The sequence below is a fragment of the Hippoglossus hippoglossus genome, chromosome 14 (genome assembly GCF_009819705.1).
Source record: "Hippoglossus hippoglossus isolate fHipHip1 chromosome 14, fHipHip1.pri, whole genome shotgun sequence".
Taxonomy (NCBI): Eukaryota; Metazoa; Chordata; class Actinopteri; order Pleuronectiformes; family Pleuronectidae; genus Hippoglossus; species Hippoglossus hippoglossus.
The window spans coordinates 18,102,972-18,218,072 of NC_047164.1; the positions used below are offsets into that span (position 1 = coordinate 18,102,972).

Consider the following 115,101-nt stretch of genomic DNA (forward strand, 5'->3'; position numbering starts at 1 on the left):
ATAGATATCAGTTCCCAAAATGTCTCCGATCACACAATGGTAAAGGAATGTCTCCTGATCCAGATCCACACCAAATTGAATGGATTCTCCCCTGACCCATAACACGTCCATTAAGTTTCATGGTAATCTGTTCTGTTGCTTGTAGCTTACAAACAAACAAATAAACTTACTAACCAGCAAACAAGGAGAAAACATAACCTTCTTGGTGGAGGTAATAACATTAATATCACAATTTACCGTGTGTTTTTCCAGAATTCTAAAGTGAAAAAAACATACACACAGTAAATACACACACATACATGCATGCATATACGTAAAACCTTTGAGGCTTATTTATTAATTCAGCCTGAATCAGTCACCATGCAGACGGCTGTGACATTATACAAGTGGAGCCGTAATTACCTTTTAGCATATTGAAAAACAACACAAAATAGCTTGAGCGCTGTGTGGGTGGGGCCAGAGGGCAGCTATACTGTAAATGGCTTTCAAAGGTGGAAAATGAGGGGTTGCAACTGCACAGAGCAGTTTAGTGCATGTTTAGAGAACAATGATTTGCAGTGTATGGTAAATGTAGGGGGGTGTATGATTGAGAAGGTTCATGATGGACCATGTTTTAAGACAACACCTGCCTGTTAGTAGAGAGAGGTCAAAATAAGTTAGGAAAGAGGCTCAACATTGGAAAGAAAACCCACATGCAACAGTTTATCATGGAACATTTTCTTCTTAAGAAACTGTTCAAACAACTATCCTCACAGTGATGCACCCAGAAGGTCCACAGCTACAAAAAAAGTTACATTTTAGACTTTTGGTATCACTTGAAATGAAATTTAAGACCAAACTCATGATGGATATACAAACAAAAAGAGAGAATACACTTGTTCCGTGTGAAAACACATTTTTCTGTCAGACTCCACTGCCTTGATCGCCATTGTCCTACATTCAAAAGACTTTGAATGTAGGACCCTGTGCAATTTGCTTTATAAACATTTTTCAGGCACTTTACCCATGTTCACAACTCAGCTAGACAAGTAGGGCATTAGTTAAATGTGTAAACTTAACCAGAAACACACTCACATGACGCAGCCAACCAGAACTAATAATTCTTCCTTCTTTAAATTTTCCCGGTGACATTTGGTGGTGATCTGACTAAAATAAATTAAGACCCATTCAATCTGAATGTAAGACAATTTCATACTTTTTAATGGTCCTTTTATTTGTAAAAGTGAATTTCAGACACTCTTCAGACTTTTTAAAGGCCACCCTGTATGCACCATGAAATGAAAGAAACACCCTGTCACCTCCACATTGACTCAACCTGCTCAGAAGCATCACTTAAAAAAAAGAACATTGCTTTCATGCTAATTGAGTCAATTTTCCAGGAGCGTCTGACAGTATTTTCTGATACTAATAGATCTCATGTACTTTTTGTTCCTTTGGAGTCATTTATGCAGAACAGATTCAAAGCTGAAGCGTGACAGATGACTGGTGAACGTCTGCTATTAAGTGTGTATGGAGAGAAGATCCTTTTGAACAGGAGAAGAATAAAAGGGTGGAGATGGTTGTTAAAAAGGGAGCCCAGCTTTTAGCTGATATCTTTACAGGCTAATAGCTGTCTGTCAAACTTTCACTGGTTTTGACTGAAATCGTCACAAAACATAAATGCATTTTTCTACATATTCAATGTTAGGTCAATATTGTAAAACTTAGAACTCCCCCATATTAAAGTGATATTACTCTGTCTTCTCTACAACCCTTAGACAGCTTCAAATAAATGCAATGAAGATGCATGATGCAGTTCTCTTTTGTATTTGTTTATTTCAAATGTATTTCACAAATGACAATACGCAACAAGGAAGACACTGTAAATAAACATGGTAAAATGGGGTGACCCAGTCATTTTGGAACGGAATAAGACATTATTATTTACCTGTTTGGTTCAGTTAATGTTTGTTTTCTCATTAAAAGTAAAAAGAGTAAATTCATAATATTTCCCCTCATTTCATCATAAGGAAATGAAAAGGCTGACAGTGTCCCGTTGGGAGGCTAAAGCCTTAGAAAACTCAGAACAGAGACTTTTAATGGGGACTGACTTTACCTTGTAGCGGATCACGTTGCTGTGAGGTCTCGAAGTGAAAATGCAAAGAATTAGAAGGAGTGATCCATCATTTTCTAACTGGAGCGCAGGCTTGCAGGTGAGAGCTGATGAAAATTGTCAGCTCCCTGCATGTCCCCGGTAACAGCACCGGTTATTACTTGTGGTCCATGTAAATGAAAAATGGATTCACATTTAAAGTTACCACTGGGTTCTTTGCAAAATCACAAGGATATTGTGCGATGGTTTTGGTCCCTTTCCAGCCGACGGCTTTCTTTTTTCAGTAGATATAAGGGAAGATCCTGTAGGGGACGCGGCGACAGTAGGTGTCCCACGCTATTCCGTATTTGGTCCGGCACATTCTCTCGTCCCGGTCCTCTCGGTGGATCAGCAGCACGGCGAAATATATGACGTAGAAGTAAGGCATTAGATGTGAGAATCCTGAGGAAAAGAGAAACATGGACTTTTTAGCAGAAGATAAAAAACATTTCAATGACATATCAAACAGTAGAATGTCACTCAGTAGAGCACATACCGCCCAACAGCTCCCTTTGAGTCAATCAAGCGGCACCAAATTTCCCACACTCATAGATTTCAGTTCCTTAAATGTGTCTAATTGTTTTTCATCAAGATCCATGAATTGTTCCCTGGGAAAATGGTGAAAATGGTGAAAAATTGCCAAACTCTCAATGTAGCTGGATCTGCCCCCTGATCCAGATCTGCACTCAAATTTAATTGGTACTTCCCGGACTCCTACCGCATCCTTCTTCCAAATTTCCTGGCAATCTGTTCAGTAGCTTTGTGTAATCTTCCTTAAAATCAAACACACAAACCACCCAACAAACTGACAGGGGTGAAAACATAACCTCCTTGGCAGTGGTAAAAACTATAAAATATTTATTAGCCATTCATGAAATCGTGAATTTCAAATGATCATAAAAACACAGAAAAACGAATCCATTATTATCGTTACACGTACTATCATGGTAAATGATCTTTGTTTGTGTAGTACAGTTTTGCCATTCACCCATTCACACACACATTCATACATATGCGCCCCACTTTCTCTATCACACAACACTTACACACTGCTGGCAGTTTGGGGTTTAGTGTCTTGCACAAGGACACTTTGGGAAACAGATTGGAGGAGCCGGGGATTGAACCACCGACATTCTGGTTATTGGACCAACTGCTTTTATTGTCCCAACTCAGTCTTCTTGTAGCCTTGTCGCTCGATGCCAGAAGTACCTGCTGTTAATCAGGACCCTGTACATGACACCTACATTTTTCTTTTATGATTCCAGCTATTGCCCGATGACTTTGAAATTAAGTTTGAACGTTTCAAACCAAAGGTGACATTCATTGTTATTCTGGCTGAGTGTGTTAGTTGTATTTTATTTGGTTTCTCTTTGGTGGTTGTGTTTATTTTTTAACCTCTGGATGTGACGGGATGGGAGAGAGGGAGAGAGGGAGGGTGGGAGGATGGGAGGGGGTGTATAAACATGACGTGTGATTAGTTTTTTGGTCTAATTTTGATTAATTGCTAAACTAATTAACTAACAAACATCAATTTTGTGATTTGAATTATCTCAAACAAGCTGAAATCAAGAGAACACCCTCCTCGACAATTGGCTTTGGCGTTCAGTCAGTCGAATACAAGCGCAGCACAGTTAGTACCAGTGAGATTAAACTCCTAATGTTCTTTGAGACTGTGATTCACAGTGTGTTTGAGAAAATATCTTCTCGTCTTTCTCTCACTGTTCCTGCGATCAGGGTTTACATGTGACCACTGTTCCTTTTTGCCGGAGCAGCTTGCATCTGTCTGAAATGTAAAAAAAAAAATGCCATCGTCGCCTTTTTTTTTTCTTGTTCTTTTGACGGCATAATTCAGCAGTTTCAGCCAGAAATGGCTGTACATCTCAATTACAAAAGGCGGCTACACAAGTGACTCAATTCAAGTTGAATACCAATTAGCACAATGTGTCAGCTGGAACAAAAGTCTGACAGTCACCATTATGAGGAAGTTTTCAAGGGAACATAAGGCAGTTTGCGGAGGATCAAAGTGAGAGTGTTGCTGCCTTCACTTCTCCTGCTTCAGTATTGAACAGAGTATAATTACATGATGAGGACAGGAAGGAAATCATAATAACTAATGCTGGGGTCCATACAGAACTGATAAACAGCCACTATCTCTATCGGAAACTGTAGAATATATAGTTTTAGTATTGATGTGAGAAGCTGACTCTTTTGATAAATCAACAGCGATTTCCTTGTATTTACTTCTGGGCTACAGGATCTTATTTTTAAGTTGTTGCAGAGGTATGAAGGTTGTAACCATCTAATGTGGACTACCCACAAGCTACAAGATTGTGAAACATTGTTATATGCACCTATAGAAGCCACAAGTTTGTTTATCAACTGCGTCTTTAGTAAAACCTATTATTCGCGATGTCAAGGACAAGCACTACTAGGCCTCTGATTGGCGGCGCCCGCTGTTACCATGGAAATGTTTACCACAACTGCGAAAAATCCGGTCAGCTACGATCGGTTCGTTCACTGTTACATGACTTTTACCACAGAGCGACCGTGATATTCTTTTCCAACCTACTGTAGTTTTTAAGAGATGAGGAAAAGAAAGTCCGAGGGCTGTAAAATCACTACAAAATGGTTATATTCAAAAAGAAGAGCTGGAAGTTGGGATTATTTGCAATGGTTTATGGGATGCGTACTTCCTTCAGTCTAATATAATTATGTGCACAGTCTTGTACCTTAAACTTTTTTTCCATTTTTCAATATTTGTTTTGCTCCGAATCTAATGTTTAATGGGCCTGGTTCCAGGCTTAAAACTCTTTTTATAAGGATTTAAAGAAACGTTGAACCAGTCACTGTTATGCTCTGTTGTGTTGACTCAGTACAGACAGAGAGCAGGACCACAAGTTCCACAGAGAGGATGGTGACTGTTCTTCTTAAAAGGTGTTTCAGTCCAATTTAACCGCAGGCAGAGGTCGGACTGAAGTGATCTATGTTTCAAATATAAATCTGCACCGCTGCTTGAAGGATTATCTCACTGAAAAGATCAACAAACATATCTAACAGTGAGCATAGCTGGATGTGATTAATACTCTGACATAAATCTCATGTATGACTTCATCCACATTTTCTAATGAAATCTCTCCGGGCTTGTCTTATGCCCGCGTGACCTGCATGAGAAATGAGCCTCGCAGAGGCTTTTAAGCTGTCTTACCACATGGCAGGGACCACGCCAGGGCCATGAGGAGGTCGCCGAGGTAATTGGGATGACGAACGAGACCCCACCAACCGGACACCAGCAGCCGCTTCCCTGTTGCCGTGGCGATGGTCTCCAGTCCTGCAGGGAGGAATTGCAGAGGAGGAAGGAAACATTTGCGGATCAACAAAAAGAAAGACTACAACCGTACATTGGTCCACTGGTGAGCAATATTAAATCCACAACCAAAAACCTCTGTGTCAAATTTGATTAACAGCTACATTTTGAAGCCGGTGTCAATAACCTAATTAAATCTTGTTTCTTTCACCTAAGAAATAAAGCAAAAATCAAATCAGCTCTGTCCTGACCTAGAAAAGCTTGTTCACGCCTGTGTCTTCTCGCGCCTGCACTACTGTAATGCACTATTTACATGCACCAGTCAATCCTCAGAGTCTCAGCTTCAGTAAGTGCAGAACACCGCTGCTCGAATTCAACCAACACCAAGCGTAGCACCCATTATCTCTCTCTCTTGCCTCCCTTCATTGGCTTCAATTTAGAATTAATATAATTCCTGATTTGAACTGGTGTTAACAGACGTTTGTTTTTAATAGTTTTTACCTGCTATCTCTATCTATTATCTTTCTTATTTGTTTTATCAAGCTCTGTTCCGTGTTGATTTATTCCCATGTATTTTGTAAAGCACTATGTTAATATAATTGCTATAGAAATAAACGTTTATTATTATTATAAACTCCACATCTCCCTCTCTATTCTGACACACAGTGGAATTAATCTCTTCTTTACATGAACAGCATGCAAGGTGAATTATAAAGAGTATTTTTGAGCGTATTTGTAATAATTTGGAAAACACATTGGAACAAAATAAGAGAGTAACTGACTTGCAACACTTGGATGTGTAGGTTCTCGTCTGAACTGGTTCTTCTGCGAGTTGGATTTTCTGAAAATATAATATCCAATACCTGATAGCAAAGAGATAAATGTTAATATCACCATAGTCACGAAACTCTACATTTTACAGCCTCGTGAAAAGAAGCTAATTACCATTCAGTGCTATTATAACTGCAGCTCCGAGCCAACTCAGGGTCTGTGGGTGCACAACCAGGAAGGCTGCCTGCAGGCCGTATGTGAAGGGAACCCAGGCCAGGTCTCCAAACACCAGCATGAAGCCAAAACCATCATGCACAATGTCCATGGTTGTCAGGACAGCCTCCTGTTAGAAGCACAATGAGATGAAGTCAAGCACATGTGATAACAAGAAGGATAAAAATGGCAGAGCTGCCAGGTGCCTTATTTCTAACTGTGAATTGACATATGACACTGCTGAGACATCACCTCATTCCACAGAGCGTCCGCCACATACAGCAGCTGGAAACTGTTGACCAGTAACATGGCGAGGGAGGGGGACCCTCGAAGCTCCACCTCCTTCATCAGCATGCCCAGGTTAATGACGACCTAACAGGAAGTGAAGACTGATCGTCACTAGTTCGACAGTGTGTTTCACCGGCACTTCACATTTATTGGTGGATAAACTCTGTGACGCAGTTCATGAATGTCGTCACTAGGGGCGGGAATAAGTCTGTTTGTTGGTTTGTGAGCAAGATTATGCAAAAAAAAATGCTAAACGTTTTACATGAAACTTGGTGGAAGAATGTGGTATGGGTCAAGGAAGATTTTTTTTTTTTCACTTTCTTTAAGATTGCAAGACACAGGGATGTTTGATGTTTTCAATCTTTTCCCAGGGAATTAAGGAATCTTTAGGCCTATTTAGGTAACTGATATCTATGAGTGTGTGAAACTTGATGCAGCTCCTTGTACTTAGTGACATTCTGGTTTCTATTATTGATTTAGCCGCTGATTACTTTCATGATTAAACAGTTTGTTCCATAAAAGGTCAGAAACGCTCATGCCATTTGTTGACATTGTCAAATGTCTTGTTTTGTCTGAGCATCAGACCATAGCCCAAACATATTTAGTTTCCATCATAGAAAAAGATCAAGTTTACACAGCTGCTGGAACCTCCAAAGAATAAGCATTTATTTGCGATGATAAATTGATTTTCAATTTATTGCCAGTCAACTAATTGACTTAGCAACAGATCATTTCAGCTTTAGTGGCAACCTCTGTGAAGTTTTACTGCAAAGTGACACATGATCATAGTTTTCCTGAGGTCAGATCCATCTGTGGCTGCTCTAATGCTATTATATTTTCTGTTATAAAGGATTCTCTCTAATGTATTTGTGAATTGAGAACAGAATGATGAAGTCCAAAGGCTACAATCACAATCAAAAACACTGAACCACCATATCATGTATAGCTCATAAACAAAACCAGTTGTGCTTTACAATCATTGTGTAAAGCACAATCAAGTTTACATTGCATTCCTGCATTGTGAAATATAGTTACTTCCACCAAGGAGGATCCAAGCAGGATTACTCAAAAACTACTAAACGAAATTCCATGAAATTTTGTGAAAGGGAGGAACATGACCCAAGGAAATATCCATTAAATTCTGGTGTGGAACCAGATCAGGGGGCGGATACAGGAATGAGTTTTGCAAACCATAATACTGTGCGCAGGGTGACATGATGCTATTAGAAAAGACACATCACACAGTCACTGACATCTTGAATATAAATGTAAACACACGAGACTATAACTTAAAAGAAACAGGCCTGTAACTCAAACTGTGGGTTTATTTATATCCAAGAAATTATATATACTAATAACAATAATTCTTATGCAATCCATTATATAATCTGGGGCTCTGAAAAACCTGCAATTGTAAAATGTCGCATGTTAAAAGTAAATAGTTTGCAACAGGAAATTAAAATCTCCCACATACTGTCTGTAGCCAGTTGGTGGAGGCTTTTTCTGTCCTCTCCTACGCACACAGCTTTAAAACATTCAGATGTGCAAAGATTTGACTCCAAATACAAAGAAAACAAAAAAGCAACCTGCAATAAAGGACTCGTTACATTTTACAGCATGACTCTATCCTTTGACTTTCTGTGTTGCTTTTTGTGATTGAGATAAAGACGCTGTAATTATTTTTATAATTCTTACTTGTCTAAAGTGCATTTATTCTTATCGGGTCTGATGACTCAGACAAAGATGATGATGCACACCCCTGTGTTCCCACTAATCTCTCACTGTGTCAGGTCAGCAGGGAGAAAACTCAGTGATTCTGACTGTGTCAAACTCACAGTCCACAAATTCTACAGTAGATGACAAGAGAGCAACATCGCCACCTGTTGGTCGTGTTGTGTTCGATCACCATCATGTTAGTAAAAGGTGGAGTAATTGATTCTGGAGAAATGACGATGATATTTGAATTTCACAGCAACACAAATACAACCCTGTCTTTAGTGTTGCCACAGAAGCTCCAACCTCCTACTGTGAGTTATTTCAACAGTCACAATAACTTATACTCTACTGTCAGTGCTGCATGGAACAAGAAAATAACATGTAAGGTTTATATCTCTGATGCTATTTAGATTTAGTCTTTATACTATGGTGCACAGTACAAACAGCTAATTGACCGTAAAAGGTTTATCTAGATAATCGCTGAATTTGTGTTTTGGATTAGAATTGTGTAATATAGCTTTAAAATTATAAGCATCTAAGTTTAGAGGACTCTTACATAAAGGGAAAGATTACAAAAGTATTTTTTGTTTTAAGCAGCCCACTCCAAATGTCACAACAGATTTACATATTTCAATATTTAGATAGATAGAATAGAAACAATTTTTTTGGTTTTAAATAGTTTTTTCTGTTTTTTCTGCATTGTTAGAAGATAAACACTGGTGCTCAGCAAATGTTCTGTGTCAAATGTAAATGTATTCAATTCAATGACATTTAATAAAACTGGTTTTAGCATTGGGACAATGACAGTTTTCTTCAGATTAGCGAACTGTACATGAACCTTTTATCTGAAACGTTCATCAGTGTCTGGATTATCTACTCATCTGTTCACTTGTGCAGGTCAAACTCACCCAGCCAATCAGACCTGGTCTGAGCTCACAGAAATATTTAAGGTCAAAGTTTCCGATCCGAGGATTTAACTCCCGTCCGATGAAGAAATCATACAAGGGATTTCCTAAACAAAACAGAGATAGAAAGAAAAATTCACAGGAGGATTTGAAATACAGTATAAATCTGCAATGTCTGCAGATACATGATGTGAATACTAAGTGGAAAGGGAATTAATATCAGCTCTCAACACAACAGGCATTATGTCAATTACTTTATCCTCTAAACCAGCAAACAGTTAATTAGCCATTAGCTGAAACGCACTTGCGACAAGAAGGTTATGTTTTCGTCTGTGTTTGTTTGTCAGTCTGATAGTTAGCAGGATTACGCAAAAAGTACAAGACGAGTTACCAAGAAACTTGGTGAAAGGATGCAGTATGGATCAGGAAAAAATCCATTACATTTTGGTGCAGAACTGGATCGATTTCACAGACAATAGTTCATGGATCTTGATGGGGAAAAAAACAGGCAGGTTTTCAGACTAATATTTAGGAGTGTGTGCTGGTTAAGATCCAATTAAAAATGTGGATCTAGTGAATTTAATTGTGGTTTAATAAGTGCAATTCTAGTTTTTAAAGTAACTGTTGAGCACAGGGGCGCTATGTGCTCAAAGTCCAGTATAATGTTTATCATAATTTGTTAAGTGTGTCGCTTAACAAATGCTTTTTTTCTTTTGCTATTTAGGACTAAACAATACATCAGCAGCAGAGGAAAATGTGGAAATTGGTCATAAAACAAAGGATGCTGCTAACATGGTAAAAGAAATGCTAAACAAACATTTTGTTACATCTCTTTTCCACTGAGTTTGTTTCGTTTGCTTTCTCTCTCCGCCATGCAAAATGGCCCTTGCATGTAATATGCAAGGGCCATTTTCACCCTTAGTTAAATAATTACTGATGTTAACTGAATTTTTCTCCTGCTTGACTTTAATAACACGGTACCGAAAAAACTATGCTTACTGTGCTAGACTGTTCACTTCATGCCTGCGGGCTCCTGTGGATCTTGGCCGTTACATAGTTACCCAGAGGAATACCAAGATCCTTCACTGAACAATAAAACAGGCGTTCGGATGCACAGTGCATCCCTGCTGGCTGTTTTAGAACAGTATTTTTAAGCTGGATTCTTTTCTTCAGTGATGAAGCTCGGCTCTCACCTGTGTTGCCCCCCAAAGCGAGAGCATGGGAAGGCGCCCAAAAGGAGCGGATGTAGAGGTAGACGGAGAGCAGGAACGACATGGCTACTGCGCTCACCGCCAGAGGCAACAGCAGCTCAAACAGATGCCCAAGAGGAGCCCCGAGCCCCAGAAACAACAGCAGCAACACGCCGCTGACGCACAGGCCATGAAAACCTGAGAGAGAGACACACAAACAAAACTAAACATTGGAGCACCGGGGGAGCGAGATAAGCTCACTGACACAGGCTGGTATTCAAACAGACAGGGTAAAGTTGGAAAAGGTGGGATTTCGCATTGTGTAACTAGAGTAAGATTAGGCCCAAGGTCAGACAGTGTGGAGGTGAAACTAAAATAATATGAGTCTCACTTAAAACAAAGAGTAACAGTGGGTTTATACTTTACAAGAGTTGAAGCTTTACAAATGTAAACTAATAATTTGCATATTAAACGTGTACTATTCAAACATTGCTATAGAATGTAATAGCTATTATTATTTTTACTTTACTACACTACAGTACTCACATTAACTTGTGTCTTTAGTGATCAATACTAAACGAAAAACTCTACTTTACCATTAATGGGATACTTGAGGCGTGTTCCATCCCTCAGCACTAATCCTTCAGACACCTGCAGGCAAAAGTGCTTATTATAAAAACGTAAAGTGTTCACTAAAAGTTACACAGTCTTGGTTTAATGACTGATTTTGTTAGTTTCGAATTACAATTTGAACAGCAATTACGTTATATAAACATATTATCACAAATTCTGCAATATAATGATGGTTAATCAAAAGTTATTTATTGGGATTAATAATCACCCAAAGCATACCTTCAAAAACCAACATTGGTTATTGATTATTAATGGGTTTGCTTTAATACTTTATAGACCAGAGGTTCCCAAACTTTTAAGCTGACAATTTTCAAAATGTAACAGAGACTACAACCCCCATCATTTCAAAAGATGTTGACTTCAGTGAGTTCATAAACAATTCAAGCTACATGCAGATGTTTAAATGTTTCCTGTGCTGCTCTAATTCAATGCAGTAATCTGTTGTAGTCACCTCAGGAGTCACATGGACACATAGAAAATCAGAAGGCTGATGATTATTTTCATGGTTTTTAATTTGAATTTTCCCTCGTGCATTTTAGCTTTTGGAACAAGTATAGGGAAAATATGATATTGAGATTTGTTTTTAAATTGTATTTGATTTCAGGAAATCACCTCACCAACCGCCTTCTTTTTCTCGCAACCCCCCAGGGGGTCCTGACCCATGGTGAAAGAACCACTGCTACAGACCATGGCTCATCAAATCCCCAAAAGATGGTTTTAATTTAAGTTAAACCTTGATCCAGGCTGATCGATGTGTCCTACCTTTCCTACTGGCATCAAGTAGAGGAGGGCATGAAAAGCGATCCATCCCAGCAGAAGCAGGGGGGCCAGAGGGTCCCACAGCTCGTCACTGGAGGGGAGCAGAGGAGGCCATTGGAAGACAGCGGCTTCGGGGGATCGACTCATACAGATCAGGAACATCACCGTCAACGGAAGAAAGATGGGAATGCATAAAGCACCTGGGAGGTGACAACACATTAGAGTGAGATGACAGACTGGGTGTGTTTACAACACCTGCTTGACAGGGTTAAGTAGGAGCTATAGGCGCTGACGTTTTAAAAACATGTGAAACAGCAACATATGGAGCTCATCTGAACAATCTATTATACTGTGAACAACCACATCATCTGAAATGACTGCAATATTTACACTATTAATCTGTCTGTGTGGGTGCAACAAAGCTCCTGGTTCAGATCAATATTATTAGATCACATGATTTGACTTTGAAAACTGAAAAACAAATTGGATGTGATGTCCATTTCAGGGAACAGAGCAAGAAACAAAGCACAACCACACACACACACACACACACACACACACACAACAACATACAAACTGAACATTACCTTGACACGTGACTACATATTGTAACACAAACAGTTTTGTGTGTTAGCTGTTATCACCGCCACCTTTTATTCCTCCATTTCTGCCTAAAATCAGCTTTTATTCACTAAAACATACATAACCTAAAACTCTTTCCCATGTTTCACCCTCAATGTAAACTGGAAAAGCAGCAACATAGGATATTGGAATCATAATAGATTCCCCCTTACCGTTTGTAAACAGAAGTAAGAAGAGACACACGCTATAAAAGGTGGCGGTCGAGGTAATGGAAAAAGAAAAATGTCTCAATTAAAGTGAAAGTGGTGGCGAAGGTGAGATGTCTCTGCTGTGACTCACCCAGGGTTCCTCCGAATTCCCTCTCCGTGTCATGTGAGGATCTGGGTTTGGACGCTTGATTGTTGAGCCTCATCCTTGGACTGCTGTGAAAAGACAGAGGCAGATGTATCTTAGTCCAAAATAATGAAATCTAAAGACCAAATGAATCCCAGTCATCAGATGGTAAGGCCAAAGTAACAGAGCACCCTGATGATGTTGAGTTGTTACAAAAAGAAAAAGCATAGCTACGTAATGTTTTTGCAATTTATATTAACAAAAAATTATGCATTTGTATAATCTGCAGTAAAATGTGCTTATATATATATTGTCTTGTCTTATGTAACTTATGTTATATATAAGTGTAAGACTTTGTTTAATTCTCTAAACTGATCACAGTGTGGGCCTCTTCACAAATAAACATCCTTGTTAACATCAGAGGTGCAGCTCCTAAGTATTTGTTCTTTATGCGTTTTACTTGCAACTATGTCTACAGCATTTACTCAACAGCCGTGGACTTTGTTTTGTTTTGACATACTGTAAAACAACTATCACCTCATATTGAAAACTGTACTGATAAGAATGATGGCAGATGCCAGTAGGTTAGGAAATAGTTAGAGAGCTTCATTTAAACTGCTCCATTAAAAATTAAAGCAAATTATTTTTTTATTTGTGTAGCTCCAAGGCACAACATACATTATCTCGAGACACTTTACAGAGTAAGGTGGAGACTTTACAATATTAAAGAGAAACCCAACAGATCCCACAAAGCGCAAACCCCTGGGGACTGTCTCGACCGGTTGGGGTGAGAGGAGAAAGAGGAGGGAGAGAGGAAGGAGGGGGGGTAGAGACCAGGAACAGTTGTGTAACAATGCTGATAACCTGTCAATGCATCTCTGATAATATCCCACATTTAAAACTTTGAACGGGACTTTTACCTTTGATACAAAGTGCAGTTGCATGCGGTTCTTTTACTGCAATAGAATTCATTAGGATCTGATGCAGAGTTTTCACACACGATCCTTAGAAGCAGCTAAGAAAAGTCCAGAGTCTTCACTTGCCCCAAGGAGCTTCTAAATGTAGTGGATCACACTATGAGGAATATTACATGTGCATACTAGTATTATATGATCGCGACCGCTGTCAACAAACGTCCAAAGTTCACAACATTTCTGTTCAACTCCCCCTGCTGATGCAGAACTGATCCAACCTCAGTGACAACACAGACTGTGCAGTGACACGAGCGTAGAGAGTAAACAGCTGCTTATATTAAAACACGGTAAGTAAACGTGAGATCTTACCGGTGTGTAACGTGGAGCTGCAGTTAAAGTGTAGTAACTCTTACGCATCCCTCCATCCAGCAGCCTGCGCAGTGAAACGCCCCCACGACGCACGCTCTTTTCAGAAGGGAATCGCCTTTCAGCCAATCAGATTCCTCCGTGGTCATCAGAAGAGGGTGGAGAGAAGAGGGCTCAGCCAATCAGATGAGGTGTTCAGGTGGCGACAGTGTGCTGCACGCTACGTTGAAAGAGGGCTGGCAGTAGTTGTGAAACACCTGAATTATATCGATTTTTTTTTTTTTACTCTAAATGCTTGTAATTACTATATTCTTACTAGGTTTTCTTTTACTTTGAGAGGAACCACACACACACTTTGACTCATTCATTCAGACACTTTTATTGTGGACACATGAACTTTAAACCAAGTGTTTGTCTGTGTAAGACATGCACAGAAACGATGGAACCAGCCTGAAGGCAAGACAAGTCTTCTGTAGATACTTTAGTGTAAGACATAAATGGCATAATCAGATGACATTCACACTGCAAGTTATTCAGCAAAAAGACACTGAGAATATATTAATACATAACATTTCCACCAGACACAACTTTTTAATCATTCATATTCTGTTCTTATCTCCTTCAATGGGAACATGTGCTTAAAAGCTCAGCTCCTGTCGCAGATACAAGGGGCTTGCCCTCTAATATCTTATTATTAAATGACAACTTTTACATTTAAAGGGCCCATATTTTACACCTTTCTGGGATATAATTTGAGGTATTAGTAGAACTAAGGTGATATATCAGTGGTTTAAAGTAAAAAAAACTGCTGCAATGTGTATTTCCATGTCCTCTCTTCTGCCTCTCTCTGGAGCTGCAGACAGAACAGGCTGTTTTCACCTGCCTCTTGAGCCCCTCCACCGATTGGCTGACTGCACTTTGAGTGACACACGACCAGGCCTATCACCGGTCTAATTCTGGTGCATTGAAGATCTCTCTGGTAAACATACCAAGTCACGTTGGTATGTCTGGATACCTCTATAGAAGACCAGCCACATATTCACAGTTGGTTACTGTTACTGTTACTGAACGGTAAGTTACACCATCCTCATGTTTGTTCAAGTTTAAGCAGGACAGTCGGCCAATGTGGGAGTAACGTCCCGAGTTTCACAAGGGAGTAGCACACCGACACGGCACGTCAGAAGAAATATCAGATAGTAAAAGCCCAGAAAATATATTTTACACAATATGGGCCCTTTAACCAATGTACTAGAAGCTTGTCATGCCTGGAATACAATGTAGATTTGTCCCAAACTGTCAGTCAGTGTATATGCCTCAAACACAAGATGATCACCTACAGTATAATTTAGACTCCGTAAACAGATTCCCAAAAAGCAATTTTATGAATCTGATCAATAAATTTGACATTCTGTTATATTGCAAAGATAACATTTCAATTAAATACAGTTTTCTGGCTGAGCTGCGCTTTGACCCTCAACCTCGTTCACAGATGACTTCGATCACACTCTGCTCCATCGGGGCGGGATCCAGGCAGCGGTGAGCGGAGCTGCCCACTATCTCATCCAGCAGGAAGTGCACCAGGTTCTCGTCGGAGACAAAGCGCCACAAGTACATCTGCAGGTAGTGGCAGTCGACCTGGATCTGCTGCAGCCCGTAGCGGCCAAACGTGCGCAGGCGGACGCACTCCAGGAACGTCTTTAAGCTGATTTTGATGATTCCCGTCATCACAGAGACCTGAGGGGGTGGAGGGGCGTGTAAAGAGAATGTTTTCAGATGAAGAGTAAGTTAAGATTCAACAGCATCGAATAAGATTCATCAGCATAACAAACATCTGCACTCACCTTGTTGAACTCCACTGAACTGAAGATGTCGATCCTCTCAGAAAACAGCTTGTGGATGTTGCTCAGCAGATTGGTATCCATAGGAGCGCTGCAGGCACACAAAAGATAAATCACTCAAGTAAATTCACAATCAAACCATTAATGTTTCTCTTATGTTAAGAGATTGCTCACTATTAATTGCCGGCCTGCAATGAAAATGAAGGAGGTACTACAGATTGGAGGCATGTGAACGTCTGTATGCTATTCACATAAAACCTTAAACAATCCATTCACTGGACTATAGGTCTACTTAATTTTTGGCATTTTCAAAATGATTACATATTGTGGAAAAAAGAGCTTATATATTAATATAATTATCTGTACAAGAGACAAAAGAACCAAACGTTACCAGGGTGCCCTCAATGCAGACATTTGCAGCTGATTCACAATAGCAAATTGTAAATCAAAGCACACAGCCATGAGTGGATTTCTTTTTTGCTGAAGTACAAAGTGAACACTGAACACTAAAATGCAAGTCATAAAAGAAAATGGTGATTTACAAAGATAAGGGAAAGAAGCTACAAATGACTTTGGACTTAAAAGGTAGGGTTGGGTAAGTCGTTTCTGAAACACTTGATTTCTTATTTGCTGAAATCCTCTTCACGTCCCGATAGCCATCAATTAATAAAGTTGTCTGAAAAAATAATTATAAACACGACCAATTCAGGCCAAATGAAATGATCTAGGTCTGAGATTTTGCAAAGAGCTCCTATGCTGTGCCTCAGACTTACACACAGTTTCTTGCAACTTAAATTATGCATCTTATGAGTCAAAGTTAGCCACATGCCAGTGGAACACACACCAGTAACATTGCAGGACTTTATCATTCTATCATAGAGAGAGTCTGATATGTTGTTAGTACTGAATATGAGAGTGTTGTGAATAACCAAAACCAAACCAAAGCCGCTGGAGGACTTTTCTCTTTCTCAGTCTGTTTGTAGCTTATGTACCTTGGAGTGTAGCTGGCCGCATAGCGCGTTTGCTGCCTCGAGCTACTGTAAACAGAGAAAGTCCTTTTGCTGGAGTCGCTGCTGTGTGCCTTCCTCACACCTTCCTCGTATAAAAGCCCGACCTACAAAAGAGCAAACAAGGGTTGAAAGATGAGAGCATAACAACAGGACTGGAAGACACGTTGTTCAGTATGCACAGGTTTACCTGCACATCAATTGAGGTGGTGTCCTCTACTACTCTCTTCATCACGGCGCGGACATTTCTAGGCTCGATGGTGTTCACCCAATCTCGTGTTTCAACACTCTTTCTTAGCATCTGGGAGATAATCAGGCCCTGAACCTGCACAAACAAATGACAAAATTCACAATACACACATGGGGGGGAATATTTGTAGCATTTTCCTGCACTTATATGATATGTTGTCCCTCAGTGAATATTGCTGGTAAGAACTGACCTTGACATAATGGTTCAGTAGCTTCTGTGCGGCCTCCCTGGCTTCTCCACATAAAGTTGTGACCTGTGTTACAGGACTGTGATGCTGTGAAAGAACAAAACACCTGCGGGTTATTTTTTTTTAGAAGTGAGCTACTTTAATTTGAGGAATTAATTTTTGAAAATGCATAAAACGGATAATATGCTGCATTTGTAAGGCGAGTGTTTCCATTTGCCTGCACGAGGAACTGTTCGTCTGTGAGCGTGAGTATGTAGGAGATGGTCGAGGTTTCATAGTCCAAGCAGAGGCGAGACAGCAGCAGCAGGAGGGCCGGAGGAGTTGAACCCCCTTTGTCTCCTGCGCTCTCACAGAACTGGCGAGAAGACTGGCAAATAAACTTTATAAAATTCACCACCAGGCTCTCACGAACACCACGACTACAGAATTCACCCTGCGCGGAGAAGACAACACAAAACAGAGGGTTACAATTTGACAGGATGGAACAAATTAAACCATTAATTCATCCCAATACCAGTATTCAGTCATTTTATCAATCCCTGTTTTCATTAGTAGTCTTAGCTACTAGTTGAGTCTTAGCTCATATGGGACGGAGCGCAATATGTTCATTTATCTGCTGAAAAACAGCAAAACCATTCACCTTGAAGTAAGGCTTGTTGGAGAATGCAATGTCCTTAGCTGTGAAGAGATGCACTGATGCCAGCACTGATTTAATCTGATTGAGAATAGAGGCTGAGAGGGAGGAGAGCAGCTCCGGCAGGCTGGTTGGAGCATCTCTACCAGATGCCGGCCCCCCATGATGAGCTCCGCCTCCAGTCACTGAAGCGCTAGCCACAGAGAGACGCGGTGTTGCCAAAGCCTGCCTCACATCTGTCAAGCTGTCCAGATAGAAGCTCTGCAGGGCAGAGAGGTACTGCTTGACTCGCTCCGTCGCCGCCCGAATCACAATCTCAGTCCCCTTGTTTGGCACAGAAGAGCCCGGCAGCAGTTTGGACACAGCCTGAAGTCTGCGGTGGAAGCGGTCAAGTGCACGGACCAGGAGGGAGTTATCTCCAACTCCTTTCTCCTCTTGTATCCTCCGCTCGACAAGGGAGAAATACCGAGCTGCCAGGTCATCCACAAAGGCATTCAGCTTGCCATTTGCCATCTGGGGGATATTTTTAGATGCTAGCTCTCCTGTCTGAGCGTGGTTGACAAAAAGTTCTTGATACGATGTAATTAACAAACATAAGCTGCTGACAAATTCATTGCAGCCTCTGTCAATGAATTCCAGGATGTCAGTGTTTGAGGTGGGAGAAGATAGGGCTCTCATTTTAGGTGACTTATCATCTGGAGATCCGGCCCCTGCAGCCGATGATGGCCAGCGCGCTGAAGCATCTTTCACAGCTGAGGCAGAGGAGTATGGTCTTATCTCTGCTTCCAGGCCCTGAAGGTCCGACTCGAGTCGAGATCGTGCATGGCTCAGGAATTTATCACAGAGCTCCTCAGCTGGCTCGTCCAACTGTAGCAGCAGCTCCACACACTGTGATAAATCTTTGGCGCTTGATCCACCGTCCCTATGAGCACAAATAAACAGGAAGAAATATTTGAGCTACAGGAATCGGGAAATAAGGATTTTGAATTCTGTTGACAAAAGTAGCTGTACCATTGTATTAGTACATGCTGTACACATGTTCACATATGGAAACATTTTCAGAGAAAAATATGATCCTATGACCAAATATAAATATTATTTGCGATAAAATCGGAGTAAAATGATGCCAAAAGTCTATAAAGAACAAAATAAATATAATAGATAATATATTCATATAATTTAATCTTTATTTCTGTGCATTCATAAACCTGCATTCACTCATATTAGTCCCATCTTTTTATGTTTCCTCACAGTGGCATTCCTCACATTAACATAGATTAAGAAATTCCCACCTGAACTTCTGTCGAAGCTCCTGCGCCAGTTTGTCCATGATGGCGTGACAGTCATCCTGAATCCCCTTGAAGGAGGGCAGGTGGCTGTACTGATGCAGCACACAGCGGGCGCGGCGGTGGGAGCTCACTGCCTGAGCATAGGCCTGCAGCTCCAGACACTTGTTCAATCGAGCCGGCAGTTCAAACAGAAACTGCAGCTTCCTCAACAGAGTGTGAACCCCTGGAAAGAAATATGCCAAGATAAAGAAAATTGAAAAATAACCAGTATGAAGCCCCCTGCCCCAAAGATGAATGAACAAAATAAACTACAGTGTGGGTCTCACCTGACAGTTTTGTAATCTGTGTGTGCTGGTCCTGTAGGGTACCACTGATAGAAGCACTGAACTCTGTGATTGCTGCCATGTTAGCAGAGAGACAGTCCATTTCATCTTCCATCTTTTTGAAGTCATTCTTCATCTTTCGTATGGTATCTGGAAACATGGAGGGGTTGCTCAACAATCTTGGTTCTCACAATTTAACAAAACTTGACAACAAAAGTAAAGCCGAGTTCACACCACACGACTTTCAAAGCCGTCAGATCACTAGGGCAGTTCAACCTACTTGACTTGCCGTCTCGTGATTGGGAGATTTGCAGTCGCTGTGAGTTTAAACTGCATGACTTACTGGCGACGGGGGTTCACACACTACACAGTGTTTCACCATGAGAACGTCCTAAAACTATGTTTAATCAGAAAAACACACGCTAGAAGAGACACAGTGAATCCAAGTGATCCTCCTGCTCTTCAGTCATCCTGCTGTGAACGACGTAGTTGGAGGAGGTGAAATGCTTCAGTTATAAAGAATAAGAGAGCAGCTCGAGCTGCATTGTTCTGTCCGAACCCATCTGAGCCCGAGTGAAGACTAACCAAACCCGACAGGCATTTAGTTTGTTGTGTCTGAACCTGATGCAGTATGTAAGCTGCACTGAGTTTATTACCCTGTCACTCAAACACATGGTTATTGCATGTTTTCCCTGATTACAGACATAAATCAGAGGCCACCTCATCACAACATCAACCTTCACTACCTGCACCCTGTCCTGCCCTCTGATCGGAGGGAGTTGGCCAGAGTTGTCGCCAACTAAGGCTAGATTTCCAGCAGGTTGGATTGGAGTTCGCAACTACTCAGGGACGTGTCTGTCAGCCTTTTATCGCGTCTTTGAAGAGTTCACACATAGCTATGGGCGACTGCCAGTCGAACACCGATCGGAGGCGTTTGTCTGCGACTTGCAAAACTCATTGGCGACTGGCAAATCGCGTAAATCATGTAGTGGGAACAAGGCTGAAGTGAGATGTTCACTCACCGGTAGCAGATATAAACTTGTTGTAGTTTTCATACACCAGCGTCTGCATGTCACTGTCCAAAGAGCGGATCTGCTTCACCATGCAGGTCTCCTGGTCCATCAGCTCGGCAAGAGAGCACTCTCTTCTGAGCTGCGTTTGGAGAGAAGATGTGGAACGGTCACAGTCACTCATAAAAAAAGTAGATTTTTTATTAAAAAAAAGTAAAACAACACACTTTATTGAGTAAATCTTTGTTTTTCATTTGGCAATTATTCTTATAACTGCTTTAAAGAAAGATGTGTCAAATTAGACACTGCCAGGAAATGTGTGTACTTTCAGCAAATTCCAGTACATTTCATTTTTTGCCACTTCCTTGACATGTGAAGTGAATGAGCAATTAATGTAAGCAATGAAAACCAAATCATTTTTTTGTTTTCTGTTTCTTTTGGAACCACAACAGTCCACATCCTCACATGAGCATCCAGTTTCTGGCATATTAAAGGAGACTGTCCGATGTAGATTTCATCAGGCAGTACTGGCCATATAGAAGAATATGGTATGAGTCAGGGAAGGGCCAATCCAGAGAAGGGGGCAGATCCAGGATTTTTTTTTTTTTTGTATCCCTTTCTCTAACATTGTGAGATGGGATCTTTTTCAACATTTTCAATGATTTCCCAGTAAATGATTCATGGATCTTGATGAAAAATACACATTTAGGGAAATTATTGATTGTATATAAGGTGACTGGCTAGCGCCCCCTGCATTTGCATGTGAGAATTGAAATAAATAGTCCCATGATACAAATGTGGCATTATGAAATAAAAGTCCCATGAAATAAATAACCGTCTTCTTTTGAAAAACATAATTTTGAAATAAGTAATTGTATTTATTTAAGTAAATGGATTCAGTTATATATTTATATTATGCTATATTTATACATTTATTGCCATATATTTTATTTCAGGGTTTATTTCATAGCCATATTTATTTATAAAATGTTGACTCATACGGCATTCCATAATAAAGCACACCACACACAGCAAATGGTATTCAGAGTAGTGTATTGATCTGTAGCAGAGACTCTGTGGGAGTCTTATAGAAAACAGGCGTCATCTTGTTTAACAACATTGAATGGGTTGACGGTGCTGTGCAGTTTGATACAACACTGGTACCGACAGCAGCTGTGGCCTCACACAGCGGAGGTCTCTCACCTTGTTCAGGTAGTGCTCGGGGTCAAAATGAGGCCCGTTGATGTCGCAGGGATCCAGGGACTCCATCTCGTCCTCGGCCTTCCCCTCCTCGTTCAGGCCGTAGTAGAGCTTCAGCATGCCGTGCACCCTGCGCCTCTTGTCGGGGCCACCGTCCTCCGACTCCGCCGCCGTGCCGCCGTCCATAGCGAGCTCCAGCGGCCAGCTGACCAATACAATACAAACAATACGACGATATACAGGTGCCAGACGTCCAGCAGCAGCTAGCAGGAGGCAGCTAACAACCACTGTCTGCACACAGTCACTTCTTCTTCTTCTACAAGCGGCTGAGGCCCGTGTGGCTCAGCTTCCTCCTAATATTAACAAGTTCTTTCTGAATAATTCAGTCAGAAAAACGGCTTATTTCTCCAGAAGCTCCATCAGCTGCCTGGAGAGTCTGACTGCTTCCGGGTATGTAGCCTATCCGGTGATACGCTGTTAGGGTGCAGTCACGTGACTACACTTGGCTGACGTGGGGAAAGTTGTAGTTGTAGTTCTTCTCTCCAGGCGGAGGGAAGGGGAACTACAACTACGGAATCAATCATTATCGTAATTTTAAAATCCTTATTAATGGAGAAAACACTACATTTGTGGGTCTCTCTCCCGGTTCTTTCACCATTGCAACTGTCTAAGACATCAAAGATTCCTTCGATCTAGGACCACTGACACTGTCACTCGTTCCTTTGACGAAGGCTCCCATTGACTCCCATTAAAACAGTTCCCGCTGTTTTTCGCAATTTACGAGCGAACCGTTTTGCGAAAGTCTTAGAATAGACCGATCATATCATTCCCGACCGAGCCGCACGTTTTGATGTGTTTTTTGTGTATGTGCGACAAAAACTGCGGGAGGAGTAGCGGGACGAAATTTATGGCAGACGAAATAAGAAGCATGGGGAATAATAGTATATGTGCATGCATTGCATTACTGCACACATAATAAACAAATGAATGAATGAATGAATGAGTGAATAAATAAAGTAAAAGTAAATAAATCTAAATGAAAGGGACACAAAATTGATTAATTCATAAACCGGAGAAAAAGAAAAAAAGCGAAAATTCTACTTAAAAATATTAAAGTGACATAAAAAGTAATAAATAAATAGTTTCCCTAAATGCTCCAGAAGTCAGAACAAACTGAGGGATGAATTTCAAGGGATTTGATTAATTTAAAGCTGATTTGATTACAACTGTTCTGATTTAATGAAAACAAAACAATGTTTCATCATTTTTCAATGTCTTATCATTCGTCATGTATTATTTACAACCCCAAATTACCATCTATCATTAATGGAAAGTATTCTCAAGGGTGGAAGTAACAAGTGACGACTGAAAAAAATGGAAGAGATGAGAATGCTTCCAAATTAATAATGGAGGGGATTAACATTTAATAAGTTAAAACAAATATATTATGGTAATTTGATTTGACATTTTATTTCAACTGTATTGCTTTAATAATCAACTGGGCTGCGTTTCTCCATTCATCATTCACAACACCCAACTGACATGTATTGTTTGCAAAAAAAACACATCTCATACATGTCATAGTACAGTTTTAACTAAAGGCAAACTGAACAAAAAAAAGATTTACTTAACTAATATTGGTTTGTTTTTGTTTTGTTTGCAGACTCCTATGGTGACATTTTATTGTCATGTAATTAACCAGTAAAAACTATAAATTGTAATTTATTATGTATGTGAATTTGGAATAGTGTATTATGCTCAAATTGTAAATTTAGGGAGAAACCTTTTACAAAATATTTACAGAAGGGTGATCAAGAGGAGACATTTGAAGTTCGAAAGACAAGAAAACAGAAGCTGAAGAGGAACAGGCGCCATCTACAGGGAGCACAGTTTTCATTTTATTAGTCAAAGATTCAGAATCTGGCAAAGGTCTATGTAGCATCAGGGAAAATACAGTAAGAGTGGAATAAAGCTCTGGGATTTAGGTCAGGGATTTGAAAATTATTTGAATTAAGAGTGAAGGTCAAAACCATTTCCTCAGGAGTAATCACAAAACAACTGTCCACATATGCATCAACAGTGTTATATAACTCTTACATCCCTGCAGATTATATTACATGAATATGAAATTAAACACTACAATACTTTCAAAGCCTTATTAAATGCATCTAGTTCAAATTATACAGCAGGTCGGTCAAATTAGGTTGCTGCTTATAGTCATATTGTGGTGAAAGTATTGATGCCGATTATAAGATCATACACGTTAATTCAAATGAAACTAGCATTCACACACACTCATTCACACTGCAAGCCTTAGTGGTCAATTCAGATTTTTGTTTATGTACCTGTTCACATTATCTTGTGGCCAGTATCAGGCTCCAATGTGAACTGTCATGGCCCTGATGTGACGCGCATGCACAGAACAACAAGATGTCACATGCAGCACTCGAGCCCGCTGTGTGAACGTAGTGTTTCATGTGTAGGTAGTGAAGTAGTAAACACATCTTCACAGATATTCTGAGAAACGGCCACTTTGCATCTGTTTATTAACAAAAAGAAAGAAAAAAAAACCTAGACATATTTTAATGAAGGAACCACCATTCACTGTTCAACAGCAGCCCAGCGTAGTTAACCAATATATCAATGCACTCACGTCAGCTAGGAAAGCTGAAATGCATTGTCTAGTTGAAAATATGGGAAATATATTACAAAACAGAAATTATTTAAAACCACAACAACATTAGAATTTCTGGTTTCCAAGCACCAAAAATACAGTTATTGAGATTCCAACTTAGTACAAACAAAAAGGCACTTTATGTTTCTGCTCAAAGAAGAGAACGCTTGAAATGACCTATTTCTTCATTCTAGTGTACAAACACTGACCAGTATATGAAAAAACAAAGTAAAAATATTCTCTCATAAAAGCTAACAAACGATAGAAAACAATCGGCAGATGTAAAAGATTTTAAAAACAGTGTATTAGTATTAATAGTGCAGTATCACATGATGATGTGTAGTCTTTCGGAATGCCTATTCTACAATGTGACATGCATAGTGTACGTTAGCAACAATATATTGGACTGCTGCGGTTAGGGGACCGACTGCATCTGAGTCAAAAGTCAAAAGCATAGAGATGTAAGCACAATCTGCAGCTTGCGTGCTAAGGAGAATCAGGGAGAAGACATGAGGCCACCACATCTGAAATGAGGACATATTGCAGTGTTATAAAGACGTATAACTCCTGTAATGTCCATTACTGAGGTGACACTGTTTGTTAAATGTACGGAAGAGAAAGAAACTGCCCAAATCAGGGTCGGGATGGAGTTCAGACATACTCCTGGAGGGACTGTGGTCTGCCTCTGGAGTGTTTAGGTAGCAGACTGTTGTTGCAGCATGTTCGATGGCTATGCTTTGGTGTCCAGACGGAGATCTTAACGGCAAGTTTGTCTGTACCATGGGCACAGAGAGGACCGCCGCTGTCCAATGAAAGCCACATATCTCAGAATAGATTTTTAATTCCAATTGAAGCACTAAATGTTCTTTATGAGTTGAGATTACCCTTCGTTTTGCAAACAAAATTCTAATTGTGTTTGCAAGGATAGTGGTTAGATGGATAACCAAAACTTAGACATTGAAGTTGCAGTTTGAATGGAAGGTTTTCTTTTATTTTAGCTTCTCTTATTAGCGAAGTTGCACAACTTTGACATTGCATAAGTTTTACTTTGCTTATCAGGTCCGACCAAGCAAGTGAGTCAAGTCTTGACTGGTAAACGAGTGTCACTTCCACTAGGTAATACGTTCTTTATATTAACTTACTACATAGTTTGGTAAGTTTTGAGTCTGTTGTACCATAGTTACCATGTACCATAGTTTTACTTTAGCTCTCCAATGAGCACTTGATACTGTGAACAAGCAATTTTGGTTTCTGCATTCCGATAATGTCAAATATCCTGTTACTTTACATGTTTAGAACAACATCACATAATTCTGCTTTTACAAATGAAAATTCATTTAGCATGTTCTTTCTTTCCAAGAAAACCAGCAGCAAGTATCAGCAAATTGTGTCAAAATCTCAAATATGTGTACTTACAAGAAATTTCCACAACAAATCCAAGGTGCTCCCATGTGGCCTTTTTATGATCTGTGACACCAAACGTTTCTACCAGCACTTTTTACAAGTGGTTTCATCCTTTCATGAGAACAAGGCACTGGCAGTTTAAAGAAGCAGAGTAGTGGGGAACACGCCCTCGGATCGTCCCCTGAAAGTGTTTGTCATGCTGACTGCAAAGAGTTTTTGCCAACTCATACAGCTCTGAGGAGGATGTTTTAATGTTATAACGTTATAAGGGGATGTATTGCAATGTTCAATCCCATAGAAGAGTTAAAGTAAGAGGTACTGTAGTGGTTATACTCATTTGAGGTTAAACATTTTTGAATAATAACAGTAAAAACATCTCCAGAGTACTGCAAAAGGTGGAAAAGGTCACAAGATATCATACAGTCATCATCTGAGGATTTCTCTAAGGCATGTCCCAGACTTATGAAGGAGGTCCCTCATATAGTGCTCAGAGAATAGTTGTATTATGTAAGGCCATCTCATTAATAGCCACTTCAGTTCAACCTCAGAAGCATAGCTGTTAATAGATCTTTTTTTGTTTTTCACATTGCTGTGCTCTCTTAATATACAAAATGTCCAAAGATAAATATTGTTGCACACTCTTAAATCCCTCACTTGGTCCTCTGCATGTTCATATATTATCGGTTCAATGTCTAGAGCGCGTATCAAGTCTTTTCTTTAAATCTCAGTGTAAAATGTTCACGTTTGGTCTTTGAGACGAACAGGGCAGATCAGTGAGTTTAACCCTGCTCCAGACTCTCTGTCACTTGCACAGCAGAGTATGTGGCTGCAGACGCCTGTCGGGTGAAGAAGGACGCAGCTCTTTTTGGCTTCAAGCGTTTGATTTCCTTTCCTGAAAGACAAACATGGACAAATATTGAAAAATTCCTCCAGCTGAAGTTACCACAGGGAGATTGTCATGGTTTAGAAGTAGCTCACTTCAGAGAGATTACGTTAGGATTACTAAATGCAACCATCAGACTCACCATTGTCCACATAACTGATAGTGTTGAGCGAATGGACCCGACTGCACACAACACTGCTTTGCCTGTGCAGCATCCCACGCCGCCCTCCACGTCCGTTCTTGTTGCTGCCATCTTGTCCGGCTGGCTGCTGAGACAGACTCACCTCGCCGTCCATTTCGACTGCAGCTGCACCCTCAGACGCAGACTTCAGCTCCACACAGAACTCGATGAAGCCGCTCATTAGCTCTGCCTGGTTCCAGACCAAAAAAAACAAATCATTAAGTCTGATTCTAAGAGGTAGAAGCAATACACTTGACCTTTTGATGGTCTGTTAGTGAGCCACAGGCATACAAATGTCACATTGCCAGCCTCGGATTAGAGCCTAGTGTGATTATTTATGACTGCCTCCACCATTATGTAACATCTCTTCAGCATCTGTTGGCTGAGACAGTCTTTTTCAACCTAACACTCATTGACCAGGGGATTATATAGAAAAGAGTACAGAAAAATTGTTTGATTTCTTTTTTGGTTTCAACCCAATGTCAAGTGTTATGCTTCTCTAAGAACAAATAGGCTCAGCAGCTACACCTGATCCTCAAAGTTTCAAAAGCACCAGGTGCAGGGTGCTCTCCAGAGATCGCTGCATACTCTCTCTACTTGTTGAAAACATTTGAAGTGAGGTACACATAAGAGGACTGCATCTAGTACCCAACCCGGCAGCAAAACGACTCATATTGATGTTCTAAATACAGCAGAGAAGGTGGATGTGTCCATCAGGTCGGGAGAGGTGTGACCCAAAAATAGAAAAGAACAATTCAAACACATAAATGTGCAGATGTTAAATTAAATCATATATAGGGATAACATTTCATGGTACACCGTGGTTAAATTCCAGTTCGTTGTACCGTTTCAATCTTAAAATACTTTTAAGGTTCAGTGTCTAAGATTTAGGTGAAAAGGATCTATTGGCAAAAATTGAATATAAAATAATCCTAGTGATGTTTTCAAAATTGTACGAATTGTTGTTTTCTTTATTATTTTTATAACAACTGAAGGCTGCCACAGGTTCTCTCTCATGTTTGGAAGGGGTGGGTGAGGTGAGGGGTATTCAGCTGCAACATGCAACTTCACCACTAGATGTAACCAAGTTCTACACACTGAACCTTTAAGTAAAATGGATATTTGGTTGGTGCTGTAAAAGCATGAGCCGCTAGTGCTCTGGCCGTAGCTTGTAACTGCTAGCATCCACTGTCGCCAAATTGCTTGCATTTAGCTCACGACATTTGGGGTCGATTCTGCACAAGATTAACTTATTTAAGGTGTAAGTTGAACCTGCATAACAGGAATAAATATATTAGTCAAATATAAAACCTGGGCGAAATTACTTTAGTTTGTTTATTAGCACATAAAAAAAAATACTGCGAAAATACCGGGATTTTGGTCACTATAAATCATGATATAAAATGTTCACAACATTTCATGTCTAATCATATCAGATGATTTCTGAAATTCCTTTCACTACCACTGTCTTACTTGTTTTGAGTAGATCTTTAGCAGTTTGTTGACTGGAGTTCCGTCTTCCTCTCCATCAAACTCCAGCCACAGAATGTGCGAGTCCCCCTCCTCCTCCGGGTAGCTGTGGTCCCACGAGAGCTGGCTGAAGCGCAGGCCGAGCAGAACATGCTACAAGAAAACATGTCCGAGGGGAAATATCAGCATTGGTTTCATGAGGAGAAATGAGACACGCGTTCCACATTTCTGCAATGTGCACGATGTTTTTACAGAGCTGTTCACAAAGAAAACTTCAGTGCTCACCTTCTCTTTGACGTCCATCACATAGACCCCCTCCAGGCAAATCCCAACATTGACAGCTTTGCGCTTTCCCCTTTGGAGGATCCCTTGTGCTGGTTTGTCAATCTCACCAAAGAAGAAACCACACCTGTTTGTGCAGATTGAAAAATGAGCACATATTTATCATTGCCTTTTGAGTTTTAAAACCTGTAGACAGAGCATCAATGGCTCATTACAAAAGTTCCTACCCATAATAAGGCAGTGTGTGGCATGTGTTGAGGTACTGGTGTAGGAGCTGTGTGGGCTCAGGAGGGTTTGCAGCAGATGTGTGGATCTTTTTGTACTCCTCCAGCAGTTTCTGCTCCAGCCCTGCCAGACGACTGGACTTCCCTCTCAGAGTAGAGAGTAAACCTCCGCTCCCCATGGTGACATGTGCAGGCACATAAGAGGTCAGCTTCTTCTCTCTGTGGAAAGTGGAGAAGTTTATATTACAAATTTAGTGCTGTGGAAATCAGGTCTCAATATTATATTCAATCAATACTTAATTTGATAACACTTCCTGCTTAATGCCATGTTGTGATTTGCTTCTGTCACGTCCTCATGATAAACAGGATGTAGAAACAACCTACTACATTCAATGCACCACTCAGTCTTGTGCCAGAGTGACTGTGCATTTCAATACATTTCTTCCTTAATTGTCTGATTTCCTCTTTAACAAGCATCGCAAATCCCAAATGCTACAGATTCTTTCCTCTCCTGAATCACCATGTTCACATATATTAATTAAAAAACATAAACTGCTCTCCTCAATTACTACCACTCACATGCTGACGTATGAATTTCCTAAAGTGGAACAGATTCTATTCTTCAGCGCAATAAAGACATCAAATAATGAATACCTAGAGATGCTCTGAAAATAACTTCTTGGTTGAAATCTACAACCAGTAATTGTAACACAGTAGTGTTTTCTCTCATGTCCACTATTGTAATATGATCGATTTACATATGTAAATGACAGTATGTGTAAAAGACAATCTTTGGACTTTAGGATAAAGCACTAATGTTTCTTCACAAATAAACACCACTGACACAAACTACGATGTTTGATGTTAAAACACTGAAAACACACAAGAGACTTCCTCAAAATTATTTATTCACTTCTCTCAAATTATCTGTTACTAACAGCAGGCAGTCTGCGACGTGTGTTGCAAGTACCTAAAATAAGAACAGTGACTACACTACTTTAAAACTTCTCTATTATATGAACAGCGCTTTATAAGACGTGTCAAGTACCTTCTGAGTAATTCTGAATCAAGTCTCAAAAGGCTTTCAAGAAAAACAAGAAACAATGATCATCCCACTCCAATCAAAACTGCTGACCTCTTGATATTCATCAAAGGTGTAATTTTTCGCAATTTGATGAATGTTCATCAAATTGCAACAATTTGTTGTTGATTGCGCTGAAGTACTCAAAGCTGTGAAATCAACCAACTGCCTTTATCTGTCAGTTTAGGGACATGATTTTGGTTTGTTCTTTCTACAATGTCTTCAAATTATAAAATAGTGTTCAAATAAGCAAATTATGGAGCCAAAGAACAAAAGACATGTTAAATCTGGATAAAACTAGCAAGCTTTGAGGTGCTGGTAAGTACATTTTGTTACGTTTGGACTAACAGTCATCCCTTATTTCAGTCTTTATTCGAAGCTAAGCTACTGTGAACTACGCATCATCTCCAGGCTGTAGCTTTACATCAAGAGGTAAAAAACTATTTGTTTAAGAGAAAACTACGAGTCAACACTTGGACCATCTATAGAAAACAAAAATTCAGGCAATTCAGAATATGGTCATATATTTTAAACAATCTTTCTAACTCACCTTACAGTAGCAGTAAACTGTTGGCCGTCTAGACCAGTTCCCTCTTCAAGAGCAAGAGACAAGGCTCCAAGACTCATCCAGTGCTCTGGATCACAGGGGTATCGACCTGAGAGGATGTTGTTCCTGGCCTCTTCGTACAGAAGTTTCAAGACTCCCTCATCATCAATCTGCTCAGGAGGGACACAATAACAAAAATTATCCAACTGTTACGGTATCAGGACAAGTAGCTCAGAGTTAGAGGGAGCCCAATATATTTGAAAAGAAAATTAGCTTTACTTTTTACTTACTTACTTTTATCTTAAAATATTGAAATTGCTTCTAATGATCTCGTCTGATTATTAAATAATTTGTTTTAATTTGCTGCCTCATCTCTCTTTGTTACTTTGGGTTTTGTTGAGTACTGATGAATTGTGATTATTATAAAACAGCACAAAACATGTTTACCCTTCTAAAGCCGATGAAATGGCAGTTCTAATTTACAAGAAAACCCATTATGATTACTGCACTCTAATGACTCTCAGACGATGACCAAATATCTTCATTAAAGCCGACTAAACATGCTCTTAGTAGAAAGTGATGTAAAAACAGTGTCATCATAATTTGCTCATATCTAAGGTTAATCAATATTCTGCAGAGGATCTGAGTTAGTGGTACCTGCAGCTCTTTAGATTTAGGATAAAACACATTCCGTCTGTATTGGAGATACGGCTCATCTGAGGAAAAAGCAGAGAACGATGATGCATTATGGTTCGGTGTGTTTCCATATCATACTAATGTGTGAAATTCAGTCTCATTGCTCGGAGTGGAGGAGTGAAGGTATGGGACACTGCAGTAGATGTGGGACTAACATCAAATCTAGTTCTCAAGCCCCCTCCAGCCCACTCTGCACCGGCTCACAGTTCTGCACTGTGTGTGGGTGGTATCCCTACCTACTCCACAAAAACACATAACAGCATTTAAATGATTATGCAACTCATTTGTGTTCTTTTTTTTGTGTGATTAGTGCTAAGCTGTCACTTTGTCACCAGTTCTTTGGTAACACTGGACGAAAAGCACACAGTGGTGGGCTGTTCCGCTTTGTCTGGCAAAGTAATGAGCAACAACAGACTTTCACATCACCAAAAGTCCACTGTGCGTGACAATTCTGACAGTGCACTAAACAACATTTTCAGTTTGTAAAAAATAAAACTTAAATTCAGTCTTGTTCCAATTAATTTGCCATAAAGATGTATTCTTGACCTCACTCATCAAATAGACTTTAGTTTTTCTTGATCAATACTATAGCGTTTACTGCATAACCCATTGTAACACACTAGTCAAACTCCGACCATTGATATGTGTGATCAAACGTTATAATGCATTGAACATTTGTCGCATATCTAATAAAGCATTTGTGTATGCATTGGACTGCTACACACGTAATCTAAGATTTCCAATGATTATTTTCATTTATAATTAATCTGCTATTATTTCCTCGATTAGTCAATTGTCAAAAATGGTTGCAAATGTCCATCATAAATTTCTAAAGCTTTTGCGCACCCTTCCAGAATTAAAAGATATGATTTAACAATATCAGTTCTTTGACATTTTATTTCATTTATATTGCTACAAGTAAAAAAAAAGGTTCTTTACTCCCTGCTCTGACTCCATTTTCATGCTTTGATTTGAGAAAACATTAAAGGTTAGTGCATTAAACACAGCAACAGGCTGACTATCTCTCACCTTGCGAAATGTCTTCCTCTGAGGCCTCAGTGAAGCGATACAGCAGGTCTTGCCACTGACGACACAGCTTGTATGGTTGATGTTTCACCTTTAACTGCAGTTCTTAAGAGTATGGAAGAGATCAAATGTGATACACAGATACTGTATGCATGTTTCCCTGCTCTGATTCTAGTGTGATATTTATACCACTTTCCATTCTCAGAAAGTGGTCTGAGAATTTTAGAACCCACAGTAAATCAAGCCTCTATCATTTAGGCCCAGGCAAGTAGATGCATATTCTGCCTGACAGTCTGCCAAAAATATCTTACATCATGTCACATTTGGTAGCAACTCTATAAGACAGAAGCATCCACATACACATCAACATTCTTATAACGTCAATGCCTATAATTTGATCAGAAGAAGGGTTGTAGCAGTAGAGTGTCTGGGGGCTAAAGGTCTTACCGAGCAGTGGAGAACATAACCAGAAGGCAAAAGCATCATGTGCAGATTCAGGAACATTGAGAGCCTCATGAACACTTCTGCCCAGCTCCTGCACAGTGACACTGCCGAGCCCTTCTACAGATAGGTGGACTGCACTCTCCCCAAACAGGTATATGAGCACATCTTGAGCTGTGTGAACAATCACAAATATACTAAATTAAACAAAAAATAAATAAAAGTACTGCATGTTAGAACAAAACAAAGGGGGGATTGTTATATATTATTTGCTCCACCGTACCCCGGGAAAGTGTTGCAGAAGAAGCAACACTTCCTCTTTGCGAGTGATCATCTGATGAGTCTGGAGGAAAACTGCAGTCGTCCCCTTCCATCTCTATTCTGAAACACAATGAGGAAATTCATAATCTGTCACAACACAATAACAAATTACAACAGGTTCTAGAAAACCGCCTGAAAAAAGCATCTGAGCCTGGACTGGAAAAATAGTTCAGAGTGGCATCAATGTACAAGATGGGAAATAAAACAAAACTTCAGGATTTGTACAGACGGTTTGAATCTCAGTCCGGCCGGAGTCTTTCTGTGTAGAGTTTGCTTTCTCCCTGTGTCTGCGTGGGATTTCTCTAGGTTCCTCCCACAGTCCACAGTCATGCAGATTGGGCTAAATTAATGGGAGACTCCAAATTCACTGTAGTTGTGTATGTGACTGTGAACGGTTGTTTGTCTCTGTTAGTTTATACACTGGCGACCTTTCCAGAGTGCAGTTCACCGCATCTCGCCCATTTTCAGCTGGGATCGGCTCCAGCTCCCCCCACAATCCTCAAGAGGATAAACATTAGAGATGATGGATGGACTTGATCTCTTCAAATCCAAGTTATCTGTGTGCAGCTGGCTGAGCAGTGTCCTGCCAATAAGGCGTATGTGCTAACAAGCCTCATACTAACATGGTTATATGCAATACTTTTGCTTTAGTGTCATATACTTTAAAAAGGGAAAAGACTAGAAAGGTATCAGCAACATGAAGGGTTGGGGTTTTTCACTGGCATAACCGACTTCATCCATTTCCTTTGGTCCTGATTCAGAACAACAAGTAAATCAGGCTAATTTAGGTGTCACTCTGCACCAGCGCCCCCATGTGACTTGAAAACAACCAGTGCAATCAGAACATCCCAGTCGACCACTGGTGACCTCACCCCGTTGAACTGGTGCGATCGTTTGGCCCCAACACGTCACTGTGGCTTTATGTTATGTGAACATGCCTCAGAGCATCGACATTACAGCCTGGATGGTGGTAAACACAGAGGGATGACACCACCAGCGGCATGAGGCCCGAGCTGCTCTCAGTTAACTGGATTGTCCTACACAAGTCCAAACAATGGCTGAGAGACTCTGTGTATCTGGATGCTAACTTCACTTCGTTTTGTTAGCATTAGCTAAGTTAGCTGGAAGGCAGGGGAAGCGGCCGTGCTAGCTATTGACGCAATGACTTTACTTCGCTACTTTCAGACCTGGTAAAACATTTCAGTCAAACCTAAGTGAGCTAACTTTGAGTATTTCCCCCCGCCAGGCTGAGACACGCTGTTACTAGCAGGCAATGGGACAAAATGCCTCTGTTGTCCGTCCACCTACCTGCCACTTCCCGTCAATTTCCCTCCACTCGCGGCTGCTTATCCTGGATACGGTCCAACCAGTTGTGTCCCCAGTGTAGCTCCAGACATTAGCCACTGACTGGGACCTCCCTGTTAGCCGGCTGTCTGAAACTAGCTTTCCGGGCAGCTGAGGGGGCGACGCACGAACGACTCTGTTGTTGTGAGCGGTTCTTCACTGGGCGTGACAGTCACCGTGGAGGATTGAGAACTTCTCCGAAACCGAGGCACTCGTGAGGGAAGCAGCTGTAAAATGACCTAAGAGCGAGGGTATCGATGGTGGGTTTCAAAAACACGTTCAATGGCAGCGTGTGGACGTGTGAACGACTTTACACGGAACCGGTTCAAAAAGATTCGATCCCGAGAATCGGTCGAGACGTCCGGAGAGCGCGCTGACGTAGCGTCACTTTATATAATGTTAATATATAGTTTAATCTGTTTATCTGCTGCATAGACTTTACTGTATATAAAATACTTTATATATATAATATTTATAACTAGCTTAATGTGTTTATCTGCTGCATAGACTTTACTGTATATAAAATACTCTACATATATAATATCTATATAAAGATGCATTTCTTTATCTGCTGCATAGACTTTACTGTATATAAAATACTTTATATATATAATATTTATAACTAGCTTAATGTGTTTATCTGCTGCATAGACTTTACTGTATATAAAATACTCTACATATATAATATCTATATAAAGATGAATTTCTTTATCTGCTGCATAGACTTTACTGTATATACAAGATATAATATTTATATAGAGAGTAATGTGTTTATCTGCTGTATAGACACAAAATGCCTAAAAATACTATTGATCAACACCTCTCGGACAGTTTCAACAAAAACTGTGCAGTGACATTCACAAAGATAATCACTTTTGCATGGTTCGGGCACATATAATAATGTAACATATATAATATGTCTGATGTTGCTTCATTTGTATTATTGCACTGATGTAGTCTACCAGGTTTGTAACCTGCCACAATACGTTTGACACATCGCTATCAAACAAGGATGATGGATAACTTACACAATTCAATATGCAGTATAAGCACAAATATGTGATGGAAATATTGGACATCTAGTGGTGAGGGTGACTAGTGCAGTGCCTGTTGTAAACTTGCCTGTTTGGAATGGACTGTATACTTGGCCTGTGGTGATGCTGGTTGCAGCTTTCTTTCTGAATCTGTAAAAGTGACCTGCTGTAAACAGCAAGTAAAGACGTGCTGCAGGACCCTGAAGCTGCACCACCGCTGCTGCACAAAGGGCTGTTCACCTGGTTATTCAAACTTTAATATTTAATATTGAACGTATCGCATGTCCAAATCGCATCAAGTTCAACACTGCCCTTCTTTGGGCCCTCAGCAATACACCAGCAAAGTTTGAAGATGATAAGATGAACAATTCATGAAATAGGCTTTCCACATACAGAAAGACAGAGAGCTTTGAGAATTAAGGCGCGTATAACAGCAATAATAATTACACTGATAATTACGTTTGCTTAATAAAATATACAGCCCAGCTCTTTTGCAATAACAATACATGGGAAGCCTCTCCCAGCTTTATTGATGATTCTACACCCAAATATATGAGCTAAAGAAAATCACTCAGGACACAGTCTTGATTTTAAAAGGGCTTTTAATAAAGCTTTTCCCATGGGTTGATATTACAAAGATTCCAGAGAAGGAACAATTGATTTTTTCTGGAAATAAAAAGACTGCAGAATTCTTTTATAATTACGCCTAATTAACCACTGGGGGGAAAAAATAAGGGGAAAAGTGCAAAATGGAGTTCAGTTTCTTTTCTTTTGTGTGGCAAAATCAGTTGTCGTAATGAAACAAGCCTCAGAAACAGCCTGCACCTGCATCTTACATCCACCTGACGCAGGTGGATAACTGCCATGGCATCAGGCTGAGTGGCCTATTAATAAACAGGATTAACAGCTTTAACAAAGGTGAGAGAACAGAGGACACACTTGATGGCTTTCATCGCATTATCGACACTGATACATCAATCCTCTTAATCCTATTCAGGCAGTGAGAAAGTTGCACCTTAGAGCCCTGGTTATGGAGAGTGACATATGGAATATCATATGCATGCATTTTATTGACAATAGAAAAGAGTTGAAATAAGTTACTCCACTGCATCAGCTAATTGGTATCTTCAAACTTTAAAAAAATAACCTATCATTATATGTCATTATCCTGTTGCACCGCAGAGAATTGTGCCTCAAGTCTCTCTACAATTCAGCTTTACATCCTTCTTTTTGTTCATTCTATTTTAATTGAATATACATAGAAAAGCATTGCAGTAGTGAAATTAGCAATGCATATGACGATTAAAACAGTGAAGGGATTTTTGTATTTGTGAAACAAATGTAACAATAAAAGGGTTTATTATTATAAAAATAAGAAATAATAAAAGATAGAGAATGTGCTCAGTGATTTATCCATTTTTAGGAGCAGAAGAAATCATGGGTTTACACTAACTTCTGTGGGCGGGTCTTCTCTGGTATAATACAGTGTGTGAAATATGAATGGGCAAGTATAGTGAGATAGTAAATGTTTACCAGTGATGATCATCTGATAATAAAAAATACTAGACCTAAATCGTTGATCGCCCTCTCTGTGTAAAAATTATTTACATGTGTGTGTGCGTCATGTGTGGTTCAGGCCGTGGCCGCGGGGGTCCCTTCTGCTGCAGTAGTGCCCTCTTCCACCTGGTTTGTGAACAGGAAGAACTTCAGCACGGGGTTCATGAACTCCATGAAGGTGTCTTTCACGCTTTTCTCCAGCAGGTAGCCTTCTGTCTCAATCTCGGTGTTTTCCTTCCCCGCCACTGCCTCCATGGCGGTCTGCAGGAACCGCAAGCTCACCAGCACAGAAGCCTGGGGAGGAGGAAGGTGGAGAAATGTTAGATGTTGAGCTGCATCCACAATATCTATGCTATCTATATCTATAACCTCTTCGCAGCTGTATCGATCCATAAAAGATCAATTTCATGGCACCTAAGCACCACCAATCTTGCGTGGAGTCACTGTGGGACCACTTTAATTGTTCTCATGCTTTACCTGTAAGATAAAGACTGACAGCACTCCAGCCCCAATGGTGTTCATCAGACCCATATAGTAGTTGACCAGGGCCTCTCTGCAGCCTCGGAGGTAGATGTTGAGCTCCTCCGTTTGGTATTCATAGTTGTAGTGAGCCGAGTCGTTGGTGAGCTGATACTGGATGCACGGCCGCGGAGAGCTGGGGTTGCAGCAACTGAACGGGACACCGTCTACCAAGTAACGGCCATCCACGTTGCTCTTGATGCGGCTACGTAACCAAAGGAAACATGTGTCAGATAAGAGATGTTTTCACCAGTAAACACAGTATTGTTATGTCCCTGAGTGTCCATTTGTTCATATTCACTGAAGTGAAAACCTCTCCCAACAATTTCCCACCACTTACTCTTTCACTTCCTTAGAACTGAAATCCAGGTAGCGGTTGCTGATCCACTGGACCTCGAACCAGTCCTTGAAGTCACTGTTTCCACAACACTGAAACTCCATCTGCAGCCGATCGATGTTCTGCTTCTGGAAGCAGCGGCCCGGGGTGTCTGTGTCCTTGTAGAAGCGGATGCCGTTCTTCAGGCCGCCCTTCAGGGAAGACTCCAGGCTGCCCTTCATTGCGTAGCTCATGATGACGGCTAGCAGCATGAGGACAGTGAAGAAACAGGAGATGGCGAAGTAGGGCTTCAAGAAGTTCTTCCAGCGAGGGAATCGCCCGGCGTCCAGGGCATCTTGACAGATCTTTGAAGCAAAGTAGTTGATCCCCAAGGAGGCCAGACCAACTATCATCAGGGTGTTGGGCACAACATGAATGTCTCCATTATCCATTACCTGTAATTAAGTCACACAGTAATGTAATTAATGTACTGAAAGTTTCATTTGTTTTAGATGGAAAATCTACAATTGGTTTCTTTCATTGATCTTTGATACTTTTTGGGGATGAATATTAAGATGCAATAGTTTCAAATGTTTTTGTTGTTTTTTTATTTTTTATGGACATGGTAGAAGTCCTAAACACACACAATGCATAATATAATACTGTATGATAATTTGCATTTTATTTATCAGGATTACAGTCAGTCTTAAATACTCTGTTGAGAAATAAATATGTGGTTAACATCCTGAGAGTTGTTGAGGAAAGTGAAAAACAAACGCATAAACACAGTTTTCTTCTATCCACTAGCTTAAATGTGCTGTTGCTCTGTCAGGTTGTATGAGGGTATATGAGTTCTTACATGAATGTGTGAGCTCCAGGAGTAGCATCCTCTCCTATTTTGGCAAACCAAACATTATGCTTGTCTGGAAATTCACAGGCTGACACTCAGAGTTTGGTTAAAAGATATTTTAAAAGCTAGTGTGTGTATTTGTGTGTGTGTATGAATGTGTGTGTGTGTTAGGATCACATACATTTTTAATCACTGAAATAATATTATATTTGTTATTTTTACAAACACCAGAAACCTTGCAAAAGAAAGTGAAAGCTGTCAAGATTATGTTATTGGAGGCTGAACACAATACAAATACGCAAACTACTCCAATATAATATTGAAATACATCAACATAAGCTTAAACATAGTTTTGATAATAGTGAAACGGTATGATGCCAGTCTTCAGAACAGTGGATTAGGATGATTAAGACTGACAGAGCCTGGTTTTATTAAATGATGACTCAAGAGCTAAAGTGGGTCACAGTTGTTTCCAGTTTACAAGGACATTTATTCATCTTCTCAAGAAATTCAATTCCATTTTCAAATTTTCTTTTTAAAAGTTTGACAGTTTGTAGGACAGTTGGAGTTGACCGTCCTTAAATGTAGATATTTAGTGCACAATTACCAGTTTAGAATCATTACCTTTTCATGTGGTTATGTTTTTTTTCTCAATCACAAGTATGAACACAGCTGGTCCACAAACTCCAATGTACTGTAAAGTCTCCATTGCACCAAGAAATGTGGCCCATTTACAATTACACAATTTTATAATCATAGCAGTTTAAAATGAATAATAGCAAAACTTCGGATGTGTGAACGAAGCTTCAAAGTCCTGGAATTTAAATTTCAAAAAGTACCTCTGCTCGTCTGCGGAGCTCCGTCTTAAGCAGGCACCCCAGGGTGAAGGTCATGGCCCCGGCCACTGTGGCACTCCAGGAGAGGAGCCACAGTCCCTGGGCCAGCTTCACCCTTTTCGCAAAGGGGAACTTCATCTTCATCACCACCATGGTTGCAGCGAGGGGCTCCGGGTCTCACCGAGGGAATAGGGGAAGGAGAGCGACGAGGCGACGAGGGACGATGCTGTGCTTTGTCTGTGAGAGAGGAGCAGAGGTGAGAGGCAGAACTCCAAAGCCTCAGAGAGGAAGATGACAAAACTGTATTAAACTCTGAATTTGGAAAGTAAAGTTGTGGAAACACAGGACAGGCGAAAAATTAAAAACATGCTGATAATTACTTTTCAAAAAGTCAAAAGAAATTTGGACAAAATCTTCAGAGAATACATTTATAAAACTTCAGACGTTAGAGCATCAAAGTTCACCTTATTCAATTCCCCAGAAAGTGCTGAAAAAAGTCCAGTTATCTCCACCGACCACTGTGTACCGTCCAGTGTGCCACACAGTGGATTTGGCATACTGGATTTGGCAGAACCTGAATGTCGGGAATGTCTTACCTCTAATGCCTACCTATCCTATTAAAGTGGTCTGTGAATCCAGGCCATTGTCAGATCAGCACCCATCACTCACACAGAGGGACACAGATGACAAACCAAATCGAACCTGACAGGGAGGTGGATATTATCATAATGTGTTAGCTGTGCACAATAACATATATCCTCATGACACAACCTCATATGCACATCTAAACTGAATTAAATGTGAGATTAAAAGACAACAAGACAAGGAGACATGTTCCAACAATTTAAGAATTTTGATAATAATAATAATAATGCTGTATAAATAAATAATAATAATAATAATAATTATTATTATTATTATTATTATTATTATTATTTATTTATACAGCATCTTTCATACATAAAATGCAGCTCAAAGTGGTTTACAATTAAATCAATAAAATCAAAGACATGAAATAAGAGATCAATAAGAACATGTTAGCAATAAAACAAAGACTTAGGAAAAATTAAAAATCTATAAAATGTAAGAATAAAAATAAAACAGATAAATAATTAATTTAATTTCTTAAAACTATCAACAGAAGAAGCTTGTCTGATGTGTAGTGGGAGTTTGTTCCAAACCTTTGGTGCATAGCAAGAAAAAGCTGCTTCCCCCAAACTTTTATAGTTTGTTTTGGGGATACTGAGCAAGCCCACGGTAGATGACCTGAGGGAAAGGTTTGGAACATATTCCGATAAACAGTCAGCGATGATAGTCGCATAATAATTTATTTTCTTTCTTTTTATTTACTTTTGCTTCTCGTAATGATGTGACTTTTAAAGGGAGCATTGAAAGTTGGAAAAAAATATATAAATGTCTACTGCCGGTGACTATTATTAACATTGAGGACATGTTTCTGCTCAACAGCAGTAGAAAGGAATGTGTAGTGGCAGAGAGAGAAAGTGATTTTCTTATAATCCCCACAAGGACGTCAGAGATCTAAATATAACTTTATCTCTACATGTTGATCATGCGGTTGTTTGCAGAGGTTCCATGCAGGCAGAAACAATCCTCAAACTGATCATGGTATTGCTTTTGCTTTTGTGTTTGTTTGATATAAACCCACTTTGCATTTCCCCCTAATGGAGTCAGTGGTTGTTTCTGTGCTTAGCAAACATAAGGTTGAGTTGTTTTCTAGACTTCTGAAGTGACATGGATCCACTTGGTAGTTTTATCTAGTCTGTAAATTACAAAAATAAAAATATCCCCAGCAAAAAGTAGCAGGTGTATAAATACAAAACAAAAAGATTAACTAAGTGTGGTCTAACCCGAACAGCTAGGAGCTGAGAAACCTGGAAGAAATCTGGTCATGAGTTCCGTCTCACCCAGCTACAATCTCCATCACCACCTTTCTCAGAAATTAAACGAATGTAGCAATTGTTTCTTCGTATACTTTATTAGATTTTATATGGACAGAGTTACATGGGTTACATTTACACAAGCTTGCAGAATTTGTTTATGCAAGCATTTCCTTTGACATGTAAGTTATTGCAACCAGAGGAATTAAATGTTTTACACAAAGATAGGACCATAATTAAAGCTGAGACAACATTATTACATATTGTGTGTGCATATATATATGTAATAGTGTACAACCATACGTTTTACAACTGGGAAATAGATTAACATGAAACAAATCTTTTAGTATGTGTTTAGGATGCCTTCAACTGTGTGTCTACATACACAAGGACTACACACTATACAAATACATAATGTTTCAGGCAGTAAAGCGAAAACACAAACAATAACAATTGCATATATGTGGATCAATACAACAAAAATACATATCTTCACCTATTTTCACATTTTACCAATAATTGAGCAAATCCAAGGTGCAGAGGAAAAACTGAACAATATTGTTTATTAAAAACAATATTTATTATTTACATAGTACAGACATATAATATTAATTTTGCCTCCAGTACCACTTGGCAGATGTTTGGTTGTATTGTTTTTTATTTAGGAACAAAACCAGTGAGTCCTAAAGGTTTGCAGTTACAGTTATTGGACCAAACTAAATGAGCTTAATTGAACTTTCCCTGGAAACTAACCCGATAAAATTACGATTTCAGACGCCTCATGTTACTGTCACAGCTTAGTACGCTCCCCTTTCAACACCTCGTCTGGAATCCCTCCCATCCAGCCGTGCACCTCCGCCCTGCCCTGACCTTTGCCTTCACTGGCCTGTGATTCACGTATGAAGTGGTTGAGCATCTGCTCAGCCGTCTGCAGGCTGGCCAGGCCACTATTTACGTCTGACATCCTGCTCTCCGCCAGCATCCCCATAGCTGCCTCCCTGTCACTGTTTGTTCGCCAATGATGAATGATCTCATTATCTAAATCCCCGATAACGTCTTCCCGGGGGTGGTGGAGGTCCATCATGGCCTCTGTGCCCCTCAGCTCCTTTTGCATGTGGTGCCGTGCCAGAGGAATTTCCTCCAGGCTGGCTGACCGGATCAGGATGGAGGAGCCAATGTTTGGACTTGAGGTGATCCTGTAATTGCCCTCAGCTGTCATGCTGTCAGACAGATTCTTAAAGCCAGAAGGGCAAGCATTGCTTTGCGGTGCTGGTAAAATCTCATTATGGATATTGAACTGGAGATGAGATGTCTGCCGCAGTTGTGCAGAGCGCAGGCCTATAGTTTCCTCACCCCCTGACTCGCTGTCTTTGTCCACGTCTGCTTCTTGGTGTCTCCACGCATGATTTCTATTCGATCCTGTCAGTATAAATCGTGGGATCTCTTCCCCAAACTCTGACCAGTCAGATTCCTCCTCCTCTGGAACTGACCCTAGTAACTGGTCTTGGCCGCCGGCGTTAGTGTTCCCGTAGGTATGGGTGTCCATGAATTGAGCCGGAGGGGGAGCGATGGGCAGAACCACCGGATTAATGGCATCGCCTGACTGAAAGTGGATGTTGGTTTTGTGATGGACAGATGTTGCCTGTAAAGGTTACAAATGGATGAGTTTATTGATTAAATGATGTAAAGTCAAATAAGATATTGTTGAGTGATTAAAGAAAAATGCTGATAGCTGTAAGCACATTCAAAAATTTCACAAAGGCTCATTAATATTTCAGTTGTTTTAGATAGTCGGTCAGTTTTACCCCACAGTGGCTGACAGAAATCAGAAGGAATACCAGAGTCATTTTCAATATTTATTTTTTTCACCACTGAATATGAATGTGTTTGTACAGCCACTGTCTGCCCAGAACTCAAAGGTCAAGATCTTACTTTGAATGTTTCCACACTGTTGCCAAATTTGGCATCAGCGAGCTGCACCGTCAACGCTGAGATACGCTGGTTCAACCTCTCGCGTTCTCCTTCCATATTCTGAGCCTAACACAGGAAGTACAGCAGATGAACTTTAAGCCAATGGCGGATCTAAGATTTCTATAAATCAGGGACCATAAACAGGCACATGTGTCAAAACTGGTTTCTATATATACATACACAGGTTTTAATGAATAAGGAATTCATGTTTTTGTAGTTTACGGTCAAGACACTAAGAAATACTAGTAATCTCACCACTGAGTTTAGCTTTAGCTGCAGGAGATTATTGGTCTGTTGTGTGGAGGAGCAGCTGTCATGAAGTCTAAAGACAGAGAGAGGGGAAAAGTGCAGTAGTCCACAAGAATAAAATATATTACAATCTGAATACAATATCTCTCACATGGTATGAGATCAAGAATCAGTTGCAGATCATCCATGAGAATAAAACTGCTTCCTTTACCTCTTAAATCTATCGGTGAGGCTGCTGAGCTCCATACGTGTCGTCTGAAGCTCTGCCTCCAAAATCTTTTGGCTGTTCACAAACTCCTCTCCCAAACACTCCATCCTCACCGCTGTCTTCAGCAAATTATGATGCAGACCTTCATTCTTCTCCTGTAGTACCCTGTCAAATACAGAAAAAGACAATATACACAAGCCTTTGGTGCATTTGTTCAATGAGCAAATTCTTTCATATTTTTGCAAAAGTATTTTCATTCCTTTGGATGTAAAATCACACATATCAGTGTTTTCCATGGTATTCACATCCAAATTAATGGATGAGTGCTTTTACCAGTTAATATAATCAACAGAGTTGCATCATACTTACATTATTCTACCCAGCTCATGTGCCTCTTCCTGCATTAAAGACCCCCCAAAAAAAAGAAATAATATTTATGGTGCACAACAAAAAAAGTGAAAAGCATTCTTTGGACTCCCATTATTCAATTACCCTTAGTTTGTGCATGTAACTAATCTATTGTTCTGAAATAGATAATCTATTAGTTACACAGTAACATGCACACAAATCAATACACAATCAAATGAGTGGAACATCATTGCATAACCTGTTAATTAAGCAAGTAAAACACAGGCAACTATTGACCGGTCAATAATTTCTTATTGAACATACAGTAACAGTGGATTTCAGAAAGAGTCTTGAATATAATGCCAAACCTTATGTGCTGATGAGTCAGTGAAACTTGTCCGTTCCTCCTCCAGGCTGACGGGGCTCAGAGTGTTCTTGGCTGGGTCTGCTTTAGTTATAAGAGACTCTGGCTTCCTGTGTGAAGGAGGACTGTCAGCAGAATGGCCCTTTAGATGAGTGTGGTGGTCATCATGGCCGTCATGGTCGTGGTCATTGTTTTTGGAGTAGGATTGGTTGAGATGCGACTCAGGGGGATGTCCTTGGTGATGCTGGTGAGTGTCAGCGTGGTGGTCTCCATGGTGATGCTTGTGTCCTGTACTGTGGTGGTCTCCTTGGTGATTTTGGTGAGATTCAGTGTGGTGGTCTCCATGGTGATTCTGATGGGATTCAGTATGGTGGTCTTCATGGTGATGCGGATGTGATCCACCATGGTGGTCTCCATGGTGATGTTGATGGCCTGGACTGTGGTGGTCTCCATGGGGATGTTGAAGCAATTCAACAAGATGGTCTTCATGCTGTTGCTGATGTGACTCACTGTGGTGGTCTCCATGGTGATGCTGATGGGCTGGACTCTGGAGCTCTCCAAGCTGATTCTGATGGCCTGGACTGTGGTGGTCTCCATGGTGATGCTGATGGCTTGAACTGTGGTGGTCTCCATGGTGATGCTGATGGCCTGAACTGTGGTGGTCTCTACGGTGATGCTGATGGCCTGAACTGTGTTGGTTTCCATGGTGATGCTGATGGCCTGAACTATGGTGGTCTCCATGGTGATGGCCCTCACTGTGGTCGTCTTCATGGTGATGGTGATGTGGTGGGCTGTGGTCGTCTCCATGGTGATGTTGATGTGGTGGGCTGTGGTCGTCTCCATGGTGATGTTGATGTTTTGGGCTGTGATGATCTCTGTGCTCAATCGATGATAGGCTGTGGTGTCTGTGTTGATGTGGTGTAGTAGGACGTTCAGTGTCTGGGTGGTTGCTATGGGGATGGTGACCTGAATTGTGGTCTCCATGGTCATGTGTTGGGGTGTGGCGACCTTCATGATGATGACTTGTGTTGGGGGGGTCTCCATGATGATAATGATGAGTTGTATTATGGTTATCTTCATGGTGAGGAGCATGACCATGGTGGTCTCCATGGTGATGGTGTGGACCGTGGCCATGGTCCTCCCCATGGTGATAATGACGGGCAGGGCCTTGATGGTCTCCATGACGATGGTGATGATGAGTTGCACTGTGGTGCTGTCCATGGTGGTGAGTTGGGCTGTAGCAATCTCCATGATGATGGTCTCCATAGTGACGGTGATGGGATGGGCTTGGGTGGCCTCTGTGGTGCTGAAAAGTGTTGTGGTGTTCACCGTGGTGGTGGGTTGGGCTATGGTGATCACCATGACGATGATGATCACGGCGGTGTCCATGGTAATGGTGATGACTTGTGTTGTGTTGGTCTCCATGGTGATGCTGAGGACTTGGGCTCTTGCATTCTTCATAGTGATGATCATGGTGACTGGAAGTGTGATCTCCTTGGTGACGGTGGCGGCCCTTATAAGAAGAAGAGCGGTTGTGATGCTGAGGAGTCTGCGTGTGAGGTTTTTTCAAACAGTTAATGTCGGTGCAGCTTCTGGGCCTGTGATACATGTGATTGGAGGAGTCTGCAGAATCATAAGTGTGGTCGTGTGGGAAGGACTTAGAGTTAGAGAGACGAGTGGAGTGCTGACTGGTGTGGGAGTGTCTGCTGGAGGTAACTGAGTCTGCACTGGTCGGCCGAGTCCTATGCTGTCTGCGTTTCTCAGTGCGGCTGTCTATCTTACTGGCTCTGGCGGAGGAGCCCTGCCGTGGACTGCAGGCTCTTTGAGCATCTGTGACCCCAAGGGTGGTGAGTCTCATCGGGCTGAGCACCTGCCGAGTGATCTCATTCAGAAAGGCGGAGAACTTCTTTTTTTCCTTCATTAAATTCTTCTTGGCTTCACCTTTACTCGTTTCTTGTTCAATTTCATCCAAATTTCCATGGCCCTCACTGTCTTTTCGTCCAGTGAGAGCCTCCATGGATTTGGACTTGCGGAAACTTCCATCATTTCCAGAGCCTCTCGCAATCTTCTGCCTTTTGCTGTGGGTAGGTCTGTTGCGGGAGGACTTGCCTTTCTCTCTTTTCTGTCTGGCCGATTGCCTGTTTTGATCACCCCGTCCCTCTATCAACGGGGCTGTGTCGTCTCCTTCTTCAAAATACCTGCTTTTCCCTGAAATGTCAGTACAGGACTGTGAGTGCTGAGGCTTCCTCGCTGGATGTCTGTCCAAACGCTCACTGCTGGTGTCAGAGGACAGGCTGGAGGAAGAGGCTGAGGAGGAGGAAGAGAGGGAAGAAGAGGAGAAGGAGGAAGGGGAGGACGATGTTGATGAAGAGGAAGACGAAGAGGAGTGTGAGGAGGAACTAGTGGAGGAACTCAGGGAGGCTTCTGTGAGAGAAACACGGTGGTGATTTTGCTTGTGATGGTTATGGTGAGAGGGAGGATGATGAGTCTGGTCATTGACACTTGGCCGTCGATGGTCGGGGTGGTGATCGCTGAAAATGCTGTCCTCTGCTGATGAATGGCTGCTAGTTCAGACACAAAACAAGAGGTTAATGTCACACAGGATTCTCTGCTCCTTTAAACACAGAACCTTTACATCTCTTTACAATTAGATCCAGCTTTTTACAAATTTAATGAGAGTAGAAAAATTGCATGACTTACTCTTGGCTATAAGTGTCATCTGACTTTTTCTGGTAGTGGTGCTGATGGCGGCCTTGATTTTGGTGATGGTTCTTCGTTGGTTGAGATTTTGAGTTTGCAGTCTTTCCACGCTTGTGGTCTTTTTCTTGATGGTCATACATTCCGCTATCTGTCAGCTGGGAGTCGTCCTCAGAAACGGGTAGAATATTGATTCCCTGGTGAAATATTTCACAGTCATGATCATTATGCTCTTTCCACAAAATACATCCACAAAATGTTTTTATTTATTTAATGAAATTTCATATCAAAAGATTAAGAATAACTTGTTCACAAAACTACACAACAGCAGCTACATGGTATTGCTGCATCATTTGTAAAAAAGTACAACTAGAAAACTGTTATTATTTTTGAAGTGATTGCAGAGCTACATGCTGTAAAAAGCTAAATATTTGAAAAATAACTTATTTTAGCAAAATACAACATTGTTAAATACAAGCAACACTTTGACACATTCAATTTATAAAACAAAAAAAGTTTTATGATTCTAACATTATTGAGTTACTTCTATTTCAGACATTATATCAAATATTTGACTTTGAATTTTCTTGATACATCTGCAAACATCTGTACTCACGTTCTCAGGAGGCTCCAGGGATGACGCAGGCAGAGATGCTCCTTGTATCAGAGTTGCAGCCTGTCTGTGACGAACCTAGTAATAGAAGTGGGAAGCACATGTGAACGACTCACAATCACACATCAATATATATACTCTGGTGCTGTCCAATGACAGAGGAGCCAGTTTTGACAGATTTGAAGTCTATTAACTCTATTGTACACCAAATTCACTCAATGCATACCAATATAAATTATTAAAATGCAGTTCTAATGTACAAATCTCTCTGTAGCCTAATTCTCTTGTTACATACAATTTAAATTAAATAATTGCACAATATATTAGCAATATATACAATAAATTAAATATATTTTTTTCAGGGATCTTTGGACAAGGCCACAAGGACATGACTTTAGGGGTTTGTTTGTTAAAGAAACGTGCTTGACGTCTGTTATGAGGCTCACTTTACCAAAATGTCAGAGGATAATTAAAAAACTGCAGGGATGGTATGTTGGAATCAGATATCAATCACAACTTTTTGAATATTCACAAAACAATCTTTTATCACTTTATGTGTTATCTGTGATGATGCTGGGTTAAGAACCACAAAGCTTTGACGTCAGGGCAAATGTCAAACGTTCAACCTTGATTGTGCAGAGCAGAGGAAGAGAAAAACTGTGCGGCTTACAGTGCACACGTCAACTACAGAGTGGCAAGTTATTGATCGGGATGTCCCTATTATGTCACTGCAATGCGCAATGTAATAACTCACAGCTACTGAGAAATAATTGAACTCCAATAGAGTGACAGAGGTAATTGCACTACATAAGACAACATGATGTTTTAATAAACCGCTCATGACAAACGCGTTCTGTGCCCAGAAATACATGAGACAACTGAAATCAAAGGGTCGGGTTGTCACATCTGTCATCCTCATTGAAAAGGGGCTTTATTATAATATTCATAGCCTCAGGCGACTTTCCCTACATCAATGTAACGTGGCTCAGATCCTCTGTCGATCAATGACAAACCTACGCAACTGTTTGCCAGACACAGTGGAAAGTCAGAGGAGGCAACTCATGCGAACATGTGATGTAGCTGTGAGTTTTTACTGATACCACTCGCCAGGGGTTATTACGAGAGTTCTCAAGGACAGTGTGTGACAACGTTACATCAAAGGGGATCTAGACCATCAGAGGCCCAGTAATGAATGCAGCAGTTTCTGACTGATTTTTCTCAGGCAACTAATTATATCCGACCGAGGAACTCATGATTTAATACACTTGTCCGTCTGTTTGTAAACAAGATTACGCAAAAACTACTGGACACATTATCAAAAAACTTGGTGGAAGGATCCACAAATCATTTTTCACTTTCTTGAACATTGTGAGATAGTTTCTGTTTGACATTTTCGTTCTAATGAGGCTGTTACAGTTGTTACATCGTTTAGTAAAATGACTTTAGGAAATGAGATGTCCACATCAGCTCTATTTCAGGTAAATGAACATCATGGCCAGTGTTAGAGCTGAACAATCCTCAACATCTCTCAGTGAGTCTTTGACCAACTGTACGGCCTGTTTGAGATGACTTTGTTCAGATTTGTGAACAGATCAACATGCAGCCATCCCCTGCTGTAGTTCATCACACATGCAGTGCAGAATCACTAAGCTTTAAAGGGACTGAAATGGTTTAAGGTTGGAAATGCCATCATGTTTCATGGAAGTATGTTTAGAAGTTTTTGCGTAATCCTAAGAACAAACAAACAAACCAGACTGCACACAAACCGACAGAGGTGAAAACATAACCTCTATGGCAGGTAACTCTCTGAAACTCATAAGAAAACATACACAAATGCAAGAAAGATTGTTTTTCCGCAGAGGAAAACCTTTGGATGTTGAGTATTATGCAACAAGAAAATGTTTGTAATAGGATGCTAATTCTAAGCCAAGGTAGTAAGTAATTATCCTATGAGAGTACAATATACAGCCAGTATAAGTTAAAAATATAAAGTGTGTATTGTCACTGGCAACTGCAGCCCTTTAGCGGCCCTGGGCTCTGTCCAGTCAGCGACTTCGCTGACTTTCACAGGACATTGCTGAGGAGGTCCTGAGCCAGTCACACCACTAGGGGGAGTGATATACTAAGTATTCATGGTGTAAGGTCGATAATTAATATGGTGTTATCTACAGGCACGTCTGACTGGTATTTCTCATTCTCAGCAAAAGTTCAGTGTTCTGCTCAAGGCTGAAGCATCTAATAACCACCTTCTCCTTCAAAAAGAACAGGACATGAGATCGTTTTCTTTTTTCTATTCTTCTTTACCAACCCGAGACTTGTTTGTATCTGGGATATGACAATGTGACATTATGCAGAAAATGATTTTTAGTTACAACATTTTTAACTGCAATAAAACATGCCATTTAATTATACAAACTAGAACCCAACAACAAATTTGTCATTTGAATCTGGTCCAAACATATCTCTGTTGGTCATGTTAACACAGACTGAGGCATCTACAGTATCAAGTCAGAAACACACACAAACCCTGTGACTCTATGTGAGCTTGTATTTACTGCAGGTGAAATAAGGTCCACACATGATCTTTGAAAGGAAACTTTTATTACAGGAGTCAGAGAAATATGTAGTCTTGCCAGAGAAATTAGAGAGAGTAAATGAGTAGTTACTTGCCGTTATGGTGCAATTTTGCTTTGTGTTATTTTCACTCATAAATCTTTCTTTGACAAATTTACAATTTACTATGGTGGTATCCATATGTCACAATCTGTTACTAAAACCTGGGAAGAGGAATAACATGTTTGAACAACTGCAGTCAAATATGGAACAGTAATATATTTGTTTTATAACTTAATATTATTCATCATCATAGAAATTGAAATAATACAACTTCCTGCACTCTTGATTTTGCCTGTGCACAGCAGATGATTCATGAAGTGTGAAAAATATTAACATACTGAAGTTCTGTAGTATTCCCCTTTAATAGACGGTCAAAAAAACATCAGGGAAATGTACATGTATGGCAAGTCTAAAAGCAATACACTCAATTTCAGAAATAAAGCAGACACCCATAAATAGTTGTGTTAATCATGTGAGGGGGTATTTGATTCCAGTTCTGACCTCTTCTGTAAGGCCACTCAATTCAAATCCACATGTGGAATCAGTTTGTAACCCTGTGAACGTTACTTAACGTTTCGTAACTGAATATATACATTCTGACACCAGCAACGGATGTTCTCTCAACATCAACAGCGTTTTGATTAGTTTCTAATGAACTAAAAATTTGACCTTAAAAAAGGTCAGTGACGAATGTTAGTAAATATAAATACTCTTTGTCAACAGATAGCAACACTTACTGGACCCTTTTATCTACTGTTCACGATTTCAGGCCTTGGTCCAACATTAAACTTTCAGGTTGCTTAGCTGGGATCACAGAACACCTCCTGAATGTTGTGACATATTTTCATGGTCAGAAGGGCCATGGCATGTTTGTAATGTCTGATGTAAATGAATGGATCCAGTAATTCCATTCTGAAGAGATGCAGCATCTCTTTTCCACTCAAGTTGGGTAAACAGCTCCCTCTACTGGCATAACCGTGTATTGAAAGTCCCAAGGTAACACAGAAGGAAGAGAAACAGATCGATGCTCGTATTCAGTTTTTCCCCACTCGAATGTTGGGGTTAAGAAGAGGATCTAAATTTGGGTCTGAGCCAGCCGAGGCACGTCCGAGTTTAGCCATGATGATTATCAACGTAAAAAATCCAAGCACTCCGACCAGAAGGAGCATGAAGACCCGCTGCCTCCAGGACAGAGATGTCCGCTTTCCACCGGTGCGGTTCCTGGAAAGATTAATACATTTGTTAAATTTGAGATCACAAAACCATGTCATAAAACTTATTCCAAGTGTCACAGCAGTAACTCGTAGAACTTACTTGAGAATTTGAGCAAACCAACTTAACGCTGGTCTTCTCCGGTATTTGTCGTCGTCAAAGTCAATCTGTGTGACAGAGCTTTGGCCGACGTCTCGAGTATCATAGAGCTTTCTTGGGGATGATGCTGGAGAATAACAACAAACAGAAAAGCGACTCTTGAGTTTCATTACGTTTTAGGCAACACAAGGGAACGCAGAGCTGCAGAGAGGACTCAGATGGCTTTTCATTGCTTTACCTGAGTGTAATGTTACAGTGTCACAGGCGTTGCCAGTAGTAAAGTTCATTACGGACTGCTCCTGCAAATTTGGATCCCCATTTTTACGAGGACCACCAAGATCTTCCTGTGCTGGAGCTGAGACTGGGTTTGGTGGTGGACTGACGCTGGTGTTGTAGGAGTGGCTTGGGTATACGTTACTTTGCTCTTGTGCTGTCGAGACAGAAAAAGACATCATTTAATGATTTGATCATGTTGCCCAATATGTACACATGTTGACTTTCACTGTAAACTAAACCTCAAAAGTGCAATATGTAACTTCAGCCACTGGGAGTCTCTCAATTAAAACGATAACAAAAGAGCTAGCTTGATGATGTCATGTAGCAGCGTGGGATCATGGGAGATGATGTTGAAAATCTACCTGATGCAACTCAGGGGTAAATTATGTTGATGGATGAGGTAATGTGTTAAAGATTTATTCATGTAATAAAAAGGAGAAGCTAACACAAAGAGTGGCCAATACAAATAGTGAAAGGAAAAAAAACTTAATTTAACTTGATTTAAACATGGCTTGAAAGATTTTAGATGATGAAAGTTGTTTCTAGTTGTTTAAGACATTTGAATGAAGAATTGTTACATATTGTATGTTTCAATAACAGCTAAAAATATTTGAAATTGTCTAAAAAAAACAAACATTATGTCTTACCATCAAATGTTGACCAGTCAGTATAATCAGTGACATCATTTGCTGTGGGCTCCTCAAGGGCCTCAATGGGCTCTTCAATCTGTCAGTCAGAGATCCCATTTTATTAATGTTTGAACATTACATCTTTAAAATGTGCATTTTAAATATAGCCGGAGGGTTCACACAATTCTGGATGTCTTATTTTCTTTTCATTTCATTTGTTTTCAGAAAGATTGTCAAATGGTTGTGAGAGCAACACAGAAAGGATTTAACGAGAACAGGCCCTTACCAGCGGCAGCCCTAAACCAGCTCTAGCCCAGTTAACAGATGACAGCTGTTCTTTCAGCACATCGGCAATTGGGCTGGCCAGGTTAGAGGGGGGAAACACTGGACCCTGACAGGTGGGACACTGGTACCCTGCTGGAGCCGTATGGAGTGGCAGTCGAGATGCCAAGTTATTAAGACAGGACCAGTGGAACACATCTGTGGATGGCAAAAACAATTTCTTGAAATCCAAACAGGGAAGGGATGCCTTTTTTTTCTCTCCATGTGATTTGCTTGACCAATACATCCCCATGAATTTAATATAAATAGAAAATGTAGAATCTTACCATAGCAGATGAGTCTGACTGTGTCTTGTGCATTCAGCAGAGTATTACACAGAGCACAGTTAGGGTTGTAGTCGCTGTCCTGGAGCCATTGCAGATATGACTGCACGATACACTGAAGGGCAGGGGATGGAAATGCAGAATTTTAATTTGAGCACAATATGTTTTTTCAGAAATACACGTATTGTGATACTCATTCGCCCACTCACCTTGTTGTGGTTGGAGACGAGGCAATGCTCACACACATTGACACGATGCTCGAAGCAGAATAAATTGGTCACCTTTCTCTTTGGGCACTTGCAGAGACCCATAGCCACCTGTGCTGTTTGGATGACAACCAACAGTCCAGCAGGTTTGTTAAAGATGCATATACATGAACAATATCAGTTCTCATTGTTCCATAACTTAGAAACTGCCCTGCTGTTTAGTGTGAGCAGAGGTAGAAGCAAGAGGTATGTCTTCATTACTTATAAAGTATTAACATTTAAAGGTTTACATTGTATCAATGTATCCTGGGGTAAATGTTTTCTTGCAGACATAACAGAGGCAAATAGCTCTTTATTTTTTTCCTGACAGCCTGACACGTTTGCTGTTGGTATATTTCTGCTTGTGACCACTTCAGGTGCAGAAACTTCCTCACTCGCCTCATGTTGAGAGTAACATTTTTGAGGAAATTCATCATTGACTCATTTAGATAAAGAAACTTGCTTTGAAAGTTATTTAATTTGCTGCTTTAGTCAAATATAGACATAACTGTCTATAGACTTTGTTCTGTTACAGTTTCTCCAATTGATTTTTCCAAAGAATCTTGACATACGACAATAAATGTAAATATTGTGAAGGAGGATTGTGAGCATATTCTCACAAACTGACATGTTAGTATTTCCAGGGATTTTGGTAATAATAATAATAATAATACATTATAATACATACATACTACATTATATATTACGATTGATTAAGCATTAAGGTCTATTACACTTCCCAGCCAGCAAGCAATAATGAAATGAATGCTACATTTTAACTGTTGAACTGTCTGCGTGTCAAGTTCAGCAAGAACCTTGACAGAGAAACCTGAAATGGCTACACTCTAATATGTACTACACACTACAACAAAAAACAAGTCCAGAATAGGACAGAACACAAGGTGAGAAGTCTAATAAAAACAAACTGATATGTAAAACAACAGGATCAACAGTGTAGTCCTTTAAACAGACAAAAGAAAAAGGCCATTCCAAATGTTATTAAGTGACATTTTCTGAGATTTCTGTTCAAGCATAGTGACATTAAGATACACATACTCTCCTAGTTGTCATGTCACCAGCAGTCAAATTATTATTAAGTATGATTATATTATGCATCAGAGTTGCTGTTTTCAAAATCAAATCCTCGTCATGTTATGGATATAAACAGGTTATCATGAAACCATTTGATTTAATCATTGAGTGTTTATCAGTAGCATTCAGCTCTTAGAGCAACTTACACTGATTGCTGACGTGATTTGTATTCCTGTGTCTGCACTATTTAGGCCAAACAAACACAAGCTACACGTTTCTGCAGGTCGTGGGTCTGACTTCATGTTACACCACAAACTAAAAACACGTCTTGTTAGCTCCAACGCCAGCTCCTTCCTGCCAGCGTCCACCTGAGCTAGCATTAGCTGCTAGCTAAGCTGGAAGTTATCAGGTGAGGCGACGTTAGCGGGCTAACCTAGCTAGCAGCAGGAGTTGAGGAAGTGTCAGCTCAGGTGATAAATTACTTGGCTCTTACCTGTCACACAGACTTTAATCACGTCCCGGCCTGTTCAGACTTTGAGTGGCTGTCATTGACGCTTCCTGCTCGGATCCTCACGGGAGGCGGATACACAAGCTGTCATCGGTAAAGTAGCAGCAGCAGCAGCTAGCTGGTTCCTCCCTCTCTGTTTATGTGCCACGTCTCTTCCGCTTCGTGTCTCTCTGTTGTGAAACAGGAATCCGCACACCGCCACCTGCTGACCGGAGTGTGTAACGTTCTTCTTCTTTCTCTTACATAAAGTGCTCTCGGTGGTTGGCACACAGGCTTATAGATGCAACGCGGCCCTCCACTGGACTGGAGTATGGAACGAATACATAAATTTTTTTGCTCATTTTCCTGACGTATCCCCCAATGTAAAATTGTGGTTTCCGTTATTTAGTGCTGATATTAATTCACTTATTTCTTCACCATGCCTGTCACAATTTAGAGGTAATTCTGCCCGGTTACCAATTATTATCACACAGATCAAGAATATAGTCTCCTTCAAAAGATCACTAAAAGAAAACTACAAAATTCAGCTTTGAAGTGGTTGCCTTGTTGTTATTTTTGTGTATTATTATTATTATAAGATGTTTTTAAAAACTTGTGTGTGTCCAATTCTATGGTTTCAAATTGGTTACAGTTTTTAGGGTGCAGCTAATGGGGATCCTAATAAATAAACATATAGTGTTTCATAGTTTACAGTTTATTAGAATTGGTGCATATTCAAATCGTATGTCTTCTAGGTCCTTATTTTTAGGAGGGTTCCAACCATCTCTTTGTCTGGGCTCCTGCCCCACATTCCATTAATGGCCTCATGTTTGTAAAACTTGTAATAATATTTTCCTGTGTCTGTGTGCACATATGATGCTTTAAAGAACAGCACTTGTAGGTAAATGAATGTTCAAATGATTGTTTAGCATAATGCCAACATGTTGACCTTCTCGTCTCCTTCATCTTATAGGAAGCTATGGAAGGAAGACATCCAAAGTGTCCATATATGTACTGTCTCCATGGTGATATTTTGATTTAGTGTTTGAAAGTGGTGACAAGCTCTCAGGGGATATTATGACACATTGGTTCATATGATTTTCAATGGGGCTTGATTTAAGCATTTTGCATTCCCTATACACCCACTTTGTAGGGTGTGATCTGCTGTGTCCCTGCGGATTAACCCATACACTGACAAAAGCTTGACCCTCCTAATTCGTGGAGGCATTTTGAAACGTTTTCAATCTGCTTTGCAGAAATGGGTAATATTGTAAATGCTACACTACACATGTAGAGAGTCTGCTTAATGCGATGTTCTATATCAGCAGCTGCTGCAATGAGTGTTCATGTAGCCTCCTTTTTATAAACTGCACAACAGGCTGTTACCAGTTTGTATTCCGTCTATATAAGTAAGTGAAGAAAGTGACATCTAAGGGCAAATTTTGAGCTGTTATGATGTATGATTTAGTAAAACAGACTTTGTATCTGCTCATTATCTTCACAGTGCTGTTTTGTATTCCTTATCCTCTCTCATTACCTGAATAAACATGTTACTTCACACTGCAGAAGACTCTCTCCTTTATGTCACGCTTATAACAGCAGCCACAATGTAAGCCTGAAGCCTTTTAGACAGAAATATATTGATGCCACAGCAGCACAAGGAAGTAAAAGAACAAATAAGTAGTAAAGATAAATAGCCACTGCATAATTTAGTAGCATCTGCAATATGTAGGGTAAAGAAAATGATATATATATATAGTCCTACATTTTTATTAGATTTTTTTGCACTCATGTTGAATTGTAGTGAAGAGGCATCAAAGGGATACAAATGTCAAGTGTAACACAATCACATTTCTTTCCATAAAAAACAGCAGCAGAAATCTCCATGTTCTGCTGGGCTCCTGCCTTTTCGCGTCAGATTGCAGTTAACGTGTTTACTCAGCAGATGGTGCACAAACTGACAGCCAAGAGCTATTAGCTTTTACCAAGAACACAAAGAGTGCACACTATAAACACTATACATGCATAGGAAGATGTTAACCTTTCAATAGCGGAACAGAGCCCAAAAGGGGGTCAGATTATAGATCTTCTATCTGTGCGTGGATCCTTTAAATAGATATCAATGAATGTAGGAATCAATGACCCGAGGCATTTGTATGACTGCAGCGACTTCATCAGAACCAGTAAAAGACAAAGGAGAACAGATGTTATGAAGGAGCAAGTGTAGTTTTTAAATTGCTCATAATTAGCAGATCACCGAGATGGTTTGATTGCAGCCAACTGTGAGTCTTCATTTGATCTAATGGTGTTGTCTTAATGAGCAGCATTTGACTCTGGTCTCGAGGAGAGAGTCTGCTGAATGTCATAAATGTAAATGGGAGAAGAAGACAGTATAGGGGACGTTGGGAAATGACTGTCATAAAAACCTTCCCATCCTTGACAGACATCAACATAGTTAGAGTCATTCAGAGCAGTTGATTTACAAACTTGGGCCCTCACATGGCAGCCATGATAGCTCACGGTCCAGCCCTGCGGACAAGCATTTCTCTTTAAACGCATATTAATGACATCAGCGTGTGCGGGATGCTCTCTGCATGAATAACAACGATGTTTTGTCTTTACAGTATATGCATGTCTGCGAGTGGGTGTAAATGGCCATGAACGTATTGGAGAACGAGGGTACAATTTTTTTCCCTTCACACTTCACTGCACATGCGAATTGCCTGTGGAGGGAAGTGAGTGAATCAAAAATGAAAAAGAAGAAGAAGCGCCCACAGTCCGAGTGCAAAGGCAGGAAGCGGAGATGTGCGGAACATCTATGAGGTTTCATGCACAGAAATTAAAAAATAAAACAGTTTAATGCAACTGAGTGTAAAATCCATCCTCGATTTAACATCCACCCTTGTTATACAAGATTTGTGTGAATAGGCGGTTTCTAAATGCTTAAATAAGTGTAAATACATGTGGGATCACCTCACCCCCAGTGGCATATTGTTTAATTTGTTTGAGTTAGAAATATGAATATGAGACTAAATGGCTTTGTGCAAATGAGCTTGATCTGGTAGTGTCCTCGGCTGTGACCAGGGACACACACACAGTATAAATCACAGACTGAGCGTAAGGACACGGGGAAAGGGCATTTGAAAAGCACTGGTGCGATCAGATGGAAGGGAAATCTAGAGACAAATGACAGAGGCGCTGGAGGACAAACCAGCCCTGGAGCTGAGGCAGCTGGGTCTCAAACACCGACGGGAGAGGTTGTCGGGTTGCGCGGGAGCTCACTGATTGATTGAGTCTGGCAACTATTGATCAGCTATCAGCTCTATCTGTGAGGGAAAGTGTTAAGATTCAGACGTGGCTTGTTTAATGTATTAGTTCCCTGATGGGAGGGGTAACGGGACTGGGCCCTCAATCAGAGGGCTGCTGGAAATCAAGAGAGTCTGTTTTGGTCATTTCTTACATGAGTGATGACTTTTTGATGTGATTCAGCTTTGTCACGCGGGAGATCTGCATCGCCCCACCATCCATGAGTCCCATCAAGCTTTGCCGTGGTGTTATGGACTCATTCTGTACATATCATGCCATGTCTAGAAATCTCACATTTTCAAGTCTTGCAACTTCACAATTATTTTCACACCCTCCTCTGCCCGGACTCTTTACAAACAGATGCACCATGTTCTACTGTACAAATCATGTCTCGTGGCTCCAAGAATTGCTGATCAAATAGATGAAAAAACATTTTATTTTAAACAGACATGATCTATCACTACACTGTGACATAGAGTTTTTCAATTGAGGTTTCAGTTAATTGTTAAATGTTACAACAGTGAATTTGTGTGAATCACAGGCTGCACCTGCAGTTACTTACATGCAGGTACAGAGCAATAACTAGAATGGCTCTTAGTAGATTGAACCTCCACTAAGGCCCAACAATCTCCTTATGATACCACATTCAGATCCAGATTTGAATTGGTTGTAAATATGCCAGATTTTATTTCATCCATCCCTCCATAACTATTCAGTGCGGGGGGGAGCCAATGCCTTTTTTCTTACACTTTAATTAAAGAGGAATCACTGTCACTATCATCATTGATCATTATCACTATGATCTATCATTCATTTGAAATTTCAAAGCTTGGATTTAAGGTCCTGCGCAGCTATTTTAAAAAAAAATAGAGAACGTGGCTATTGTTGGGTGAACACATTTATTGTGAATTGAATTGAGTTGGAATCATTAATTGTTTCATTCACGTCGAGTCCTGCTGTGATAATTATCTGTTATGAACAAAAGGAAACAATAGGCTGCAATCTGCAAGAGGAAAAGAGAAAATAGAACAGGTAAAACATTTATATGGTAGCAATGTCTGTTCCATAATCATCTTGAGCACCTGACACAATCTCACACTCCTCTGGGGGTCCCGCTCGGCTGGGTAAACATGACTCTGTTTACCCCATTTTACACCAAGCTTGTGCTATGAAATTTATTTCTGCATTTGTTTGTACGTGTTTTGTTGTTTATCTTGTACTTTTGGGTGTGATAAGTGAAAATGAGGCTAAATCCAATCCACAGTCGTCAAATAATTTAGAATATAATTACACTGTGGATACTGTTACTTTATCAGGACGGCCGATCAGAGGCAAATCCATCAGGCTTTGCTCTGAAAGAAATTGGATTGACTGATTGATTCATGTATGTCAAGTGAAGGGCAAAGAGACGGACACAAAGAAACCACAGAGAGTGAGAGCAGGTCAGGGGAGGGGAGTCGCAGATGTATGGATGAAGCATGGCCCCCTGATGGGGGGCGAAGAGTATCGAATCAGACAGAGACAAATGGAGTGTGAGAGACAGAGAGAAAGAAATTCAGACATATGCCTGCTGACCTCAACCCTTTTTTACCCATCCAATCGATACAGGGAAATGCATGTATGTGTGTGGTGTGTGTATGTGCTGGGAAGGTTCTGTCTGTGTTGCTCCCAATAAAGAGCAGAAACACACTGACATTACCTCAGCCCTGTCTGACTCCTCCCTGGCCTCCCAACCTTTGCATATGACTCTATTTAATTTGGGACCCAGTAATCTCATAACGGACAGAGAAGCCTGGAGCACTTAGACCATCCTGGTCGCTGAGCTTGGGGAGGAAAGTGGGAAATAAAACATAAAACATCACTGCTGCACAAACGATAATGCTTCCTCAGGTCATGCACATAAAATGTGCATATAAAGTGCACTTGTGCAAATGTTCATCATTTAACAAATATAGTTGCATTGTCGTACAAAACAATTAATCACTCAATAAAAATGAATGGTTGGTTATTACAGTATAGGTGCTTTTTGTCTGAGTGCCAGACTCCCTCACCCACCCACTCACTCACATGCAAACAGACTCACTGACTGATAGAGAAAAGAAAACATTTCTTAGACAGATGCCTGTTATATCCTGTGTAATACTGCAGTGCATTTACGCAGCAGAGAATTCTGCAAACTTTCTATAAATCAGCTGAAATGTGTTGTATCCCACACAGGATTCACCCCTATCAGCCTTATTATTGGTTCCCCCACCGTTTAAGACCTAAAATTTTAATACACATCTTTTGCCAATTAGGGAGAAGCTCTCGCTTGGCATTATTCAAATCCAAAAGTGCATAACGATCACAGAGGAGAGGAAGAGAAGTGAGACTCTGTCCTTTGTGTGAGATCAAGACAGGTCACAACACAACAGCAGCCAGCATCAGACTAAGCAGGACCTGCTGTTCACAGTAGAGCGCCATCTGTGAAGAAAGACAGAACGTAGGCAAGGATTAAATGTTCCAGCTCCAATAGAGTGAAGGCGAAATAGCCAAGTATACATACATACATACATACATACATACATACATACATACATACATACATACATACATACATACATACATATTTAGAAAATATGACAAGATGTTGAATATCCCTTGTACGTTTGAAGGTCTTCTGCACAATTTAGGTTACCAACTACCAGTAGATGTTAGCAGGTGTTAGTGGCCACCAGCGGATGTTAGGGACATAACTGTTAACCTTAGCGTCATTAAATGTTTTGGGCTTGTAATAAATGATACAGCCCGAACTTGAGAGTACATTGAGGCTAAAGGTAAATCTGACTACTGGCTTGTGTGGCAGCACTATGAAAGCCATGTGGCCGCTCAGTAGATCAGACATCTCTTTGCCTTTTTAAACTAAACACTTTCCCTTTTTAGAACATAGGACAAGATGGAGAATATCCCTTGTACGTTCTACCGCACTAATTAATGCCTACCACCAGTTGATGTTATAAGATGTTAGTGACCACCAGCGGATGTTAGGGACATGTACCTTAGAGCCATCAGGTGTTTCAGCCTTTTAATCACGACACCCTCTTCTAAGGCTGGCCCACCACACGTTGATCAGACCTGGGTGCATGTCCCTAGCATCTTGGGGCCCAGTGGGGATCTTTCTTCCTGATCCAGAGCCATTGGCTGCAGCGTTCTGGAGTGTGTGATGTCTCTTTTATGGTCTGGCGCAGGGCTTGTCCATGGATCCCCAGATCTTTGGGAAACCTGATGGTGGATGTTGCAAAGAAACCCCTGCAGCCAACCTCCACAGGGCAAAAATCTCCCAGTCTCGGGCTTGCTCCAACTGCCCACTCCTGGTCAGTGGAGGAGGCCCTTTCTGTCCCTGTTCCCCCTCACGGACAAAAGTTGTCCTTTGGACTGAGTTTGATGTTTTTGAATGGCAAGGCCTTGGTAGCAGTTATCTTTGATTCTATTGTTGCTGCAAGGCATTTGAGTACCTGGTTGTGTCTCCACATATACCTACCTTGGGAGAGACTTATTTTACAACCAGTGAGGATGTGCCTGAGGGTTGCTGGAGTTGAGCATAGTGGGCAGGATGGATCTTCGTTTAGCCACTGCTGTAGGTTTTTTGGTGAGGGAAGGACGTCATAAATTGCTCTAAGCAGGAAGCTAATCTTGCTTGCTTCCATTCCCCAGAGGTCCTTCCAGCTGATCTTTCTTTTTTCTATGCTTTCCCATTTCATCCACTGCCCCTGTCTGGCTTGAGGGACAGCCTCCGCACATCTTGCTGCCTCTTCCTGATGCTTGATCAAGAGATCTGATCTTTTACCTTTGCTTATTGAGATGCTTCTTGATTTTGATTTATTGATCCTGATCAATATACAATCCTTGTTCCAGCCATGATGCCTACTTCCAGACTCTGCCATATGGTGGTAAAATCTGGTGTCATAAAGCAGAATTGCAGATCTTCGAAATAGGCTTTAATCAAATTTGTGATGGGCTCTGGTACTTTGCAGAAGTCGGAAGCAGCCCAGAGGACACTATGTGGTACTGACCCAAATGCATTAGCAAGATCAAGGAAGATGACATGTAGATCTCGCTTCTCACTCTTGGCTGATTGGATTTGGTGCCAGATCACTCTAGTGTGTTCTAAACATCCAGAGAACCCTGGAATTCAAGCTTTTTGGACCGTTGTATCCACCAGCTTGTTCTTTACCAGATAGCTTGTCAGCCATTGGCTATGACGATTTCAAGAACTTGAAGGGTTCTTTAAAGAAACAAGTTCTTGCTCATTCTTTTCTTTTCTGAGCTGTTCTTGGGCGCTCTGCTCACCTTAACCCTTTGATACACAACATGGGTCAAAAGTGACCAGACTCAGACTGTATGCGTCATTTTGTGTGTAGACTTGATGTAGAAATACAAAATGTATGTTTGTTTGTAAACATAAAATGAAAAATGAAAATAAGGATTTGTTGTATTCAAAAACAAAATATTTAATGAATATTTAGAATATTAAATGATGAAATAAATTGATTTCAAAGGTATAGCAAAGAAACACTCAGCCATGCATGCAATAACATAGGAAATGAATACCGGTAATTTTTGACTTATGTGCATAAGGGGATTGCATAGCTTGTGTATCAAAGGGTTAAGGTTGTCAGTCGGCTCTTGATGTTCTCCTGTAGTATGTTAATTCCCCCTTTCTGCTCTTCTGAGGCTTTTATCCACTGCTTTTTAAGCTGCCTCCTCTCCTGTACCAAGTGTTCTATTGCCAGCTGCCTTCTGAATACATATATATTCATTTTGGTCATTTGGGTACTTTTGGTGGAGATTCGGATCAGGGGACAGGTCAGGAATTTTTTCTTTCCTTCTTTAACATTGCGAGAAATGGTGTGTATGCATTAATCTTAGGACATGTACAGGGGGTGTTATTAATGAGTATGTGCAATTTTAATGTGGACCCCCTCCCCCCCAAACAAAATTAGGATCTAGTGGATTTAAATGTGGTTTCATGGGGGTATAGGTTTTTTCAGTCGCTGTATGATAACAAATAGGGCTAGACATCTGTAACTACCACCTGTTTTGTAACTTCTTTCTTCTTTTTTATTTAGACAGATGGGGGCCAACCTTTCCAATGAGACATGACTAGTCAGAGAGGTCTTATTCTGTTGTAGTTGTGTTCGAGGTGTGCATTGACTCACCCTCTTCACCTGTGTGCTTGATAAAACAAGATTCTGGCTCAGGTTTGAAGGTCACTGTTTGAGCTTTGACCTTCACCAGAATTGTTGCTTATGAGTGAAGATGAGGGGTAGAACCTATTGATCCACGGTAATCACACTGATCACGCTTGGTGTTACCATACGGTGCGGGGGCAAGAGCATGGCTTCGCGGGCTGTGATCTGTAAACACTACGGTTTGATATCATGTCCAGTGGCTGTTTGTACGTGAGCCATCTGTGACTCGCTGCACCCAGTGGCTCTGCTAGGCCCGGTTTAAACAAGCTTAAATTGCACTTGACCATTCAATGTCAAAGCAAAGTAAAAACAGCAGAGGCATCTGTCGTGCTGAATCCCTGCTCATTGGTTTACATACTGTGTGTCCCTCACACCTCCTGCTTGGGAGGCGTAAACAGTAAAGGATGGAAGCTAAAACCATGAAGATACAGTTGTTTTTAGTGCAGTCGATGAATGATTTGATCAGTGGAATGGATATGTTCAGTCAGAGCTGAGGGAGATGAACCATTAAAGTTATGTGCCAGTATCAGCTACCTGTGAGGAGTCTGATCAGAATGGCTTTGTCAAAAATATCAGAGCACCACTTAAATCTCCCATGAATAAAAGTGAACACTCGGATGGATGGAAAATAACCCTTGATATATAGTCACCGCTAATCTGTCATCATCTGAAAGACAAAACTGTGAAAAGATGGACCTACGTTTGAGATTACAACAAATTCTAAGAACAGGCCAGAGGCTAATGCGCTTTTATATGTCTTGAAATGTAAACAAATTGCCGAAACTGGAGACACTTTTAGAAATCCATTCGAGTCCGAATCAGTGATGAGAGATGTTGTTTCTTGCAGGAGCTGATGTGGAAAGCTTACAGATTGTTCTTCATTTTATGGGGCTATTACTCTTTTTGCTGCCTGATAAATGCCAACTGCCAACATTTTTAGCAGCCACTCCTTTCATTGTTAAGTTTGTGTGCCCAGCTAGTTTTTTCTTTCCTTTGCATAAATGAGACAACCACGGTTTGAATTATATGTTAGCGTATAAACGTGTGACACATTGTGAATATAACAAGACAGGTGTATGAGAAGAGAGGCGTTTACATTTGAGCGTATAATGAGGAGGTAGAGAGGTTATAACACCTGGGCTGACATGTAAATGTCTATCAGAAGGATGGCACCACCCACTAGAAGGCAACAGTGATGGAAATCACTGGTTCTTCTTCACTCATGTGCTGTCAGAATGTTCTTTTCAATAAGTAATGAACAAAAACAACAGGAAGCAACCTCAATGGTACAATACATTCACTGCACCCTAACAGAATGCTAATCAGACAGCAATGCAATGCTTACAAAACAGCATGTTGCTATATTAGGCTCATAAACTGAATAAAAGATCCATCATTAAAAAAGGAAAGAAAGAGTCCACAGCCATGCCAGCACCTCTACTGAACTCTACCCACAGCAAAGCTTTGAGCAAAATGCCACCATCAATCTAATAATTCCAGAAATCCCTTTCTAACTGTGGCTCATACATCTTGAGAACCGTTCATCTTATTGCCTTCACACGTGGCCTGTGTATTAAGGCCCCAAGGAAGTGCAGTGTTGAATTTTGTGCGATTTGGACTCACAATACCTTCAATATTAACCAAATTTGAATAAACAGGCAACCAGTAGCAGTGGTGGCTGGGACTCGTCAATGTAAGTGACGTTGTCGATCACAACAGGACGTTCATGACCACGGGACCTGTTCACGACAACAACAACAATTCTCTAAAGGACTATCCTTCCCTTCAGACCATCTAGGAAGGTTCTGTGGTCAGACTGGCACACAGGATCCTTAATGACCCTGTAGTGGAAAAATAACTAAGTGTGGTTGAAACCTATTTTGTAGTTGAAAGGTAAGTCTTTGCAGACCTGATTGAGACTTTTATGACCTGAACTGTTTGTGACCTGAAACCTATATAACATGTCTGAATACTTTTATGACCTGAAACCTTTATGACCTTTTTTATCACTCATTTACTCTCCACAGAACTGAATTTATGTCTGCTCTATCTCCAAAGGAAACATATGTAAATCAGATGTCTGTGTTTTGATTCCTTTCTCAAACTGCGCCTACAGAACCAGTCTGAACTGGCTCAGACAAACAGCCTTAGTTCTCCTATATAAGATCCTTGCATTTGACTGTTCCTCATCTTCACTCTGAGATCCCTGTGCCTCTCTGTGTTGATCATTTCTGCAGAAAGACCCTATTGAAATACACAAAGACAAATTTGGTGTTCCAGCCTCTTGTATTTTCAGATTTCCATCACAACCCATCACTCATTCTGTTCTCTGAATTTGACCGGTTACCTTCAAGCAGACATTAATGATTCTGATTCTTAATTGATTCTGCCATGTATTTAAAAACCTTTGCACTATGTCTGCTACATTTTATGCTCTGGATTTTAGGTTTTAATGCCAGTTCGGTTTTTCATGTGTTATATCCTTTAAGTGTTTTTAGGGCAGGTGCAATATTCAACTCACTTTTATTCTACATTATTATTCTTGGTCGCACACGATATGTCCTTGTGTACTGTTCTTTGTGGTTTGTTACACAATGTACTGTTCTTCAGCTGCTGTAGCACTTTGGCCCAAGAAAAATCTCCCCATGGGGACAATAAAGTATATTTGATTTGATTCGATCTAGTTTGGGGTTATGTGTATTGAGTCGAATAAATGGGTGAAGAGTTCTTTGTGCAGTAGTGGTGTTGCAGCTTCAGGGTTCCATGTTACTTGCCGTGGCTCAATTACTGCAGATTACTGCAGTTTCACAATGAAAGCTGCAACCAATGAGAATGAATGTAAAGCATGGGCAGGTGTATGCATCGCCGATTGATTACAATTGCTAGCTTGTAAGCATGCTAACAGTAGCTACTTAGCAGAAAGCATAAGTACAGCTATTCAAATGTAATTTGTATTTATTTCATTATCTCCACAAAGGAGGTAATGTTATTGTCCTTTCCGTTTGTTTGTTGGTTTGTTTGTCAGCAGGGTTACGCAAAAACTACTGAATGGATTTGCACAAAACTTGGTGGAAGGATGGGACATGGGCCAACGAAGATAAATGTTGGCGCAGATGCAGACTGAGGGGTGAATTTTAACATTGAGAGAGGGAGAGCTCTTTGCACCGATTTCCCAGGAAATACTTCATGGATCCTGACTAAAGAAAACAAGGCATATTTAGGGGAGTAATATCTATGTGTTACCTGGTGCAGCTTAAGAGGACTACAGGGTGGGCCTTGATGGAGGTATGTGCTCTACTGGGGTGACCTTTAGTCCTAAACTAAAGTACTGGTGAGTATAGGTGTTTTGACAGGATGATATGTCAGAGGACATTGATCATAAATCATTCTGAGAGACACATGAATGTCTGGACCAATTGAGCGACCCGCATTAGCCACAAGCTGCGCTGCTAGTTTGGCTGCTAACGGGCACCTTTAAAGAAAAGCCAATATATGCTGAAAGAATCATTCTTGTGTTGAATTAAATCTGTGATAAACTCTAATCTGAATTTCAAGTTAGTCTGCTGTACACTTTTTGAGAACAAAACCGTCCTGCTAAAGAACCCAACGTTTCCATCCCAATGCTCATTTTCAAGGACACATTCTGTCTACAAAAAAGTCCCCTCAGTTTTACAGAGTCTAACAAAGGTCATTACAAAAACACACAAAGGAGATTGACCAAAAAGACCAAATGATTTCCTTCTAACAGTCGAGGTCGACTGGCTATTTATTAGGTCTGACGAAAAAAACTAAATCCTGTTGGAAAAAGTTTATCTGAGTACAATTTAAAATTTCAACCCCAATCAGATGCCAGTTTGGCTGAAGGATGATGTATGTGTAACACTGAAGAAGATGTGATGATGACAATGATGCAGCATAATTGTCCTAGAAACACACACACAGACACACACACACCCTGCCAGCCCCGTTTTCTTAATATTATAGGCTTTATTAAGTGGTTCCTGTATTTCCTACCCAGAACAACTGTGACAGTGATACCCCCCTGATCTAATTGTAAAATAGCTGATGTAAACTGGTTTACAAAATGTGATTTTATTCCAGTCTAGAGCACCACCTCAGTAATTTGAACCACATCATGGTGATTACTACCACTTCAGAATGAATAGCACTCTTTATTAGGTGAGTGCATACAGTAGATCTGTGCTGCAACAAATTTGCCTTTGATAAAACCCGGCTTCCATCCACTCTCAGAGTAAATCTCTCATACCTACATACAAAACTTGTTTCAGTTTATTTCCTAAATGAAGTAATTAAGAAAAGGAATGGAAGCTTATTGATAGCAAATCACAAAAACAATATGGTATTACTAAAGTTAAAGGTGAACTCATTTCAGAGAATCTATGCTACATACAGCCTCTGAGATCCTGGAATAGACAAGAATAACAGGAGAGGGCTGGTGTAGTGATATATAACGATCATTGTACAATTATTAACTATTTTAAAGCAAGAGGCCCTGACTGATAACTGTTGGGGTATCACACGAAGATAGTCATAGGCTGAAATTCAGAAAATACATGCTGCAAGACCTTTTAAAGTAAAGTACTACTTTACTTTAATTACTTTAAGGTCCCTTCTAATCTATATAAACAGACTCAGCATGTAAAATTCTGAACCTGTTGGCGAGGGACAACATTTTGGGGCTGGAAGCCTTTTGGTTGCCGTTAGATTGACCAATCATGTTACAGCAGGCTTTGGCTGCCGGCAGGTAAACAGAACGTGTGAAGAGCAAAAGAGGCAGAAAACATTGACCGAAATGCTTCAGCTATCTGCTCATAATTGATCTGCATTCATATGCAGATAGATGTCAATAGAGATTAGCCCATCCAGGGAAAAAATCATGTCGGAGATGTTGTGACTCAATTCCAACTTCAGTCTCGCGGCTCACATTGCTAGTCAGACTGTGTCCGACAAACGGAGTGTTGGCCCAGATATCGGCTGTCGACATTGGATTCCCCAAAATATTGGCTGTTGCCCCCAGAGGTAATTGTAATTAGTTGTCATGTGATATGATATGATAGCCAATGGACTCTTGGAGATTTGGTCCCATGCATTTCGGCAACTGTGCAGCTTTACTGTTAAACCAACATCACATATGGTAAGAAGAGAAGTTGATTTCAACACAGGTTCAAGAGCAATATACTGTAAATCTAATATACAGCAGAGAGGTCTGCTTCCAGCTACACGCACACCAGTTAGCTCTAAGTAGGCTACGTCTCTGATGGACCCTCCAGGGATGATGTCTGGCTGTAGTCTGCAGTCTTCTTTTTGTTTCACAGACATGGAATATATTGGTGCATGGCCAGCATCAAGAGGGAGTGGAAGTCCAAGAGATAACATGTTAGACCCTCTAGTGTTCTGTGTCATGACTAGTCCTTTCTTCTGCATGGCCCATCATAGTTTGGTTCCTTTCAATGCAGACAGAAGTGAACTTTCTTCAACTCATGATTTGTAATTTTCCTTTTTCTTATTCAGCTTCTCATGTATCTTTAATCACAATAAAACCTTGGACTGTTGCTTACCCTGCAGAGAGTTACCAGTAGAGTTTGTGTCTCTGCTGTTCACGATTGTGCTGCGAGTGTAGTGGGTGCAGTCTTCTCCTCTGGATTTTAAAGGGATAGTTCACCGAAAAATGAAAATTTCCTCTTTATCTACTCACCCCTGTGCCAACGCAAGGTGTTCGTGTTGCCACGTCCGCTAGCGTCGCCACTTCGGGTAGAGGACTTTTCAAGTCGAATATGAATGTCGGGGGTTGCAGTACTATTTAACCCTATATCAACCCTATTTATGTTGTTTTATTACATCGGAAGAAGAGGTCGCCTTGGCTGCAACACTGTTTACCCCTGAAACTCCTAAAGTGTTTTGCAAACACTTCACCCACCCCTCCATCTGCACAGGGGTGAGTAGATGATGAGGAAATTTTCATTTTTCTGTGAATTATCCCTTTAAGGGGTCACACAAGACATTCCTTCCAAAATCCATGAAGTATTATATTATGCTTATCTGATAAGATCAGACTGCCGGCTTATCAACCCTTAACTTTTGAAATCTTGGGAAAAAAACATTATTAAACCATCTGTGTTAGAAACCAAGCAAGCCCATCTGCTGTGAGACTCCTCAACGACTCCCATAGCCAACATCTCCACCATCTCTTTCTCAGCAATATCCCCCCCCCCCCCTTTGGCCTCATTTCCAATATCGTATTTCTCATATTTCATTCTCCTGTCCTTTCTTTTTCGCAGTGCACAATGAGATTTACAGGGGACGGTATTAAATCGTCTCGGAGTGAGGCATGAAATAAGTTACTGTCCAACCTTCAGGTCACAGTTATTGCAGTGGTGATCTAGCTGACCATGACAATAGGATACTTTTTTCATCTCTGTGAGCACTAAAAGGTGCTTGAGAGGGTGAGTGTGTACAGTACATAGGCTGCTGTTGGCCGTGAAGTCTAAGTTGGTGAATATGAGGCCAGAGAGAGGTCCTTACAATGGCTGTAAGGACCAATTAACATGTTTCTTTACCATCGTTCCTAATGCAACCCCAGTTTACAGAGTTCACCTCTCCACACCGGTTGTTGACAATAATCTTAAACCGTTTTCAGACATGAACTCCAGAAAATGTCAGGACAATTGGGTCCGAACATATGAAGAACACGGCAGGACATTCTCCGTGTCAGACGCTTTCACAACCCCTGGAAAATCTCTGAAGCGTTCAGGGGAGGCACTTGTATAGCGTTTGCCTGAGGCAGGACATAATTATATCTGATGCAGAAATTTACAGTACATTGATTCTGCCGTCAGCCCTTATCACCAAAAGCTCTCTTGACATCTCCATCCATGTCCTCTACGTGTCTGACACTTCTTTTTCATCCTGAGATATTTGTGTTCTTTTGGCGTTTTCAGTTTTGTGTCTGTTGCATGTCAGAAACATCGTCAACACGCCCACTCACACATAATGAATCCTCTCAACAATATCCTGTTATGCTCTCAAATGGGCTCACTCTGACATTATTTAGATTTTTTTTTTTTAATTCCACATAATCTCCTTCATTCTTCTTCTCCAGCATTGACGCTGGCATTATCCACATTGACACTCAACTGCTGACAGTACACTGGGAGATTTGGGCTTGTTATGCTAGTAGCAGTAGTCTTGTGGCACTATGCTCAAGCAGAGAAGAGAGGCAAGCTCTGATATTAAAAATAGGTGGAGATCCTCTTCCAAACCCAGAACATATGCTTCTATAGAAGGTGATACCTGCAGATTAAAAACGTTTTCATGTGCTTTTTTATAATAACCACAGCCAAGGAGGTTATGTTTTCACCCCTCTTCGTTTGTTTGTTAGTTTGAAATGAAGATGATACAAAAAACGACTGAACAGATTACCACGAACTTGGTGGATTGATCTGGAATGGGCCAGGGAAGAACACATTAAATATTGGTGTGGATCCAGGTTTTCTTTTGTCACTTTTAATTGCGTTTTTCAATATTTCCACTGGTTTCCCAGGGAATAATTCATGGATCTTAATGAAAAGAAAAAAATCAATCAATCAACCACACCTGGCTAAAGTCTGAATAAGTGAAGTGATAATGTGATGAGATGCTTTCATATGTGTTGCTCCCTCTTGACTTCAGAGTGTGACAGAAAGAGTTATGTATAATACACCTTATACATTTCAATCACCTCTGAAATGATTTAACTTGTATTGGTCTCGCTCCCAGCTCCATCACGTGGACCAGGGTCTAATCCAATCTGCTGCTCTGCATGGGGAATTCTGCTGCCATTACAAACGGCTCACAAACGCTTTGCAACAGCAGTTACAGTGTTGATCCGTAGTGATAGTCATCAAATCTCTCACAGACCTACCACACTCCCATGGGCCTAGACAGGGAAAATAGTCGCAGCAGTTCTACGGCAATAAAATGTAGTTTTCCATGAGGAAGGGAAATTAAGCCAAACTAAACAATTTAACGACTGTAGAGTAATAAAAAGAAGCCGGCCTCCTTCTCTCCTACTCTGGATTTTCAGTATTTTGTACCTCAAATGTTTTCAGTCTAACACCCTACATGTTTTTTGGACACATTCCTCATTCAAATTTGTTAACTGTGTGCAAGAGATTAAAATTTGCACACATTTTTTCATTTGTTCATTGACGAATTATTTAAAATCCCATTAAAGTCCTGCTTTTGCTGTTCAGTGTTGTGTACTCCAGAGAGTGGCATCACTGTTGGGAGGTGTATGTGATTTTTCTACTTTAAATCAGAATTTTTAACACTTAAAAAAACCAACACTGATTATGATCAGATTATATATATTATTATAACACCTGTTTGAGGAAAAAGATGTTCATAAATACTCATCTTGTGAGGTTTCCCAGAGTTAGTATTATTCCAAAGAGGAATGAGTCCTCATCTCAAAAGCCTTTCGTTTGTATGAGTGAAATATAAAATACATTAACATGCAAAAACTCACATTTGTGTCTGTAAGTCATAAACTCACACTCTCGCCTGTCACACTGATGGAAACGGTCAAAATCATTTGCTCTGACAGCTTTTTTCAGACTCTTTAAGTCTTTTTGAGCTCATTATCTGTGACGGCCGTGAATCTTGGCTGTTTGACAGATTTTCTCCCTACTTTATTCTGCAGTAAATACGACTGGATAGGCTACCGACTCATTTCCAGTCATCATAGATTCTCACCGTGGCAACAAAATATATTACATAAGACTTCAGAAACTCTTGCAGATTAAACTGGCCTAACCAAACATTTCTAGGGCCATCTAAGTCCTGAAGGAGAAGTGAAGTCCCAGGCTGCATGTAAAGAAAAAGTCACTGAGGATAGCGGCCTGTTGACTCCTCTCTGCTCCGTCTTATAATCTTAGCTGGTTCCATGTTTGTGGCCTCAGGCGACAGTTGGCTGTGATTGATCCCAGTGTTGCTCATCAAATGAAAGCAACAAAGACAGTTGTACACTGAATTATTGGAATAAAGGTTTATCTCTATACACAAGTTTGTTTTCATTTAAAGTAGTTATATTGAGTTATAAAAATAGTTGTCTCCTCATGCATTGGGTGAAATGAAAAATGTCAGTAATAACAAGATTATAAAACTTTTTATTGATCCCCTCTGAAGATGAATTTATAAAGCAAATTCCACACATATCTCAGGTTCACATAATATTTTACGCAAAGTTATGGCACCATTACTTTCTATATTTTGACCAGAAAAAATATTCATGTAGCTGTGGCCATGGTTTTATTTATACAAATGATCAGGAAGTACGTGTCTGGAATAGAACCACTATAAAATACCAATTACACAATATCAACATTCTCCAAAACAGAATTAGCCAGGCCACTAAGATGTTATTTGTTTAAGCCGGTGAAGTTGGGTGCCAGATAAAATATACATTCCACTGACATGTCTGAGACCAGTGTAAAATTCTGGCAGGCAGCACAGTCAAGGAAGCACAACTGGTTTCCCCTCAACAACTGTTGGACAATATTAAACCCAAGGGAAGAAGCTGAGTATGAAAAACAAGTTTATGCATGGGTGAACACCACCTTGCCACAGCCATCTATTCTCTATCTTTTTCAGCGCTTGGAGATGTTTCTTTATCCTCCGTCTTCCTGTGCCTGTCATTACATTTGTCCCTGTTCTCTGCTAAGTGCTGATACATTTACATTTTTAGTGCTGCTCAGTAATAAAATAGGTGGCATGAGTGGAGGCCTTTTACCTTTGCGAAAACAAACATCCATGGACTCCGCTCACTGAGGAGTGACTCCACCTCCAAAATACTCCACCGGTCCATCCACCCACCCACAGCTTGGCCGCTGCCCCACAGTGCAGGTCAACAGTGTTGCGGTTTGAGTCTCCTCAGTTGCACTTACAGTTTTCGCCCTCATTTCAAGGTTCACCCACAGGAGTCTGCCTCACACAGGAGGCTCCACATTAGTATTTTTGTCCAGGCTGGATGCTCTGTGAGCGCTGTCATCACTTTAGGAGTGTGGAAGAAACATTTTATAACCGTAGGTCATCAAATGAAGTCACAGGTTAATTCACACAGGCACAAAATGGGAAAAGAGGGATTGAGGTTGGTTTCTATCGTCTCAGTGGGCCTTCATGCTTGTCTTTGGGTGAGTTCTAATTTTCGGATTACATACGTATTATACACAGTCTCACTCAAGAATTCATTCTGTATTTCAGAAAACATAAACCTGGTGGCAGCCATCATGATACTGTCTTCCCTTCTCATATTTTGATGAACCAAATCCACTGTCTTCATCGAAGCTGTGTTTCTTCGTTCTTGACAAACATGAGGTTGAAAATAAAAAAGACATTTTAGCAGAGACAAAAACACAAAAATCAAAATCACAGAAGGAATAAAATAAATAAATAAAGAGAGCTGTGCAGGATTTGATTACTAAACAAACCACTGATGAAAATAGCAAAGCATTTTTCAAACACAGTCCAGTCGGTATCTAAGTAAATTATCTACACGCTTGTGCTGCATCTAATCTGATGCAACACTACAATACTGATCTCAACTGAAAGATCTTAAGAGGTATAACCAAGGCTGACCAGCCCTGATAAGATCTTCAACTTGACAACTAATGAATAAGGTAATAACAAGCCTACTTTAAGACAAGTGGTTATTGGATCGTTTGAAATAGAACAATTCACAGCTTTACAAAGCCCTTTCCTTGGGTAGCTGGTAGGGCACAACAATATAGTTGAGGCATTTGGAACGATGAGTTTATAAGACTACATACTGTGCATGATCAGTGAGCAGGAAATGATTACCAACAATGTCTGTTTTCCATCATTTCTTAATCCATTTAGAATTGACTGCTGTGGCTCCCGTGTGAGGAAGAAGACTACCTGCACCTATGCTGAGTTTGACCTTCCCACAGTGGATACATTCTTTGTTAACATGTCACAGGGGAAGAGCTAAAAAGAAAACATACACAGGCCATTACTAAGATGGTGAAGAAATGGTCAGCTGTGCATTTACACCGGGCTGCTGGCTACTGCTTCCTGCGGTGAACTGTTCCCACATGATTTCAGTTCCAGTTCCTCACATACTGTACTTTCAGAGCATTGAACAGCAGGTAATTTGGAATGGGTGACCAGAAGAAGAAGGCACAGAGGGGTGCTTCAGAAGTGTCCATGCGAAGGGAAATTGTGCATCTATACAGTTCACCAATAACACTGTGAACAAGATCTGGTACAGTACATCATGTGTAACAGTAGTCTATATCTGGGATTCCTCCTTCTCTATAGCCACGGTTGGTGCCATGTCCTGCATTAGAGACATGGTTGTCACCTTTGTACAGGCCAGTGCCATTGGAGGGGAATATGGTATGAACGATGTAATCCTCTCGTAGGGGTTTAGGCTGCATTGGCTGGCAAGCCGCCATTGGTGTCATCTGGAATCCGGGGCCACGGATCTCCAAGATTGTAGTGTCCTTCTTGGTACCTGACTCAATGTAATCATCATAGGTTTTGCTTTTTCGAGAGCTGTTGCGAGTGTAGTGGTCGCGGGAACACAATTTCCCAGACCTATGTCCATACCAACAGAAGATGCCCAAAATAAGAGCCAAAGACACAATGGCGGAAGCCCCACCAATAATCCCTGCCAATGGCAATGTTGTCATTTGCTTTGAATCTTTATCCTCTTCCTCCTCCAATGGGCTTTGGTCTGATGTTTCAGCTTTTGCGCACACCAGAGCTTCATCAGAGTCAGCATCTCCAGAAATTGCCCCTTTACTTTCTGAACTAGCAGGCAGGGGCACCATGCAGATGATGTAGCTCGAATGTGGTTGCAACGAGGTAAGCAGGTACTCTCGACGGTCCCCCCGGACTAACGTCTCTGTGATCGATCCCATGGCATTTCCGGTGCCCTGTCGCAGCCAGCTCAGCCTGAAAGAGGAGCTGGGCTGGGCCACGCTCCAGGTGACACGGACACTGTTGTGGGAGAGAGGCTTCACATTGAGGGCCAGGCTCTTCCCCACACCACTGCTGCTAAGAGTGTAGTCTAAACCAGAGTCAGGAAGCCCCAATCCAGGACGTTTTGAGCGAAGGGTGAAGAGTGAGCCCTGTGGAGGGGTGTTAGTAGTAGAGCTATCTACTCCAACTCCACCCACTCTGTCTCTGGTCCCTGCTGTCCTCACCACTTCACATTCGTCCATCTCGCTGGTCAGGTCTATCATAGCCATGTCTCGCACTCTGTCAGGTCCATGGCAAGTGAGACCTCTGACAGTGATGGTGTTACCACGGGCATGCAGCCAATCATACAACCATCGCAGGTTGCAGCCACAGTGCCAAGGATTACCTCGCACCAACAGTTGACCCAAGCTGTCCAAGTCTTTGAACAGTCCCTTTGGCAGGGTGGTCAGGTTGTTTCCTGACAGGTCCAGCCTCTGTAGCCTGTGCATGCCATCCAAGGACCCACGTGGCATATGGGTGAGGGCATTTTCCTGTAGAGACAGGCGCTGAAGATGGGCACTGGGCAAGTTTACAGGTGGGGTCTGGAGAGAGTTTCGGACAAGGGATAACTCGGTCAAGTTAGAAAGACGAGAGAATGTGTCATCAGCTATACGCTGGTTTGCCAAAAGGTTCCCGTCCAGGACAAGACATCTAAGTGAGGTGAGTCCTCGGAAGGCATGGGTTGGGATTGTGGAGATTCGGTTGTCATCCAAACGTAGTTCTTCCAGAGAAGCAGGCAGTCCTGAGGGGATACTAGACAGATGGTTGCGTGAAAGGAAAAGCAAGCGCAGCCGTGGGTTGTCAGCAAAGGCCTGATCTTCAATACTGACAGTGGAAATAGAGTTGTCATCCAAGTGGAGCTTCTCCAACAAAGGCATCCGAGCTAGTGCACTCCGAGGAATAGTGCGGATGTTGTTGTCCTGCAAATGCAGTTCACGCACGGATGGTGGCAGATGTAGAGGGAACTCATCCAGTTCATTATCATAGAGGTAGACCACTCGGATAGCAAGTTGGTGCTCCAAGGAGGTGGGCAAGCCTGGGTTGTTTATGTGGTTGTTCTGAAGGTAGAGGACGGATGCAGATGGTGGCAGTGACGGAATTGAATTCAGGCCACGATCATTGCAGTAGATGAAGTCCTCATCGCACCTGCATACAGATGGGCATATATCCCTGTCTCCAATGTATCCTTGTATCGTAGCTGTAGTGAACTGAAGCATGCCGGCATGTAGTGTCAAGCAAAGAAACAGCAGGAAGAGCCGAGCACACAGTCTGGCCGTTCTTGCAGGTGCCATTATAGTAAACATAAGCACAGTCTCTCTTTTCCAGGTGTATGGTTAATCCTCAAATCCTTGATGTCAGCAGGAATCCTGTGACCTCCACCCTGAGAGAGAGAGAGAGAAATTACAGTCAGCACTGATGCACAAATGAATTAGTTAACAGTCACATCAAAGCTGATGAGAGTTCATTTCAGCGGGATTTTTATGAGATCATAAATATTTAACAGCTTCACACTGTACGTCATAATCTTGTGTTTCCGTAATATTTTAATCTGTGAAAATGCTACAATAATAATGTCTAAACAGAACCCACACAGGCCTTTGATTGACTTTATAGAATTAATATTGATATCAACAGGGTCATGTAGGCATATGAATGGCCCTGTGACGATTCCCATTGCAGACAACATTCTGCCATCCACCCTAAGCCAGCAATATTTACTTTGAACAAGTCACTGTAACCCAATATTAAAGACAGTTATAAAAGTAAAGTTCAGTGTGTATGGTACTCGATGTTCAAAGCAGAATAAATATTTAATCTTAGGGAAAAACAGCTATGGAAATGACAAATTGAATCTTACATTTAGAATTAAGCCTTGTGGTTATGAAGTCTTGAGAACACTCTCCACTTTTAAATTATTTAAGAGATCTTGAGAGGCCCCATAACTCCATTAGGAGTTGCCAGCAGATGGCTGCATTAGCCAGACAGAGCTGAAGATACTTTTCATTATCAAGAAGGAACAACATGTTTTATCTCAGAGCCATAGTGTCCAAGAGTTAAATTCAAAATCAGGCAGCAGGATGAAGCTAGGCACAATAAAAAAAAATCACATCTTCTTCATTTAGTTACATCATATTAATAACGTACAATAAACTAGTGATGGAAATATAATCTGCAGATGTGACAACAATTAACTAATTTGTGACATTATAATTGCGCTGTGTGAATCTACATGAGCTGTGCTTGGAATTTGACGCCGTCATCGTGATATCTTGTTGTTACTGATGAAGTGAGGGATGCTATTACAATATGTACAGTATCGACTACGAAGATTTGGAAACTGGTAAATTGCAACACTGTCAGTGACAATTTAAGACCCATCGCAGTCTTCAATAACCATGGCCATTAGTCAAACCGTTAAGGCCCACACAGCAGCAAACATAGTGGGGCTGTAGTATTGATTTCCTCACAAATCCAAAGTGATCTGCCATAGTCAGTCAGCTCTCATGCAGATTACAGGATTCCCAGGAGTGTAAGCTAGACAGCATGATAATTAACCCAATGAATGACACCTCTGCTGGGAGTTGACTTTGTTGAATACATATTTGCAAACATTAATCTCGATGTACTTGTTTTTTGTCTCTTTGTCTTATGCTGAACACAGAGAGTAAATCTCACTGACATTCCCCTTGCTAACTCCGACCTTACTTGCCGTCTATAGTTTGTCAAATGCAAATTGTTAAAACTCCTCTTAGAAATGGATGACTGCATTTATTCTCCACTCAGAGGTTATGTGAGCATACTAATAATCAACTCTTATGTTACATGTTGTTTAATAAACTTTTTATTTTGATTTATATTTAACGTGTGCAGATTATGGCTGCAGATTCTGTGAAGCCTTTAAATATAAATATTCTAATTGATATAAAACAGGGGGCAATGAAGGAGGTGACAAATTTATGTTATGTCATCTAAGATCCATGTGAAAATGGATTTGTCTGAGGTTGATTGAAAAGTAATACATATTTAATTCAACATATTTTGGCTGCAGCAGAATGTGTCACACAAAGATATTGAATTTTTAAAGCAGTGGATAGTGAAATTTTAGAGCAAAAAACTATTCACGACTAAAACTTTGAGTTCAGCTGTCGAGTAGTGACACATTTATAATACACTTCAAAGCTTTTTCTGTTTCCTTCAAACATTTCAATTCAACTGATGTTCATATATTTCTACATTTATAACCCTGACAGGGCAGATTAAAAGAAACCCATGCATAAAATCTGTATCAATCATACTGACAATCTGTTCAACATGATTCTGAAGTTCTTAGACTTCAAAATAATAGCATCAATAAAAAATTTAAATAAATCTATAATAATGTTGTTCTTAGCAATGTCCCCTTTGGTCATGAATTATTTTGCGAGTTTAAGCCTTATTTTATGTTCCTTGTTAGATTTGTGTCCGTCACCATCAGCTCAAACATCTCCCAACTCTGAAGTGACAGGAACATCTGTGTATTTCATCCCCGGCTCCACAGAATATTCACATTCACTGTTAAGTAACTACGACCCACAAGTCCCTTCTGCTGCCTTCTTTCCCTTCAGTCCTCTCCACACACTGGAGTGGTGCACTTTGGGGAGGGGAGCCTGGAAAGTGAAATCATTTCTAAAAATTTGAGGAGACGATATTGTTACTTTAAGCGGTTTGATAATGATTAATTTCATGACTAAGAAAGCGATAGACTTCATTCTGCTGTAAGCGTTTTTGTGTGTGTGAGTCTGACAGGCGCTAAAGAATGGATGACTTTTGAATCCCGGGAGCTTCAGCAGTGAACACTTGAACACCAGAGTATTTGGGTCAGCCCTTTAAAACCAAGAGAGCGACGTGGTATGAGATTGAAGTGGTGCAGAGAGCCAGAGGGATTAATACAGCATATTGAGCTGTGATTTCCGGATTAATCAGGTGCTACAAAGAATGGCAGACAGACATTTCAGGATTTTTTTCTTTTTTTTTTCGCCTCATGGTTGTTTATTTTTCTTGCTCTGTTAAGGGATGATACAAAGGCATTAGGAGCACATGGCTGCCCTTTGTGTTTGTGCATGCAACTGTTTCTGCTTCAAAAGTACTGTGTGTTTGTCAATCCATGCGCGATCGAATTGCAAACATTAACCCATATGTGGACGAGCTGCAGTGTATGGTTGCCGTCTACATTTCAGTTTTCCGTAGAGGGGAGTAAAGCGGAGATGTGGGGTAATGTGTAAGCCAGACAGCCCGCCGCCTCAGGCAAAGTACAGTACACACAACAACCCCCAATCTAATACTGGAACCCAAGACTGGATCGATTTACATAAAAAAAAAAAAAAAACAGGGAGGGAGAGAGAGTGACAGAAAGCAGCTTTGAGCAAGACCTTTGAATCCTGTCTCCCCCATTAAGACCCCCGCAGAGGGATAGAAAAGGCAAATCTGGAAAACTGGATTTTGGATGACCGTAGGAGCTGCTGATGTATCAGTAAATCCATTTTACTGATGGCAGGGAAAAGATAATATTGGCCCACAGCTTATCTTACATGCCATGTCCATGGATCATATTTTAGATTTACAGATTGGACATGTGGAAAGGAGGCTGCAAAACATGATGGTTATTCAACGGTTCTAAGATGGAAAAAAAAAAAGGATTGAAAAGCATGGCCTCTGTGTTTTGGACGGTCATAGAGGTTGTTCGAGCCACAAAGTGTTTTTTTTTAAATTTGAGATCATGTCTTTCCAGTAATGCATGATAATCTGTAGCTATTAAAATGGAATTTAATCCCCAAAAAGCAACAAATAAGGCTCAAATGTACAAGACAGAAACAATTAAATATAGAAACAGAAATATTTTACTCTGCAGTTTTCTTCTTTCACATTCGCAAAAATCAAGAGCTTTGTCTTTACTTTAAATGCAAAAATAAACAGACGACATCACAAGCACCGTTCAAGTGTCTTGAATAAAGCCATCTATATTCATCACCTGATATTTCCAACCAAATGAGCCCTTGCACGTGTGCCTCATAATAGATTTTAATTATGAATTCTGCGATGTACCAACGCAGTGAATCCTTCGTCCTCTTCTCTTCCTTGAAAACATGTGAAAGTACCATATAGAGGCAGATTGAATAACATGTTAAAGGCTAAATAAGTAATGGATTTGCCCCCATACTAACTCAGAGTTGTTTTTTTTCCAGCAATTTCCTGGCATGAAATAGTGATTGGATTTGCACTCAGCAGTTTCTCATCTCAGCTGCTGACACAAAGACCCTGGATATGTGACGTACATAAAGATTTGTGTTTACAGATGTAAATGATATTCACGTTTTCCTAATCAAATCTTTATGAACACACGGGTGAATTTAAATGTATTTTTGTGTAATATAAAGGATTAAAATTCATCAATTACATGTATGAACAAAGCAAATTTGACAGTTTAAATATCCTACCCGTGAAGTCAGATATGGATCCAATTAATTTTAATAAAGGTAGTAGAATTGTGTATATTGAACTTGTTTTTTTTATGGCGATGCACTTTCTGAGACTCTGCATGTTTATCAATCGCCATATGAATATGACAGAAGTGATAACTCTGGAAGTGCTGTACTCTGTAATAAAGTGATAGACAGAGTACAGCATGTAGGGAGAGTTGCATGATTCACAGTTGGATATTCATCTTCTGGGCTTTGTTTGCTGGTGGGTGTTCAGTTCACAGGGCTGCAGAGTGACTTGATATATAGCTCCCCATGTTTTATCTTTACAGCACCGTAATGTGTTCTGTCGTGCCACCGGTCTCATTCCCTGTCGTCTCCACTGCAGCTGCTGTTGCCGCTGAATTATTTCGGCTGTGTTTCTTCCTGGAGACGGCCAGATTACAGGTAAATCCTTTCAGCATTAACAAAAGGGGACCGCGGCTCCCTGCAGCAATATGCTGCTCCATTGTGTGCGAGGTAAGAACAAATCTTACATGATGCTCAAAGGGGTTTTGGGAGGGCCATTTTACAAAATGTGCTCAAAGTGCACCGCACTGACCCTGAGCAGTTCTGTAATCCAGCAGGTGTCCATGCGGTGACCAGAGGTGACCAGATCAGCTATTTATCAGTTATTATTAATTGAAATATTGTAACGCTTTTCTTGTCCCACAAAGACTCTAAGTGATTAAAACCCATTTCCATGCTTTTATTTCTGTGATCCTTTGTCTCCCAAAGCAGTGAATTGAAAAAAAAATCTATTTATTCAGAATTGTGCAGCTAAACCTAACCAAAACAGCATCTCTTCAAAATAGATTTTAAGTAATTTTTCCTACGTTTAAAGGATTGGGACCAGCTAACATTGCATTCACTGTTCTTTTATAATACTTCATATGTTCTTAGATGGGTTTGTAAATACACAAAATCATGTGCACAATAAAACAGACAATCCAGTTTTACTTTGTTACTGTGCTTTTACCAAGAGCTTTCTGAGATGCAGGCTCTGGGAGTTTGTTTACAACAACTCAAAACCTATTAATTACATTTTTTATTATATCTTAATCTCATATAGTATTATTCTTAATGGTTTCTGTTTTTAATGTTAATTCATATATTTTATCATCTGCCTTCTATTACCTATTTGATTGTCTTTCTATTTTGTTTTTATTGTAAACCACTTGGATGAAAAGTGCTGTTTAGATAAACTGTTTTATTATAATTATTATTATTTCCTTTAGTGAACAATGATTTTTTTTTTTTTTAGCACCATAATTAGTTGTCCAGCAAAGTAACTAAACTAAGAGGGTGAAAGTGGTAAACATAACTGCTTAACAAGAGTATGTTTATATTGTTTGTATTAGCACGATGAAGATAGCATTTAGCTCACATTAAAAAACGCCTTTCTGATATAAAAATACCTAAATGTCGCACAGGGTTTGTTTGCTAGTGAAAAAGACAAACTGACTGATGAGTCTCAGTATTTTAACGATGAAGCCATTTAAGAAACAGGGTCTTTGTACCTAATGGGAGATTTGCTGTTGTGTCAGACTGGTGGATGATACAGGGAGACAGCACAAGCCTGGCAGACGAGCTGGTGAATAAGCGTTAGATGTGTCAGTGGACTAAATACACACTTTGATCAACTGATAACTGTTTTATTTTAATCATATCTTAAATCATTTGCACAATATTTTACTTTTTTTCCGAGTTGCATTGATTAAGAGTTGAGTTTATTCTCAAGAAGGATCTAACTTCCCAGTTTTGAGAAAGGGTGCGTAATCATTTTAAGTGGGGTTTATAAAGGCAAATTTATTTTCTGCCTTTAAGTCATGGAGTCAAGCTGTGGTTGTCACGCTTCAGCTAGGACCCTGATTGGATTTTCGTATTTGCGAGAAAAGGAGAGAGGGGAGGTTGGTTAGCTTAATTGGTTAAATTTGAATTCAAGCCTGACAAGTTGCAATATCAATGCAGGGCTGCGGGAGGCCCAGGCAGCTGAGTCACGAGACAACACTGTGCTCTCAGGGAGAAAATGAACCTCCCTATCAAAGATACAATGGAGGCGAAACGAAAAGATAACATCAGTGGGAGTACTCTCTGTGTTCCCGACACCTTCACAGGGCAGTCAGGTTATGTGGGGCAGCCATGTTGGAGGTCTGACGGCTATGAATTTGTGTGTGGACTGTTTCCTGTTGTAATTTACTTCATTAAACTAATAGTTCCAGAAATGTCTGTCTGTCTGTCTATATGTGGAACCCTTATCTCGAGAACCATTCATCACACTTGGCATGTGTATTTTTAAAGGCCCCGTAGAAGTGCAGTGTCAAATTTGGTGTGATTTGGACCCACGATATATTCGTTCAAGAGGAATAGACTTTGAATAAACAGGTGAACAGCTCTTTGTGCAGCAGTGGTGGTTCTGTGGACTGAGGTCACAGGAAGCTGCAACCAGCGTCACCACAGGCCAAACAAATAGACCATTGCAAATTATAATATATAAAGTGCATCAGTATCAGCAGCTAACATTCATGTGGACACTGCCAGAACTGTGATTGTTTCTAATGCTGCTGGAGACCACTGGTAGTAAAAACGACATTAAATAAATGAAAGAAAGGCTCAGTAGTAACACACATGCAGTAACACACCATTTCCACCAATGCACTGAGACCACTGGATTCTGTGAATGAACGAAAATAAACATGCAGCCGTCTCCACTCAATAGTAAGAGCAAGGTTATCAGAAGTGTAACTCCAGTCATGGAAATACTGTTTGCATGTACTGTCACTGGAAATACACCTATCTTGCATTGCAGTGCTGATACACACAGTACAAGCAGGAAATAACAAGTAACTCTATTATTTCTGTTTGGTCATTTTCAATCAGACGTTGGTGCCATGATTCCAGCCTGTTGTTCCCAGTCTCGTGTGTTACTCACCTCCCTGTCTGCAACTTTGATCTTCATATTCTCATCTACACCCTCCATGTCACAACGTACACATTAAGTCTGAGTCCACACCCTCCAACGTCAAAACATGTTGGTGCACGTCTCTGTGCACACAGCCCTGATCTGTGTTGATCATTTTTCTCTTCACATTTGCTCATGCAGTTCCTCCAATCATATACGTGTTATCAAGATTACGCAAAAACCACTTTGCGACAGGTTACCACAAAACTAGGTGGAAGGATGTGGTGTGGGTCAGGGAAGAACTCCATTCAGGTTTGACATGGATCCGGATCAGGTGGGAGATTTTTTCCCCCCACTTTCTTTAACATTGTGAGATTCATATTGATTTCTCAATAATTCAGGGAGCATGATGAAAGAATTCCGACATGTTCCGGTGGTTAGTATCAATGAGTGCGTGCAGTTTCATGCAGATCCAAATAAAAATCTTTCAATGTGATTTCATAGGGGTGTAGGATTTCTTCCGCTGCTGTATGGTAACCAATGGCGCTGGAATATAACTTCCGCCAATATGTAGCTGAGAAACATAATGTGGCCTTAGCTTTAAGGCTTGTTGTAATTTAAGGTGACTGTTGGGCCTTGACGGAGGTATGCGCTCTAGATGGAATTCTAGTTTGTCTCTGTTTTACTTCCTGCATATTTACCCTGTTCATTCAGCAGATTCTCTCTTTCTCCTTCATCACTCTCTTTATGCATCATTTATTTATCCCAATTATATTATTACAAAATTAGTAACTCTGGTGAAAGCAGCCAGGCAGAAACATTAGCATATTTGTAAACATGGTTGTAATCAAAAAGGTAAATTAAATTGTCTGCGCTTCTTCTATTTTGTCTCTGGTTATTTAATGTTGAAAACAAATTGTTTTCCCTTTGACCGACTGAAACAGTGAATCATCCAATAATCATCCACTTAAAAAATCCACTTCTGTCTGATAAAATCTTGTCCAAAGGAAAATTACAGCAGCAATACAACTTAAAAAATAAATTACAAAGCCATTAAGTAAATGTGAGGACATGTCTCTTTGTGTGGTGGAGTTGCAGTTTTAAGGGTGCAAGCGTACGTGTGCAGGTTTATGTGAATGATGAAGTAAACATCATCTTGTGTTGTTGCACTTGTACGTGTTTATCTTTCACCATAAGAGAAATGGCAGTGGGTGAATAGACACAGGTCGCCCCCGGGCTCAGAAAAGATCCTCTGCAGTGTTAACTTGATTTCGACTCTTCAGTGTGTGTGTGTGTGTGTGTGTGTGTGTGTGTGTGTGTGTGTGTGTGTGTGTGTGTGTGTCTGAAATATCAGCTGTAGGAGTGTTTTGACCTAAAGCAAAAGTTGCTTCGAATGCCAAAACGCCTCACACTCTTGTTCACATACTGTTCACTCTCTTATGACTACAAGGCTTCTTCTGAAACCCTGTCAGACTGTTGGTCATACTGTATTTGTTCTGACTAAGAGGATAAATCAATGCAATTATACTTCAGAAGAATCATTTTCAAATGGAAACTCTCGGACTCTCAAAATCATGTCTAACATTTGGAAATATGTTTAAATAAAAACCTGCCCTTGTGAATTAATAATCAGTGGCTTTGCAAATGGAAAAGACAAAACGATGCTATTACGGTGTCACGAGATACAGTCCACCTCAAAGCATTGACCGATCGCAGCGAGTTAGTATATTTCGTTAATGGGCGCCTGCTTTTTACGGCAACCTTTACTGATTGCTTTCTTTGGACTCCTGCCCAAAAGGAGAAAATGAGGGGATAATCGAGCTTTATTGCTCACCATTTAACCATTGATAAGTGTTAGTTTGTTTAATGGCTTCATTTATCTCTTATTTAATTACTGCCACCATTTAAGAAAGAGGTACGGTCAAGGTGGTCCTCTCCCCTGGTTTATATTTGTCATAGCTTTAAGGTCTTTTAACTGATGAGAGTGGAGTTTTTTTCATAAAATGCTTAAAGGATGAAAGGAAATTACAGGGGCATAGTTTTTGTACTTTCAAGTAATAATTACAATGCATTTTGTGCAATTTAATTCCACTGAGTCTGTTGTAGATTTATGTTTTCAATTGCATTAGATTCCCATTAAATGGAATTAAAACAGAGTTCATTCCTTGGATTTTTCACAATCACCTCTGAGTCACAGCATTCAGTTTCAAAACCTCTAAAAAAGATGAATACTCGTTGATCTTTGACAAACCCAGAAATGTGACAAAAACGAAACATCTAAAATAAAAACACTGACCATGTGAATGGCAAGTTTGGGATGGCTTAATGTATTCTATTTCCTAATCACATCCTTTTTCCTTACATAAAACATTTTGCATTTTAACATTGTATTTTGTAGGACAAATATGATTATAAATAAACTTTTAAATTCTGCTTCATGTACAAACTGAGCAGGGAGACGTGTCCTTCCCAGTTACCATCTTTGTTCGGATTAGAAGAGGAGAAACAGCTCAGAAAATGAATTAAAATCCCTTGTCGAATCAAGTTGGATAAAAATACCCTTTGAAGATTGTTTTAAAACCAGATATGCATCTTCAGTAAAACTCATTTGTTGTTAATAAATGTCCTGGGTTTGTTAAAGGTCTGCAGATATGCATTTTTCAGAGAAATGGCTGCTGACACTCAAATGTAATGGTACATTTTTTACATTTTATGCATTACAATCAAGTGGTGAAAACCTATGAAGGATGAAAACGACATGACCATAGCTAGATACTTAAAGCAATAAAATATTTTAATTAAAATGTTTTATCCATAAATAAATGGAAAAAATAAATGTAGTTTGTAATGAAAAGTTTTTCTTTATTTTTTACATTTATTCATATATTTCTGCCTACACAATAATATATGGACACAAATGTATTTAATAATGTATTTCTACATTACTTTATTTATTTATTATTCAATATTTGTTTTTGTCATTCATAGAAAAGTGACCACGACCTCCTTTGTCACCTGATTGTGTCTTTGTCTTATTCCTTCGATTAGCATTTCAAACTAAGTTTTGTATTTTGTTTTGTTCTCTTGTAAATAATATTGTTTAAAAAATGAATAACAGTGAATATGTTAATATTTGAGTTGCTGAAACTGAAATAAAAACGAAGTAAAAAAAAAAAGAAAGACTAGAAGTCGACTGAATCAAGAATAACACCCATTTAAACTCACTTTTTGAAGTGGGGCTGACAGGGTAGGAGGTCCTGCAGCACCATTTGCTCTATTCTTCCTCAGCACGCTTCCTTCAGCGTCTGCAAACTGTAGCTTCTCCGGCTGTTGTGTAATCCGTAAAACTGAGAAGGAGGCTGATGTGTTCTCCACTCTCTTCACAAACAAACTCCTTCTGCTGTTTTTATGTTCAGCTCGGATGTTGATGAGTTGTCAACCACCGGCTTCAGATTTATTCTCTGTGGAGAAAAAGAAAAATGATAAGAACTCACAGTGGAGCGTCAATGTCAATAAGATGCAAAGATTTGACCATTTCCGATGATGAAAGCGTAATGGTATTACAAACGATGATTTCATGATGTGTGACTCTCGGGCGCGTAGTTACTGTTTGCCGTGTGCAGCATTTCATTTTCATTTCTTTTCCACATCTCTTCTAGGTTCAAGGATTAAGTGATTTATTCTTCATTTACCAAACTTTCATTTATTCAAAATGAATTGCGATGACTGTGACTCAGTTTAATCAAAAACACTAAAAATAAACTGAACTTTCTCTTAGAGTGGTTTTCAAGCCAGTTATACAAATATAAAGTCTGCAAACTTTACAAACCAATTTCTTTCCCCTTGATTTTCCATCACATTTAACAGTATTTCTTTCCACTAAGTCGGAGATTGAATCGCCCTGATCAGTCGCAAGGTTGAGAAATCAGTGTACATTCGCAGAAAGTGTTCAAAGCGAGTTATCAGTGTCAGATAAAATGTGTTTTGACGTAAAGGTTTTTCCAGCAAAGCAACCCTGCACTGAGTCTTTAATGCTAACGCAACAAAACTCCTGCCCGACTCCTTCCTCCTCAACCTCCTGCACTCACAGGATTTTGTCACTTACTTGGAGAAGAAAATGATTAATGATGTCTGAGGTTCCCCACCACCCACCATCTCTCTTGTTTTCCCCCAGATGAGGCTGTGTAACTCCGCCCGCAGCCCCCTCCACTCGGGTCTTTCCTTCACCTCCATGCTGATCAGGTATCTGTCTCACCGCGAGCATCGACTGCTTTGTGACCCGAGACAGAGCGCCATCTTCCTTTGAGTCGGTTCAGCTTCTCCTCCCCGTCATGAAACGGAACCTCATCTGATCAGACATCTAAGGCTACAGAGCACTATTGCTCCTTTTACATCTTTGCCACCTCAAATATTACCTATTCAAATCTTTTTCAGATTAAGCAAAATAGCAGGATCAATGTTTTGCAGCTTTTCCCACCGCTCTGCAGCTAAATTAGAGCGTAAAACATTGATGAGTAGAAACACCCAATGCGGCTAATGAGCCCCAGCTACTGCTGCTAACTGGTCACCTGGTATTTTATTGAATGTACCTTGTGTCCAAATCACACCATAGTCAAAGCTGCACGTCCTTGGGCTCTTGACAATACATGTGTCAAGTGCGAGGCTAAGAAGATGAACGGTTCTTGATATATGCATTCCACATACAGACGGATATTTTTGAAATTAGTAGATAGATGCATATTATGTCTTTGTGTTACGATCTGACTTGTGTGACTTATGTGTTATGAAGACATTTTTTTTTTTTACAGTAATTGTGTGAGTTAAACTTCATGTAACTCTATGAGATGCTGACTGTATTAAGAAGCCGGCCAAACACCTCCTGCAGCATCTTGCCGACCCGTCAGTTCTGATGTTCAGTCATTCAGATTAAATGTGCAATATGTGACATAGGCCACCAAATCTCTTAATCAAAACAATAACAAAGGACCTAGTTTGATGATGTCATGGAGCAGCGTGGGATCATGGGAGTTGTTGTCTTCACCACCACTGCCCGTGAAAATCTACCTGACGGAGCTCAGGTGAGCAAACTGCAAATAATAATCTCAATCCGTTAATAAAACAACAAACTGACAAACTGATATGACGACATTAGAGACCACATTAAACATTCTTGAATACGATTTTGGTTTTCTCTACGTTTAATTGTTGTTTTAAATAAACTAAGAACACAACTCAAGAAAATATATAACATAGGTCTAGTTGTTCTTCGACATTTTAATTAATTGTCACATATTGTATATTTAAGTGTGAATGAACATGAAAATTTGGATGTAGCAAAATAAATCTTACCATTAAATTAGAACCGAAACTAAAGCAGCATCTGCCAAATATGTATGTGTCGAGCCCACAGTGCACCTTGCCAGTAATCTCATTACAGTATAACGTTATACATTTGGGCAGAAGTGAAGATTAAACAATCTTCCGTGCCAGGTGTCAGTGCAGCGTACCGAGTCAAATCAAACACACTCAGGGACAGCGACAGAACCTGGTTAGCATGTTGACTCGTATTTCAAATGAAAAAGAACAACTTCACAGCTGTTTTACTCAGTGACAGCTAGAAACAGTTTTATTATCAAGAAAATTATTGTGAAGCCAGACATACATTTCCATTTTACTGCATTCCATACAGCGCATGTTTGTTTGTTGCAATTAGAAGCTCTTATTCTAGAAAAAAAATGGAGAAATGTCAGATTGGTGTCTTCTGACATCATTTCAATAATCATAAGACCAGTTGAAAAAGTTTCTGTCTGTAAAGTCCGATGTGGTCTTTCCAGCCAGTGGTTGGTGGTTTTACAAAACATGGTGTTAGGAATCTTCCAACGGGGCCAAATCCTCTTCTTTCTCAACACTAAACCTCTTGGCTCAGTCACCACATCCCATAAGTCTTCCTTTCATTGCTGTGACACTAAACTGACCTCTTGACTCCCAGCTCTGACACACAGGTTGGGTTGCATATCTCCACTTTTCGAGCTCAAATCTCCTGTTGGATTCCTGCCAAACACCCCCCCGATTAACCTTGACAAGACTGAGCTGCTGTTCTCCTCTCAGAAATCCTGCCCTTAACAAGACCCGTCAATCACAGTGACACAGGCGCACTCCTGCCCAGCCCTGCGACGTTTGATTCCACTCAACCGACTGCTGCAGCTGCTACTGCCGATTTGCTCCATGTGCAAAAATCTGCTGACTCAGACCCAGTTGTTTGTGAAAACAGTCTTTGTCTCCCATCTGGAACGCCGCATCACCGATCTGGCCGAGCAACCTGACAATATGTGCAACGAGACAATATTTGGTCTTGTTCTCCAGATGTGCCGTCTTGATCGCTCACGTCACATTCACCAGCTCAGACTTTGAATACTGGATGTATTCTTTTCAAATCCACCATTAAAAAGCACATTTCTGTGCTTTTTGTCATATTTACCAGCCATTTATCATGTGTTACTCTCTAGCTCACCTGATAATATGGAAAAAGTGATTTTTTTTTGGAAAATGCTCAAATCGCTTTTGTGCCAAGACTTAGATGAGAGGATCAATAACACTCTTATATCTGTAAAGTAAATATGACACTGCAGATGGTTTCATAAGCTGAGCATTAAGGCTGCAAGCAGGGAAACAGCTAAACCTGCAGTTATGCATTTAACAACATTGCAAATTACATAATATATCTTGTTTGTTTTAACCAGGTATGAGATGTAAAGTGTCTTTGGACTCTGAGGTGGAATTAGTTCAACCTTCACAAACACAATAATTCACGTGATGTAAACCACCCAGCTGACACTCTGTGAAGGTTTAATGGAAACTGATCAAAATACAAATGTTTTCCCTCAGAATTTCTTTTAATCACACATGACTTTTTAGATCATCATTTCTATGAAATTCAAAGCATAAAACTTTCAACCTGCAAGTTGCTCATTAACATACCATCATGAAATATTAATTACTAATTTTGTCACTTGAAAAATTCTGACTAATCATTAAAGCCATTTTCAGACATGAACCCTGGAGAATGTGGAACACAGTGGAAGATACTTTCTCTGGAGTTTGTCCTTCACAAATGAAAAATGCAGCTGAAGATTCTCCAGGTCGAAACAACAGGAACATTTCTGCAGCGTTCAGATGAGGAGCGGTGTCTACGAGGAGCTTGCAGGAGGCAGAATGTAACTTATTAATTCTGCAGTGGAAATCATCTTTTTGTTTACAGCACGTCAGCCCTAATCACCAAAAGCTCTTGAATGTTGTCGTTTTTCAGATTTGACATCTGCATCTGCATCTTCTACTTTTCTCCCGAGATATTTGTGGTGTGTTAGAAATGTCATCAACGTGTCCACTCCCTCGCAGTGAATCCTCCTGCTGGGTTCTCACATGGGCTCACCAGCGCACATTATCCGCAGTTTTTATGAGGGGACTGGAGAATCAACGGACTCGTACATTTGCATTCTCACATAGAGCCCCTCCGGACAATTTCAGGAGATTATCTGGAAATCAGTGCATGCCTGAAAGCAGCTTCAGTGATCAAATATCAGGCGTCCATGTTAACCTTCAGGCTTTTTCTGTTGCTTTAGTGCATCCTTAACTTACTGTCTGCATGTGGGTAAAGTTAAAACATTCACATTTTTCCCCCCAAAAAAGTGTGTGTATGTCTTTCAAATTGTTTATTCCTCCCTGTGATTTAATGTTGATAGACAGCAAAGGTGCAGAACCTGAACTGATCTGACACACACACACACACACACACACACACACACACACACACACACACACACACACACACACACACACACACACACACACACACACACACACACACACACACACACACACACACACACACACACACACACACACACAGATACCCTGAGATGTGATCAGACTTTCAACGCAGCTGCACATAGTGTCTATTCAGTGACAGGGCGGTGGCGGGGGGGCAGCGCAGAGCGGGACGACGAAGATGACAGATAATTGAGACAGAACACACTAAGTGAGATGATTTCACATGAGCAGTTCGCTCAGGCCTCTTCTCCATCAGTGTCTTGAAGTTATTCTCGCTCTTTCCCATCCGCTGCTCTGCTATTTCACTTTTTCCTTTGAGGTCCATCTCAATGACAACTGAAAGAGCATTCTCTCTCCCCTCGTTAACTGAGGAGTGCATCAGTCCTAATAAGAAAGCTTTTACACGGTTAATTAAGAGACACTGTAATGCAGTATGTAATGCTCAATTTACTCTATCTCATTCTCCCCCTCGTCCCCTTTAATTTCATTCTGAATCAATCTGTCCGACTCTCTTTCTCCCCCCTGTTATGTGGACTTTTCTACATCAAAGCCTGCTTCTGTGCTTGTGACTGTCCAATTTGCTCAGGCCGGCTCCATTTTGAGCCTTTCCAATAGTTTCCTTTTTCTCTGAACTCTCTGAACGGCCATTTCTCTTAATTCTCGGCCTTGATGTTGCTAATTCGGGGCAGAGCAGAGGGTAGAGATGGGAGAGGACGTGAACTGGCTGGTTGGAAGAGATATTAAGATGACAAAATGCTGGAAATATGGGGCGGCATTAACCAGAGCACAAATACTGGCAAGGGGCTGAGCCGCAAGGACTTGCCAGTGAGACTAATGTAAACATAGAGGTAATATAAAGTGGAGTGAAAGAGGAACTGAGAAAATAGATCAGGATAGTGTTGAAGCGGGAAAAAAACAAAAAAAGAAGAAGAAGAAAAGGTGGGGGGCGCCGGGAGAAGGAAATAAACGGAGCAGACTCTCAGAAGAGGGAGGGAGCTGAGCTTGGCATTTTAAAGGTCCACAGGTTTGAACATTAATTAAAAGTTATCCACTGATGAATTGCCCTGTGATGAATTGTTTCCCTTACCATAAAAACTGTGTATCCCGGAGGGATTGAGGCAGGCCACTAAATCTGTCATCCGTGTTTTTCATGCTCTCTGCCTCTGACAGTAATGAGCCGGGCCAGTATGATTGGCTGTTCAGCGGCTGATTAAAAGTAGTTTCTTCTAATTCAAGGATTTACTTTGACATTTCCTACACTGGAAAGTGGATGGCTTCATAACGGTAATGAAAGTAATCATTATTTTCCTTTGCAATTCATCTCACGGTTGTTGTTTTAATTAAGAAGTGAATCGTTTCATATTTAAACTGCAAAGAAATCCCCATTACAAGTGCAGCAGAAGATATTTTTGGTATTATAATAAAATGGTTTCAAATAACAATTTGAATCAAGTGTGACGTGAAAGTCATCGCCTGGATATGCAGCTCCTTCCAGCTTCATGGTGAACTTCAACCACTCTCATAGTGTCCTCTCCATTCTCAGCATCAAATGGCAGACAGACCGATGCAGTTAGAAACTTAAGCATGTACCAGCTAAAGAGCCACAGACGTCCATCCGGAGTCTCACATGTTTCAACTTAAAAGTATAACATTAAGTCATGGTCTGTATTCACAACTTGCTCCTGCTGCAGTTATTGCTGCTCTGCAGGTGAAACAACATTTTGTCATCCTGTTTTCATATTGACAACATCCGGGTTTGGTTTCATCTTAGATTTCGTTGGAAAGTCAAAATAAACAGTTGTGTAGGTGCACTTTTTGTAGACTGACAACTGATGTTAGTTTTGTCCTGTGACATTTAAAAAGTTTAAACTAAGCTCTCTGTCTATGTAGAGGAACCACAACCGGTATTGTAGTGAATTGCTGCTGCAATTGCTGCTGCTATTATGGATAAAACCATTACACCTATGAGCATGGCCATTATTATTGTCATTATAACAGCCGGTCTGACAGTGCTTCAATACAACAATTGTGCAATGGTTCCTGGGCTCTCTCTCTCTCTCTCTCTCTCTCTCTCTCTCTCTCTCTTTCTCTCTTATCTCCATCACTCTTTCTCCTCTCTCCCCCATTTCTCTCTTTTCAACCCAACCAGTCGAGGCAGATGGCCGATCACCCGGGGTCTGGTTCTACTACAGGTTTTCTTCCTGTCAAAAGGGAGTTTTTCTTCCCCCTCTGTCGCCAAGTGTTTGCTCATGATGGAAGCTGTTGGGGTTGTTTGTTTACAATGATTTTTTAAAATTCTGTCACATGTGAAACATGGGCTTTTGTTGCTCGAATAAAAGACTTTCAGTGAGTAATTTTCTATCAAAATTTTTTCAAATAATTCTTCTCTCAGCTAATTGATTTTTGCAAATGTTCTTTTCAGAATTCTTTCATGTGTTTGCTGGGGGAGACAGATCTCCTGTGACGACTTTTTTTTTCCTCAGCAGACTTTGAATGCAGCATGAATTTAAATCAAAGTCACAGAATAAATAAACTAAGCAGTAATCATATTGCATTCATAGTCCCCTCTTGTAAAAGGCCTTGTCATGCAAACCATATGATTTCTCACCATTCTTCGGTGCAGACAAACCTCACCATCTGAGGGACACTCACAAAGGCTCAAAGCAAGCGAATCATGCATATTGCAAACGTGCGTACACAAGCCGCATGGATGCCATTATGTGAGGCAAAGTGCGAGACAAATTGCAGAGTTGCAGGCCGAAATGGTTCACGGCCTTGGCTGAGTCTGACAAATTCTGCCCGCTGAGCTCCACTAATCACTGCAGCCTGTCACAGGCACGGCCCTCCTTCCCCAGAGAGCCGGCGATCACGCTCCTGCTCTCAGGGTAGCCACTGGCTGACCCCACATAACACACACTTACGGACACACCCATGCAGCCGCCTCCACACAGACACAAACACACTCAAATACGCACTCTTTATGCAGGAATTCACTGATTGTCAGAGGAATCACGATTAAAATACAGTTTCGTCTGCTTCTCTCCCTGGTAACAGAACAAAAAACATCATTTTTTTCTGCCTCCTGGGTTTTATGTGAGTCATGTGAAGCCATAAACTGCATACTACAGCACAAAAAACTCCATTTATATCATTCTTAATTGTTATTCTAGTTCACCCCCATCTCCCACATACACATAAACACACTTGGTGCACTCGTTTGTAAGCTGTATCGGTGTAATTGGTGCAATGACTGGAAATAAACAGGCAATTTAAGTGCTGGACACCTCACTGCTCTCTCCTTTTCTCCTCTCTCCACCCCTCCGTCTCCCACCTCCATGATTCTTCTCCGTCCCCTCACACACACTCACACATACATCGTGGACTATCTCACAATCAAACAAGGTGGAATAAGGGACAAGGTCAATGTGCTGGCGGAGAGGAAATTAGGCAGAATAAGAACAGAGGGGGACAGAGGGCACGCAGAAAACACAGGCTGTTCTCACAGATGACTCATGTCTGGATCAGCCTGTTTAATGACAAATTTACAGCTCCGTGAAAAGAGAGCGACAGACCACGGTGTCACCCACCAAACTACATTTTTAATCATTTTCAGATTTTTGCAGCTTTGACCACGACATTCATGATGTTTCGAGGCAGGGAGCGCCCTCCAAAACGCTTCCGCTAAAGAGCCTTCACCGTTTGCGTGATGGGTCGCCCTCGCTCGACCACACAGCCGAGTGGACAGTGTTGCAACCTCTCCTGCCTGCAGCGAGCTTGGACCAGAAAAGACAGAAATAGCCCCGGCTGATCCAGCCGGCCGCATCAATCTGACCAGGCTGCAACGCGGAGCAACAGCCTTTATCTTTTGACCGTTCCAAACATGTGAACTCACACCGTTGCTCTGTATAAATACACGGCGTCTTTACGCTGACCCATAACATCACTAATTATTGAGAAGCTACAAGACAAAATATGTAGCTGCTTGTCCTTTTTTTTTTCTGCACATGCGATTCCCACTTGGTCCCGTTTGCATCAGCTGGGAACTGTCGTGCTGCATGAATATTAAAAGGTTGCAGCCAATTGTGTATGCTGGAGAGTTAATAATAAACGAGGTCTGATAATTTAATAGGCCTGCATGTTGACATATCCCATGGGTCGCCATACTGTCTGTACGAGAGGTAATAGGAAATAAGAGAGAGGCATAGAATGATACAGCAGGAACTGACAAATGGAGGGCGGTAGAAGCCAAGAAGAGGAGAAGAAGAGTTACGGTTTCCTTCGCTTTCTTGAGTCAAAATACTGTTTTATGTACAAAATCGCTCAAACTCTAAATTTATTAAATTGAGAAAAATGTGCGAGAAACGTCCATTTTGGAGGTTTGGTCGTCTTTTGCTTCACTAGGATTTTCACTGCACAAAGTGAGTTCTAGAAGGAACCAGTGTAGATACATAATGGGATGGTGTGGACAATGCCAGTCCGCAGCAGCTACACTGACTTAATAATGTCTAGAATTCAACATTTTGCCCTGTTACGCCTCCTGGAGGATGACCGGCTTTTTTATCCCTACCATTAAACCCGTTGGCCTCCATAACCACCATTAGGTTTCTGGAGGGATAAAAATGCTCTCTCTAACGACCCTTGACCTCAGCACTGCTGCTCGGCCATATTTTCCGGACTGATGACATTTGCTCTCCCGCTGAGAAAAATACAGTTGTTATCTTACAAAACTATATGTCCTTGACTGGAGCATCTCAACCTTTACTTGTGGGCAAACGTCACATTGATTTTTCTTTTTTTTTATCATTCATCCTGATTACTCACGTCATTACGTGTAGGCGTTCTTGTTAGCCACATCACAATAATGTTATAGATGCCCAAACAGTGCTCAAATCTACTCTGCTGTAATGGTGTGACTTGTAGATAATAGTGTTGTTAATGTCATTGTTTTCAATGCACCAGCATTTATGTCTAAAAAGCTGAGTATACATGTTTTGCATTAAGTCTTGATTGTTTTTTCTGATGGAAATGTCATTGTATTTAGTGCTTTCCCCTTTAAATTACACTCACTAGTGTCAACAGACTGACTCATGTAATTCGTTTAATTATTTATTCCACCTTCCCTGAAGCATTTGTTCAACATTAATTCTCATATGATATTTGGAGGCACCCAAATCAAGCTGGCAACACAATATTGACTTCTGATCCCCTTTTTAAGTGGATATGGGAAACTGTTAGCAAACCTGTGCTTATTGACACATCCAGCAGCGACAAACCAACCATGCATTTGCAAGTCCAATATTCAAATGTCCACCAGTGGAGCTTAATGCTCCACTTGCTTCACCAGATAGTCGTTACAACTCTTTGTCTGTCGTTCCCGGTGGGGTTTTAGAGCTTGCTAGCTGTGAGCAAGCTCCTGCTCGGGCCAAAAACAATGCAATCGGAACAATGATGGAAAACAATAAAGTTACAGGCAAGAAAACCAAAACAATGGGCTGAAAAATGCAAATAAATCCTCTGCGGATTCCAGGAGAACAACAGGGTTGATTATGTTTGTCTCATCTCTTTCAGTTTTTTATGATTTAGTCTTTTCTTTGTTTACCTGCCGTCAGTGTTTCCTCTTTGCAAATGTATGAGACTTGCGATGGTGCTTCCTCAGTTCCTGTTGTTATTGGTTTGCTTTGTGCAGGGTTGTGGAGGTGGGTATTGTTTTAATGGGAATTGGATTGCTTTTATTCTGTGCTACTGATGATTGATTAATTGATTGATTGATTGACAAATCTTTGGCCACTAGCGGTCTCTCAGTCAAAATAATAACAAAAGACTTAGTTTAGTTATATATTATATCTTTAATATTGCAATGGCTTTTCTTCCTTCCTTCGAATATTGTCTGTATATTTATTGGGATATAGGTTCCTTAAAAATGTTGTATAAGAATGTTGTATATTATCGAGCTAATCTTGAATGTTAGATTTTTGACAAAAGCATTGCATTAGGCCTCACAGAGCACCTAGCATGGAAGATTTTTCATCATATTAAATTATACGGAAATTGATGCCAAACTGCCTGACAGATGAAAACATAGAAACTATGAAAATCTGCAGGCTTCATTATTTGTATGGCCAAAAGAAATTGCAAAAGCCTTGGTATGGTTCTTAATGGATGATAGAAACTCTATTGATAATATATCTACTGCTTTGTCCGTACCCTGCTGTATCATAATACCTCTCTAAATTCTCTTCACTTTATTCTTTTATTCTTTCTACTCCATTTCTGACGTACACTCCTTCTCCCTTTAAAGACTTCATGGCAGCATTATCACTGCAACCTCCTAACAAACAAGCCCCCACTCACACAACAATGCACAATGAGACACTCTGCACTTACACACCGACATACACACTGCATAGGCTCACTGCAGTGTCTGTACCTCATTGACCACAGTATAATACTTCATTAGCTATATAGCATATTTTACCATTGTGAGTGAGATTAGCTCCCTTTGTCTCCTTTGAGCCTCTGAAACGCTTACTGCCATAAACTTTCGCTCTAGTCACAAAGCCAATAACCTCAATGTCAAGACATTTTATGTTTTCCTGGCAATTTTTTTTTTATACTCTCAATTCAATCCTTTATTCTCAGAAAGGGTGTGTGCTGGAAATAATCCATATGACTGATAGTGAGTCTAACACAGAAAACTGTAGCACTGTAAAAATACAAATGAGGGACTCCCAGAAGGGTCAAAAGCTCATGTTTTATTAGAAAAAAGAAAATCGAGGAACCGGATCCTTGTATAAAAAGGGAATGATGCAATTTTCTAAAAAGCTCATAAATTATAAAATGTATTGTGCTGTGTTTGTATATTCAACAGCTCTCTTCTGTAATATTAAACACAGTATTAACAATCAAACCGCTTGAGGCTTGCTCCTTAAAGGGCAGTCATTTGTCTTTCTGTGCGCAGGAAAGTTAAAGAAATTCAGGAGGCAATTCTGGGCCAGGGAGCGCCATTTTAAACCTTCTGAGAACATTTTCAGCGCAATTGATCATCACACTTGATTTCACAAGGCACAAAGCCCGGAGCGCGGGGAGAGGAGGACTGCTCGGCGGCAGGAAGGAGGAAGGAAATCAGAAACAGTAAACCTGTCCATCTGGGCCTCGTCTGTGTGGGCTGATGGTTATTGCACCCTGACAGGGACGTCCACAGTGCAATTGGCGGGTGCGCCGCTTGAATCTGACCGATTGTAGGTGGTGCAACAGGCTCTGATTACTTCCATGTTCTGGCTTCAGCAGGTATACAAAGTTTTGAAGTTCCCCCCGTTAATCATAGCAATTACTATTGCCAGCACTAAATTAGAGCCATTAAAAGAAAAATAAAGCTGTGAGCAGCTAGTAATCTTATGTGAAGTATATGAAGTTTATGTTATTTGTCCTGCAGGCATTCCTGTTTTCCACAGAATTAACTGACTCTATGGCAGTAACGGGGGGGCACACGCACAGGCACAAAGGTCACTCTCACACGCAACAGATTCCAGGTGACAGGCACACAGACTAAATAGTTTAGAGATAAGTTGTCGCTCGAGAGAAATAAATAAATTGATACCACAACTGCAGCTGAAAGTATGAGGTCTCACTGTCTGTGTGGATGGTAACAACTTCATGGACCAAAGCACAAACATGAGGCAGCGCAACAGCGCAAGCAAGCATTAGGCAAATAGCGCTGCACACGCTGAGTTAGACATCTCAAATGTTTTTATGAAAACTGTAAAAAAAATGAATATGCTGGTCTGCCACGGTCTATTAATGGGAAACACTGATTGTACTTTTTGTACCATATTGTAAAATTGCGTTTGTTCCACTGCTATTCAATGTATCCATCCAGTGAACAATACAAAATATACCACAAATCCTGTACAACCTCATACTCCTGTTACAGTACAAATTAGCAGTAGCTTCATCTACAGACTCAACATACACATGTTGATTTAAATCTTCAGAGCAGGGGCACACATTATGACTGTTGCTTGAATTATAAATATGAGTCTACATGGCAATACAGGATACTTACAGTAAATATACTGGAAAAAAACAGACTGAATTTTGGCAATAAAAAGAACATATCACTGTACTGGACTGATAAAGAAAGAGGTTTTTAGGATATAGTCGAGGCTACACACTCAGTGTTACCCACACCTGTTCATCCAGGATTTCAACCAAACCCCTTACTTCCTCCTTTTCTGGGCAAATGTCACTACGCACAGTGCAAGCTTTGTGGTTCCTACCATTTTTGTTTTGGCACAAGAACAAATGAAAATTGGTGACTGGATTTTACAGGGTTCATGAACCTGCCAGAGCTGACCTCAGTCTCACCCCCTCCTTTTCTGACTTGTTTAACTTAAAGGCCCTTTAAGCTGGATTCAAATCTTAAGTATTCCTGTATCACATGAAATATTCATGATTAGATGAGCAACAACCAAAGTCATCTTTGGGCATTATTTATTAAGAGTTTGACACTCAAAAGCTAATTTGCTTCATCGGGACTGTGTGGGTGGAAGATTTAACTGACAGTCACAAAACAACCCACTGACATTGCTCGAGATTCTGAATCCTGATTGGGGCATGGAAGTACATCATGTTTCTGTGACTGACCCTCGCCCACTTCAAACTAGTGAGCAGACTACATAGAAGAAGAAAATACAAATCTCATAAATGAAACAACCAAAACTGTTCTGACTTTTAATAAAGAAATTAAATCTTTCCGTTTAACAAGTGACAACCTGCGTGTCCTTGATTTTGATGGTGAAGAGAAGAAAGGTGGCAGGAAATGAAAGAGTAGACAGGAGGAATAACACAAAGCAACAAATGTCTCTGGCTAGACTCAGCAGGGGACTCTGGAATTACATGGTCAGCACCATAAAGCCTGACAGCTCATGATGATCTCCAACGCTTCTGCAAGCGTTTAGTCTGTAACCAGCTTCTCATCCACTTACCATTCATAGTTTGAACCACAACCAGTGTGTAAACCAGTTTGGCTCGTGACCATGTTGCCAGATATTCTCATTTTCCAATGAATTTAATTTCTGCCGGCGATCTTGCTCACACAGTGTTCGCACACACCCCAGTGATCCACAAATACTGACTTTCCATTTATACGTCTTTGTCGTATCCAGTTTCACTTTGGATTGATTCCATTCAGGCCTCCTCGCAGTTTAAGGGCAGCACCTTGCTTGTGAGCCATTTCACCGAGCCCTCTGCGATGGTTTGTGAATTATTCATTTAAACATGATTGACCGCAGGATTGAATTACGGGACTGATTGATCAGTGGGCTCGTAAAAAGGAGTCCCAATGACCACTGAAACCTAAGTGTGACTTAAATGACTGGAGGGCGAAGCAGCCGCGGCAGCCCAACGTGCTCAATCAGTGCAGCCTATAAATGCATCACTCCGCTTTGAGTACACAGCCTCACAATTCCTGCTTTCTCTGGTAGTGGATGGATTTTAGCTGGGGAGATTTAAAAAATAAAGTTTAAAAAAGGACGACCGATTCGAGGCTCCAGCATTTCTAATTAAATTACATCTAACCAATGGAATGTCATGTCATTAACTAATAAAAGCAATAGGAGTAGAAAACACAATGGGCGATTTGTTTCTAGAAAGGAAAATATTATGTTACTTAGAAGGATAGTGATTACAGCTGCGACTGGCAATTATTTTCATCACCAATTAATCTACAGACTTTTTTCTTCATTAACATATTGAATGTTTAGTCAATGAAATGTCAGCGGGCTGCAAGAAAAATGCAAATCACACTTTGAGTCCAATGAGACGTCTTCCAATGACTAACTTTGTGGTTTATTTGCTCCTCTAAAGTGATAAAGTGAATATTTTTGGTTTTTATGGACAAAACACGAAATATGAGAAGCCATCTTGGGATTCAGGAAACATATAGACATTTATTTACCATTTTCTGGACCAAACAACTAATTAATTAATTAAGAAAATAATAGACAGATTAATTGATGATGAAAATAATCGTTATTTGCAACCCTAAAACAAATGTCTCATCTAAAAGGTAGAAATATGCAAACAGGACAGCTTCTAATGGCAGAGACAACATTCACATGCTCCAGTACACTCTGGCTGGTGTTTCTGTCTCCATCTCTCTGTGTCTCCTCCATCAAAACAAAAACAACAATTCTCTGTATCCCTGATTCTTCATTACTGTCTGTGTCGCTTTATCCCTCAAGGTTCAAGTCTGAGCCTTATCAGTTGTCCCTTTCTTTTTTCTCTTCATGCATGAAGTGCTGGACATGTCCTCTCTGTGTACTACAATAATCCCAGATTACGCACAGATATTCAGTGTGTGTATGTGTTAGCGTGTGTATGCACATATCTGAGTATGGTCCAAATCATTTATTTTGCTCTCTAGGCTGTTTGATGTAATCTCCTGTCTTGTAATGTCCTCTTTGCAACCACTGACCCCTGCACCTCCATAAATTGTTGTAAAATTCAGCAATCCGGCCTCCGCAAAACACTAATCAGATCTTGGATTTCCAGTGCTGCCGTCCAGTCTACACACACGAGAAAACCTGACGCACATGTCACTTACCATTTAGAGTGGAGGAATGAAAGAAACAAAGCATTTGGGAATTCTTAAAACACACAAAAGGGTTGAAATTGTAAAAGAATAATCTTGGTATAACTGCTGCATGAATTTAACACCACAAGACCCAGCTCCGGCATCAGCTGTGCTGTATGTGTGGCGTGACGCTGGACATTTCTAAATGTCCGAGAGCGTTCTCTCTCAGGGAGGGGAGCAGGGACACTGTTTGGAAAATAAAAAAGGTGATGCTCGCATATTGCAGAGTCATTACAGGAAACGTCTTCCCTTTTGCTGTGTGCTGTAAAGCTGCTGAATTTAAAGGCAAAGCTCCAGTCGCTTTGTGGGAGAAGGATAAAGGAAGGGGAGCAACAGAGAGGGCCGTTATTATTTAGAAAGGCCCAAGAAGCTTTAGAAGCAGTAAATAAAAAAAAAGAAATACAACACAATACATAAAAAATAAATAAATAGATCAATTAAGTAATTAATTAATTAAAATGATAATAAAGGAAATTAAAAGAAATACAATATAGGAGCGGTTTTCTGGACATTTAAATTTTACAAAAAAAATTAAATCAATGAAAAATGAAAATGCTTTTTTTTTCTACTCAGTTGGTCTTATGACAGCTGCCTGTGTGGCCTGCTCCTTCGAGCCCGTCCCACTGGATTCACGTACAGGCCTTGTGTGAACGTACTGTTGCATGTTTTAATGACCCCCAAAGCTCTGTGGGCAGCAGGGAGTGTCATGTGTGCTGCATGTGTTTGAGCCATCAACGAAAGAAAGAAAAAAACAGAGCACTGATGGGAGATAGCGCAGAGCTGTAGCGCGCGTTGGTCAGTCACGTTCAACTGTGTTTTCTCAAGTCAGTTGGCAAAAATCTGCACTCGGGTTGGCATGCACAATGTACCCTACTGGCTGCCAGCTGTCACTCAGGAAGACAGAAAGATGGAGGATAGAGAACGAGAGAGGGAGCAGGGGAGCAGGGGGGAGGGGGGGGGGGTGTAAAGGGAGTGGTGATGATGTGAGGACACGAGCCCAGAGGCTTTCTTTCTCTCTTGTTTCTCATTTGTCTCTCTGATGATAACAAAAAAAAAACATGGCAGCTCCAAAGAAGAGAGGGCGACATTCAGGGGGGAAACAATGCTGAAGGAAAAGAAAGAGACGGTGAGGGTGATAGGGAAAGAGAAACATGACTCCCCATTTTTCACGTTGATGGAAATTTTTCCAAATGGGCCACAACACAGTGATTCTTAATGCATTAGTCCAAATGAGCACTCCCCAGGGTTTCCCCACAACACTAACCATATATAAGAAATGTGGTGTTTTATGCCTGCGTTGAATTGCTTTGTTTGCAGAGGGGTACGGCTTTACCCACAGCCTGTTGCAGTATTCATTACAGTGCCCCTCAAACTAATTAGGACTGACTGGGGGAAAATAAATCTCCTCTGCACAAAGAGAAGCTCCTCATATGAAGAAAAATGCATATTTTAGCCTGAACAAAATACAGAAATCCGTTTTTGGCTTGGATTAGTTTTTTTGTGGGGTTGTTCTCCTCTAATTGGGCAAACACAGGCCCCAGATTATTATGCCAGCGATAAAAAAAAACGGACTCAAAAATAAGATGAATATACAAGTTCATCAATATGAGTGCAACATTTAGCAATGCCCTCCCCAGGTTGTCGGTTTGTGAGCTGTTCATTTTCCAAATAAACAACAATAAACAGTCAATTTTTAAGAAAAGCTTGTTTTCTAAGAAGACTGTTGTGAAACCCTGCTGCTCTAACAAAACACTGTAAAAGAAATATGATGTCATGACTTCTCTCTCTCCCTGACTGTGCGACCATCCATCAAGCGAGCGTACAGCCACAGCACCGGGCACAGAGAATTTCAGCTTAGTTACTCACAGAAAAGAAATGGCGTCAGCAGCACGTGTGCAGACGTTTGGGTTGAGAACACTGGATATCAGAACATACGGTTCATTGGATTTGACATGATGATCACTTGATATGCTTTTCTACGTTGCAGCAGAATTGCAGATTAAAAGATTTCTTGGAGCCTTTCACGTTACACAACTGGCTACGACACATGCAGACACAACTTGCTCACATTCCACCTCATGGGAAACATTAATATTTAATTCCTTTGGCCGCTAGTTTACAGCTGGAAAGTTCTTGGCCACTCTGTATATTCTGACAACGTTTGAATGTGTGTGTATATGTTGTCGACACATTTCTGACACATATCTATTACCAAAGCCATTTTCAGACATAAAAATTTAAATTTGGGTCGTATACTTTCTGCACAATTTGCCCTTCACGTATAAAGAACACAGCAGAGGAATCTCCAGGTCAGACGTGTTCACCACAACAGGCAGGGGTGGCGCCTGGGTAGAGCATAGGAGGCAGGAAGTGACGTATAATATCCGCTGCGGAGGTCGCGTGTTTGTTGGCCCTTATCACCAAAAAAACTCTCGAATCTCATCGTCTTTACAAGTCGACATCTTCTGACAAGTCGACATCCTGAGATATTTGTATTCTTTCTGTTTCTGTTTTTTCAGGTTTCATCCGTTGCGTGTTAGAAACGTCATCAACGCACCCACTCGCTTGCGGTGAATCATCCCGATAATCTCCTGTTGTCAACAACTCCAACATTTGCCCTCTCTCATACAGCCCCTTCCGGATAATTTCAGGAGAATATCCGGAGTTCGATGCATGTCTGAAAGCAGCATAATAAAACAAACCTAAACATGAAGGCTTATGGTTTTCATTTGACACTGATTTATGTGATTTACAGAGTACAAGGGATCAGTGAATCATTAGAGGACACATTCATGGATTCATCAGCTGGATTTAAGCGCTTTAGTCGACAAATGTCAATACTATCGGGCCTCAGGAAACTCCCTTCATGTCTCATTTACAGCCTCGTCATATTAAAGGTTAGCCACCATTAACTGCCGGCTGCTTTAATTTTACATTTGAAAGGTCTCATCTTTTTCAATGTCGCCGTTTTTTAAATTAAAATCCACTATTGTGACTTTCAAAAGAATTGATGCAAAATAGAAACTATCAGCGTGTGAGGCTCCAGCAAGATCGGTGACAGTAACACAACATGAACACAAATCCACCCATCGTGCTTATTTACAGGTTAAAATGAGACTGACTTCCATGTTGTTGTAAAATGATGATATGAGCTTCATATTGTTTAAAAGCAGCTGTTGCGTGTTCATTTGACTCGGGGTCAGATGGGGTGAAAATAAAGATCCCAGAAATTGTAGGATAATGCAAATCAAGTTGACATACCATGAAAACCTATTTCCAATTGGAAAGTTGTGTTCAAGATTATCAACATTATAATCTTGTATTTGTATCGCCATGTTGTAATGTCGGACGATGAGGTTTTTTTTTTCCATCTCTCAACGTGGCAGTGTGATGTGAACCAGAGAAAATATTAAGGGAGGCCATAGAGTGTTATTGATATGACCAATCAGTAATGAGCTGTGGAGATGTTAACATTACTCCACACTTCATTTTTGAGCTCCTGAAAGACGTGGTGTCTGTGAGCAACATTGTAGATTTTATACAAAATAAAATTTCAGGCAAGAAAGTACAAAAGATTTGTTTTTAGTTTGCCAACCATACTTTGTATATACAATGGTACACACAATGGTTTGCATTACATCATGTGTAGCAGCAGTTTCTCTGCCCTAATGTGAGGCTTTGGACTCATGCTTACTTCAGACCCACAAGCTAAAACCGTTTGCTCAGTAATGGCTGCTTGGGGATGGGTTGTAGTAACTGTTCAAACTGTTCTTCTGAATCTACATTTACTCTGATCCAGGAACATCTATACTGAAGCTTACACCTGCAGAATATTATATTGTTACCAAGATTCTCCATATTGACCCTGTAGTTGCAGATACACTAATAATTTTAGGTATGTAATTTTCCGAATAGGGACACACACACACACACATGCAGCAATTATCGTGTGGTTTCATAAGAACACGTTTTATAAGTTTGTCGTCACTTTAAACTGACCTCTTGAAGCGTGAGTTTAATTTGTATTGCACGTGTAAAGTTTGAGAAATCTACGACCGCAGAGTTGCTGCTGAACACAAGATGTGTTACTGTTGCCCGTGGTAAAGTAACACAGGCTCTTCTGAGACAGACAAATTGTGATTTTATTCCAGCTCAGTACACTCAAACAAGCAGCTTCCAGCTATTGATGTCTGTTCCCGCAACTATTGTTATTCAACACTCAGTTTAGGGACTGGAGGATACCACTTTTAAAAGTAAAGCCCGATATTGAACAATGGCAGCTCAGCGATGACCCCACATCCTCGCTCAGCTTTTATCTGCACAGGCTTTCATCTGTGGACGTAGCAGCGGTCAGTCTGAATATACACATCCAAAGTAATGCAATTCTGTAACTCCAACCGTGTTGTTTGGAAAAGAGTGGGGCATAGAGAAGTTTTATTTCTGTCAAGGTGGCAGATATATACGCCACACTCAAAAAGACTACATGAATACCGGAAGCTATATTTCCTTGGGCTCAAACCCCAGTAAATGGTCGTATCATCATCATTACAGCTGATGTAATGAGACAAAGATATTCACTGCACACACAGCAAAGGCTGAAGCATGTAGCAGGGGAGGGAGTGCACCTTTTGCATATTTACTAACACATAGTGGAGGAGGTACTCCAACATTAGTAAAAGTAACAACTAAAAGTACTTGCCAAGAGTATTCCTTAACCGTGCCTGAGTGGCGGATCTAGGATTTTTCAAAATCAGGGGCCATTAGAGGCCACAATTCACACAGAAGGGCCAATTATAGGTCCAACACCCACAATTCCTGATTCAGTAAGATGCACCTTTAAGTCATTCCTCGTTCTCTGTGAGCTTTGAGCAAAGCCTCACATCATTGAATACATTTTGAAAATTAGTCCGCTTTTTTCAAGCACATTGTGTTCTTTAAAAAAAGACTACTGACAGGACAGGGGCACTTCAGTGGCTGATCAGATTTCAGCTGGGGTCAGTGACCCCCCCCCCCCCCCCAAACTGAACCACTGAAAGCCCATAATCTGATTTTTTTTTTTATATGTTTTGTCTAAAACATATAGGCGGCTGAACCTCAGTGGAAACCTAATGTGAGTTGTACCGTCCCAGTGCCGCCTCGTTCCAACCATCGCTCTGACATGAGGCTGAGGAAACAGCTGACCAAAATGACTTCATCCAATCTGACCACTTGAAAGAGGAAATATAAAATCTGTCTAATTTGATTAAGATTACATTGTTTTTCTCATTCTCTGCTTGACATTGCAAAAAGACATGTTTTAATGCCCAGTTCATGCATGGCAGCAATCAAAAGGAGTTACTTTTCCATTATGGTAGCTAGGTTACAGGAATACTGCTCATGATTGTGTTGAAGATGCTGTTGGACCTGCTGCTGTATGAGAAACTCCTAAACGTTAATACTGCTTCATTTCAGTGTTTCATGCTTTGTGATCATTTTCAATCAACATTACTACAATCGCCAGCAATTAATTAACAATTAGAAATAGTTTCATGTCCGTTTGCATTTCATTTGACTTCGGAAAAATCTGAGTGTGCGTTCGCTGATACCGCCACTCCCGCTCTGCCAGATAAATAGCACCCATAAAACTCCGGCGTCAGCTCCACAGGACTGCAGGAAGTTTACAATAAATGTCCGGATAAATCCACGAAAGGTGGCGTTGCCAACTCGTCTCCAATGAAATACGCTAATGGCTGCCCAAAGCGTCACACAAAGGTGATGATGCAATACCATCATTTTCATGTTAATTGATGTTAATATTTCATTTACAATCCAAATGGAGGAATTTACAACGGGGCAAAGAGGAAGATGGATGTCGCGGGTGAAGACTGAGGCAGAGAAACACATCCTGTCACAAGCTGCCCCTCTCTTGTCCCGCAGCCAGCTGACTATAACACTGATCCAATGAACCTCAGTTTTTGTCAGCAGTAGTTCAACGTGCTGTTTACCCTGCAAATGTACGACTAATTGACTTGTGGTCATGGCCAAAGATAGAGTCTGTCCAGCTCAGCAGAGGCCTGTGGCAAGGGCACCAACACCAAAGGCCACAGTGGTTCTAGAAAGCCCTCGTTTCACCTCCTTTTCCTTCCCTTCCTCCACTCTAACGCTAAGAAGAAGAGACTGGAGAGGAGGAGGAGAGACTGTGGAAACTGTGGTTCTGTCCCTGCTGCTGCAAATGGAATGTGGCCCAAGATTGGCTTTGAAAAAATAACTTTAAATTCCTTAAAAACTAGAGTGTGTCCACAGAAAAATCTGCAGAAATAAGACCTGAAGAATGTTGAACCTGATAAATGTAGGAAATGCATTTCCTTAATAGAATGTGAGATTCTGCTTTACCTTTGCGACAAACAATATGAATCAATGTTGACTATGGGTGCTTTCCATCAAAATGAAACTTATTTTTATTAGTTGTTTTAATCCTCTTTTGATCCACCTCCTCTCTGTTCTGACAGGTTTCCACCTACACCACTGACACTGCTAACCATCAGCTTTCTGCTGTGACGGCAACAATGGGTAGCAAGAAGGCTGTCATTCCTATAATGACTGTGCTGTCATGAATATAATGGCTATGCTGTTTTGTTTTATGGACAGGAAGTTCACAAATTCCCAGCACAAGTGAGAAGCACTGTAGCTACGGGCAGCTAGCTCGGCTGGACGGAACCTGCACCACTTCTACCTGCTTCTGAACGGTTGTTTTGAAGCTGTGACGCTGCAGATTTGAAGCCACCTGACGCTTTTAGTTTGTACGTTGAACATTTAATGCATTCATATTTATGTGTTTTCATCGTTTTGAATGGTTTCCTCATGAAAAAAGGCAATAATGGTGTTATGTGATCTGTAGAAATGAATTAGTCAAAGATCAGGGCAAAATGATATGGACATCAGTCAAATGTCAATGGCATCAATAAGCCAAATGTCAGTGAGTCACATTACCTTGCATTTACAGGCTACTCAAAGGAGTGCTAATGATTTGGGACTAGCTGTTTACTGACAGCAAGCACCTGAGTCTCTGCTACAGGTTGCCAAGTAAGGCAGACATACAGCGAGCTGGTCATTATTGAGAGTAAGCCCCAAGGTGAAATGCAACATCTATTGCCTGCCTATATATTAGCCTGATCATTACAGAGCTACTCAGGAAATACATTCATCATATGATACAATGTCTTGATTTGACACGTTTTCTATAATGCAGTAAAGTAATTAACAAGGCTGCTCAGTGCCCATAGATCTGTCTGCCCCTAGCATCCATGGCTCCACTGTGAATGAAGTGGAACCACTGAAACATTAACAAAAACCAACAAGGCCACCATTCAATCTCTGACAAGCAATAAAAATGGTTGTGTCCTCCCGATGAATCTGAAACCTTCATGTTGTAGTCTGTAGCTAAGGATGACTTCAAATACAGTGTAAAAACTAGAACGGCCCTCAGTAGAGAAACAGACCTCTGCCAACAGTCCCTTTAAATTGAATCAAGTTGCAGCAAATTTCACAAACTCAGAGACATCAGATCCCTAAAGGTGCAGGATCTTTAATGTTAATGGAAGTGAAATCTGTGCGGTAGTTTCTGCGTAACATAACCTCCTCATTGGAGGTAAAAAAAAGAACACTTTGAATTTGCCACAAAAAGACCTTTTAACACAAACAAAACAGCTTCTGCTTCTGCAAATGGTTATTAGTCTTGTTTTCTTATTGCTGCATTGAGCCCGAGCTGATCATCCAAAATGCAAATCTGAATTCCTTGTATCTCTATTGATGTATCACGAAGCCATGCAAATCAATTCAGCAACGCTCTGCAGCATCACAGCTACAATGAAACTGGAAGGGGGTTATTTATTTATCTATTTTGAAAGGCGTGGGTAAGTTATAAGACAGAGGGATATAATCAGGCCATTGACCATGACTTTCATCATTACTGCCAGAAGCAGGCCTTGGTGCCAGCGAGTCAGAGGGTAGCCCATCCAAGAATATCTGGTCCAACTTTCACAAGATGAAGTGCCATCTGTTTGTCTATCGCCTGTGTGCCATGGCCCAGGTTAGATCAAGTTATTGCAGCAGGCATGTCTCAAGCCTCTGCTGCTCCTAATTCATTAGTCATCACAGTGAAGTCCCCTTCTACATGAATTCTGATACTTATTTCTATAAACAGATTCTACATGTGATTATCTAGAATCTTTGGGCGAGGGACAAGATTTTTGGGGCCAAAACCCTTCTGCTTTCTGCTCCTAGTTTGAGTAATCACATTTGAGCAGGCTTTGGTTGGTCCACAGGTAAACAGTTCATGTGGAGAGCACAAGAGGTGGAACACATTGACCGAAATGCATCAGCCAACAGCTTTTTAATTGTGAATAAAGATTAGCCAAAGTGTCGTCTGGACCTGAAACACCAATAAAAAAGTATCGCCATTTGTATTTTGTGTGCAGAAACATTCGAATAGTGTGATGAAAGAAACTAGTCAGACTGTAAATAGTGTAACGGAACGGAGGGTCGACTTTTGGCCTGGATATGCACTGGAAGCCCCAAAATGTTGGCCGTTGCCCCAAGAAGCAAATTCATAGACAGACAATAGTCGATACTGAAAACCCAGGATTATTCAGTAAACTACTTGGGGTGAACAACGTCTTCCAAAACGCTGTCAGGATCCGACACTAATGCTTGACATGTGGCTTGGTGGTTGGCCCGTGGTGTGGACAGCACATTTACATGAAGTAAGCTTGATTTTTGTACAAACTGACTAATCATTATACGAGATGCTGCTAAAGTGTTCAAATCGGACCCCCTTTGCTTACTGTTTACATCATTGCCATTTTTGTTTTAAATTGTGAGGATATAAATCAACGAGTGAACGATGCGAGTTGTTCTCGCCCTTGATAAGAACCGCAACACGTTTCCATTTTACATGTTTAGATTCCAGGCATGCTGCGCTGCTTTCCTCTGTTTTACCAGTTAATGACAGTTTAATGGGCATCCATGGTGAGAGGCACTGCTGCAAGAGTAATAGATGCAGCGGTCTGTCCGTCCACAAGGCTTTGTCGGATAAGTCACTGAGTGGGAGGGAAGCTGGTGGTGGTTATGAGGGTTGGGTTTGAGGGTTTATCTGAAACTCACCTGACCAAGTTCAGCCTAGAAGCTTCATTCACCCCACACACACACAAAAAACAAACCAGAATGGAGGCTGAGGTAGATCGGGTCTAACGGATTGTAATTCACCAACCTGTGACTGCAAACCACACCAGCACCTCTCCATGAGAGACACACTGGTGGAAACGTTGCATTTGGTAAACTTACATTTTGCTGCTGCAATATGCTGTTTTTTTTTTCTCTCTCTCTCTCTCTCTCTCTTACATGACGACCTGCACCAATCATTTTCTCCTTTTGTGTTTCCTCCTTTGTTTGCATTAATATCCACACCGGGCCTTTCGAACCTTGAGTCCAGGATTACATAACTGAAGATACATTCACAGAAACATGCATCCTCTATCAAGTGGTTTTGCAATTTGCATGGAGCCGATCGTATTGTTTCACAGACAGACCCAATTGTTTCCTGAACCGTGCCACAGCCGGGAGACAGGGGGTGAAAAAAACAACAGGATTGGTCAATGACTTGTTGGGCTATAACGCGATCAAACTGCGATGATGAGATGTTTTTATTGGGGTCGTTGTGCTGATCGGTTGATGAAAAGCATATTGGCAGCTCGTGCGTATCAATCAATGGTCGATCACCTACCGGATGGTGCCGCGGATGCCACGCTCTCTCTGTCGGCTGCAAAGTCCACCCGGTGCCGGGAGCTGGTTCTCCCGGTCCCCGGTGCTGGGTTCTCCCCGGTGCTGGGTTCTCCCGGTGCTGGGTTCTCCCGGTGTCCCACAGAACCAGAGCCAGGTGTGACCACGATCCCGCCGCGTTGTATTCCCATATGCCGTTGTCGCCTGTGCAAATTACGGATGCTCCGGTGGATGAGTGAATGGATAGCCTGTGTGATCATGTGCTGCCAGCTCCTCTCTCTCAATGTGTCTGTGTGTGTGTGAGTGTGAGTGTGTGTGTGTGAGTGTGTGTGTAACTGCTCCCTCCGCCCGACTATCTCTCCGCTGCGGCACTGGGCTACACGGTTTACGGAGAAATCCAACGCGCACGGCTCGCTGGCGAACTTGTGCACCTTATTATGGTAATTAGTCGCCGGGCCGGTCCGTGCCTGCTCATCCGTGAACCTTGAGCACAAAAAAAAAGAGAAGATGCTGTTTCTCAGCTATATCCGCTGTTTGCTCTGAATAAATTGTCCCTGTGACGCTGAGTGTTTTATTTTCTGAAAGAGAGAAAAAATCTCCAATCAGCCAGACTGAGGCTGGAGAGGAGGAGGAGAGAGGAGAGCAGAGAAAGACTGGGGCGTAAAGGATGGAGGGGATTAGAGGAGGAGGAGGAGGCTGGAACACAGTATAGAGAAAGCCTCTATACGTCCTTTGGATAACAGTGAGCTACACGGTGCATATTCCCCAAATGTCTCTCTCTCTCTCTCTCTCTCTCTCTCTCTCTCTCTCTCTCTCTCTCTCTCTCTCACTCTCTCAGCTGCTCCCATTCTTTATTCCTCTGTGAACTTCAGAGCCATTCAGACCATGCATGTACATCTGTCTATCCTTTAGAGCTGTGTATTCGCAACGACCTCACAATACGATACGTGTCACAATACGATATATTGCGATTCAATATGACACATATTGCGATATATAGTATAGTATAGTATAGTATAGTAATACTTTTTTACTGAGAATGTAAACATAGACCTGAAAATACAACTTGATAGTTTAATCATGTAATATTAATAACGTGCTACTTTCAGACATGCACTGAACTCCGGAGAATCTCCGGTGTTACTCCAGCTGGCCCCCTATTAAAAACTCGGCAGGATGTCCAAGGTAGCCGATGTGAGAACACAGCAGGAGATCCTCCGCAGGATTCACCGCTAGCAAGTGGCCGTGTTGATGACGTTTCTAACACGCAACAGACGCAAGAATGAAAAAAAAGAAGAACACAAATACATGTATATCAAGACGAAAAAGAGGATCAATACACGTAGAAGACACCGATGAAGATGTCAAGAGAGTTTTTGGTGAAAGGGATACAAAAACATGTGATCCCCTCAGCAGAGTTAACATCATATCTGTGGTACCCCCCCCCCATCTATCTATCTATCTATCTATCTATCTATCTATCTATCTATCTATCTATCTATCTATCTATCTATCCATCTATAAGACCATCGCCAGGAGTATCTGTGCAGTGGCTTTCTGAAAAACAGTTACATAGTCATATTGCCTTTTTGTGGGAATGTTGTTTGTTTGCCTCAACGAAAGCTCCGCTCAGTTCATAGCAGCATGTAGGGGCAGGTTGGGATTTTGAAAGCGGTCCTCACATTGGTCGGGCATCTGGTATTCAGTCCCCAGAGTGATGTGGGTCGTGGTTTGCTTTGGGAGGACAGAGAGCTGCAAGTGCCCCTGGTGGGGCCTGAGATGAGACCAGCTGCTTACATTTCAGTTGCGCATCACAAAACCAACACCAGTGTCAGTTCGAGAGCCAGTGATGGGGTGTGGCACGGCTCCAGCCTCTCTTTCCCCACCTACATGTGCACATGTCAGCGGACAAAATGTGCTGTTTCCACAGTTTTGATATTGTTTCTCCCGCCACTCCATCATATTCTGTGTGAAAAGCCAGCTTTGTGATTTGTGTAGAAAAAGCAAAATTTTACACATAGATGGCAGAAGTGTAAGAAAAGATCAGTGGCTCCTATAATTACAATGCAGAGCATCATCGTCTGACATCTAATGATTCAGCAGGACCTTGACAAATGCAGCTACTCATAGTTTTCGGAGGCGTCGTGCACTCCTGCGCTCGCAGTGCAATTGATGTAATTTCGTGCACTTCAAATTTATGTCAATGTTTCTCTGGGAAATAATTACTGGAACCTCTGAGAGTTGTCAGCCTGACAACAAATTGATAACCTTACAGCTCTTTGAATGGAGAGCAGGAGTGAGTCAGTTTCCGGGAGAGAATGAGCTTGGATTAAGTGTGGCAGTGGTGTTCGCAGTGATCTGGTGTGTTTGGAAATATGCAGCCTAATAATACTAACCTGACTGATGTGCACGGTGGAGTCCCACAGCTGCAACATTTTCACTGAGCTGCCATGTTTTTATAAAAATGAGGTGACAGGTGGTTGGGTGAGGGGGAAAAAAGGAAAGGTGCATGTCTCTGTCAAACCGTGTGACGAGCTGAACGTGTGCACAAATGAAGCATGTGCTGCCTCAAATATACAACACCATCGGTAGAGCTGTCTGCCATTATGTGCAAGTCAACGATCCAATCAGTGCTGGACTCACTCAGGCAGCTCCGGACATGTCCGATGGGCTGGCTGTTGGATGAAATGCGAAGGTGAGCCGGGGCTTTATGTAATTTGCCCTTCATTTATTTGGCTGCGTGGCCTGCAAATTGAAACAGTGATTGAACTACCACAGCAGTTGTGTTGTTCCGGCTGATGTCAACAACCGTGTTTGAGTGCGCGACTCAC

The 115,101-nt window shown here is 40.8% G+C and overlaps 7 protein-coding genes across 10 annotated transcripts; all 7 read right to left on the minus strand.

The window, feature by feature from the left end:
* Positions 1-1,801: 1,801 nt before the first annotated feature.
* tm7sf2 (transmembrane 7 superfamily member 2) lies at positions 1,802-14,201 on the minus strand. The gene is made up of 11 exons (XM_034606088.1): positions 14,109-14,201; positions 12,832-12,914; positions 11,914-12,110; positions 11,115-11,169; positions 10,522-10,716; positions 9,332-9,435; positions 6,672-6,791; positions 6,381-6,549; positions 6,218-6,298; positions 5,337-5,459; positions 1,802-2,533 (listed from the first exon to the last, which is right to left on the minus strand). The coding sequence occupies exons 2-11, from the start codon at positions 12,902-12,904 to the stop codon at positions 2,373-2,375; spliced, it is 1,278 nt and encodes a 425-aa protein (XP_034461979.1). The 5' UTR covers positions 12,905-12,914; positions 14,109-14,201; the 3' UTR covers positions 1,802-2,372.
* Positions 14,202-15,326: 1,125 nt separating this feature from the next.
* On the minus strand, positions 15,327-22,325 carry vps51 (VPS51 subunit of GARP complex). 2 transcript variants are annotated; one of them, XM_034606058.1, is made up of 12 exons: positions 22,192-22,325; positions 21,847-22,050; positions 20,656-20,785; positions 19,637-19,783; positions 19,314-19,533; positions 18,028-18,943; positions 17,605-17,820; positions 17,391-17,474; positions 17,141-17,275; positions 16,936-17,057; positions 15,947-16,034; positions 15,327-15,839 (listed from the first exon to the last, which is right to left on the minus strand). In XM_034606058.1, exons 2-12 carry the CDS (start codon positions 22,027-22,029, stop codon positions 15,579-15,581), a joined length of 2,502 nt encoding a protein of 833 aa, XP_034461949.1. In that variant the 5' UTR covers positions 22,030-22,050; positions 22,192-22,325; the 3' UTR covers positions 15,327-15,578. The 2 variants fall into 2 exon arrangements, with proteins under 2 accessions (XP_034461949.1, XP_034461948.1); XM_034606057.1 differs by having other exon boundaries at positions 21,847-22,314.
* Positions 22,326-24,361: 2,036 nt separating this feature from the next.
* frmd8 (FERM domain containing 8) lies at positions 24,362-34,785 on the minus strand. The gene is made up of 11 exons (XM_034606081.1): positions 34,382-34,785; positions 33,036-33,133; positions 32,759-32,926; positions 32,315-32,416; positions 31,247-31,305; positions 30,593-30,759; positions 28,965-29,180; positions 28,741-28,864; positions 28,459-28,608; positions 26,947-27,175; positions 24,362-26,813 (listed from the first exon to the last, which is right to left on the minus strand). The coding sequence occupies exons 2-11, from the start codon at positions 33,124-33,126 to the stop codon at positions 26,701-26,703; spliced, it is 1,419 nt and encodes a 472-aa protein (XP_034461972.1). The 5' UTR covers positions 33,127-33,133; positions 34,382-34,785; the 3' UTR covers positions 24,362-26,700.
* A 1,905-nt stretch (positions 34,786-36,690) lies between these two features.
* Positions 36,691-39,682, minus strand: rom1a (retinal outer segment membrane protein 1a). The gene is made up of 4 exons (XM_034606093.1): positions 39,533-39,682; positions 37,868-38,298; positions 37,486-37,732; positions 36,691-37,302 (listed from the first exon to the last, which is right to left on the minus strand). Exons 1-4 carry the CDS (start codon positions 39,680-39,682, stop codon positions 37,084-37,086), a joined length of 1,047 nt encoding a protein of 348 aa, XP_034461984.1. The 3' UTR covers positions 36,691-37,083.
* A 2,291-nt stretch (positions 39,683-41,973) lies between these two features.
* On the minus strand, positions 41,974-44,248 carry si:dkey-273o13.3. The gene is made up of 5 exons (XM_034606089.1): positions 44,225-44,248; positions 43,859-44,020; positions 43,654-43,720; positions 43,360-43,464; positions 41,974-43,030 (listed from the first exon to the last, which is right to left on the minus strand). Coding segments are annotated over exons 1-5 (1,149 nt in total). The 5' UTR covers positions 44,227-44,248; the 3' UTR covers positions 41,974-42,217.
* Positions 44,249-50,465: 6,217 nt separating this feature from the next.
* Positions 50,466-55,277, minus strand: zfpl1 (zinc finger protein-like 1). Of its 2 annotated transcripts, none has more exons than XM_034606097.1 (8): positions 55,085-55,277; positions 53,524-53,636; positions 53,318-53,429; positions 52,996-53,189; positions 52,728-52,806; positions 52,043-52,234; positions 51,808-51,931; positions 50,466-51,714 (listed from the first exon to the last, which is right to left on the minus strand). In XM_034606097.1, the coding sequence occupies exons 2-8, from the start codon at positions 53,623-53,625 to the stop codon at positions 51,528-51,530; spliced, it is 990 nt and encodes a 329-aa protein (XP_034461988.1). In that variant the 5' UTR covers positions 53,626-53,636; positions 55,085-55,277; the 3' UTR covers positions 50,466-51,527. The 2 variants fall into 2 exon arrangements, with proteins under 2 accessions (XP_034461988.1, XP_034461987.1); XM_034606096.1 differs by having other exon boundaries at positions 55,074-55,276.
* Positions 55,278-72,768: 17,491 nt separating this feature from the next.
* Positions 72,769-112,876, minus strand: flrt1a (fibronectin leucine rich transmembrane protein 1a). Of its 2 annotated transcripts, XM_034606064.1 has the most exons (4): positions 112,275-112,876; positions 102,069-102,074; positions 87,280-87,513; positions 72,769-77,038 (listed from the first exon to the last, which is right to left on the minus strand). In XM_034606064.1, exon 4 carries the CDS (start codon positions 76,959-76,961, stop codon positions 74,907-74,909), a length of 2,055 nt encoding a protein of 684 aa, XP_034461955.1. In that variant the 5' UTR covers positions 76,962-77,038; positions 87,280-87,513; positions 102,069-102,074; positions 112,275-112,876; the 3' UTR covers positions 72,769-74,906. The 2 variants fall into 2 exon arrangements, with proteins under 2 accessions (XP_034461955.1, XP_034461956.1); XM_034606065.1 differs by lacking the exon at positions 102,069-102,074 and having other exon boundaries at positions 87,280-87,515.
* Between the last annotated feature and the right edge of the window lie 2,225 nt (positions 112,877-115,101).

Bases quoted from the DNA above. Each gene is read 5' to 3' on its own strand.
- tm7sf2 (XM_034606088.1), bottom strand. From the start codon at position 12,904: ATGAGGCTCAACAATCAAGCGTCCAAACCCAGATCCTCACATGACACG. The intron at 6,550-6,671 runs GTGATGTCTCAG...TGCTTCTAACAG, and splicing joins CGGACGCTCTGTGGAATGAG to GAGGCTGTCCTGACAACCAT. The intron at 6,299-6,380 runs GTAATTAGCTTC...CTTTGCTATCAG, and splicing joins AGTTATAATAGCACTGAATG to GTATTGGATATTATATTTTC.
- vps51 (XM_034606058.1), bottom strand. From the start codon at position 22,029: ATGGACGGCGGCACGGCGGCGGAGTCGGAGGACGGTGGCCCCGACAAG. The intron at 19,534-19,636 runs GTGAGACCCACA...ATTTCTTTCCAG, and splicing joins ACAGATTACAAAACTGTCAG to GGGTTCACACTCTGTTGAGG. The intron at 15,840-15,946 runs GTGAGTGCAGAT...CCACCCCCTCAG, and splicing joins GTTCAGTGGAGTTCAACAAG to GTCTCTGTGATGACGGGAAT.
- frmd8 (XM_034606081.1), bottom strand. From the start codon at position 33,126: ATGGAAGGGGACGACTGCAGTTTTCCTCCAGACTCATCAGATGATCAC. The intron at 32,927-33,035 runs GTACGGTGGAGC...TTGTTCACACAG, and splicing joins TTCTGCAACACTTTCCCGGG to CTCAAGATGTGCTCATATAC. The intron at 27,176-28,458 runs GTAAGACAGTGG...GTCTGGAACCAG, and splicing joins TAAAGATCTACTCAAAACAA to GCAGAGCTAATGAGCGGCTT.
- rom1a (XM_034606093.1), bottom strand. From the start codon at position 39,682: ATGGTGGTGATGAAGATGAAGTTCCCCTTTGCGAAAAGGGTGAAGCTG. The intron at 38,299-39,532 runs GTACTTTTTGAA...ACTTAATTACAG, and splicing joins AGCTCCGCAGACGAGCAGAG to GTAATGGATAATGGAGACAT. The intron at 37,733-37,867 runs GTAAGTGGTGGG...TTGGTTACGTAG, and splicing joins AGTTCTAAGGAAGTGAAAGA to CCGCATCAAGAGCAACGTGG.
- si:dkey-273o13.3 (XM_034606089.1), bottom strand. The intron at 43,721-43,858 runs GTAAAGGAAGCA...CTCTGTCTTTAG, and splicing joins CTCACCGATAGATTTAAGAG to ACTTCATGACAGCTGCTCCT. The intron at 43,031-43,359 runs GTAAGATCTTGA...ATCCACTTTCAG, and splicing joins ACAGTGTGGAAACATTCAAA to TCAGGCGATGCCATTAATCC.
- zfpl1 (XM_034606097.1), bottom strand. From the start codon at position 53,625: ATGGGTCTCTGCAAGTGCCCAAAGAGAAAGGTGACCAATTTATTCTGC. The intron at 52,807-52,995 runs GTAAGGGCCTGT...TCTGACTGACAG, and splicing joins CTGGTTTAGGGCTGCCGCTG to ATTGAAGAGCCCATTGAGGC. The intron at 51,715-51,807 runs GTAAGTTCTACG...TAATCTTTCCAG, and splicing joins TGGTTTGCTCAAATTCTCAA to GAACCGCACCGGTGGAAAGC.
- flrt1a (XM_034606065.1), bottom strand. From the start codon at position 76,961: ATGTTTACTATAATGGCACCTGCAAGAACGGCCAGACTGTGTGCTCGG.